Below are 144,179 nucleotides of genomic sequence, written 5' to 3'. Positions count from 1 at the left end.
CCAGGGTCTGGCTGCAGACCCCACCCACCTGTGCACTCTAGGAACAGGAACACGCTTTCCTCACAGACACTCAGGGGATGGTTGTCAGCCCCTGCCTTGCTCAAGGCATGAACCTCTGCTGCAACCAGATACCTGTGCCTACACCAATCACCCCTGACCTACTAAGACTCGAGGACAGAGCCTGTGCAACACATCTGATGTCCAACTACTTGGACACCTGAGTTGAATCCATACAAGAAAAGTGAATGGACTCCTGGGCTTATATACCTAGTAATATCTCTAGCCATCTGGTGATAGGACATCAGAGCTTCAAAGACACAAATGATCAAGCTAGCTCTCTCAAACAGCCTATTTGGACATATGAAAACAGAACAAAGCAAGAAGCTAGAATACAGTCAAAAAAAAAAAAAAAGAAACCCATTTCTATCGATTTGATTATGACTTTTTTATTTTTTCATAGAGACGCTACAGGACAGAGTAAAACTGCTGCACATGGTTTCCAAGGAGCGTCTCCTGGTTGGATTCAAACTGCCGACCTTTTTGGTTAGCAGCCATAGCTCTTAACCACCATGCCACCAGGGTTTCCAAAGGATACAGTAAGCAAGCATAAAATAAATATGATAACTTATAGATGGCTCAGAGACAACAGTCAATATCAAATCACATAAAGAAGCAGACCATGATCACTTCAACAAACTCTCAAAACAAAGAATCATGGACTATCCTGGACAAAGAGGTATTCTGGAATCACCAGAGGCAGAATACAAAAGATTAATTTACAGAATTCTTCAAGAGATCAGGAAGGAGATCAGGCAAAACGTAGAAAAACCAAAGGAACCCACAGAAAAAGTAGTGGAGGAAATTAAGAAGGTAATAATGAAAAATTTAATAGGCTGCAAGACTCCATAGAGGGACAGCATTCAGAAATTCAAAAGACTAACAATAAAATTTCAGAATTAGACATCTCAATAGAAAGTCAGAGGAGCAGAATTGAGGAAATGGAAGTCAGAATTAGTAAGACTGGAGATAAAATAGTTGGCACCAACGTATTTGAAAAAAATAAAATAAAATAATTTTTTTTTTTTTAAATGAACAAACCCTAAAATCATGTGGGACTCTATCAAGAGATTGGAGTACCAGAACAGGAAGGGAAAATGGAATACACTGAGAGGATTGTTGAAGATTTGTTGGCAGAAAGCTTCCCTGATTTCGTGAAAGATGAGAAGATATGTATCCAAGATGCTCATTGAACCCCACATAAGGTAGATCTCAAAAAAAATTCACCAAGGCATATTATAATCAAACTTGCCAAAATCAAAGATAAAGAGAGAATTTTAAGGGTGGCTAGGGATAAACTAAACAAAAAGCTACCTACAAAAGAGAGTCAATAAGAATAATCTTGGACTACTCAGCAGGAACCATGCAGGCAAGAAGGTAATGGGATGATGTATATAAAGCATTGAAAGAAAAAAATTGCCAGCCAAGAATCATATATTCAGCAAAACTGTCACTCAAATATGAAGGTGAAATTAGGACATTTCCAGATAAACAAAAGTTTAGGGAATTTGCAAAAACCAAACCAAAAATCCAAGAAATACTAAAGGAAGTCCTCTGGTTAGAAAATCAATAACATCAGGTATCAATCCAAGACCAGAACACATGACAGAGCTACCAGATATCAACCCAGATAGGGAAATCACAAAAATAAATCAAGATAAAAAAAAAAAAAAACACTCAAAACAGGGAAACAATGATGTCATTATGTAAAAGGTAACAAAATTAAATCAATAAAGAGAGATTGAAAAATGTAGTAATAGATCTTTCATAAGGAGAGGAAACCAAGGTGACATAAAGAAATAAAAGTTTGGTTTAAACTTAGGAAAACGGGGTAAATATTAAGGTAGAAACAAAAGAGATTAACAATCTTGCTCATTGAAATAAAATACAAGACAAACATAAAGACTCAGAAAAACAAAATCAACAACAATAAAAAAGAGAAAGAAGAAAATACATAAAGAATAATGACTCAGCACAAAAAAGTTAAGTGAAAAAAAGAAACCATCAACAACACAGAAAAAAGACATCAAAATGATAGCACTAAACTCATATCCATCCATAATTACGCTGAATGTAAACGGACTAAATGTACCAATAAAGAGACAGAGAGTGGCAGAATGGATAAAAAAACACAATCCGTCTATATGCTGCCTATCCGAGGCACACCTTAGACTCAAAGACACAAACTAAAACCCAAAGGATGGAAAAAATATATCAAGTAAACAATAAACAAAAACGGATAGGAGTGGCAACATTCAGTTCTGACAAAATAGATTTTAAAGTTAAATCTACCACAAAGGATAAGGAAGGACACTATATAATGATTAAAGGGACAATATACCAGGAGGATATAACCATATTAAATGTTTACAAACCCAACAACAGGAGTTCAAGCTACATAAAACAAACTCTAACAGGATTGAAAAGTGAGATAGACAGCTCAACAATAACAGCAGGGGACTTCAACGCACCTCTTTTGGTGAAGGATAGAACATCCAGGAAGGAGCTCTATAAAGACACAGAACATCTAAAAGCCACAATCAACCAACTTGACCTCATAGACATCTACAGAACACTCAACCCAACAGCAGCCAAGGATACTTTCATTTCCAATGGACATGGAACATTCTCTAGTATAAACCATATATTGGGTAACAAAGCAAGCTTTAACAGAATCAAACCTTCAAAATATTACAAAGCATCATAAAAGTATAAATCAATAACAGAAAAAGCAGGGAAAAGAAAGCAAACACTTGGAAACTGAACAACACCTTGCTAAATATGGCTGGGTTACAGAAGAAATTAAGAATGGAATAAAGAAATTCATAGAATCCAATGAGAATGAAAACACTTCCTATCAGAACCCATGGTGAACACCTAAAGCACTGCTCAGAGGTCAATTTATAGCAATGAAGGTGCACATACAAAAAAGAAGAAAGGGCCAAAATCAAAGAATTATCCCTACAACTTGAACAAATACAGAGCAATAGAAGAAGCCCTCAGGCACCAGAAGAAAACAAATAAGAAAAATTAGAGCAGTTTTTAGAGAACAGAAAACAATTGAAAGAGTTAACAAGATCAAAAGGTGGTTCTTTGAAAAGATCAACAAAATTGATAAACCCTTTGCCAAACTGACAAAAGAAAAAGAGAACAGGAAGCAAACAACCTGAATAAGGAATGTGATGGGCAATATCAAAATAGGGCCAATAAAAATTAAAAGAATCATATCAGATTACTCTGAAAAACTGTACTCTACCAAATTTGAAAACCTAGAAGAGATAGACAAATTTCTAGAAACACACTACTTACCTAAACTAACACAAACAGAGGTAGAAATAAATAAACCCATAACAAAAGAAGAGATTGAAAAGATAATTAAAAAACACTCTCGCAGCTCCCCCCCCCCCCCAAAAAAAAGCCCTGACCCTCACGGCTTCACTGGAGAATTCTACAAAACTTTCAGGAAAGAGTTAACACCACTACTACTAAAGATATTTCAGAGCATAGAAAAGGATGGAACACTCCCAAACTTATTCTATGAAGCAAGTATATGCCTGATACCAAAACCAGGTAAAGACACCACAAAAAAAGAAAATTACAGACCTATAATCCTCATGAACTTAGATGCAAAAATCCTCAACAAAATTCTAGCTAATAGAATTCAACAACATATCAAAAAAATAATTCACCATGACCACATGGGATTTATACCAGGTTTGCAGGGATGGTTCAACATTAGAAAAACAATGTAATTCACCATATAAATAAAACAAAAGACAAGAACCACATGATTTTGTCAATTGATGCAGAAAAGGCATTTCACGAACTTCAGCATCATTCATGATTAAAACTCTCAGCAAAATAGGAATAGAAGGAAAATTCTTCAACATAATAAGGGGCATGTATACAAAGCCAACAGCCAACATCATCCTAAATGGAGAGATTCTGAAAGCATTCCCCTTGAGAATGGGAGCCAGACAAGGATGCCCCTTATCACCACTCTTATTCAACATTGTGCTGGAGGTTCTTGCCAGTGCAATTAGGCTAGATAAAGAAATAAAGAACATCCAGATTGGTAAGGAAGAAGTAAAAGTATCTCAATTTGCAGATGACATGATCTTATACACAGAAAACCCTAAGAATCCTAAAAAGAACTACTGACAGTAATAGTTCAGCAGAGTATCAGGATAAACATACAAAAATCAGTTGGATTCGTCTATCCCAACAAAAAAGAACATCGAAGAGGAAATCACCAAATCAATGTCATTTACTGTAGCTCCCAAGAAAATTAAAAAAAAAAAACAGTTTAAATACTTAGGAATAAATCTTACCAGAGATGTAAAAGACTTATACAAAGAAAACTACAGTACACTTCTGCAAGAAACCAAAAGAGACTTACATAAGTGGAAGAACATACCTTGCTCATGGATAGGAAAACTTAACATTGTAAAAATGTCTATTCTACCCAAAGCGATCTATTAGATACAATGTAATTCCGATCCAAATTCCAATGACATTTTTTAATAAGATGGAGGAACAAATTGCCAACTTCATATAGGAGGGAAAGAAACCTTGGATAAGTAAGGCATTACTGAAAAAGAAGAGCAAAGTGGGAGGCCTCACACTACCTGATTTTAGAACCTATTGTACCACCATAGTAGTTAAAACAGCCTGGTACTGGTACAAAAACAGATACAAAGACCAATGGAACAGAATTGAGACTCTAGACATAAATCCATCCACATATGGGCAGCTGATGTTTGACAAAGGTCCAAAGTCTGTTAAATACAGAAAAGACCAGTCTCTTTAACAAATGGTACTGGCATAACTGGATATCCATCTGCAAAAAAAAAAAAAGAAACAAGACCCATACCTCACAACCATGCACAAAAAATAACTCAAAATGGATCAAAGACCTAAATATAAAATCAAAAACGATAATGATCATGGAAGAAAAAATAGGGGCAATGCTAGGAGCCCTAATACATGGCATAAACAGTATACCAAACATTACTAACAATACAAAATTGCTGGAAGAGAAACTAGAAAACTGGGAGCTCTTAAAAATCAAACACTTAAATGCTCATCCAAAGACTTCACCAAAAGAGTAAAAAGATTATCTACAGACTCGGAAAAATTTTTTTATCTACATTTCCGATCAGCATCTGCTGTCTAAAATCTACATGATACTGCAAAAACTTAACAACAAAAAGACAAATTACCCAGTTGAAAATGGGCAAAGGATATGAACAGTCACTTCACCAAAGAAGACATTCAGACAGTTAACATATACATGATGAAATGCTTTTGATCACTATCTGTTAGAGAAATGCAAATCAAAACTGCAATGAGATACTATCTCACTCCAACAATTTAATCCAAAAAACACAAAATAATAAATGTTGGAGAGGTTGTGGAGAGACTGGAATGCTTATACACTGCTTGTGAGAATGTAAAATGGTACAACCACTTTGGACTTTGATTTGACACTTCCTTAAAGAGCTAGAAATAGAACTACCAGAGGATCCAGTAATCCCACTTCTTGGAATATATCCTAGAGAAATAAGAGCCTGTACATGGACAGATATATGAACACTCATGTTCATTTCAGCACTGTTTCCATTAGCAAGAAGATGGAAGCAACAAGGTGCCCATCAACAGAAGAATGGATAAATAAATTATATTCACACAATGGAATACTATGCAAAAATAAAGAAGAATGATGAATCCATGAAATATTTCATAACGTGGAGAAATCTGGAAGGCATTATGCTGAGTGAAATTATTTGCCAAAGGACAAATATTGTATGAGACCACTATTATGAGAACTCGAGAAATATTTTAAACAGAGAAGAAAATATTCTTTGATGGTTTCAGGGTGTAGACAGAGGGAGGGAAGTATTCACTAATTAGATAGTAGATAAGAATTATTTAGGTGAAAGGAGGGGAGGGGGAGGGGGAGGGGAGGGGAGGGAATATGAGGAGAAGGAAAAGAGAAGAGAAAGGAAGGAATGGAACAGGAGGATGACTGAATAGAATGGAAAGGAAAGGAAAAGAAAGGATATCTATATTGACCAATCTTGCATATTCTTAACAATCTAATTTGCTTATTAGTTTAAAGTTGAATAACAAGAAAATGTAATACTGGAAGCTCACAATACACCTTATTCAAAGAGAAGATTATAAACTGTAATAATTTTAGGTATGATGGCTTATTGAGGTAAAATAGCATTTTATTTGAAGACAAATAGGATAGGCAATATGTAATATGATTTCACTCTTGTGCAAGTATTTTGGAGCAGGATATTTTTTCCTTACTTATTCTGGCATAAAGACATTTATGAAATTCTGGAGTCCCTAGGTGACACAAACATTTAAGAACTCAACTAGTAACCAACAGGTTGGCAGTTCGAACCCTCCTGAGCCAGCTTGGAAGAAAGGCTTGGCAACCTGCTCCTGAAACAGCACAGCCTTGAAATCCCCTTGGAGTGTAGTTCTACTTCTCACACATGGGGTCTCAATGAGTCAGGATCTACTCAGTGGCAACTGGACTAGTTTTTGTTTTGTCTGGACACTAAAAAGGACACTAAGTAGCGCTAAATCCAGCAGATGTAACATTTACTTTATTCCTCTAAAAGACACACTTAGGTCTTTCTTAAATTTAAATATAGCACTTAGAGTTTTTTCAAGAGAGATAAACTGATTTTAAGTGAATTTTAAATGTTCAGCTGTACAGACTGCAGAGAAATGGCCTCAATTAAATGTTAACAACATTTTAAGTTTGTTTTGTAACCCATTGCCTCAAATGTAAGCAAACGGCTACACTAGACTCACAGACTAAACTATCTAAGATAAAATAGATGTCAAGCATATATACTTGTATGTTTGTGTATTATGTACTTTGAAAGGAAATTTTGGGGTATGGCTATATTTTGAATTATATAAACCAATAACATGTTCTTTTTAAACTTGTTATGACACTAAAAAAGCTCAAACTATTATCTACATATATTACCTGACATTCTTCATACTTTCCCCTTTAAATCTAATCTTTACTAAATATATGGCTTCATCCCCTGAGTTTATGCCCTGCCTTATCACCTGGAAAAGTTTGTCAATTTTTCAATATTATGTTACCTTCCTCTGCAACTGTTTACGTAAAAGTACCACAAAGCTTCCTTCTCTTTTCTGTAATGTTAATTAGAGCCACTTCCTTCTCATCTAAGTTTCCACTTCTTGTTGTAATATATATAGGCAATTGAAAGATTATATTTTTATTCATTTATCTTTTTAGTCAGAACAGAACACTGGGCATTAAGGCATAACCTTCTTGGATATATATGATCCTTCAAATTTTTTTTTCCAGAAGTCAGTAGGCCCAGTCAATTCAAATAGGCCTGTTGATGTTAGATTGTTGCACCATTTGTGGAACTTGGCTTAAAAAAAAAAGAGAGAAAAGAAAATCTATCAGAGATTTGACTTAAAATACTACTACTAATTTTACTTAAACTGGTATGACTTTAAATATTATGTGACTGTATGATCTATTTTGCTTTGCATGAAACCCTTAAGGACTGTGGCATATGTGCAACAGAAAATAAAATGATGTGGTATTGCACATTCCTAGCCAGTGGAAAGATACACTTACAGAATGAGAACCTCAATCGGATCTGTTACAAAAATCATATGTATTTTTAAAAAATAGACTGCTATTAAGGTTTGCCGTGTCAATAAAATGCCTCTTGCTGTATATTTACTCAGTGGCATTGAGTGAATTCAGAGAGAGAATCTTAACATTATTATCCCTCAGGTCAATTACAGGGTAGGGGTGGGGTAAACAATACTATTGTTGTATGATAAACTCTCTTTCAGGCCTTATAGCGTTTCAAAACTGCACGTTCATGTAGTTGCAGAGAAATAGATGCCGCAAAAGCAGAGTTTCAGAGTTACAGAGAATTACAGAGACAGGATGGGGTCAACAACAAGATTTTGGCTTATGAAGTATATAACCTGAGAGCTATCAGTGTGTTTGTTTCTGCTCCATTTTCCTTTGTTGGAGACGTATAGGGGTATGTGATAACAAGTACAAAAACAGGTGCTTTACAATCTGATAAAATAAAATCCTTGCCAAAACTGTACACCAAAGGATCATAAGCACATCTCCATGCAGACAAGCCAAACACATGAGGCTACTGAAATACCAGTCACACATTTCTCAAACTGATATGTGTTCTGTGAGACATAGGTTTTATTCCTGATCAAAGGCACCGGTTATCTGTTGTTTGAAGTGCTTCAAAGTATAAAAGATGTTTTAAATATCAGATGTTTACTAAAATAGAGATTGCGTGCATTATCAGTATAAAAAGGATATGTTGTCACACATTATTGATTTCATTCTTACCCAAGTTTCATAATAATTCTTAGTTGTGTCATTTTCAAAAAATATTACATGACTGAAGAAATTATTAACCTTTTCCCAAAGCACTGCCATCAGTTATTCTTAAAAATAAATAATAAAACCTTTCCAGGCAAGATGAAGTAACTGGGGTCAAACTTTGAACTCATCATAAACAACTGGAATCTGTATGAAAAACAATGGTTTTCAGACGTTTACAACAATAGTAAAGAACTATAATACCTGAGAAAAGGGAAATAATAAAAGAGGAGCCAGGAGATACTTCTATCTTCTGCTTGGAGGCACTTTCTAACTGAGAAACAGGAAAGGAGAATAGGGCTTGCTGAATTATAGAAAGAGTGGTTGAAAATCAGGGAGAGACACAAGGCTGGAATAGTTTAAGGGAAAATAGCAGAGAGAAGGGACCTACAAGAGAAACAGCTCCAAAAATCTGCAAAGGGGTCTCCTTGACACAGTTGCTAAGTTATGGGGTATTCATGTGCAGAACAAAGAATGGCCAGGTGAGGTGGTTATAAGCTAAAAATATGCAGAGAGCACACAGGACTGTGAGATAACTGGAGCGCCAACAAGTCATAGTTGTCCTTCCTTGAATAACAGAGACACTCAATATAGCCCTAAGCAGGGTTATATGTTAGTAGAGCTAAAGTGACCTCCAAGTATAAGCTATTCTGGATCAGCCCTAACAGCTTAAAAACAAGCCTCAAAAGTTACAAACTTCAAAACTCTTAAAGAGAGTAAAATTCAACATTTGACAATATAAAATATGCAGTGTCCTGCACTCAGTCAAAATTAAGACCAGAATAGAACTTCTAGAGATAAAAAAAATACAATATTTGAAATAAAAATTAAAGTACTGGATGGAATTAACTGACAATTAGTTACTTTTAGTTACTTCAGAAGAAAACATCAGTGAACTGGAAGACAAAGCATTAGAAATTATTAAAACAGAAGCATCCCCCTCCCCCCGAAACACACACAAAGTTCTAGGAAAAAAATGAACACGGTCCTAGTGAACAGAAAGAAAATATCATTCAGTCAAACAGATGTGTAATTGTAAATCACAAATGCGGTAAATAATTACAGTAGAATCAAAGATAACCATATCAAAGCCCATTTTAATCAAATTGTTGAAAAGCATTAATAAAGAGAAAAATCTTAAAAACTGATGTAGAAAAAAACTACGCATTTCTTAAAGAAAAAACAATTACAAACATGATCGTAGAATTTCATAAAAATATGAAAGCCATAAGACAATGGGACAATAACTTTAAAATGCTACAGGGAAAAAAGAAAGAAAACACATATCCACCTCAAAATATTTACTTGAATGTTTAAAAAAAACATTATTCATAATCATCTAAATCTGGAAATAACCCAAAATTCCATTGATAAGTAAATGGATAAAAAAGTTGTAATATATTCTACAATGAGCTAAAACTCAGTAATAAGAAGTAATAAACTGCTGTACACAAACATATAGATTAATCTCAAAATAGTATGTTGAACAAAAGGAGATGGACACAAAATTATTATTGCTGTTAGACATCATCAAATTGACCTTACGTACAACAGAATGAAAACTTACCCAGTCCTGTGCCATCCTCACAATCACTTCTATGTTTGCCCCTTTGATTCAGCCTCTGTGTCAATCCATCTCATTAAAGATCTGCCTCTTTTTAATTGACCATCTATTTACCAAACATGATGTTTTTCTCCAACAATTTTCCTCTCATGATGACATGTACAAAGTAAGTGAGACAAAGTTCCATCATCTATACCTCTAAGGAGAATTTTTGGCTGTAATTCCTCCAAGACTGATTTGTTCGTTGTTCTGGCAGTCCATAGTATATTCAATATTCTTCACACACACCACAATTCAAATACATCAATTCTTCCTTTGCCTTCCTTTTTCATTTTCCAGTTTTGACATGCATATTAGGCAATTGAAAATATCTCGGCTTGGATCAGGCACATATTAGTCATCAAAATGATGCCTTTGCTTTTTAACACTTTAAATAGGTCTAACAGAGCAGATTTGCTCAAGGAAACACATTGTTTAATTTCATGACTGTAGTTTCCTTGTGCATTAACTTTTGACCCACAAAGAATGGAATCCTTGATAAATTCATTTTCTTTGGCATTTATCGTGATGTTGTTTATTGGCCAGTTGTAAGCATATTCATTTTCTTTATGTTCAGGTGTAATCCTAACTTAAGGCAGTAATGTTTGATCTTCATCAGTAAGTGTTCCAAGTCATCTTCACTGGAGGCAAGCAAAGTTGTGTCATCGGCATATCTCAAGTTATTCCTGAGTCTTTTTCCAACGCTGATGCTGCATTCTTCTTCAGATAGCCATTCTCAAATGATTTTTTCAACATATAGATTAAGTAAGGAGAACAAATACAGCCCCTCTACATACCTAATCCAATGTTATACCACATATTATCCCCTTGATCTTTGTACAGATTCCACATGAACACAATTTAGTGTTCTGCAATTCCCATTCTTCACAATGTTACCCATAATTTGTTTTGATGGAAAAGTCTTTGCTTAGTAAAACAGAAGTAAACATCTTTCTGGTATTCTCTCCATTTGGCTAAGGTCCATCTCACATCAGCAATGATGGCCACAAAATTGTACATACTGTAAAACATTTCTACCGAAATCTAGAAGAGTCAAAACTAAACCTATAGTGACAGAAATCACATCAGTGGTTTCCTCAGTCTTGTACTGATAACAAAGGGGGGTGGAGAACATTTCTGGACTGATAGGAATAATCTATAACTTTGTACTAGTTACAAGGAGATATGTATCTGTCAAAAGTCTTCAAACTCATAAATTCTATCTAAGTTCGTTTAAAAAAAATGTTTAGTCAGAAATATGAACATCAAGAGGAAGTATTTTGGGCCAAGTAGGACAATTGAATGTTCCTTAGAAGTTGTTAAAATTAATCTGTTGACTCAAGCATTATTGATGAGAACTGGTGGTCTAGAGAACGCTACTTAACAATACTTTGGTATAATTTCTTACCAACTACAACCCATGCTAATTTTGATTGAAGTTTCTTCAATTTAAAAAACAACTCACATAGATTTAGATGAAACTAATTTCTAAGATATTCTAAGTTGAATGATAAATGCTTAACTCTTACCATTAAATAATATCATTAATCAGGCGTACACTTGTTATGAGTCTTTGTTGTTGCTGAACATCCATTTCTATTTAATTTTATCTAGTTTGCCTCTCCTTTCTATCCCTTCCTGAGTAGGAGAATTTAATAGTTCCAATTCTTTGTAGTCCACCAATTTAGCCAACATTCATAAAGCATTCCCCACCTCATCTTTTTACCAGGAAACCTAATTGTTTTATAATCCTATCACCATGCTTTGAGTAGACTGTATTTGATTGATGGAACACTAGAAAGTTAAGCATACAAATAATTCTTTAAAATAAACAAATGAGTCAGTACGAAAATTGACACTACCTCCTAAATTATTTAGATTTCTAACCATAATTCTTCATTTCCTACTGTGTAGTTTATTAAAATTAGTGAACAAAATTGAGGTCTTATTAAATAGGATGATCTTCAAATCCATTTTATTGAACATGCACTTTAATAAATTGTTATTGAACATTCAAAAGTTATGAATTAGCCTATTTAAATATGGTTATATCCTCTTGTAAGGATTTATGAATACATGACTCTAAAGAATTCCTAATTTCGAATCATCTGGAACACCACAGAAACACCATGACAATTAGTCAGCATTTTAGTCACTTGTATTACTTTCATTGCTCTAATCTCTAGATTTTCTATTCTTTCATCATCTCACTAAACAAATGTGTATTCCCTTTTGTTATAACACAAACAAAAGTAAAAATCAAGTGGACCATTTTTTCAAATATTATAGAAATTAGAGACACTTGGTAGGAGAACACAAAAAAAATTGTGTGTTAAAAACCCTCATGGATTTAGATTCTAAACAGTTTTTCTTTTTTTCCCTAGGTGATGGTTTGAAAATATTTCAAACTATTATCATTGGTGAAATATGGTGTTGTGGAGTTGATTCTGACTCCTAGTGAGCCTGTACGACAGAGTAGAACTCCCACATAGGATTGTCTTGCCTGTAATATTTACAGAAGCAAATTGCTAGAGTTTCTTCCCTGGAGCCACTTGGTGAGTAGAACTGCCAAACTTTTTAGTTAGCATCTGAGAGCTATACCTTTGTGCCACCAGGGTTCCTTTGATAAAGTCTACCAGGGTTCCTTTGATAAAGTATAGAGCTGAAATAAATACAGTAATACAAATAAGTAAATGTGCAATTATCCAAAAACATATTTAATAAAAATATTTTACCAAAAATATAGGAACCAAAAATATTAATATTCTTTCCACTTATGTGATAACTCTTAATGTTTCGGTATGTATTGGAATATTAAAATTTAAAATATTAACAATATAACTAAATCAAAATTGTCTACACGGCTATTATTTGTATCTCATTTTAGTACATTCACTTTTAGCCTATATTATTTTTCAGCTGTGCAAGAGTGGGAAGACGAAGAACTCAGAAATTTGAATGATCACATTTTCAGTTCCATCAGATGCACTGAAATGTATTTTTTCTCTCCATCACAAGTTGTTGCTGACATACTAACAATAGCAATAATGTGTTTCAGTTCTAAGACTATAGAATTTGAATTTTTATTATGTTTATTTTACCTTATATTAAAGAAGCCTAAAATATTTTATGTTAAAAATATTTTAAAACAAAATGTTAGCCCTATTTTTTTTCTACATATCATGTGTAACGTGGCAGAGAAATACATGCTGCAGCCATAGGGTTAAAAACGTGAGTAATTATAAATGTGAGTAATGATATTTTACGTTACTATGATAAAAGTCAGCATGTTTTGCTTCATCAAAAAAAGGCAACCAGTTTTTCCCTATATGGAAAAGAAGAAATGAATAAACGAAAAACTTCTGATAATTATAAATAGCAATATGTTGTTGTCAAAAAAAAAAAGCCGTCAAGTCAGTTCTGACTCGTACCAAGCTTGTGTACAACAGAAGGAAACACCGCTTGATCCTGCACAGTTATCACAATCGTCACTGTGCTTGACCCCATTGTTATAGCCACTGTGTCAATTCATCAAATAGTAATACATTGAATATCATTTAAAAATTGTATTTTTTAAAAATCATGCTAATATTATGAGAAATTGTATCATATCTATGAAAGATTGGTTTCATATTATTTTTAAAAAAATAGAAGTAGATGAAATCAACTGTTTTTGCAAATTCTAACACACAAAAGTATCTTTAGGATGTTTAGACCTATTAGAACAATTGTCTAAAAGTTTTTAAACTAATCAAGCATTAAAATTCTTCCTTTTTATTATGTTTATGTTTAATTCCATGTCTTAGCCATGTTTTATTTTATCATTTTATTTCAAATATATATTTTAAAATTTTGGAATGTGTTCTATTTAAAATGAGTTTAATCAGGTTAGGTTGTTGATTTAGAAGACTTACAGGAAATAGCAATGTATATTTAAATATATTTTTTACTTTCAAGTGGCAACAACTTTCACGTTCATAAATGAAATGATGAATAGATAGAGAAATAGAGGATAGATAGACAGGAAGGTAGATAGACAGACATATTGTGTATTGCGAGTAGGAAGCAATTATTATCAGAGAAAAATAACCAAACTGTACTGATTAAAGTAAAACATTTCTGCAAAATAGAAATTATAATTGCTTTCCTAAACTTAACCTGCACTTTATACTCTGAATAAATTAGGCCATTATTATTCTATCTTCAAATTCCTGAGGGTACCTTGCCTTTGGTTTGTATCTATTTAATTCAGATCAGTTAGTGAGCACCTTTGGTTAATGTCATGATATTTCCATTACAGAATTCAAACTCTTCTGAAAGATGTGTGTCAAGTTGCTAGCCTTTAGTGAAGGTGCATTCCATTAAAGCCTCTTTGATTTTGCAGATTCTTTAGAACATGTTTCACAAGCAGAATATATTAAGAAATACTGCACAAAGGCACGGTTGATTCAGAAAATCTTTTTCTTGCTAATGTGTGCTATTTTTGCACATTTATTTCTTATAATAACCTCTTTCATAATTTTTCTTTTTCTTCACTTCAATTGTCCTGTTCCAATCCACTTTTTTGCATACTTCTATCCAAAAAAATTTACCTGCCACATTTTTATTATTTTCCAATGTGTATCCCACAAAGAGAAGCTATTTCAATTGAGTGGAGCTCTCAGTACTCATTATAGTCAATCAATTGTGAGAGCAGTGGTAATGAATAATCAGAATATGTGAAAAATTATCAAAATAGGAAAGAATAATAAATATAAATGAGACAGGACTAATCATTACCTGAATATCACCAGGATAATATTGCCCTTGATTTCATGTGAAATGAAAATTACAAATATTTATCAATTTTTTTCCTGAATATTTATGTTAGATCATACGGGTTGTTCTTGTGTGTACCGCAAATAGCAAATATTAGGGAAAGATGGTCTATATAATTTTTAAATCAGAAATTATGAAGCATTTTTTTGATGGTAAGGATTTTTGAACTTAACCATTTCAGAAATCATGTTTAGAATATCTACAATATTAACATGCTTGAGAGTTTACCTCTTTCCTAGTTTACTGAACTTATAGGCAAGTGGCCCACTGAGAACAAAAGTATTATTATTCATTAACTCATTTTGTTAACCTTGAGATGTCAGCATACTGCGTACAGCTAGCAATATTATAGGTAAATAAAAAAGGAAGATAGAGGATATAAGTACAATGTGTAAGTAGGAAGGAGTGCTTAGAAAAATGTCCTGTTCTGAAGGACTTGAAGTAAAAGAAGAGATTATAGCTTTCAGAATCAAGGGCACATAGGAATGGCATGTGATGATCATGATTTATGAAGAATTTTGGAAAGTAGAAAATCAATGTAAATTCTTAGTTCTGTTTTGTTCAGATTAATCTGAACTGTCCCCTCTCCTCTCAGATCATATTGATTTAAATGTAACAGTGATTTAAAATACACATACACACACACTCATATACGCAGACACACGCACGCACATATCTGTCGTCAGAACTTTTTTGTCCTAGTTAATATAAATTTAACATAAATATAAATATGCTTACATTTAGTCTCAAGGCTTAAACATAAAAATATTTCTAGTATACTCATACTTAGGCTTTTGAAATTTGAGTGTCTGAATGGAGAGTTGGGTTCAGGAAATTTTAAGAATTAAAATTGATTGTCTGGTTTATGTAGAAATTGCTCTGGATTGGTAGCCAGAACCTCTCCTCCATTCTAACATCTGATGTCTAGGTGTTGTTGTCATTGTTAGGTGCCATCTAGTCAATTTTGACTCATAACAACCCTATGTAGAATAGAAAGAAACACTGCTGCCCAGTCCTGTGCCATCCTCACAAGAGTTGCTCTGCTTGAGCCAGTCCATCTGGTTGAGGGTCTTACTCTTTTCCCCTGACCCTCTACTTTAAAAAGCATGATGTCCATCTCCAGGGACTGATTCCTCCTGGTAACATGTCCAAAGTAAGCAAGATGAAGACTCTTCATCCTCAATTCTAAGTCTCCTTGCCCTTGCTTCTAAGGAGCATTCTGGTTGTACTTCTTCAAAGACAGATTTCTTCATTCTTATGGAAGTCCATGGTATATACAATGCTGTTTGCTAACACCCTAATTCAAAGGCATCAATTCTTCTACCATTTTCCTTATTCATTGTTCAGGTTTCACATGCATATGAGGTGATTGAAAATATAATAGCTTGGGTAGAGCACACCTTAGCCCTCTAAGTGACATCTTTGCTTTTTTTTTTAAAGCACTTCAAAGAGGTCTTTTGCAGCAGATTTGCCCAATGCAATATGCGTTTGATTTCTTGATTGTTGCTACCATGGGCATTGATTGTGAATCCAGATAAAATGAAAAGCTTGACAGCTTTAATATTTTCTCCATTTATCATGATGTTGTGTATTGTTCTAGTTGTAAGGAGTGTTTTCTTTATGTTGAAGTATAATCCATATTGAAGGCTGTAGCCTTTGATCTTCACCAGTAAGTTGTTCAAGTCTTCTTCACTTTCAGCAAGCAATATTGTGTCACCTTTATATCACAGCTTGCTAATGAGTCTTTCTCCAATCCTGATGCTGCATTCTTCTTCATATAGTCCATTTTTTCAGATTATTTGCTCATCATACAGATTGTATTATTGTTAAGTGCCATCGAGGCAGTTCCAATTTATACTGACCTTATGTACAACAGAACGAGACACTGCCCAATCCTGTGCCATCCTCACAATCATTGTTATGCTTGAGCCTATAATTGCAGTCACTATGTCAATCCATATCATTGAGGGTCTTCCTCTTTTTCACTGAGCCTCTACTTTACCAGGCATGATGTCCATCTCCAGAGACCGGTCCCTCCTGATAACATCTCCAAAGTATGTGAGATGAAGTCTCACCATCCTTGCTTTGAATTAGCCATTCTGGCTGTACTTCTTCCAAGACAGACCTGTTCATTCTTCTGGCAATCTGCGGTATATTAAATATTCCTCCCCAAACCAGAATTCAAAGGCATCGATTATTCTTCAGTCTCCCTTATTCATCGTCCAGCTTTCACATGGACAGATTGAATAAATATGGTGACAGGATACAATCCTTACACACATCTTTCCTAATTTTAATTCACACACTATCTCCTTGTTCTGTTCTAATGACTGCCTCTTGGCCTAAGTGTAGGTTCCTCATGAGCACAATTAAGTGTTCTGAAATTCCCATTTTTGCAATGTATCCATAATTTGTCATGACCCACATAGCCAAACGCCTTTGCATAGTCAGTAAAAACACAGGTAAATATATTTCTGGTGTTCTTTGAATTCAGCCAAGATCTATCTGACATCAGCAATGTTATCTCTGGTTCCACATCCTCGTCTGAATCCGGCTTGAATTTCTGGCTGGTTCTTGTCCAAGTGCTGCTGCAACTGCTTTGAATTATTTTGAGATAAAATAATAGGATGTCTAGTTAAATCCTATTATTTTGTTTAGGGCTTAGCAAAACTTACTACTGAAAAGGTTGTTCATGAACCAATAACCTAACCACCCACATATGTAGAGTCAAGGTGCCTGGATTATTTTGACACTGTCTATGCTCATTTTGATCATGTTCTTCCTCAGGAAAAACTAAAAATAAAAGGAAACGAGGCAGCTAATGAAACAACTGATCCTGATGCACACTTATTTCTTGTCATGCTTGTTTAGAAGCCTAGGGCAGGGTACTGAATCCTTCTTTTAATCCTTTATTCTAAATTCTGAATTCCACTGCAAGAAATCAAACCAGGTTATGTTTCCACCCTGAGAATTTGTGTGGTACGTAAAGGAAGTTAGACAGTTACTCAAAGTTAAATATATTAAGGAAGGTGCTTTATTTAAAGCAAACAAGGAAAATGTGGTCAAGAACTTCCATTATTAAACACAAATAAATACACGTGTATATAGATAGACTGATAGAGAGATAAGAAACATTGGATTATATTTTTAGGTTGGACTTTAATATGGCAATAGTTGCCTTGGTAAACCATTGATCGATAGAGTCATCCTCTACATTATTTATGTTATTGATAATATTTAATTTACCTAAACAAACAAACAAAAATTAGAATGTTTTCCTAAATTGTATATATAGCAAAAAAGGAAACAGGTCATGTGATTGTGTGTGTGTGTGTGTTTTGTTGTTGTTACTGTTTTAATAATGTGAGGACCAAAGGATTCATTTTTATAAAATTAAATTTTGTTTAGAATTTATTTATTTTTCAATATTTCTTCCAAAGTTTTTCATGATGAAATCCAACAAATCATATACATAATTAGGGAAGCTATAATTGTCACAAATTACTCAGTCATCATATTACTTTAAAATCAAGACTGAGAATCTTATTGGCAGAATAAATGTAACATTATTTTTAGTATGCTTTATTTTTCTTGTCATGTTATTTCCTCAAAATGACCATTTTTCATATTTATCATCAGAACAAAAAGTTAATATTTTACTGACTTTTATTATGAATGTTTCTTATTTTATATTACAATAATAGACTACTAAATCCAGTGCCATCGAGTCAGTTCCGACTCATGGCGACCCTACAGGACAGAGTAGAACTGCTCCATAGAGTTTCCAAGGAGAGCCTGGTGGATTCGAACTGCTGACCCTTTGGTTAGCAGCCATAGCTCTTAACCACTATGCCACCAGGGTTTCCATGTAGACTACATATGAATATAAATACTGAATGAGGTTATCTAACAAGATAGTAATTATCTGTCAATAATCATTTCTTATAATTCAAGAACTAGTATTTTATTTATGCTATTAAAAGTGTGTAGCAAAATATTATCATGTTTAGTTAATGTTCCATATTAGAAATAAAATACTGAAAGATTCTATTATGTATTATAAATATAGCAACTATAGACAGGTAGATAGACAGACAGACATAGATGATAAATAGATAGATGGATAAATAGATACATAGTTAAAAAACAACTAATAAACTTTGATATAGATATGAATAGAATATATATAGAATTTGAGTAAACCTAAATGACTATTGCATATAAAATACATCTGCATGCATAGTGTGAACAGCAAACTAGTAAAAATCTTGTTAAATTCATTGTACACTTCTCTCCCAGAGTGTATGAAGTCATTAAACAGGTAATAGAAGTGAAGAAGTGATGAAGTGAGCAATTTCATTAATTTTGCAAAACAAAGTCTTGGTACTTTCCATAAGAGAGTGCAGTTTATATACTGTGATATCTTATAAGCCTCTTAATTTTAGAAATGATATCAGTGTTTTATGTTCCATAGAGAAATTTAAATAGCAAAATTACTTTCTGATAGTAGTAAGGCATTTTCACTGGTAATGTTTGAATTTTTTTTTCTCTTTTGTATTTCATTCTCCATACCACCAGGCTTCAATAGATAATATCTTCTGTACTTATTCAAAAGTCTCTTCTTTCCAAAAAAAAAAAAAAAAAACGCTAACCCAAACTTATGAAGTTATTTCTCCATACATTTCTAAATATTAAGCATCTCTTTAACAAAGATGATCCTTGAAATCTCAGCAGCTACAAAATTTAAATAGGTAAGTTAAAATCTTGATTGTCCACAAATGAACAACTTTCTGAAAAGGGAATTGGAATCAGCAAAATAAAAAGAAGAGGGACACTAGAAAGGAGAAAGCTGAAAATTAAAGTTTGTATTGGTTGGTGGTGCTCTTACATCTTGTAGCTATATCATGTGGGACACATGTCCAGCGCAGTTGCCACAACCCAAGAAGGGTGAACAAGGTGGTCACATGCGATGGTGTTAAGGACCCAGCTGGATAGCTTAGTCTCGCTTCTCTTGCCAGTCACTTGTCTGATTTTCTGATTGGAAGTTTTCAAAATCTTTCTCTTGTTTTTGAAATTTCAAGAATTATACCCAAATTTCTGCTTAACCCGGCTATAACTGGATGTGCTTTTAAATATACTGACTCAAAGCCTCCTCAGGTTAAAGAAAATTCCCACACTTTCTGTAATTCTCGTGATTTCCACCTATTTTTTATACTTCTTATTATTCCATCACATTCATTTTAGACTTTTTGCATTGTTCTTCAATTGTCTTATTCTTCCCTCATTATTTCCATTTTTTTTTTTTTTTTTGTATTTTATGTTATTTTTTTTCACTTTGTCTTCCAGAATACTAATGTGGGTCTTCATAGTGACATTTCCTCTTACATTTCAGATAGAGACATATTACATTTAAAAAATACTTTTTAATTCCATGAATATCTGTTCTAATGCTGTAATTGAAATGGTTAACTCCTCCTCCTTTTTATCCTTTTCCCCCTTCAGTTATTCATGTTATTTCCTGTCTCTTCCAAAAATTTGTGCCATTAAGATATCATTTTTGGTGTTATAGGTAATTTTCCTCTCATGTGTCTGTCAGTTTGTCATACTGTGGTATTCAGATACCAGCAGGGTCACCCATGGAGGACAGGTTTCAGTTGAGCTTCCAGACTAAGACAGTCTAGGAAGAAGGACCCGGCAGTCTACTTCTGAAAAGCATTAGCCAGTGAAAACCTTATGGATAGCAGCGGAACATTGCCTGATATAGTGCTGGAAGATGAGCACCCCAGGTGGGAAGGCACTCAAAACATGATTGGGGAAGAGCTGCCTCCTCAAAGTAGAGAAGACCTTAATGACATGGATGGAGTAAAGCTTTCAGGACCTTCATTTGCTGATGTGGCACGACGCTAATGAGGAGAAACAGCTGCAAACATCCATTAATAATCAGAATGAGAAATGTACGAAGTATGGATCTAGGAAATTTGGAAATCATCAAAAATGAAATGGAACACATAAACATCGATATCCTAGGCATTAGTGAGCTGAAATGGATTGGTATTGGCCATTTTTTAATAGGACAATCATATAGTCTACTATGCTGGAATGATTACTCGAAGAGGAATGGTGTTGCATTCATCGTCAAAAAGAACGTTTCAAGATCTACCCTGAAGTACCACGCTGTCAGTGATAGGATAATATCCATACGCCTACAAGGAACACCAGTTAATACGACTATCTTTCAAATTTACGCACCAAACACTAGGGCCAAAGATGAAGAAATAGAAGATTTTTATCAGCAGCTACAGTCTGAAATTGATCGAACATACAATCAAGATGCATTGATAATTACTGCCGACTGGAATGCCAAAGTTGGAAACAAAGAAGAAGGATCAGTAGTTGGAAAATATGGCCTTGGTGATAGAAACAATGCCAGAGATTGAATGATAGAATTTTGCAAGACCAACGACTTCTTCATTGTAAATACCTTCTTTCACCAACATAAACAGCGACTATACACATGGACCTCACCAGATGGAACATGCACAAATCAAATTGACTACATCTGTGGAAAGAGATGATGGAAAAGTTCAATATCAACAGTCAGAACAAGGCCAGGGGCTGACTGTGGAACAGGCCATCAATTGCTTATATGCAAGTTCAAGCTGAAACTGAAGAAAATCAGAGCAAGTTGATGAGAGCCAAAATATGACCTTGAGTGTACCCCACCTGAATTTAGAGACCATCTGAAGAACAGATTTGATGCATTGAATACTAGTGACCAAAGACCTGACGAGTTGTGGAATGACATCAAGGACATCATCCATGAAGAAAGAAAGAGGTCACTGAAAAGACAGGAAAGAAAGAAAAGACCAAGGTGGATGTCAGAGGAGACTCTGAAACTTGCTGTTGAGCATTGAGCCGCTAAAGCAAAAGGAAGAATTCATGAAGTAAAAGAACTGAACAGAGGATTTCAAAGGGCCTCTCTAGAAGACAAAATAAAGTATTATAATAACATGTGCAAAGAGCTGGAGATGGAAAACAAAAAGGAAAGAACACACTTGGCGTTTCTCAAGCTGAAAGAACTGAAGAAAAAATTCAAGCCTTGAATTGCAATAGTGAAGGATTCTATGGGGAAAATATTAAATGATGCAGGAAGCATCAAAAGAAGATGGAAGGAATACAAAGAGTCATTATACCAAAAAGAATAAGTCAATATTCAACCATTTCAAGAGTTGGCATATGATCAGGAACTGATGGTACTGAAGGAAGAAGTCCAAGCTGCTCTGAAGGCATTGGCAAAAAACAAGGCTCAGGAATTGATGGAATATCAATTGAGATGTTTCAACAAACAAATGCACTGCTGGAGGTGCTCACTCGTCTGTGCCAAGAAATATGGAAGACAGCTTCCTGGCCAACTGACTGGAAGAGACCCATATTTATGCCTATTTCCAAGAAAGGTGATCCAACTGAATGTGGAAATTATAGAGCAGTATCATTAATTTCACACGCAAGCAAAATTCTGCTGAAGATCATTCAAAAACGGCTGCAGCAGTATATTGATAGGGAACTGCCAGAATTCAGGCCGGTTTCAGAAGAGGACATGGAACCAGGGATACCATTGCTGATGTCAGATGGATCCTGGCTGAAAGCAGAGAATACCAGAAGGATGTTTACCTGTGTTTTATTGGTTATGCAAAGGCATTTGACTGTGTGGATCATAACAAACTATAGATAAAACTGCAAAGAATGGGAATTCCAGAACACTTAATTGTGCTCATGAAGAACCTTTACATAGATCAAGAGGCAGTTGTTCGGACAGAACAAGGGGATACTGATTAGTTTAAAGTCAGGAAAGGCGTGCTTTAGGGTTGTATTCTTTCACCATACCTATTTAATCTGTACGCTGAACAAATAATACGAGAAGCTGTACTATACGAAGAAGAACGGGGCATCAGGATTGGAGGGAGACTCATTAACAACCTGTGTTATGCAGATGACACAACCTTGCTTGCTGAAAGTGAAGAGGACTTGAAGCACTTGCTAATGAAGATCAACGACCACAGCCTTCAGTATGGATTACACCTCAACATGAAGGAAACAAAAATCCTCACAACTGGACCAATGAGCAACATTATGATAAACGGAGAAAAGATTGAAGTTGTCAAGAATTTCATTTTACTTGGATCCACAATCAACAGCTATGGAATCAGCAGTCAAGAAATCAAAAGGCACATTGCATTGGGCAAATCTGCTGCAAAGGACCTCTTCAAAGTGTTGAAGAGCAAAGATGTCACCCTGAAGACTAAGGTGTGCCTGACCCAAGCCATGGTATTTTCAATCACATCATATGCATGTGAAAGCTGGACAATGAATAAGGAAGACCGAAGAAGAGTTGACGCCTTTGAATTGTGGTGTTGGCAAAGAATATTGAATATACCATGGACTGCCAAAAGAACAAACAAATCTGTCTTAGAAGAAGTACAACCAGAACGCTCCTTAGAAGCAGGGATGGCAAGACTGCATCTTACATACTTTGGACGTGTCGTCAGGAGGGATCAGTCCCTGGAGAAGGACATCGTGCTTGGCAGAGTACAGGGTCAGCGGAAAAGAGGAAGACCCTCAACGAGATGGATTGACACAGTGGCTGCAACAATGAGCTCAAGCATAACAACGATTGTAAGGATGGCGCACGACCGGACAGCGTTTTGTTCTGTTGTTCATAGGGTCGCTATGAGTCGGAACCGACTCGACGGCACCTAACAACAACAACAACAGGTAATTTTCATGTATGTGCCACTTCAGTTAACTTAGGTTTAAAGTTATTATCCTTTTGAATATTTATGGAAAAAATTATGTTTCATGCTCACGTATCGCTTCCGGTGTGTTTTAAGTAGTAGCAGTGTTTGTTTCACCGAGCCAGCTATGAGCCTGTCTGAGTATTGTTTAGCACTGGGTAGAAATCTCTCTGTACCCCAGTTTATCAACTGGCAGGGTTAGAGCTCTTTTGCAAGTCTCTCTATTGGGTCCTCTGAAAACCCAAGCCCTAGCTTACAATCATGCTGCCACCTACCTGTGCACATCTGTAGCAGCCGGAAGTCTCAGGTGAGAGCAGGAGGTGTGCATTCAAAATAGTTGAAAGCATCTTTCTGACAGTATAGCTTTAGAATCATTCAGCACCTTGTACATGCATGGCACTTTAACAGTATTGATGATATCAATAATAAGAACATTTATTGAGCTCTTAATATGTGTCGGTCGTAGGGAATATGTTAGTCATGAAGCTTGGTTGCTAGAAATAGAAAGCAAATAGAAAAAGTGCTTTATTCATAACCTCCCATTGTATCACACAGAATATTAAAGACATTTGTTCAACTGGTAGATATTTAATAATATTAATAATTTTACTGTAGATATGAAACTGGCATTTCTTTTCACTGTGTGGGAGTGGAAAATACAATAATTATTAGTACAATTTGTGCCAGTCTTGATTCATGCTAAGATGCCAGCACTTTTATTTTCCATTGCTTTTATACCATCGCTGCAAATGTCAATACAATGAAAAAGGCAAGGAATGTCTCGGCATTATTAAGAAAATAGTTTTGACTTAGTGGAGCCCCTAAAGGTGTCTTGGGAACCTTCAAGAATCTGCAGATCACATTTTGGGAACAAGAGTCTTCATAAATCTTAACTAATACTAGCTACTGGTGCCGTATAGGGTGGGAGACGCCTTGTGAAGGGAAGGAAAAATAAGTAAAACAACAATAACGATAACAGCAACAAAGGAAAGTTGAAAGCTGCTGGCGCATTTCTCTGTCTCTCAATTTTGTGCTTGGTAGGCAGTAGCCATCAAATTAATACTGGGTAATTTACTATATATTGCAAATGCAAATATTTATCAGAGTGATAATTCAGTCTTTTATTGTACGTTAGTAGAATCCCTTCTAGAATGTGTAATTAATACAGTTTAAATTTTATTTAAATATGTACTTTCCTTTGATTCTACCAGCCAATCATCTTAAAGAAAATAGTTACACGAATCATTTTTTGCTGTCAGAACAACGAAGAAGAGTTAATCTGCAGAGAGCTTTACTTTCCTAAGCCCTAATGTGACACAAAAATAGAAAACACTGTGTTACCCCAATCTATGTTTTCCTCTACACCATTTTCTCAAACGATTTCAGTATAGATCAACTTACCAGAACAAATAAAACAAAAAACAAGCAAAAAATATTTTACTTTCGAGAGCTCTTCAAAGTTCAGTTTTGAGTTTACTTTTCATTCACTATGTCCGTGGCCTACCCAGGAAAGGGCAAAATCTAGACCGATTATAGACACAAATCACACATCTCTTTAACTAACTGCCAAGGATATTTTTTCCATGTTTAAAATCACTTCTCTAAATTGGTATATACACTTAAGAAAAAATTAGTTTACTAATAATCAACTTATTACTTTAAAAAACCGTTATTTTATTTTTTTTTTTGCCTATTTGACTTAAATTAGAATAATTACATGTTTTATTTGTATGGATAAGGTTCATTTAATACAACACATTTTTGAAGAAAGCAATTATTTTCTTTCACAAAAATATATTTTGAGTTAAATTTGAAACATTTGATGAAAACCTCACTTCATTAAATGTATTAAAAAACACATCGTCGTTGAGTCAATTCTGACTCATGGCAACCCTATGGGACAGAGTAGAACTGCCCCAATAGGATTTCCAAGGGGCATCTGGTGGATTCATATTACCAACCTTTTTTTGTTTAGCAGCCAAACTCTTAACCGCCATACCACCAGAGTTTCCAAAAAGGGCATCTGCATCCCCATCAGGGAATTGAACACCAGTCTCCCGAGTGAAAGGCAGGGATACTTACCACTATACTGACAAGGACAGCAGTAAATGTTGTCTGAGCTCCCTCAAGTGCACTCCTCTTTGAAGAATTTATTGAATTTTAACAGAAAAATAAACATACAGACCAAACCAGAATAATCATGTTGTCAGTTCTTTTTTGAGAGATGCATCTTTTGTTTGCTTGTTTGTTTTAATTATTATTGTGCTTTCGGTGAAAGTTTACAGCGCAAATTAGTTTCTCACTCAAAAATTTATACACAAATTGTTTTGTGACACTGGATGCTATCCCCGCATTGTGTCAGGAACCTCCTCCTTTGACTTCCCACCTGGGGTTCCCTGTGTCCATTCGTCTAGTTTTCCTGTCCCTTCCTGCCTTCTCCTCATTGATTTTGGGCAGGTCTTGCCCATTTGGTTTTATATAGTTGATTGAACTAAAAATCACCTTCCTCACGTGTGTTATTAGTTTTATAGGCCTGTCTAATCTTTGGCTGAAAGGTGGGCTTTAGGAGTAGCTTTAGTCCTCCTCAGTTCTGAGTTAGCAGGGTTTCTGCGGGCCATAGTCTTGAGGATTTCTCCAGTCTCTGTCAGACTGGTAAACCTGGTCTTTTTATTTTTGTGAACTTGAATTTTTTTCTACATTTTTCTCCTACTCTGTCTTATACTCTCTATTGTGATTCCTGTCAGTGTCATAGGTGGTAGTAGCCAGGTACAATCTAGTTCTGTGCTCAGGCTGTTGGAGTCTGTGGTTCATGTATGTGGTCCATTAGTACTTTGGACAAATATTTTCCTTGTGTCTGATTTTCTTAATTCTCCTTTTCTCCAGACAGGATAAAACCAGTAGACATATCTTTGATGGCTGCTCACAAACTTTTAAGACTCCAGATTCTACTCACCAAAGTAGGATATTAGAACGTTTTCCATATGAACTTTGTTATGCTGATTGACTAAAATGCCCCCTGAAACCATGGTCCTCAGCCCTCAGCTGAGGAATCTGGATGTGTTTAGGAAGCTTGTATGATTTTGTCTCAGTCACTTTGAGCTGAATTCTTCTATATTGTGTGTTGTCTTTCCCGTCACTAAAGTTAATGCTTGTCTACTATCTGATTAGTAATTTTCTCCCCAGCCCTCTCCTCCCTCATAACCACCAAATATTGCTTTTTTTCTGTGTATAAACATTTTCTTTATTATAGTTGCATTATAGAATATTTGCCTTTTGTGATTGACTTATTTCACTCTGCATAATGCCCTCCAGATTCATGCATGTAGTGAGATGTTTTGAGGATTCATCATTGTTCTTTATCCTTGCATATTATTTTATTGTGTGTATCTACTATAATTTGCTTATCCATTCATATGTGAATCGGTAATTAGATTTTTTTCCATCTTTTAGCTGTTGTGAATAATGCTGCAATGAACACGGTTGTGCACATGTCTATTCATCTTATGGCACTTATTTCTCTAAGATATATTCTTCAGAGTGGAATTGCTAAATAATATGGTATTTCTATTTCCAGCTTTTTATGGAGGTGCTATATCGTTTTCCACAGTGGTTGCACCATTTTACATTCCCACCAGCAGTGCATAAGAGTTCCAATCTCTCCTCAAACTCTCCAACATTTTTTGTTTTCTGTTTTTTTAGTCCATGCCAGTAATGTTGGGGTGAGATGCTATCTCACTGTAGTTTTGATTTACATTTCTCTAATGGCTAATGATCATGAACATTTCTTCATGTGTCTGTTAGTCCAATGAAAGTCTTCTTTTGTGAAGTGTCTATTCATATCCTTTCCCATTTTTTAAATTGGATTATTTGTCTTTTATTGTAAAGGTGTTGGATTTTACTATAGATTTTAGAGATTAGACCTTTGTCATATATGTCATAGCTAAAAAAAATGTTCCCAGTCTGTAGGTATTCTTTTGACTCTTTTGGTAAAGTCTTTTGATCACCATAAGCATTTAATTCTTAGGAGCTGCTAGTTATCTAGTTTATCGCCTGGTTTTTGTGCATTGTTAGTTATAGTTTGTATTCTATTTATACCATATATAAGGCCCCTTAGCATTGTCCCTATTTTTTCTTCCATAATCTTTATCATTTTAGGTTTTATGTTTAAGTCTTTGATCCATTTTGAGTTAGTTTTTGTGTACGGTGTGAGATATGTGCCCTGTTTCATTTTTTACAGATGGACATCCAGTTTTATCAGCACCATTTGTTAAAAAGACTGCCTTTTCCCTCTTTAATGAAATTTGATCCTTTGTCAAGGAACAGGAAGGATGGATTTATATCTTGGCTCTTGATTCTGTTCCAGCCATCTATGTGTCTCTAGTTGTACCAGTAGCAGACTCACTTGACTGCCGTGTTCCTACTCATAGAGATCCTACAGGACAGAGTAGAACTCCCCCATAGGGTTTCCTAGGCCGTAATCTTTACAGGAGCAGATCACTGGTCTTTTCTCTTGCAGAATGCCTTGTGGGTTTGAACCATGGACCTTTTGGTTAGCAGCCCAGCACTTTAATCTTTGGGGAACCAGGGCTCCTATAGAAATCGAAGTATTAAAGTTGGCAAGAATCTACACTGATACCAGATATAGGAAAGGTGCTGCCATTTTTAACATATTCTGATAGTAAAATTGTTTTCTTATTTTTTTTAAGCCAGATTGATAATTGAGTAGTCAGTTCCAATGGTAATTCAGTGCTCATTGAAGTCAGAACCGCCAGTTAGGCTGAGTTAGGCTGTCTAAATAACTACATAAGATAAAATCTACTGTCCATAGAAAATAAATGAACAAAACTTGACACAAGAAAAGTTTTCTAAAATGAAGCATAATTTCAACATATTTGAAATACTCAAGTTTACAGATAGAAAAAAAAAATTTAGATGCTTAAATTCAGTTAAGGACCTAACTTCATGTGTGGAAGATATACATTAGTGTAATTGAGCCAGGTCATTATGAAGCAACAAATAATGATACAGCAGTCATTGGGAAGGATACAAATGAATTGTATGAAACAGCCTCAGCTGCAAAATAATTTAATCAAATATTATTCTTATTTAAAGTACATATTTTACAGTATGGTAGGAAATAGAAGACGAAGTAAGGTTTGTGATAATTTAGCAAGTAAAAAAATATTTTGAGCTCTGGATTTACAAACAGAACAAAACACCATTGTTTTTGGCTTAGATGATGACTTGAGAACTAAGGTTTTTAACCTGAGTTTGGAGATTAACCTATTAGATAAATTGCTGGACCCTGCATTCTTCACTTTCAATATTTATTGAGCTCCATAAGTAATGTAAAAGAAGAGTTAGCACAGTCTTTGCTCCCAAAAGGCTCAGCACCTAGTGAATAGGATAAATAGATAAATCAACATGAAAGAAATCTATGCAAGGTGCATGTAATGGTTATTGAAATGAGAATGGGGCAGTACAAAAAGCTTCCCCTATTGGACAACATTAGATTGTATAGATTATGCCAACTTGTTCCATGCTGTGTGCAGAACTGTGCTTTCCAGGAATTATCTAATTGACATAACTGGTCACCATGAGTCTGAATTGATTCGAAGGCAACTTTTTTTTTCCCCCTTTGGTTTTTGGTACCATAAAAAACATTTCAAGAAGTTGTAAAGACATAAAAATAAAATCTTGCTGAGGAAACTGGTAATTCAGGGCCTTATATGTCAAGCAGTGAAGCTTTGATTTGATCTTGAAAATAATAGGGGCCCTGTGAAATACATCAGACAGAGCAAAGTAATAGTATTATTTGTGTTATAACCAGATAATCTGGGGTAAGTGAAGAGGGGAGTATTCAAAGTAACAGAATAGAATCAGGAAGAGAGAGGGCTATGGCAGTTTATTATCTCTAAATGAGATGAAATGTTTATTTCAAAGAGATTAAAAAGAGGAAGAGAAAGTTAAAAGATAGCATTGCCATTTGTTAGATACAGCTGATGTACATAGATATGCATATACACACATGTATATTATACATCTTATAGCTGTTTGGGGTAAGGTGGAATTAAAAGACAATGTTAAAGTGAGTTTTCAAAACATAGCTGTAAGTGGAAAGAGGTCCTTTTTGGAATGTTCAACAAAAAGCACTGTGTGTGTATATATATATATTCCACCACTCATCTGTCAGTTTGTCATACCCTGGTGGCTTGTGTGTTGCTGTGATACTGGAAGTCATACCACTGGTATTTCAAATACCAGAAGTGTTGCCCATGGTTGTTATGCTTGAGCTCATTGTTGCAGCCACTGTGTCAATCCACTTTTTTGAGGGTCTTCCTCTTTTCCACTGGCCCTGTACTTTACCAAGCATGATGTCCTTCTCCAGGGACTGATCCCTCTGTACAGCATGTAAGATACAGTCTTGCCATCCTTGCTTCTAAGGAACATTCTGGTTGTACTTCTTCCAAGACAGATTTGTCAGTTCTTTTGACAGTTCATGGTGTATTCAATATTCTTCAACAACACCACAATTCAAAGGCATCAATTCTTCTTCAGGCTTCCTTGTTCGTTGTCCAGCTTTCACATGCATAAAGTGAGATTGAAAATACCATGGCTTGGGTCAGGCACACCTTAGTCTTCAAGGTGACATCTTTGCTTTTCAACATTTTAAAGAGGTCCTTTGCAGCAGATTGCCCAATGCAATGTGTCTTTTGACTTCTTGACTGCTGCTTCCATGGGTGTTGATTGTGGATCCAAGCAAAATGAAATCCTTGACAACTTCAATCTTTTCTCTGTTTATCATGATGTTGCTTATTGTTCCACTTGTGAGGATTTTTGTTTTCTTTATATTGAGGTATAATCCATATTGCTCATATGCAAGTTCAAATTGAAGCTGAAGAAAATTTGAGCAAGTCCACAAGAGACAAAATACAACCTTGAGTTTATCCCACTTGAATTGAGAGACCATCTCAAGGATTGATTAGACACATTAAACTCTAATGCCCAAAGATCAGAGGAGTTGTGGAATGACATCAAAGACATCATGCAAAAGGTCATTAAAAAGACAGGAAAGAAAGAAGAGACCAAAATGAATTTCAGAAGAAACTCTGAAACTTTCTCTTGAAGATAGAGTAAGTAAGCAAATGGAAAAACTGATGAATTAAAAGAGCTAAACAGAAGATTTCAACTGGCGGCTGAGGAAGACAAAGTGTTATAATGATTTGTGCAAAGACCTGGAGATAGAAAACAAAATGGGAAGAATACTCTCAGCATTTCTCAAGCCGAAAGAATTGAAGAAAAAATTAAGCTTCTAGTTGCAATAGTGAAGGATCCTATTGGGAAAACGTTGACAGACAGACACAGGAAGCATCAAAAGAAAATGGAAGGAATACACAGAGTCACTGTAACAAAAATAATTGGTCTACGTTCAACCACTTCAGGAGGTAGCGTATGATCAAGAATTGACAGTGTTGAAGGAAAAAGGACATGCTGCACTGAAGGCATTAGTGAAAAAAAAATGCTCCAGGAATTGTCAGAATACCAACTGAGATTCAACAAATGGATGCAGCACTGGAGGTGATCCCTTGTCTATGTGAATAAATCTGGAGGACCAATACCTTGCCAAGCAACTGGAGATTCATATTTGTGCCCATTCTAAAGAAAGGTGATCCAAAAGAATGAGGAAATTAATGAACAGCACTCATCAATATCACACACAGGTAAAACATTGCTGAAGATAATTCAAAAGCAGCTGCAGCAGTACATGGACAGGAAACTGCCAGAAATTCAAGCCAGATTCAGAAGAGGACATGGAAAAAGGAATATTATTGATGATGCACATGGATCTTGGCTGAAAACAGAGAATATCACAAAGATGTTTTCCTGTGTGTGTGCTTTTATTTTTTTTACTATGCAAAGGCATTTAACTGTGTGAATCATAACAAAGTATGGATAATATTGCAAAGAATGGGAATTCCAGAACACTTAGTTGTGCTCACAGGAAACCTGTACATAGACCAAGAGGCAGTCATTGGAACAGAACAAGGGATATTGTATGGTTTAAAATCAGGAAATGTGTGTGTTGAGGTTGTATCCTTTCACCACACTTATTCAATCTGTAGCTGGACTATACGAAAAAGAATGTGGCATCAGGATTGGAGGAAGACTCATTAACAAACTGCCACATGCAGATAACACAACCTTGCTTGCTGAAAGGGAAGAGGTCTTGAATCACTTACTGATGAAGAACAAAAAATACAGTCTTCAGTGTGGATTACACCTCAACATAAAGAAAACAAAAATCTTCACAACTGGACCAATAAGCAACATTGCGAGAAATGGAGAAAAGATTGGAGTTGTCAAGGATCCACTGGGATCCACAATCAATGCCCACGGAAGCAGCTGTCGAGAAATCAAATGACCTATTGCATTGGACAAATCTTCTGCAAAAGACCTCTTTAAAGGGTTAAAAAGCAAAGATGTCATTTTGATTACTAAGGTGCACCTGACCCAAGCCATGATTATCTTGAACTGCCTTACATATATGTGAAAGCTGGACAATGAATAAGGAAGATCGAGGAAGAACTGATACCTTTAAATTATGATGTTGATGAAAAATATTGTATATAATGTGGACTGCCAGCAGAAAAAACAAGTCTGTCTTGGAAGAAATGCAGCCAGAATGCTCCTTAGAATCAGGGATGTTGAGACATCCTTTCACATACTTTGGAAATGTTATCAGGAGGGACCAAGTCCCTGGAGAAAGACATCATGCTTGTTAAAGTAGAGGGTCAGTGAAAAAGAGAAAGACCCTTAAGGAGACTGATTAACACAATGGCCACAACAATGGGTTCAATCCTAATAACGACTGTGAGTAACGCGCACAGGACCAGGCATGTTTTGTTCTGTTGTACACTGGTATGCTACGAGTAGGAATTGACTTGATGGTACTAAACAGCAACAATGTATAAATTTTATTTAGGTATATAGATTTAGCAATGAGAAAACATCTAAATATGGTTTAGTTTTTGAATATTCAAGAAACACTTACCTGATAAAGGGTTTATCCAGGATATACAAAGAACAGGTATAATTGTATGAGAATAAACATATATATTAATAGAAAGGGCAAAAGTTTTAAAGAGGTACTTCCCAGGCAAATTACACAAATGATCAAAAAATGTAGGGAAAATTGCTTTAAAAAAACACTGTTGTTGAGTCGATTCTGACACATAGTGACCCTCTAGGACAGAGTAGAACTGCCCCATAGGGTTTCCAAGGCTGTAAATCTTTAGGGAAGCAGACTGCCACACCTTTCTCCATTGGAGCCACTGGTGAGTCCCAACTGTTGACCATTTAGTTACCAGCCCAGTGCTTTAGCCACTGTGCCATCAAGGCTCCTTGAAAAATTGCTTAACATCAGTGAAATACGAGTTAAAACCAAAATAACATACCACCTTATAAGAATGGTGAAAACAAACAAAGACCCACGAAAGCATCGAATGTTGCAGCTGATGAGGAGGAGTCTGAATACTCATACATAGTTGGTGAGTATGCTTCATCATCTTGAAAAGAACTCTGGTAGTTAAAATTTTATTATACTCCTTTACCTTTAAAAGTTATAATATTTTCTCTTTTTTACTGCCTTTCAGCATTGTGATTTTAATATATGGTGACATGTGTATTATTTAAATGAATTTTTAAAAAATATTTATTGTGCTTTAAGTGAAAGTTAAAAAACCAAGCCAGTCTCTCATACAAAAACTTATATACACCTTGCTATATACTCCTAACTGCTCTCCCCCTAATGAGACAGCCCACTCCTTCCCTCCACTCTCTATTTTTGTGTCCATTCCGTCAGCTTCTAATCCCTTCTGCCCTCTCATATCCCCTCCAGATAGAAGATGCCAACATAGTCTCAAGTGTCTATTTGATCCAAGAAGCTCATTCTTCACCATCATTTTTTTCTATTGCATTATCCAGTCCAATCCCTGTCTGAAGAGTTGGCTTTGGGAATGGTTCCTCTCCTGCGCCGACAGATAGTCTGGGGGCCATGATGACCAGGTTCCTTCTAGTCTCACTCAGACCATTAAGTCTGGTCTTTTTATGAGAATTTGAGGTCTGCATCCCACTGCTCTCCTGCTCCCTCTGGGGTTCTCTGTAGTGTTCCCTGTCAGGGCAGCCATCGGTTATAGCCAGGCACCACCTAGTTCTTCTGGTCTCAGGCTGATGTAGTCTCTGGTTTATGTTGCCCTTTCTGTCTCTTGGGCTCGTAATTACCTTGTGTCCTTGGTGTTTTTCATTCTCCTTTGATCCAGGTGGGTTGAGACTAATCGATGCATCTTAGACGGCCACTTGCTAGCGTTTAAGACCCCAGACGCTGCTCTCCAAAGTGGGATGCAGAATGTTTTCTTAATAGATTTTATTATGCCAAGTGACTTAGATGTCCCCTGAAACCATGGTCCCCAAACCCCCGCCCCTGCTGTGTTGTCCTTCAAAACATTCAGTTTATTTTGGAAACTTCTTTGCTTTTGGTTTAGTCCAGTTGTGCTGACCTCGCCTGTATTGTGTGTTGTCTTTCCCTTCGCTTAAAGTAGTTCTTATCTACTATCAAAATTAGAGAATGCTCTTCTCCCTCTCTTCCTCCTTCTCGCCACTCATAACAATCAAAGAATATTTTCTTCTCTGTTTAAACCATTTCTCCTGTTCTTATAATAATGGTCTTATACAATATTTGTCCTTTTGCAACTGACTAATTTCACTCAGCATAATGCCTTCCAGATTCCTCCATGTTATGAAATGTTTCACAGATTCATCACTGTTCTTTATCAATGTGTAGTATTCCATTGTGTAAATATACCATAATTTATCCATTCATCTGTTCATGGGTACCTTGGTTGCTTCCATCTTTTTGGTATTGTAAACGGTGCTGCAGTGAACATGGGTGTGCGTGTATCTGCTTGGGAAAAGGCTTTTATTTCTCTAGGATATATTCCTAGGAGTGGGATTGCTGGATCGTATGGTAGTTCTATTTCTAGCTTTTTAAGGAAGTGCCAAATTGATTTCCAAAATGGTTGTGCCATTTGACATTCCCACCAAGAGTGTAGAAGTGTTCCAGTCTCTCCACAACCTCTCCAACATTTATTATTTTGTGTTTTTTGGATTAATGCCACCCTTGTTGGGGTGAGATGGAATCTCATTGAGGTTTGATTTGCATTTCTCTAATGGCTAATGATGATGAGCATTTCCTCATGTATCTGTTAGCTACCTGAATGCCTTCTTTAGTGAAGTGTCTGTTCATATCTTTTGCTCATTTTTTAATTGTGTTGTCTTTTTGAAGTTGAGTTTTTGCTGTATCATGTAGATTTTAGAGATCAGGCACTGATTAGAAATGTCATAGCTAAAAGCCTTTTCCCAGTCTGTAGGTAATCTTTTTACTCTTTTGGTGAAGTCTTTGGATGAGCATAGGTGTTTGATTTTTAGGAGCTCCCAGTTATCTAGTTTTTCTTCTGCATTGTTAGTAATGTTTTGTATACTATTTATGCCATGTCTTAGGGCTCCTAGCATTTTCCCTATTTTTTCTTCCATGATCATTATTGTTTTAGATTTTATATTTAGGTGTTTGATCCATTTTGAGTAAGTTTTTGTGCATGGCATGAGGTATGGGTCTTGTTTCATTCTTTTGCAGATGGATATCCAGTTATGCCAGCACCATTTGTTAAAAAGACTGTCTTTTCTCCATTTAACTGATTTGGGGACTTTGTCAAATATCAACTGCTTGTATGTGGATGGATTTATGTCTGGATTCTCAATTCTGTTCCATTGGTCTATGTATCTGTTGTTGTACCAGTACCAGGCTGTTTTGACTACTGTGGCGGTATAATAGGTTCTAAAATCAGGTAGAGTGAGGCCTCCCACCTTGTTCTTCTTGTTCAGTAATGCTTTACTTCTCCGGGGCCTCTTTCCCTTCCATATGAAGTTGGTGATTTGTTTCTCCATCTCATTAAAAAATGTCATTGGAATTTGGATTGGGATTACATTAAATCTATAGATCGCTTTTGGTAGAATAGACATTTTTTACAATGTTCAGTCTTCCTATCCATGAGCAAGGTTTGTTTTTCACTTAAGTAGGTCTCTTTTGGTTTCTTTCTGAAGTGTTTTGTAGTTTTCTTTGTATAAGTCTTTTACATCTCTGGTAAGATTTATTCCTAAGTATTTTATATTCTTGGGGGCTACCGTAAATGGTATTGATTTGATGGTTTCCTCTTTGATGTGCTTTTTGTTGGTGTATAGGAATCCAACTGATTTTTGTATGTTTATCTTGTACACTGATCCTCTGCTGAACTCTTCTATTAGTTTCAGTAGTTTTCTTGAGGATTCCTTAGCGTTTTCTGTGTATAAGATCATGTCATCTGCAAATAGAGATACTTTTACTTCTTCCTTGCCAATCTGGATGCCCTTTATTTCTTTATCTAGCCTAATTGCTCTGGCTAGGACCTCCAGCACAATGTTGAATAAGAGTAGTGATAAAGGGCATCCTTGTCTGGCTCCCAGTCTCAGTGGGAATGCTTTCAGACTCTCTCCATTAGGATGATGTTGGCTGTTGGCTCTGTATAAATGTCCTTGATTATGTTGAGTAATTTTCCTTCTATTCCTGTTTTGCTGAGTTTTTTTTTTAATCATGAATAGGTGTTGAACTTTGTCCAATGCCTTTTCTGCATCAATTGACAAAATCATGTGGTTCTTGTCTTTTGTTTTATTCATATGATGGATTACATTAATTGTTTTTCTAATGTTGAACCATCCCTGCATACCTGGTATGAATCCCACTTGGTCATGGTAAATTATTTTTTTGATATGTTGCTGAATTCTGTTGGCTAGAATTTTGTTGAGGACTTTTGCATCTAAGTTCACGAGGGATATAGGTCTGTAATTTTCTTTTTTTGTGGTGTCTTTACCTGGTTTTGGTATCAGGGATATGCTGGCTTCATAGAATGTGTTTAGTAGTATTCTGTCCTTTCCTATGCTCTAAAATACCTTTAGTAGCAGTGGTGTTAACTCTTCTCTGAAAGTTTGGTGGAGCTCTGCAGTGAAGCTGTCCAGGCTTGGGGACAGAGGCTGTGGTAAAATATATGCAAGTACTTAGCTTTTGCCCAGAGGGCCATTCTTCCCTGGTTCCGGGGGTGTGAGTAGGCTGTGTGGCTGGCTGCTTCTCTCTGAGGAAACTGCAGCCAAAAGCTAGTACCAGCCCGCTGCCGCTCCAGGAATGGTGCCTGAGGGCTCCCTGAGATTCAGGTCCCGTAACTCCTCTCCACTTCTGAACCATTTTTTCCTGCCCCTGCTGGTCAGTTTGTTTTCTAAGCTTGCCTTTGATGGTCAGGGCTCTTAGCTTGTCATAAATATACTCATTTCACTTGTTTTTTCGGGTCTTTTTTGTAAGAGGGCTTGCCTGAAGTTTCTGTCTATTCCGCCATCTTGGCCCCACCTCTATTTAAATGAATTTGGTAATACTTTAAGGATTTTCATTTCAATATTAAGGAGAGATATTGATCTTTGGTTTACTTTTTATGTTATGTCATTGCCTAAACTATAAATCTAATATTGACCTCATGAAATGGATTAAGACTTGTTTCTTCCTCAATTTTCTGAACGTGTTTCTGTAGCATTGTTATTATTTGTTTTGTATATATTTAATATAATTTATCAGTGAAGGCATCTGGGCCTGATTTATCCTTTTGGAAAAGTTTTCAATTGGTAATTTAATTTCTAATTATTATTTTAGTTTTCGTAATTTTTTTTCAAATAATTTTTTCATTCAATCTATGTGGAGAAATACGTTAAAAATATTCGTAATACTCCCTAATTATTTTTAATATTTAAAAGATATATAGTGATGTACCTCTTTCCTTGATAACATTGCTAACTTTTGTCTTTTAGTCTTTATCAGTACTGTTGAAGTTATATCTATTTCACAGATGTTTTCACTTAAGTAATGTTTTGTTTCATTGGTTGTTTTCTATTGACCCTCTGTTGTGTATTTTATTGATTTTTGTTCTTTTCTTTGTTATTTCTATACATTGAACGAAAGTTAAACCAGACAGTATTTCAGAAGCACAGGTCAAGAAAGCAAAAACAATGGAAATGGTACTTACGTGGTTAAATATAAGTAATACATAAGTTTTAAAGGCAAAATTATAACTGTGTTTTACACTGATCTCCACGTGATTTGTATAGAAAATCACAGTACTATTTTTTTTTTTTTTAACCTAGGGGTATATTATATTACATGGGTAATACAGTATTATCAAGACAAATCCTTTTTTTTTTACATGTTGTAAAAAAATTAGCATAGTGCAGTTACGAAAATACCTCAGGGAGGGCCCCGTTGACAAATGTAGAACGTGTTTGTTATTTGTGGAAAACTGTGGTATTTTAAAGCTATGACGTCTATGTCCTACACTAGGTACTTCTTTTTTTAACAAATGCATTTCAGGTGGCTATAATATGCAGTACTTGGGTGGTACGAATGCTTAAATGCTCCTCTATTAGCCAAAAGTTTGGCAATCCAAACCCACCCAGAGGTGCTTATGGAGACAGACCTGGTGATCTGCTTCTGAAAGTTCACAGCCTTTACAATCCTATGGAACAGTTCTAGTCTGCACACATGATCTCACCGCGAGTTGGAATCAATCCAACAACAAGGATTGATAATAAAAATAACACATGCAACTAATATAGATGATAGTAGCTTTTGATACTACTTGCCAAAGCAATTAGTTTAGATGTAGCAATCTTGATGCTCCTTTTCATATGGCAATGCTTTGCTAAGCAGCATAAACACATATATTTTAAATTTTGAATATAAATGTAATCTATATTTGTTATAGAAAATGTAAAGAACACTCAAAAATGTAAATGTGAAACTCACACACACACACACACACACACACACACATATATACCTTCTCCTCACTTATTGACATGGTTAGATTCCAAAGATCAGGTTGTTATGTGAAATAGATGTTATGCAAAATATTTACTATTTCGTGCCCTGGCCTCTGCTCCTTTCTGGCCCTAGTCTGCCCAACTGGGAGGCTCTGTAGCTGTGCATGCATGGACTCATCCTTGCTTTGCTTGCTGGAATCTGAACCCATGCTACAGGTTGTTGATGGGCACCCTCAGCTGCCTGATGCCCTAGCTCAGGCTCTGCACTGCACTCAGTGAGTGGACCTAGGCTGCACGGGCTGGGTGGTGAGTGGCGGCCTTGGCGACAGGGACTGATCACCATACATGCATGCTTCATTATTGCAAACATATGTTGACAGGTTAATGTGATAAATACTGTTCAAGGTACTAAACTAAATTAGTAAGTGATTGTGATATACTTTAATATTCCCTTGTAAAAATAATAAATTTCCTATGAATATGATTCAGGCTAAAGGAAAATCTTTTTAAGTGGATTTGGGTGGATTTCTCTTTTGTTTCAAATTTAAGATTCATTGGGGTGTGTGTGAAAAAAAACCTCTTCAGAAAAGAGGTCTCCAGAAAATAGTCTATAACAGTTTAGCTGCTATTCTTTTTAGTGTCTCGTTTTTCTATAAGCTAACTTCGGAGATTGAAATAATATAGGTGAATTAGACATCAACCAGTTTGGAAAACACGTTTTTATAAGATGTTTTAATTTTTTCTCTCCTTGAAAATCATAAATAATAGTATTTTGTACTAACAAATGTGTTTTAGCTCAAAATTTATACTAAGCCCAAAATTAACATAAGACAGGTAAATAAGATAAAGGCAGAAGTATGTCTTGATATTTTATCTCCTCAAGCAAGGCACATAATTGACAAGCTAAGACTTAGGCTTCCATCCCTTTTTCTGTGTTTATGAAGACCTAAGTTAATGCAATTTTTATTATCTGTTGTCTGTTTAAGAAACATGGATGGTAGGATCAGTTAGAAGATGGTGAGCTATTGATGCAAAGCAGTGATGGAGGAAGGGTGAGTTTGGCTCATGAGCAAGAGCCACTGCTGCTCTTTTGGTTTAATCTCCAATAAAATGAGACCTAACTCAACCCGTCTGGCACTCTGAAGGATGGAAGAACAAGTGAAACACAGATGAGCCATATACCAAGTTTGTCCATTAACAGTTTTATAACTTTTGTGTCACATCCAACACAAAGGAAATCTTTCAATCCCTGTGATGTACTTTACTGTGGACTACTTCTAGGGAATTGGGTGACTAAGAAATCAATGCAATTTCTGTATTTTCCTTTTTTTAACTGCACACCCAATAAATGCAATTTTTTCTGTTTCAAATATCTGTAGTAAAGAGTACTTAAATCAGTTTAACTATGCAAATAGGTTTGGGAGATGTAAATTATTTGGAATTACCCAAAGATATTATTAGCATTAAACAGTATAAATTGAATTCCATATGCTTTCCCCACAAAATTCAATTTTAGTAACTTTTCTTTTACTAAAATGAATATATGTATATATAAGTTGGAGGGAGATGAAATTGCAGACAAGGTGCTAAAACAGCTTTTAACACGTAGTAGTCAATGGACAGACACACATACTTCTTTTACAACAGTAAAGTGATAATGTGGACTTACTTTCACTCTGAAATGGCAGGTGATACATGATAATCATACTAAACAACAATCAATATCTTCATTTAAATCCAGCTGTGCAACTTCCAATTTTTATAAGAAAAAAATATATACATACATTTTCTCATACATAGTTCTATCATATATCTGTGAAGTTTTTAATATAATTACAAATGATATTTTTACTTTAAATTACAAATGATTGATATATATGACTAAACAAAAGTACCTCAAGAATTGCAACTCGCAACAACAAAAAAAGTAAACTGCTGGTACGATTTTGCCATAGCTCCACTTTCATTTGCTACTGATAGTTTATCCCTAATAGAACCTTTTAGCCGAAGATGTCTCATTCCATGAGAAATTGATGAAGTTTATAGAGCACATTGACAGAGATTTAGGAAAATGTTCCTTGTGGCTTATACCTCAAAAAATATGATGTAGATTTTCAGCAAAAGTATTACTCTCATTCATTTAAAATTGTATGAAAATCAAGAGAGGGATTTGGCACTCTCCTCCTCCAAACTCCAGTTGAATCATTGCCAGATTTTCCATTTTGCAGGTAAAAATATTACTGTTCATAGAGCTTAGATTGATGAAGACTTTTAACTGTGGATGTATGCATTCTAATTGAGATGTCTTAGGATTGAAAATTTGGTATTCTGAGAGGAGACTAAGTGATAGTTTGGGTTTATTGTTTTAAAGGTTGTCTTTCTGCCATGGGCATTCTAGTGTATCAGGAATGTTTAATGTAGTATGTCTTCCTTTTTTAAAACAGATGTCTTTCTTTCCCTTCACCTGTGTATGTGTTTGTGTGTGTGTTTGTGTGTGTGTATGTGATATACTTTTTGGGGATTCTTATAGTATAGAATAGGATGAAAGCAAAGCCTGGAAAAAAGAATGATTTTATTTCTTGTCTCCAAGATTCATCTACAGACAGCCCCATGTACCTCATGAATATTAGTGCTGACATCCAAAATGTTGGAATTTAAGGGGCTGGTCAAATTTCAAATAACAACTACATTCTAATGTCTCTATTATTTTTTTTTTAACTTGATTAAATATGTTTACACATACTTATTGAATGCTGCCATGGACAGAGAAAAAATCAGTTTAAAATATAACTCTCATACATTACAATTTTAATAAGAATGGTGTGGGAGCTGTGACACCAAATAGATCTCTGCCTGAAAACATCTGGAGGCTTAAGTAACGCTAATATTTTTCCTTTCCTTAATTTATTTTTAAGTTTTCTGTGAGAAAGTCATGTTCTCTGGTCCTCTCATGATTTTGTTTTAACATTTTCTAAGTCTGAAATTTAAAAAGGAAAAGTTTTGTTAAAATTGAACTAAGCTAACTAGGCCCCAGGTATAAACAACATTATGTTGAGTGTTAAAAGCCACACAGTAAACCATCAGAGAACTGACAGCTTGATTTCTGTGTGTGAAATATTTTGGCGATAAAGATTTTTTAGAAGGCAGGCAAAAACATATCTACATTTGGTAAAGTGTTCTCATCATCAATAAAGAGACTGGAACCATGTTAAACTAGAAAAATTAAAAAAAGAAAATTACTTATTATTTAATTGAAAATATATATATACTTGATTGAATTTATAATTACCTTTAGCGTAGTCACATTTTTCATATTTCCAATAATAAAACTGTAGTTGCTATGCTTGTCTATGATTAAATAATGTAATAAAAGGAAATCAAACTGGAGCTATTTTTTCTAGTACTAAATGTCAAGCTTTAGGTTGTATCTTTTCTCCTAATTCTGTAGGACATATATAAGTCACTGTTTATTTATCTTATTTAGCTCTCCACACATAAATTAAAATTTTTTTTCCTAAATACTAAAATTATTCAAGAAACAACAAACATAATATTACTCTGTATTGTTGTCATTTTAAGTGATAGAATATCCACGAAAAATACCTCAAGGAAAAAAAAATTGGCTCAAATGTCATTTGTTTTTCATCTCTTGGCTCTCTGTCCTTCTCTATTTGCCTCATTCTTCCTACTATTCAGATGTCAGTGGAGAGATTGGTTTCCATCTACCCAAATGTAGGCAACTATTTACCATTTTTCTTCAAAATAAAAAGTTACCTGAGATGATTATGATCAGTACCTAGGGTAAGTAAGATCTCCCCAGATGAATCACTGTAAACAAGTCTTTAGCTTACATTAATAGACTCTGCTTGAATCCTGAAACGATCTCTGTGTCCAAGGGATTGGGCAATGGGAGGTAGCGCAAACAGCTGAGCACTTGACTACTAGCCAAAAAGTTGGCAATTTAAACCTAACCAGAGGTGCCTCAAAAGACAGGTCTGGCAGTCTGCTTCTGAAAGGTCACAGCTTTGAACAAACTATGGAGCAGGTCTCTTTTGCACACATACTCTCTCCACGAGCCTAAATCAACTCAATGACAACTAACAACAACAACTCCCAAATTATGAGTATTCCAACAGGTATTACACAACAAATTAAAGAGTGCTGATAGGGAAGGGGGAAAAGCAACCACCTAGGTATTAAAAACAATAATCCAATAATACATTTTGAATGATGACATCTTTAAACATGCATAACCACAATATCAGATTTTTTTAAATATTTATATTATATGAAGATATCATAAACAAATATCTTCTGACAAATACAAAATTATATTATTTTTGTCACCATTTGCATATAATGTTCATTTGAATTGATAAACTGATTTATAAATGTAAAAAATGATTCTATCTCTATACATAATTGAAAAAACTGTAAATTAATATTGTCTTCTAAAACAGAGGTATCAGTTGTAATAATTTTCCATATTCTTATATTTATAGTTATACACAGAAATTTTGTGAATCAGAACACATGAAATAAATTTTAAATGATTGAAAACTTGAAACTTCAAAAGTTATTTTAGAACATCTAACCATCTTCTCACCAAAGGAGCCCACAATATTTCAGGATTATGTTAATTTTAGTCTCTCTAATGATAAAATTTCCATTAACTATAAGCCTCAGACATTAGAGAGAGGGGAAAAAAAGCTTGTGAAATGCTGCAGATAGATTCTAATTAATAAATCAATCTTATTTACATAAATTATAACTGAAACAAGTAATACATGAATAACAAAGTTCCAATTGGGGTCTAAAATCAGTACATATATTTGTGTATTTTAATCATTCTAAGTAATGTAAGAGTAATGTCTACCTTATATTGCTATATTAATTGTGGTAAAAGTAAGGAATTGGATTATTAATAACATAAATAACCACTACTCTTATACCACAAAACTTAAATATCAGACCATAGATGTGTTTTGCCAACCTTGCATACCACCAGCCTGATGAAGTCAGATGCAGAGGAGAAGAACTGAAACATGCCAAACTCACCAAGGTACTCACCTATGTGAGACAGCAGCTTTCTGTGGCTGAGAGAGGCACATGGCATCCAAGTGAGAAAACTTCTCCGAAGTGTAGCTGCGCAGGGCCAGCTGAAATATGATGGCGGGGAGAACAGAAGTCTCCAGGTGCTCAAACACTGAGACCTTCTACAGGAAAGCTACTGACACCATACCAAAATTAGGTCAAGCTTTTATTGACCTGAATGTAACTACATTAGATAGAAAATCACACTCTTGGCTCTGTTACATTGAGATTCACAGAGGCCCAAAAGAAAATGTGGTGAAAATTTTTCTAGATATAAAATTATTTATTTTTGATTTACTGTTGTTTTAATTTTTCAAACACATATTATGGAACAAACAAAGAAGCAAAGAATGTAATTATTTTTAATTATATCCAATCCCAGAAATAGCCCCAATGATGGCATCATTAGATAAGTCTTTAAAATATGTACGATAGATACGTTAGAAGATCAGATGGAAAAGCTAGGTGCACAGAAGGAAGAATATTAAATTTTGTGGAATTCGGTTAACAAAGTAGTTTTTAGAGGGACACTTATAGCGTTAAATAATTATATTAGAAAAATAAAGGTGTAAGAACAGTGATATTTGCTTCTATGTAAAGAAAATAGAAAAAGAAGAGCTAATAACATAAGAGTTTGTATCAATGAAATGAAAACACAGAAAATAAGATAAAAATAGAGAATAGAAATTTGTTCTTTGAAAAGTTAATACAAGTTAAGCCTTTAGAAAGACTAATCCCTAACAAAAGAGAGAAAATAACAATTATCATTCTCGGAAATGAAGGATAGCTAGCAAATCCTACGAAAACTAAAAGAATAATTAAAAAAAAAAATTTTTTTTAAAGAATAATTAAAAAAAAAATTCCAGGCCAATAAATTTGAAAACTGATGAAATGGACTAATCCCATGAAACATATAATTGACTAAGATTAATATAAACTTGAAATACTTACTTGCTAAAAAAACATATTTTTGCTAAAATCTTCAAAGAAAATCTGCAGTCTCACAACATGTCGCTGCTGAATTCTCTCAAACATCTACGGAAGAAATAACACAAATATTACACAAAATAATCATAAAAACAGAAGCAGAGAGAATACTCTCTAACTGATTTTTACAAAGCCAGAATAACCCTGGTAGAAAAAACAGACACTAACATTACAAGAAAATAAAATTATAGGCCTTTATCCTCATGAATTTAGGTGCAAAAAAAAAAAAAAAAAAAAGCAATTAAGATAAAAATATATTAAATAAAGGAATAAATACATTATGGCCAAATTGGAATTATCCTTGGATGCACGAAAAGATTAACATTTGAAGAAGGAAAATGCAATTCACCACATTAATAGATTTTTAAAAAATACATAGTTGGAAAATATATTTGACACCTACTTACGATAAAACCTAACAAACATTAAGTAGGAGACATACCAAGGCTGATAAAGAACATCTACAAGTAATAACTACAGGTAATACCTATTCCACAGGAAGATATGAATTATTTTTCTCTAAGAGCAGAAAGAATACAAGGATTCTTCTTATCTCTTGTATTTAAAAATGCACTAGAGGTCTTAGTCATGATAAAGTAAGAAAATAAATAAAGCATTCAATGATTTGGAAGGATAAAATAAAGCTCTCTCTTACACTTGACATGGTATTCACAAGAAATCCTAAGAATTTACCCAAAACTCTTAAAACCAATAGTGAATCAACAATGTTGCTGGGTATGGAGTAATTATATAAAACTATTAAAAATACACCTCCTCACTTATCAACTGTCTTGTTATCTGACATTTCACATTTACAACAATAATGAAAAATCTACTAACTGATTACTTTGCACATTAATAATGTATTTTGGGCAGTAACGGATGCTGAGGTGCAAGATGTGAGTGACATTGGCTTTGATGGCTAAGGTTATGTGGCAGCTTGGCTGCGCCATGATTCTCAGTGGCTTGACAGCTATGTAATGATATCATTGGGCTTATGTAGGAATGTAATTTGGTAGTTATGTAATGATGTAACTTGGTAGTTATGTAATGATGTAACTTGGAAGTTATGTAATGATGTAACTTGGAAGTTATGTAACGAGGTAGTCATCCTTCATTTTGTGCTGTCACACTGACATCCTTGTTCTCAAAGTAGTATTTTTGCTTTTTAACACTGTAAAGAGGTCTTTTACAATAGATTTGCCCAATGTAATGCATTGTTTGATTCCTTGACTGCTGTTTCCATGGGCATTGATTGTGGTTCAATTAAAATGAATTCCTTGGCAACATTAATATTTCCTCTGTTTATCATAACATTTCTTATTGTTCCAGTTGTGAGGATTTTTGTTTTCTTGATGGTGAGGTGTAATCCATACCAAAGGCTTTAGTCTTTGATCTTCATTAGTAAGTACTTCACATCCTTTTTGCTTTCAGGAAGCAAGGTGGTGTCATCTGCATATTGCAGGTTGTTAATGAGTCTTCCTGAAATCCTGATATTGCATTCTTCTTCATATAGTCCAGTTTCTTATATTATTTGCTCAGCATAAACATCGAATAAGTTTGGTAAAAGGATACAACTCTGACACACACTTTTCCTGATTTAAAACCACATGGTATTCACTTGTTCTGTTTGAATGACTGCCTCTTAGTCTATGTACAGATTCCTCATAAGCACAATTAAGTGTTCTGGAATTCCCATTCTTCATAATGTTATCCATAATTTGTTATGATGCATACAGTTGAATACATTTGTATAGTTGGTAAAACACAGGTAAACATCTTTCTGTTATTCTCTGCTTTCCACCAAGATTCATCTCATATCAGCAATGATGTCTCTCCTTCCACATCCTCTTCTGAATCTGGCTTGAGTTTCTGGAAGTTCCTTATCAATGTACTGCTGCAACTGCATTTGAAGGATCATCAGCAAAACTTGTGTGTGATATTTCTGATACTATTTGATCATTCCTGCATTCTGCTGGATAATTCTGCATTCAGTAATTTAATAAAATTAAAATTGCCAACTCCTCAAAAGAGACACCATTAAGGAAATAAATATGGAAACCAGAGACTGGAAGACAGAGTATTTTCCAAATACTTAAAAGACAAAGAAATGATATCCAGAATGTATAAATAATTACTACAAAGGGATAATAAAAAAGATAAATAAAAAATAAATAAAATGACCAAACAAACATACACACACAAGCACACATACACATTGCTAAGAAGCATATGAAAAACTGTTCAAAAGGTCAGGGTGTTCTTATAAAACTATAAACAAAGAAACTTCTGGGGCTACCAGAAGATGAGCCACAAGAAAGGACTTCCCCTTCCTAAAAACTTTGGGGGGAGAATGGTCCTGCCAACATGTTAATTTAAACTCCTAGCCTGCAGAACTGTGAGACAATAGATACCTGTTCTTATAAGCCGCCCTGTTTGTAGTACTATTGTTTTGAGAATTAAGACTTTTAAGATAAACCAAGATACAGCTACATGTTTGAGAGAAAAACATTTTGATTTCTTAAACAGATGGAATTCCAAATTAAACAAACATGCCAAAAAAACCTGAAGTAAAGAGTCATGTGTTTTATTCTATAAACAACGAAGTTGAGAAATTATCTAAAAGCCACTGCCAAACTTAAAATAGGTAATGTCTAAATTAATTTGTACAAACAATCAATTTGGGGTTGATGTAACTGATTCCTGAGTTCAGTACTCCTCTGCTTCGAAGTCTATGGCAGGATAGGAAGTTCATGCAGTAGAACCGTTGGCAGAATTAAAATGTATCTGAGAAACTTCGAGAGACTTTCTATTGCTTCTTGAAAGTTTCAAAAGAGGGTGCTAATAATACTTGGTAGAGGATAATTCTTAGTTTCGTGGGACTCTCTTGATCGTTGCCACCCTAGTCATTGTGACAACCAAAAAAGCATCCCCACCATTTCCAAATGCTTCCTCTGGAGATATAAAATTACCTTTTCTACTCTCCCCCCTTCCCCTTGAGAGCATGATCAATGTGGTAAAGAATGACTTAGTGCTAGTTATCTAAAGAGAAGATGCCTTAGCAAATACTGGAAAACAAAATGAAACAAAAAAAACAAATGATGAGCTGAGAAGAAGTATTCAAATATAGATGAGTCTACTAAGAAGGGCAAGGTATGGGAAGAGTATAATCTTTTCTAACCAAAAGACTCTAAAGAAGGGTAGAAAGTCAAGAACCAGCAGAGCCTGCAATCCAAGGCCAAGTTGAAGTTGTAAGCAGAGACTTCAACAATGAAGGGACATAGACAGTCACTGGGATTATACAGTGTGATTTGGCAGCACTGTGGTTGACAGGATGGACACAGAATTTTCATGGATCAAGCAGCCCATGAAACCAGAGCAAGGATGATCCATAATCCCAAACCGTATCCCTAATTCTGAAATTTAAATCACCTCCAGAGTTCTTGGAAGGAGGAGGGAAGAAATGCAGAAAAGTATTCTAGAATGACTGTTGTTCTGTGGCACTGAGTCTAATCTGATATATAGTGACCCTATAAGACATAGAAGAACTGCCACATAGGGTTTCCTAGGCTGTAATCTTTATGGATTACATCTTTACGGATATAATCCATAAAGATTAATTTTTTATCCCATGGAGAATCTGATGGGCTTGAACCTCTGACCTTTTGGTTAGCAGCTGAGTGCTTATCATTACATCATCAGGGTGCTTCTAGAGTGACAGAATAGTTACAATGATGCAGATTTTTAATCCAGAAAATTTTCACTCTTATGTGGCAACACTAAACTTGTTCTCAACAAACAGAAATAACGTTTTAACTAAATTGAGCTCAGTTTTAGATAAATGAACTTGTATACTTGAAATTCTGCTTCATTCAATGTAAGTGTGTGGTAATGATTTCCAAGAATGCTTGTGTAGTGTATATCTGCATTTGTTGCTGAATGTATCCCCCCATCAATAACCAGGAAAATAAATGTAATCTTATGAGAGCAAGTGTGTGCACAAATGATGCAGACTTTCTGAGTCGTTATCAGTTTTGGACTATGTAACGAGATTAAGCCTCAAAGTGTACTAAAATGTTTGTCGAATTCTTTAGGCAAGTAAAGAAGAGTCAGCAGGAAAACAACAAAAAAAAAAAGAATGGGGGGCATATTTTGAACTCTATTTTTTAAAGAACTGAATCTCTACTGAAAGTTTAAATAATGAAAGTGGAGCCTGAAGCAGGCTTTGGAAGACTTTGCTTTGAAATTGGAGAGGAAGGCCACTGCCAGAATAGAAAGTTCAGATACGGGGGTGGAGGTGGTCAATTGTTAAGAGATTACATTTTTTCCCCCAAGAACCTTCTTCTTTTGCTTGTTTAAAAGCTCAACTTTTAAAGAGAGCCAATGGCCAGTAGTATAAAAGTTCTAGTTAATGGGTTTTGGAAAACAGAAGGACATCGCGGAGTGAGGTCGACTGGCCTCACAGGTTCTGTGGTTCTCATTTTCCTCTGGAGCCTGGCACCACAGGCCTAGAGATTCCTGAATGGCAAAGGGCTTATGTATAGATTTTATTGGGGAACCAGTCTAAACAATATGTCACCTTTCAGTAGCAGAGGGTTTTCAGTTGTCACCAAGCATTTTGACGTGGTTTCCCGACTAAGAGAGTTTTTAACTGCACCTACACTGAGTTCACTGGGGAGAATGAAGCCGGTAATGGGAATCAAGAAGGTTCCTGAGGTATGAAGTTGTTTTTAGTTGCCATCAAATTGGTTTTAATTCACGGTAACCCATGTGTGCACAGAAGAGCTCCTCCATGAGTTTTTCAAGGCTGTGACCTTTCAAAAGCACATCTCCAGGCCTGTCTTTCAAGGCACATCTGCATGTGTTTGAACTGCCAACCTTTAGGATAGTAGTCCAGTGCTTAACTGTTTGTGCCACCCATGGCTATTAATTAGTGACCTGTAACAGAAAAGGGTCATGTTATCTTTTATCTACCTTGAGAAACTTCACTATTAGCAACCTTAAATGCTCACAATATTAATACCCCATTAAGATATACAGATTTCACCATATATCCAGACTAATATGGGATATGGAATAATATTTTAGACAGATTCAAGGCCCATTCTCTTAGTGTGAGGGAACTAGGTGATGATTAGTTAACTGTCCTTTCCCGGAGACGCACCAATTGACTATGTTGAAACACATACCAAAACCAAACCTGTTGCCACTGAGTCAATTCCACCTCATAGTGACACTATAGGACAGAGTAGAACACACCCATAGGGTTTCCAAGGAGCAGCTGCCGGATCTAAACTGCAGACCTTTTGCTTAGCTGCTGAGCTCTTAACCACTGTGCCACCAGAGCTCTGATCGAAACACACAGCAGATTGATTTTGGCTGTGTTATTTCTTCTCTGCTTAATTATAAACATTGTAATATGAATACTATTAAAATAATAGCCTACACAAAAAGTTGTCTTACTACAAAGAGAAAAATTGCCTATTTTTTTAAATCTTTGGAACAATTTTATGATGTGTTCATGTAGGCCACAGATTGCATTACTTTCTGTACAGCATGATCTATACAGGTAATATTCTATGATATGTCCAAGAATTACTTCAAAGAAAAATAAATGACTGGAATAGCAATGAGAATTTTAAGGAAAAGAGGATATTAAAATAATATTAGAAATAGGATAGGGTAAAATTTTTATAGTATAAAGAATATTATATACAATTTGTGAATGAATTATCCTATAGTTTTCTGTGTTCTGAATAAAAAAAAAAAGAAAAAAAATAGTATTCACAAAGGAAAAGGAAAACAAAAGTGAATTAAAGGCAGTTGCAACCAGAGATGGAGAGGTTCTGACCAGAATGTACTTAACTTCTCCAATATCAAAATAATCATAAATTCTCAAGGCCAAAGCCATTCTTAAGGGTTGAAATATTTTTACTAAACACAAACAAACAAACCTATTGCCGTGGAGTAAATTCCTACTCACAGTGACTCGTTAGGACAGGGTAGAATTGCCCCATAGGATTACCAAGGCTATAAATCTTTACTAAAGCAGACTGCCACATCTTTCTCCCGTGGAGGAGCTGGTGGGTTCGAAACATAAATCTTTGGTTAGTAACCAAATGCTAACCACTGCAACCCTAGGGCTCCTTAAAATATCTTTACAGCATTTAAATCACTTTCTTTTTTTTCAAATCACTTTCTTTTTTTCTAATGCCATAAAAAAAATTTGCCTTCAATGATAGATGCTCACAATCCCTTATCTTGTATTGCTGTTAATGGTTATATTTTTCTGTCTTTATATTAAGCTAACTTCTTGTGGGTGTCTATTCACTGTTATTAGTTTTAAGATTTGAAGCATACATAATAATAATCCTTTTTTCCATATGATAAAATAGTAGCATCTAATTCTCATTTTTAAAACAATATATCTTTAGGTCCTTAAACTGGTTTGCATTTAATATAATTTCTCATCTATTTGCCAGCATTCATTCATTTCATATATTATAGTCTGTATCTTCTGAAAGTCAACTTTATTCAAAGAATTCCATTTTTAACTGCTTATTTATACACAGGAAACCCCGGTGGCATAGTGGTTAAGTCCTATGGCTGCTGACCAAAGGGTCGGCAGTTCGAATCTGCCAGGTGTTCCTTGGAAACTCTATGGGACAGTTCTACACTGTCCTATAGGGTCGTCATGAGTCGGAATCGACTTGATGGCCCTGGGTTTTTTGGTTTTATTTATACACAGGTTCTTTTCTTGTCAGTATAATTTTCCTGTTCACATGTCTTCTTCCTTATGTGAGTCCCTTCTTGATTTATTTTTGTTACCAGGCATGATAAATCTTCAAAGTCTACACCTATCTAATATCTAATCATTTTCAAGGCTATGAGTTTACCCTTTGTTTCATCCTGTACTGATCTTTCCTCTTTCTGGTGACTTAGGTACTGTCACCTATGTTTAGAATATACTAATATGTTTTACATTATTTACTCTCATCATAATGTAGACTAGAAAATACTTCTCTATCCTCTACCTGTTCTTGAATATTGTCCAAATCAAAATGGAAAGTTAGTATAAATCACACATTTACATTTAATCTTAAGCCCATGGAAGAAATACTATTATTTAATTCCCATGGTAATTAATGTTGCTTCAATATTAACATTCAGCATCACAACTCATTATTTATTAATTGTTCTTTTTTGAACATATCTACTATTAAATTAGGGAGCCCTGGTGGCGCAGTGGTTAAGAACTTGGCTGCTAATCAAAAGGCTGGCAGTTCAAATCCACCAGCCGCTCTTTGGAAATCCTATAGGGCAGTTCTACTCTGTACTATAGGGTCACTATAAGCTCCAATTGACTCAACAGAAATGGATTTTTAGGGTTATTAATACATTGGGTTTTGAGACTATTATAAGTGATTCCCTTTTATTATAATTTGACTATTATAATTTTAATATTATTTTGAATATTATTGTAATTTGAATCTTAATCAGCAAAAACCAAAATCAAAACCAATTGCTATCAAAGACAGAATAGGAGTTTTCAAGGAGCACCTGGTGGATATTGAACTGCTGACCTTTTGGTTAGCAGCCATAACTCTCAACCACTACACCATCAGGGTTCCAATTAACCAAAGTCAAGTTTAATTACTATACCATTAAATTAAAGAGATGTAAAAAACTGAGACAAAGACCTCACTAATTTTATGAGCCTCAAGAGTCTTAAAAAACCCCTACCTGATGTGGATATGGTAATGCTACCTATAGAGAGAGCTTTCATAGCTTAGTGAGTTAATATTTTAGTTTCAAGCCATATGGCCGTATATGCACGTTTTCTGCCCATCAACTCTTCACAATACAAATGTAATGACTTCTTGCTTTTCTTTTCTTTTTTCTCAGAATGAATGCAAGGACCAAAATCTTTGACAAAAATTTTAACCTCCTTTACAATTATTTATAGCGTGGCTCACAGAATCTTTAAAATGAATAGCCACTAACTTCTAGTGGTTGACACTGCTGTATAACCACTAAATTTATTAGACTTTTAGAATGAACTAGACTACATTTTTCTCTCTGTACTGTAGGTGATGGGGCCATAGTGGACTGGGTTATGGCCAGTTACTATAGCGAAAAGTGATGTATGCTGTGTCCAGGTGTAGAACTTAAAAAAAAAAGAAGAAAAAAGAAAACTTCCTTCAGAAATCTCCAATATCTCACTCTTAACTTATTTGGTGCCCAAAGTCAGAGAATCTGCAAGATGACTTAGAGGTTGTAAGGCATGACAGAGACACTCAAAGAAATAACTCTGGATCACTGGATAACTGAGTTAAGCAGAATTTCTCCACTATCCCATATTAGACTGCTCTATGAAATATAAATAAACCTTTAGTCTGTTAAACCACTAAAATGTGAGGTTAATTGTTACAGCAGTTACACTACCTGACCAACACTTTAACTCAAACAAAAATATATATATACATATATATATATATAAATATATATATATATATATGCACAAATCCATTGCCGTCAAGTCAATTTCGACTCATAGCGACCCTATAGGACAGAGTAGAACTGCCCCATAGAGTTTCCAAGGAGCACCTGGCAGATTCGAACTGCTGACCTTTTGGTTTGCAGCCATAGTGCTTAACCACTACGCCACCAGGGTTTCCTATAAATGTATACACATGTAAGGGTGTATATGCATGCAAGAGTATATCAGAAAAATATATAGAGAGAGAAAGAGAATATATATACTGTGTGTACATACATATATATGTCTATAATTAAAAAAAAAAAAGTTGCCATTGAGTCGATTCCAACTCATAGCAACCCTATAGAACAGAGTAGAACTACCCCATAGGGTTTCCAAGGAGCAGCTGGTGGATTCGAGCTGCAGACTTCTGGTTAGCAGCCAAGCTCTTAACCACTGTGCCACCAGGACTTCATGTCTATATTAGGAAATATATATTACAGAATACACACACACAGATTTGGGAGTTCTAGTGTTGTTTCTTTTATGACCACCCCCATATTGGGAAGGAAATAAAGAGTATTTCTTGACTATCTAATTTATCAAAATTATACAAAGTTTTGAATAAATAATTCCAATTTTACAGGTGAATTAAAACATACATTTATAATACGGTTTTTAAAAGGCAAAACAAAGAGAATACTTAAAAAAATGGAATATAAATAATCTGAAGCATTCTCCCTCGATGAAGCCATATTAAAGCTATTGAAGAAGGACCATTAACTGTTGTGATAACACTGAAGGGCAAATGGTTTAAGTTCTTATTTCTATTTCCTTCTGCTGTGGAGGAAGGAAGATGTACAAAGATTAGTTGAAGGCTTAAGTCGCAACGATAAAGGTTTTAAAAATGATGTTTATGGCATTGTTATTTCTTTACTAGGTCCATCATGAATTTTTCTAAATTGTTTGTAATAGAATCAAAAGGCACTTACCAATAATCCACATAAATAATATAAATAATAAATTCCAGCTTAGTGAATCATGTATCACAGACAAGCACTCACGATACTATATGTATTATCTTATTCTATCTTCTCCATTACCCTGTCAGCTTATGTGAGCAAGATGCTTCACATCTTCAAAGCTTCACAGTGAGACTTCCTTTGCTTCAATTGCTACAGACATCAAGTGTCCAAAACTCTTCAATTATTTATCCCTTATTTATTTATATCTTTGCAGAACAATGGTGTGTTAGCACACGTCTTTTCTAAGATTGAATGATCAGAAAGCTTATAACTGTTTGGAGGATCTGGCTAGTCCAGATAAAAGGAGTGAGATTTTGCAGTCAGATCACACTACTACTTATTTTCAATTGAAGCTATCATAAACAGTTGTGAAGATTTATTGGGGGAGAAAAAAATATCAAATTAGAGCTGTTTATTTGCTTTTTCTTTTTCTTTTTATGCATAGCTGTTTCTTCTTTTACATATGTTCCAGTCTACTGACAGTAATCCTTGAAAAAAGTCCCTTTAAATCATGTATTAATTTGTTTCCTTGAAGTTCTGTGACATATCACCGTCTGTATAAAATCATTTAAATTAATGTATTCCAGACGAAAAGAAAGCAGTGACAAAACATAAAATAATCCTTCTTTGTGATTTTAATGGTATAATTGTTCTCTGTATTTATTATTTATTATTACATAAAAATATTTTTTGAAAAATAAAACCTATATATTATTATTATAAAATAATAGTTCTAATAAAATAGTTTAATACTGGAATATTCCTATTGCTGTAATGTTAAGTTTTTGTAGAAGCCCAAACTCTGAGGCAATGTGTTCGGCAGGGTAGCATACCTGCTGTAATAATCAGCTTTATTACATTTAAAATATTGAAAATATTTTTAGAATTTAAACTTGTTTATAAGATATGAAAGCCTGTGAATTTGTAGATTCTCTTTAAAGATGTTTGCTTGTACTTAATGGTATCGAGGATATTTCCAAATGTGAAAATTTTCCAGAATATATCATATTCTAAATAGAGATGTAGTAGTTCTATTAAGATTAATGAAAATTTCATAGCTACTCACAGTCTTGAAATCGAATTAGTAAGTCATCTTTTTCAGTTCCCATGCTTGGGGGTATGATTATAATTGAATAATCAAATAATAGATAGTAGCTATGATAGACTTTTTCAAAGAGTCATCTTGGTATGTGGGAACATTACTGGACTAATTAGAATGAGATTTATATATTAGTCTCAACTTTATTTCATTCATGTTATAACCATGAGAATACTGGGGAGTAGTATCCTTATAAGTAAAAAATGAAGAGCTTTTATGTTTTCTGACAATTGAGTAAATATTAAATTTTCTTTCAAGGACTTAGCTATCAGTTTCAATTCAGCCTTGATTTTCTGACCCTGTCTACTAGATAGCAATTTTGGAGGAGTAAATAATACGGAGAATTGTGTAAATTGCCTGTTAAGAGAACCTAAATTAAATCCTAAATTCATCTCATTCTGAAACACAAAATAAGTTCATTGATATATCACGAAAGTTGATTATCATTAAGAGACAATGAAATGCAACCTCAACACAATTTGTTTTATTAAACATCAATTAAAATACATTCTAAGGAAATTTACTTATTTATTGTTTTATTACCTACATAAAGTTGTCTAGATAATTATAGGTTTCTGATATTTAACCCACCCAAAACTTGAATTAATTTTTTTGTTGATCTGGGCAACTTCCTTGAAGAAATTGGCACAGTTCAGCACGCAGTGCAGTCCCTGGGTTACGAACGTCTGACTTACTACTACCAGCAACTATGAACCAACCCCCATAAAGCCTATTAGGTTTAAAATTCGAGGTACATACAAAGTTTCCTAATAACAAATGGGCACTACATTGAGATGTGCATCAAAACATTACTGTTATTATTACTGTATTATTATGTTAAAGATGTTTTAGAGTATTTGGAAGTGTTTCTTTAATGCTTTTTAATGCAAGAAAGGTACACTATATACTATACACTAACACAAACATTTGACTAACTGACGTTGGATGCAAATTGTACCTAACTGTTCTGACTTAAGTACAAATTCAACTTAAAAACAGACTTAGGAATGGAACTCATTTGTAATTACGGGAATACCTGTATATGTTAACCTACCTAGAGCAGAACGGAAAATTGGATTTCATTATTAGAAACAGTCATTATAAAATCATATGCAGCATAGAAACGAGAGTATTTTAAGTCAATAAACAAAAACCTAACCATTTGCCATCCTGTTGATCCTGACTTATGGTGACCCCATGTGTTGCAGAGTAGAACTGTGTTCCATTGGGTTTTGAGGCTGTGACCTTTCCAAAGCAGATTGCCAGGCTTTTCATCTGAGATGCATTTGGGTGGGTTCAAACCCTCAACCTTTCATTTAGTAATTGAGCGCTTAACCATTTGTACTACCCAGGGACTCCTGTTAAGTCAATAGGATTTATTAATTAAAAAATATGATTCTTCAGAATTCATTTGAACAAAATGTCATTAAACTGTCTTTGGCTATGTTCTCTAGAGAAGCAAAACCAGTGAAGTGTAAATATACATATATGTAAATATATATGTATATTTACATATATATATACACACACACAGAAATGGCTCATGTGGTTGTAGAGGCTGGCAAGTACCTAGTCCGTGGGTCAGGGTTCAGGCTTCAGGCTGGAGGCTTCTCCTGACTCAGGTAACTGCAAGGGCTGATGAACTCAAGCTTCAAAGGTAAGACAGCAAGCTGCTGGCTCACGGATGAGAAGGCTGATGAATCCAAGATTGGCAGGTAAGACAGCAGGCTGCTGCCCCAAGTCCCAAGATCTGGAGGTCCCATGATGACAAGCTAAATGTAGGATCCAAAACAGAGCAAAAGCCATCAAGCATTGGTAGAATGTCCATATATATTGGATGCAGGCCACACTCCCAAGGATAACTCCCCTTCAACTAATTGTCTGCACACAGCAGATCCCATCATGGAGGTGAGCAGGTTGTATCAGATCTCATCATGGAGGTAATTACATCATTATATGACTACTAAACTATATCATAACTGCCAAACCACTGAGAATCATGGCCCATCCAACTTGACACATGGCCCTAACCATCACAGTCCACACCTTGTCAACTTGGCACCTACACACATCTCCTTAAACCATATGTAATCTCTGAATAAAGACAATAATAAAGTCATACTTGCACCTAACATAATACAACTAATATGCATACAACTGAATATGCACTACCCTTGTTTATCTTATATTTTATAAGTGAAGAAAACAAAAATATTTGAAGTGCACACAAAAGACAGAAATACTCATAACAATTACAGTCCTTGTTTCTGCAACTGGTAGTAGCTGTTATTAAGAACTACCTTCTTCCGCCAACAATTCCGTATTCCCTTGCCTTCAGCAAACACATCAGGAGGTTGTGGCTCTTTGCCTGGTGGGGTGATAAAAACTTTCATTTCTGAAGGGTCTGGGCCATTAGTAGTATGTCAGAATTGGGTTGCTATGGTTTTCCATTGACTTTAATCAAAGGGCTTGGTAGTGCTAAGAGACACCCATGGAAAACTCCTGTATTCCAGACATATTCTTCTTTATCTCCATTATGTAATGTCAATCTGATTTTCCTCTTGGTAATCAGGATCAATCACACCAACCAATGTGGTAACTCCCTTCTTCGTCTGTTGATCCAGATGCGTAAGGATCACAAAGTGGCCAGGTGTCATTCTTAACTTCCAGTTCAGTGGAATCAGTGATATTTCTCCAGGTAGGGGCCTTCCTCCCTTGGAACTAAGATCTCTAGAGCTGCAGAACATAGGGTCATGGGGACAGGAAGCAAACATTTTGCAAGTGGGTCACAAAGGGTAACAGTGAGTGGTACCACTCCCATTCCCACCACTGGATTTCTGGACCCATGAATCCTGGCTATGCCAAAAGCAGCACCACATATTGGATGCTGGTTTAGACACTTACAGCTTCCTGGAGAATACTGTCCCAACACTGCAAGGTATTGCCTCTGAGCTGGCACCGTAATTGTGTCTTTAGAATGCCACTCCATCATTCTGTCAAGCCAGCTGCTTCAGAATGTTGGGGAATATGGTAAAACAAGTGAATTCCCTGAGCATGGGCCCATTGCTGCACTTCATTTGCTGTGAAGTGAGTCCCTTGAATCAAGGTGATGCTCTGTAGGATACCCTGGCAGTGGATAAAACACTCTGGTATGTTCATGGATGGTAGTTTTGGCAGAAGTGTTATGTGTAGTGGAGGCAAATCTGTATCCAGAGTAATTGTCTATTTCAGTAAGATTAAAATGCTGCCTTTTCCATGATGAAAGTGTCCAATGTAATCAACTTGCCACCAGGTTACTGGCTGATCACCTTGAGGAATGGTGTCATATCGGGGACTCACTGTTGGTGTCTGCTGCTGGCAGATTGAGCATTCAGGAGTCGTTGTAGCCAAGTCGGCCTTGGTAAGTTAAGTCCATGTTGCTGAGCCCATGTATAACCTCCATCCCTGCTACCATGGCCACTTTGTTCATGAGCCCATTGAGCAACGACAGGAGAAGCTGGGATAAGAGGATGACTTGTTTCCCAGAACCCATCATCCTACCTATTCGATTCCTAAAATCTTCCTCTGCTGAGATCACACTTCCGTGAGTATTCACATGACACAAATATCTTCACTTCTTCGGCCCATTCAATTTCTCGATCATGTTCTTTTCAATCCCTGATTATCTAGCCAAACTGTTGGCCACAACCCATGAATCAGTACATAATCTCACATCTGACCATTTCTCCTTCCAAGCAAAGTGAACAACCAGGTAAACTGCTAGAAGTTCTGCCCATTGGACAAATTTCTCTTTACTACTATCTTTCAGGGAGGTCCCAGAAAGGAGCTGTAGTGCTGCCACTGCCCACTTTCAAGTGGTGCCTGTGTATTGCACAGAGCCATCTGTAAGTCAGGCACGAGCTTTCTCTTCCTCACTCAAATGATCATAAGGAACTCCTCAAGAAGCCATAGGTACAGACTGGGAGATGGAATGTAATATGACAGGAGTAGAGACCATGGGCGTTTTAGCCACTTCCTCATGCAACTTACTTGTGTCTTCAGGTCCTGCTCTGGCCTGATCTCTTATATATCACTCCCATTTAATGATGGAATGCTGCTATGCACATCCAACTCTATGGTTCTGTGGGTTAGACAACTCCCAGTTCATGATGGGCAGCTTTCTGCTACCTGATGTAACTTTCCTATGTGTTGTAAATCCTACTTCTATGGACTTAATGTGTTTGGGTTATGTATAACATTACAGGGGCAGTGTCATGGACTGAATTATGTACTCCCAAAAATGTGTGTATCAACTTGGTTAGGCCATGATTCCTAGTATTGTGTGGTTGTCCTCCATTTGTGATTGTAATTTTATGTTAAGAGGATTAGGGTGGGATTGTAACACCACCCTTACTCAGGTCACCTCTCTAATCTAATGTAAAGGGAGTTTCCCGAGGGTGTGTCCAGAGATAAAAGGAAAGGGAAGCAAGCAGAGAGTTGGGGAGGTCATACCACCAAGAAAGAGTCACTGAGAGCAGAATGTGCCCTTTGGACCTGGGATCCCTGCACAGAGAAGCTCCTAGTCCAGGGGAAGATTGATGAGAAGGCCAATCGACAGAGTCTTCCCCTGGAGCTGACATCCTGAATTTGGACTTTTAGCCTATTTTAATGTGAAGAAAAAGTTTCTCTTTGTGGTATATCTGTTATAGTAGCACTAGACGAGTAAGACATGCAGTTATGTTAATGAGACAGGACTCTATAAGATTAGGTTGTATCTTGAGTCAATCTCTTTTAAGATATAAAAGGCAGAAACGAGCAGAGAGATAGGAGGATCTCATACCACCAAGGAAGTAGTGCCAGGAGCACAGTGTGTCCTTTGGATTGGGGGTCCCTGTGCTGAGAAGGTCTTAGAGCAGGAGAAGGTTGATGACAAGCACCTACCTCCAGAGCCTACAATGAGAAAATCTCCCCCTGGAGCTGATGCTCTGAATTTGGACTTCTAGCCTGGACACTAGACTGTAAGAGAATTAACTTCTGTTTGTTAAAACCATCCCCTTGGGGTATTTGTGTTACAGTAGCAGTAGATAACTAAGACACCAGGTACCAGGAGATGTATTAATTTGCTCAAGCAATGAAACCACATCTGAAACAGCAGCTGTAATTGGAACCACCACCTGGTTAAGTTTTTCAAGTTTTTCGTTTTCCAAGATCCATCTGTTTTTTGCACAGACCAAATAGGTGAGTCGAATGGGAATGTGGTTGAAATTATCACGCCTGCATCCTTCAAGTCCTTGAAGGTGACAGTAATCTCTGTGATCCCTCCAGGCTTGTTGTAATTACTTTGATTACAGTTTTCCTAGGAAAAGGCAGTTCTAATGGCTTCCATTTAGCTTTTTTTATCATAATAGCCCTTACTCCACTTGTCAGAGATCCGACGTGGGCGTTCTGCCATTTGCTAAGTATGTATATTCCAATTATGCATTCTGGAGCTGGGGAAATCACTACAGGATGGGTTCGGGGATCTACTGGACCTACGGTAAGGTGGACATAAGCTAAGACTCCATATAATTACCTGATCTCTATACGCCCCCACTCTGACTGGTGGGCCACAGTGACATTTTGGGTCTCCTGGAATTAGTGTCAGTTCAGGGCTGGAATACAGTAATTTCCAAAAATTCTGATTATTTCCTTTTCCCCAGTGAACAGTCACTCTCATGAAGGGCTGTAGATCCTTTTGGAAAAGGCTAGAAAAAAGATGAACAGTATAAATGTTTGGCAGTGTAGTGGAGTCCTTCCTCAAAGGGACCTGGCCACCCCTTAGTTCAAGGGGTTGTGGATCTATCAACTCACTCAAGTCTGGGAATTGATTGAGGTGCCCCTGGCTCTCTGTTCTGGCAATGCGAGTGAGACTGCTGTTTGCTTATTCTTGAAGTCTTTCACTTGTATAGATCAAGTAAATATTTAGTAGATTTCTTATCTATTTCACCCCTATGGACACCATGGCTAAGTAGCCAATGCCATAAGTCCATGGGAGTCAGACTATTCTGATAACTGTTTTGATTTCACTGTCTTTTATGGTAACCATGCCTACCCTATCTTTGTCAATAGAGTGTTGCTGCCACTTGACCCCTACCACCACTGACTAGTTAGGTGTCTTAATTCAATGAAAGTAGTCACCACTGTCAAATCTGACTTACATAAAATAACAATCACAGCAGTCTTCAGGGATGCTGGCTCTGCCTTCTTTGATTTGTTCCTCCCCATTGGGATAAAAAGTATGTTCTCTGGGCACTCCATGTGTGGGTCTGTGGGTCTAACCCGATAAATCCACTCTAACATGTCAATTTCCAAAAGCCGTTGGACAACTTCTTCTACAGTATAGCAAGGCAGGTCTGGTACTTCAACTTGATTTAGTGTAGAACACCATGTAATCCACGCTTCAGTGACCCAATCAAATAAACTATTAGAAATGTTTCTAACCTCTCATGTTGATACATTAAATGAAGAATTTGTTCTTCGTGGGCCCATATCAATAAACCAGGCTGATCCATCTTTATGTTTTTGCACACTTATCCCACACCCTTAATAGTCATTCCCAAAAATATTCCCCTGATTTCTGTTTGTACGTATTAGAAGAAAAGTCAAGTTCTTTTGGAGTGTAGCATACCTCCTCATAGGTCACACTGTGCACTTCACCTTTTGGGGCTCATTGGAACTTAAGTCTAGTTATAGATTGAGAGGCCAAAATGGGTGTTGGGAATGTGTTTTGAGAACATTCAGAATTGTCTTGTAAGGCGTCTGCCTCAAGCGATGCCCTAGGCAATGACTCAGACAAAGGCTCTTCAGACTCAGCTGGGTTAATCTCATCAGATGGGGGTGAAGGAGTAATGGTTTTATTGGGGAGGATGGCTTAACAGACAAAGATGGAGTAATCTCTTCAGATGGGAGTGAGAGGGGTGGTTTTGTTGGCAGGAGTGATTCAACAGAATTCAGGGGCCCAGTGTTCCCAGCTTCCTTAATTTCTGCCCATATCTCTCCATCCCAAATTTCAGAATCTTATTTCTTCTCAATTAATGCCCTCAATTTAATTTCAGACACCACTCAAGGTTGGGAATTGAGTTGTCATTGTAATTCAGCCACCGTTAAGATAAGACTCTGGGTTTGTTTTTCAGCAATATCAGCTCTCTTACTACAAGAAATAAGGCTTTCTTTCAAAGCACAAAAGGAAATTTTGAGGTCATTTATTAGGTGCTTGAGCTTTGACTCTGAAGCCCTGAGCCCATCTTTTTCTCTTACTACTTTGTCTAACAAAAGAAGGACCAGCCAACCAGCTTCCTTATACTTCCCATTATGACAAAATTGTAGAAAGGTATCAAACAAGTGATCACCCAGGAGCCTCACTTCTCAAAAACAGCTGATCTATTGGTGGTGATATTTTGTGTATTTGTATTTCTACCTCACACCATGTATTATCAGTGCCCTCTTTACTACTGGAAGCAGAGTTATCAAAATCTTTAAGACTAGCCAGACTTGAGAACCAATTTAGAAAACTCACCCTTACAATTTTGTTTTTCTAGAGCCACTCTTCCTAACACATGCCTTAGGCCAGGTTCTCTAGGGAAGCAAAACCAGTTAAGCATAAGTATATATATATGTATATGAATATAGGGATTTATCTCAAGGAAATGGCTCACATGATTGCAGAGGCTGACAAGTCCCAAGTCCATGAGTCAGGCATCAGGCATCAGGCTGGAGGTTTCTGTTGATTCCTGTAGCTGCAGGGGCTGATGAACTCAAGATCCAAATGTCAGGTGGTAGGTTGCTGGCTTATGGCTAGGAAAGCTGATGAATCCAAGATTGGCAGGTAAGACAAAAGGCTGCTGGTTCACATCCTAAGAATTGGAGGTCACATGCTGATGAGCTGACTGCAGGATGCAGAACAGATTAAAAGCCAGTAAGCTTTGCCAGAAAGTTCATATATGTTGGATGAAGGCCACATCCCCAAAGAAACTACCCTTCAACTGCTTGGCTACTCTCAGGAGATTCCATCATGGAGGTGATCACATTGTATTAGATCTCATCATGGAAGTGATCACATCATATAGGACTGCCAAACTACATCATGACTACCAAACCACTGAGAAACATGGCCCAGTCAAGTTGACACACAACCTTATTGATCACATCATATGTATTTACTGTGATAGCCAATATCTAGGTATTGGTTAATCCCACCAATTTTGTTTTAATATTCTCTTCTCCAAATTCCTCTGAGACCTAAGTGGATTTTTCATCTGTATTCAAAGTCTCTATTTGTCCCTTCTTATAACAGTATTTACTCAAGTCTGTAACATTATGGCAGACACACACACACACACACAATTTTCCTCATGCCCACATCTTCTTAAGCTAATACTTTCATTCCAATTGACTGTCCTCTTTCATAGGTAATCATCTTCAGCATTATTGCTGAGTCAAATGGTGACATTTTATTCACTATCCTAACCAACATCTCTGCAATGATAGACATCTTTTCTTCTCCTTCATGTCTAAAGGCTCGTCCTTTCACATCAGTGACAAAAAACACTGCTCAGCCATTTCTGTATGATGGTGAAGAATGTTGTATCTAGAGTCCGATTAAATGGATGGGAATCTAGTGCTTATAAACTTCTGGCTGTTATAGTAGATTAAGAACACTGGGTTGGAGTCCAGATTTACAGAACTGATCCCAATTTGGCAATGCCAATTTACCTTTTTACAATCAAATTAACCAGACTATAACTTGTGCATAATGAAAAGCAATCATTGTTGTTTTGTGTGAAGTTAGTGATAAGATGCATTCAAATAATGAAGAACCTGGCATTATGTGGTAGGTGTAAAAATGATTGAATGAGTAAGTGTGAACTTATATATAAAGCTTAAAGCTACAATAAGAATAAAAATATTTATCAATGGATGTGAAAATTATATTGAGTTTATTCTGTAACATTGATATCTAACTATATCAGATAAATGATGACGAATATGGTAAATTAGAGAGAATATTTATTTGACTGAGATGCTGTGTTCCATTTTGAAAGTCTTTCTAATTGTGTTTATTTCCACTGGGGGGGGGAGAAAAAAAAATTAATCTCTCTGAAAATCAGTTTGATTAATTTTCCGAGTATATCAAAGGTAAAACAAGAATAGTAGGTAGTAGTGACAACTTTTTGAAGGTTATAAGAAAAGCATAGTAAGTCTTCTGCTATCCAAATATTACAGTGAAATTCTAAGATGTTTCATTTTTCACATTAAAATTCAGTACAAGCAAACTTTTGATGCTAAAAGTAGATTTGGTCAGTGATCAAATATAGTTCTCATATTTAAAGTAGAAACATTTTAAGTTTTGAATACTTCTGAAATTATCCACGTGAAATTACAAAGTTACTACCAATTTAGTTTACAAATAGCTGTTTCAATTCATATTGACTTGGGAAATAACTGCATAATTAGGTTTAGACAGTTTTAAGTGCATGAATCTTCAAGGATGCTCAGGTGAAGGCATACAGAAAGAATTTGTGACGTTCTGAATCACCTCTAAGTCTGATTTCAAGAGTAAATAGCAATTATTTCAAATGTTAATTTTATTTTCCTTCAACAGTTCATGTTTATTATTATTTTTTTAGTCCTGTAGGGCACAGTAATGTTGCTTTCAGTATTTCTCCTAGAAATATTTTTCAAATGTTTCAAATAGCTGACCTCCATCAATTTCATACTTAATCCTTAGAGGTTAAATCCACTTTGCAGTTTCTCACTGATTTTCAGAAAAAAGGCACATTTACCACACACATTATTTTTATTTATCAAGGTTTTACAATGTCTTTTCTTCTATATCCTAAATCTTTAGTTATATTTTTCTTATTTACATTGTTGTCTATGAAATATATCTTCTCTTAAGCTAGGGTACTTTTTTTTTTTAAGTATTTGTCAAATTATTACATTTTCCCATTTTAATCAACATGCTTTCACTACACCAAAAACAAAATATTTTTTAAGTAACAGGAAAATCTAAGAATATACATATTTGGAAATATAAGAATGGAAGCTAATAGTTTAAGATATGGCAACCTGATCTTTTTTATGCTACTTTGGATACTTGCTCTATTAGAAAAACTGTCTCTTTTTTTTGGTGAGCTTCTGATAACAAGCTCAATTTTGTTTAGAAGAATCTCTTTTTATAGTAAAAATAAGTATCTAGATACTGAGCAAATTCTAAGAATGAGTGATATATTAGTGATTGTCTATTTGTCTTGTTTTCACCTGTTTAAGCAGAACTTGCTCTTTTCTTCCCCTACTTTGGCTCTATTCAATCAAAATATGGTATTTTTCATTGGTTTGACTACTTTAATGTATATGTAAAGTCAAGTTCCAATAATGCTGAAAAGTAATCATTTATTTATAGTCACTAAATCCTGACAGGTACAAAATTACTTCTAACCCACTGCATATTTCTCAATAAAAATTACAGATTCACGGGTAATTATTGTATTTTACACAAATAATGTGCATCTTCTATGTCTGTTTGCCAACCAAGCCCTCCCACCCAGATGTTTTTATAAGTACTTTTATTATGCCAGTTTTTTTACATGTTGCTGTAAAAAAAAAAAAAAATAGCGTAGCATATGTCTTAGTTATTTAATGCTGCTATAAGTACCAAAAGCGGATGGCTTTAACAGAAACATATACTCTCTCAGTCTAAGAGGCTAGAGGTCTGAATTCAGGGGTCCAGCTGCAGGGAAAGACTTTCTGTCTTTGTTGGCTCTGGGGGAAGGTCCTTGCCATCAATCTTCCCCTGGCCTAGGAGTTTCTCAAAGCGGGGACCCTGGTCCAAAGGATGTGATCTGCTCCTGGCACTACTTTCTTGGTGGTATGAGGTCCTTTTGTCTCTCTGTTCACTTCTGTCTTTTATATCTCAAAACAGATTGACTTAATATACAACTTAATTTTGTAGATTGAATCCTGCCTCATTAACAAAAGGGAGGTAGGATTTACAACACACAGGATAAACACATCAGATGACAAAATGGTGGACAATCACACAATACTTAGAATCATGTTCTAGCCAAGTTGACACATGTTTTGGGGGGGACTCAATTCAATCCATAACATTGCACCCTTTGGTCCCCTAAAATTCATATCCTTGTCACATGTAAACACATTCACCCCATCATTTCATAGCAAAAGTCTTAAATCAACTCCAAGTTCTTAATCCAAAAGATCCTCTTCAACTGTGAAATCTAGAGTATAAGTCTTCTGCATCCAAACTGCAATGGTGGAACAGGCACAAGCTAGATATTTCCATCACAAATGGGAGAAATAAGAGGGAAAGATGGGACAACAGACATCAACCAAGTCAGCAGACACATTACATTAGCTCTCAAGTCTTGAAAATAATCCTCTGTTCTTTGTAACTATTTAGGCAATGGCCCAGCCCTCCAGACTATGGGTATTGGACACACTATCTGGATTCTGGGTGGCAACCCCTCGTACAGGGCTTCAGCTCTGTCTTTTAGGCCCACTAGAATGGCAACTCTGCTCCCTCATATTTGGGCAGCTTCATTCTCCTAGTTTAGCTGAGTGGCAATTCTACCCCCTCAACCCAGGTAGACCCAGTTCTTCTGCCCCGAGTGTATGGCAGTCCTGCCCACTCAGCTTTGGGTCATTGATCCATACCCATGCTGGCACTTGTGAAAGGCAGTCCCACATTCCACAGCCAAGTTGTTGAAGATATGACTCTTTGAAACCTAGAAGGCTGCAGCTCAACTCTTTGAAACCCCAGAGGCCATGGCTCTACCCTTAGAGATCCCAGGGGTCATGGCCCTATTCTTTGAGACTGAGGCAGTTCTGCTTCCTATGTTCCTTGCCTCTTCAGCTTCTGCTTCCTGGTTCCTTGGTCTGTTGGGCCCTTGAGCCTCGCTGACCACATCTGCCATGCTGGGGCAAGTGTTTCAAAGGTTTTAGCTCCACATACTAATTGCCTGAAGGCACCCCATGCCACCAGTAAACTTTGGCCAGAAGGCACTCAGCTCTCTTTCTCCATGGGTTGGTAAGCCTAGCTCCACTGATAAATGCCCTGCCGAGAGCTACCCTGCTCCTCCAGAAAGCCTTCTGCCAAAGTCACTCAGCTTTCTCACTCCATGAGTCAGCTCCAGAACTGTCTCATGCTGGTCTCCTGGTTCTGCTGCCTCAGTTTCTCTGCTGCTGCTTCTCATCATGTGTGTCATCTCCAGTGTAACAGCTCTCTTTACTTCCTTCTGCATCCTCACCAGAACTGTCTTTAATGTTCATACTTCTACCAGTAGTCTCTTTAAGGCAATTTAGGCTTTTACTATTGTGTTGTTTTTAGATGCTGTTGAGTTGGTTCCAACTCATAGTGACACTATGCACAAGAGAAGGAAACACTGCCCAGTCCTGCACCATTGTCACAATTGTTGCTATGCTTAAAACCGTTGTTGCAGCCACTGCATCAATCCATCTCATTGAGGGTCTTCTTCTTTTTCAATGACCCTGTACTTAACCAAGCATCATGTGCTTCTCCAGGGACTGATCCCTTCTGATAACATATCCAAAGTCTGTGAGACGCAGCCTTGCCATCCTTTCTTCTAAGGAGCATTCTGCTTGTACATTTTCCAGGACTGATTGGTTCATTCTTTTGGAAGTCCATGGCATATTCAATATTATTCTCCAACACCACAATTCAAAGGCGTCAATTCTTCGGTCTTCCATATTCATTGTCCAGCTTTTGCAGGCATATGAGACAATTGAAAACACCATGGCTTGGATCAGGCACACCTTAGTCCTCAAGGTGACATCTTTGCTTTTTAACACTTTAAAAAGACCTCTTGTAACCAATTTGCCCAATGCAACGCATCTTTTGATTTCTTGACTGCTGCTTCCATGGCTGTTGATTGTGATCCAAGTAAAATGAAATCCTTGACAACCTCGATCTTTTGTCCATTTATCACGATGTTGCTCATTGGCCCAGTTGTGAGGATTTTTGTCTTCTTTATGTTGAGGTGCAATCCGTACTGAAGGCTGTGATCTTTGATCTTCATCAGTAAGTGCTTCAAGTCCCTTTCATTTTCAGCAAGTGAGGTTGTGTCATCTACATAACGCGGGTTATTAATGAGTCTTCCTCTAATCCTAATGCCCTGTTATTCTTCATATAGTCCAGTTTCTCAGATTATTTGCTCAGCATACAGACTAAATACAGAATACAGATTGGTGAAAGGATACAACACTGACACACTTTTCCTGACTTTAAACCATGCACTATCCCCTTGTTCTGTTTGAACAGCTGTCTCTTGATCCATGTACAGATTCCTCATGAGCACAATTAAGTGTTCTGGAATTCCCATTCTCTGAAATGTTATCCGTAATTTGTTATGATCCACAGAGTCGAATGCCTTAGCATAGTCAATAAAACACAGGTAAACAGCTTTACATCTTTCTGGTATTCTGTGCTTTCAGACAGGATCCATCTGACATCAGCAATGATATCCCTGGTTCCACGTCCTTTTCTAAATCCAACTTGAATTTCTGGCAGTTCCCTGTCGATATACTGCTGCAGCTACTTTTGAATGATCTTCAGCAAAATTTTGCTATGTTGTTTGATAATTTCCACATTAGATTGAATCACTTTTCTTGGGAATAGGCATAAATATAGATCTCTTCCAGTTGGATGGACAGGTAGGCTGTTTTCCAAATGTCTTGGCATAGATGAGTGAGCATCCATTTGTTGAAACATCTCAGTTGATATTCAGTAAATTCCTGGAGCCTCGTTATTTGCCAATTCCTTTAATGCAGCTTGGACTTCTTCCTTCAGTACCATCAGTTCCTGATCATATGTTACTTCCTGAAATGGCTGAATATCAATCAATTCTTTTTGGCATAGTGATTCTGTGTATTCCTTCCATCTTCTTTTGATGTTTTCTGCATCGTTTAATATTTTTCCAGTAGAATCCTTCACTATTGGAACTTGAGGTTTGAATTTTTCTTCAGTTCTATCAGCTTGAGGAAAGTCAAGTGTGTTCATCCTTTTTGGTTTTCCTTCTCCAGATCTTTGCACAGGTCATTATATTAACTTACCTCGTCTTTTTTGAGCTGCCCTTTGAAATCTTCTGTTCAACTATTTTACTTCATCATTTTTTCCTTTTGCTTTAGCAACTGGACATTCACAGCAACTTTCAGTCTCTTCTGAGATTCATTTAGGTCTTTTCTTTCTCTTCTGTCATTTTAATGACCTCTTGTTTTTTTTCAGATGTGATGTCTTTGATGTCATTCCACAACTAGTCTGATCTTCAGTCATTACTGTTCAATGTATCAAATCCATTCTTGAGATGGTCACTAGGTTCAAGTGGGATACACCCAAAGATATACTTTAGCTCTCGTGGACTTGTTCTTATTTTCTTCAGTTTCTATATGAACTTGCATATGAGTAATTGATGGTCTGATCCACAGTCAGCCCCTGTCCTACTTCTGACTGATGATGTTGAGCTTTTGCATCATTTCTTTACACAGATGTAGTCAATTTGATTCCTGTGTATTCCATCTGGTAAGGTACATGTGTATAGTCGCCATTTATGTTGGTGTAAAAAGGTATTTGCAAGGAAGAAGTCGTTTGTCTTGCAAAATTCAATCATTCAATCTCCAGCATTGTTTCTATCAGTAAGGCCATATACTCAAACTAACTGTCCTTCTGTTTCCAACTTTTGCATTCCAATCACCAGTAAACATCAGTGCATCCTCACTGCGTATTAGATCAATTTCAGACTGCAGAAGTTGGTAAAAACCTTCAATTTCTTCATCATTGGCCTTGTTTTGTTGTTGTTAGGTGCTGCTGAGTCAGTTCCAACTCATAGCAAGCGACCCTATGCACAACAGACACTGCCCGGTCCTGCGCCATCCTTACAATCGTTGTTATGCTTGATCCCATTGTTGCAGCCACTGTGTCAATCCACCTCATTGAGGGTCTTCCTCTTTTCCACTGACCCTGTACTCTGCCAAGCATGATGTCCTCCTGCAGAGACTGATCCTTCCTGAAAACATGTCCAAAGTATGTAAGACGCAGTCTCGGCACCCTTGTCTCTAAGGAGCATTCTGGCCGCACTTCTTCCAAGACAGATTTGTTTGTTCATCTGGCAGTCCATGGTATATTTAATATTCTTCACCAACACCACAATTCAAAGGCATCAATTCTTCAGTCTTCCTTATTCATTGTCCAGCTTTCATATGCATATGATGGGATCGAAAATACCATGGCTTTGGTCAGGTGCACCTAAGCCTTCAAGGTGACATCCTTTCTCCTCAACATTTTGAAGAGGTCCTTTGCAGCAGATTTACACAATGTAATGTGTCTTTTGATTTCTTGGCTGCTTCTCACATGGCTGTGGATTGTAGATCCAAGTAAAATGAAATCGTTGACAACTTCAATCTTTTCTCCGTTTATCATGATGTTGCTCATTGGTCCAGTTGTGAGGATTTTTGTTTTCTTTATGTTGAGGTGCAATCTATACTGAGGGCTGTGGTCTTTGATCTTCATTAGTAAGTGCTTCAAGTCCTCTTCACTTTCAGTAAGTGAGGTTGTGTCATCTGCATAACACAGGTTGTTAATGAGTCCTCCTCCAATCCTGATGCCCCATTCTTCTTCATACTCCAGCTTCTCAGATTATTTGCTCAGTTTACAGATTAAATAGTCATGGTGAAAGAATACAGCCCTGACACACACCTTTCCTGACTTTACACCAATCAGCATCCCCTTGTTCTGTCCGGACAACTGCCTCTTGATCTATGTAAAGGTTCCTCATGAGCACAATTAAGTGTTCTGGAATTCCCATTCTTCACAATGTTATCCATAGTTTGTTATGATCCACACAGTCGAATGCCTTTGCATAGTCAATAAAACACAGGTAAACATCCTTCTGGTATTCTCTGCTTTCAGCCAGGATCCATCTGACATCAGCAATGATATCTCTGGTTCCACGTCCTCTTCTGGAATTGGCCTGAATTTCTGGGAGTTCCCTGTCGATGTACTGTTGCAGCCATTTTTGAATGATCTTCAGCATAATTTTGCTTGTGCGTGATAGTAATGATATTGTTGTATAATTTCCACATTTGGTTAGATCACCTCTTTTGGGAATAGGCATAAATATGGATCTCTTCCAGTCAGTTGGCCAGGAAGCTGTCTTCCATATTTCTTGGCATAGGTAAGTGGGCACCTCCAGCGCTGCATCGGTTTGTTGAAACATCTCAATGGATATCCCAACAATTCCTGGAGCCTTGTTTTTGACAATGCCTTCAGAGTTGCTTGGACCTCTTCCTTTAATACCATTGGTTCCTGATCATATGCTACTCCTTGAAATGGTTGAACATCGACTAATTCTTTTTGGTATGATGACTGTTTGTATTCCACCCATCTTCTTTTCATGCTTCCTGCATCATTTAATATTTTTCCCGTAGAATCCTTCACTATTGCAACTTGAAGCTTGAATCTTTTTTTTCAGTTCTTTCAGCTTGAGAAACACCGAGCTTGTTCTTCCTTTTTGGTTTTCCATTTCCAGCTCTTTGCACCTGTCATTATAATACTTTGTCTTCTCGAGCTGCCCTTTGAAATCTTCTGTTCAGTTCTTTTACTTCATCAATTCTTCCTTTTGCTTTAGCTGCTCGACATTCAAGAGCAAGTTTCAGAGTCTCTGACATCCATCTTGGCCTTTTCTTTCTTTCCTGTCTTTTCAACGACCTCTTGCTTTCTTCATGGATGATGTCCTTGATGTCATTCCACAACTCATCTGGTCTGCAGTCACTAATGTTCGATGCATCAGATCTGTTCTTTAGATGGTCTCTAAATTCAGGTGAGATGTACTTAAGGTCATATTTTGGCTCTTGTGGACTTGCTCTGATTTTCTTCAGTTTCAGCTTGAACTTGCATAGGAGCAATTGATGGCCTGTTCCACAGTTGGCCCTTGGCCTTGTTCTGACTGATGATATTGAGCTTTTCCATCATCTCTTTCCAAAGATGTAGTCTATTTGATTTCAGTGTATTCCATCTGGTGAAGTCCATGTGTATAGTTGCCGTTTATGTTGGTAAAAGAAGATATTTGTAATGAAGAAGTCGTTGATCTTGCAAAATTCTATCATTCAGTCTCCAGCATTGTTTCTATCACCAAGGCCATATTTTCCAACTACTGGTCCTTCTTCTTTGTTTCCAACTTTCACGTTAAAATCACCAGTAATTAACCGTGCATTTTGATTGTATGTTTGATCAATTTCAGACTGCAGCAACTGATAAAAATCTTCTGTTTCTTCACCTTTGGCCCTAGTGGTTGGTGTGTATATTTGAATAATAGTCTTATTAACTTGTCTTCCTTGTAGGTGTATAGATATTATCCTATCACTGACAGCGTTGTACTTCAGGATAGATCTTGAAATATTCTTTTTGACGATGAATGCAACACCATTCCTGTTTGAGGTGTCATTCCCAGCATAGTAGACTATATGATTGTCCTATTCAAAAATGGCCAATACCAGTCCATTTCAGCTCACTAATGCCTAGCATATTGATGTTTATGTGTTCCATTTCATTTTTGATGATTTCTAATTTTCCTAGGTTCATATTTCGTACATTCCAGCTTCTGATTATTAATGGATGTTTGCAGCTGTTTCTTGTCATTTTGAGTCGTGCCACACCACCAAGTGAAGGTCCCAGAAGCTTTACTCCAACCACGTCATTAAGGTCGACTAAACTTTAAGGAGGCAGCTCTTTCCCAGTCATGTTTTCAGTGCCTTCCAACCTGGGGTGCTCATCTTCCAGCACTATATCAGACAATGTTCTGCTGCTATTCATAAGGGTTTCACTGGCTAATACTTTTCAGAAGTAGACTGCCAGGTCCTTCTTCCTAGTTTGTCTTAGTCTGGAAGCTCAGCTGAAACCTGTCCTCCATGGGTGACCCTGCTGATATCTGAATAGCAGTGACATAGCTTCCAACATCACAGCAACATGCAAGCCCCCACAGCAGGACTAATTGACAGACACGTAGGTGCAGCAAAACATACAATTCAACAATTTCTACATGTACAATTCAGTGACATTGATTACAATCTTCTAGTTGTGCAACCATTCTCATCTTCCTTTTCCAAATTGTTTCTTCCCCATTAACATAAATCACCACCCCCTAATTTTTCTGTCTAATCTTTTGAGTAGTTATTGTCAATTTGATCCCACATAGATAGTTCTTAACAGAGCACAATACTCAAGGCAGACATTTTTTACAATTAAGTTAATGATTGTTTGGTTTTAAGAAACCTTAAATCAAAAATATCTCCTGAAGTCTTCATAAAACCAAGGTTTAGACACCATTTTTATTTACATGTTTTATACACTTTACAACTAAGATTTTTTATTGAATATCAGTGCCCTCAATACAGAGCTCTACCAACCTTGGTTTGTATTTTTATTCCATAATATCATTATGATATTTAAATGTCCTTCTTAATTCGTCATAATAAATGTCTTATTAGAGATGCATTTTAACATACTAAAAGCATATTAACTGTTAATGATGATATTATATTGGTTTCTACTATTTTCAGATTTGAAACTTACATTCACCTAATAAGAAAACACACACGTATAACATAACATAACATGACAAGACCCAAAAATGTTACCTTAGCAATAGTACAAGAGTGCTTGAAAAATGTTAGACATGTATGCCTATTTTTTTCTTTTAAATATTTAAATGAATTTTAAAGGTTTTATATGTTACATATTTTATCCAAAATAATTTTATATCTAGCCAATATGCTTATTGAGACGTATAAAAGAACCATGCCACTTCAAATTTTTCATATGTTGTGAATCATTCAATATATATTATTTTTTTGTTCTTTTCCACTCTATATGTACTCACTTGGACCTTTATTCCAATAAAACAAGACTGTCATTTTAATATTTTCTTGTTCTAGTGATAATGTAATTTTTCTTTTGAAAAATTTTATGCCTCAATACTACATCAAAATATCAGAGGAAATACAAAGGTGAATTGAACTATATTGAAACAGCATGTTAAAAATATATATATATATATATTTCAAACAATGCTAACTGTAATGTCATAGCCTGAATAAATTAGTGAGATTCACTCAAACTAGAAGCAAATAGTTTAGAAATATAAAAAGGCCTTCTGAAGGTATCATTCTGAATTGTAGTCACTAGTAATGAAGGCAAGAATGAGCAGTGAATGTGAACAATACATCATTGCTAGGTTCTTTGAATTAGAAGCTATATTTTATTTCTTTCACTGCTTTGGTTAAAGTATCTTTTTTTTAACTTAGGCATTATTTTAGCAATCTAAATGACAGGCATGCATAAAGATAATAAGTTTGTCAAAAATGTTTCTGACAGGAACAGACAGACTGAAGTGCTGGTAAACTGAACAAAATTATCAAATATCATATTCAGACAAATTGTGCTTCATTGAAGTATATTCATAAAGTGAGCAAGTTAAGTGCATCATTAAAATAAATTACCTGAAAAACATGTTTTAATTAATTGGTTCTTCAAAAGTTTTATATTATTTTATTTACTTTTTATCAAGGTTTCTGGATGGAAATGAGATTAAAAAAAAATGAGATAAGGTGGTAACAATTATTTTAAAGATATCTCAAAAACTTTCCCATTCATTTCAACAGAATCTATAAAATGTTTAGACAAAATTAATGCAGAATGTTTGAAAATTTATTTCAAACCTGTTTACCCAAAGAGTTAGATTTAAGGAGAGTGTTTCTAGAGATTCCTTGCTAAAACGCGTTTAAAATTAATTATCACACACCTAGTCTTTTACCTGTAGTAGCCTGGATGGTACAGTGGCTAAGTGTTTGGCTGCTAACCATAAGTTTGGCAGTTCGAATCCATGAGCCACTCCTTGGAAACCCTATGGATCAGTTCTACTCTGTCCTATAGTAACCCTATGAGTTCGAATCAACTCGATGGCAATGGATGTGGAAACTTTTACATGATTTATTTTGTAAGTTTCTCAAAATCATAATATGTTATAAAGGTTAATTCCAAATTAGAGATGAAAATATAAGTAAGGCTGGATTTTGTATATGTTTATCTGAATTAGAAAAAAAATAGGTCTAAGGTTATTATTTTAAACAAGATCTTATTATTCTAAAATATTTTGTAATAATATATTACATCTAGTTGGTGAATTCTAGCAAACACTGTATAGTTGAAAGCAATCCATATTTCATTTCTACATATATTTGAAGTCCAAGCTGCACTGAAGGCATTGGTTAAAAACAAGACGCCAGGAATTGAGAGAATACCAATTAAGATGTTTCAACAAACAGGTGCAATGCTGGAAGTGCTCACTTTCAGTGCTAAGAGATTCGGAAGATGACTACCTGGTCAATCAACTAGAAGAAATCCACATTTGTGCCCATTTCAAAGAAAAGCGATCCAAAAGAATGCGGAGATTATCAAACGATATCATTAATATCACATGCAAGTAAAATGTTGCTGAATATAATTCAAAAACAGTTGCAGCACTACATCAACAGGGAACTGCCAGAAATTCAAGTTGGATTCAGAAAAGGATGGAGGACAAGGGATATCATTGCTGATGTCTAATAGATCTCGACTGAAAGCAGAAAATACCAGAAAGATGTTCACCTGCATTTTATTGACTACACAAAAGCATTCAAATGTATGAATCATAACAAATTATGGGTAATATTGCAAAGAATAGGAATTCCAGAACACTTAATTGTATTCATGTGGAACCTGTATGTAGACCACGAGGGAGTTGTTCGAATATAACAAGGGGATATTTCATGGTTTCAAATCAGCAATGTTGTGTGTTAGGGTTGTATCCTTTCACCATACTTATTCAATCTGTATGCTGAACAAAAAATTCAAGAAGCTAGACTATACGAAGAAGAACAGGGCATTGGGAGCGGAGGAAGACTCATTAATTTGCAATTATGCTGATAATATAACATTGTTCACTGAAAATGAAGAGGACTTGAAGCACTGATGAGGATCAAAGACAATAGTCTTCACTATGGATTGCACCTCAACATAAAGAAAATGAAAATCCTCACAACTGGACCAATAAGCAACATTATGATAAACAGAGAAAATATTAAAGTTGTCAAGAAGTTAATATTACTTGGATCCATAATCAATGCCCATGGAAGTAGAAGTCAAGACATCAAGGGACACATTTCATTGGGAAAGTCTGCTGCAAAAGACTTCTTTGAAGTGTTACAAAGACAAGAAGATACTTTGAGGACTAAGGTGCTCCTGACCCAAACTATGGTATTTTCAATCACCTCATATGCATACAAAAGCTGGCCAATGAACAAGGAAGGCCGAAGAAGAATTGATGAATTTGACCAATACTGGCAAGGAATATTGAATATACCATGGATTGCTAGAAGAACGAACAAATCTGTTTTGGGAGAAAGGCAGGCAGGATGCTCCTTAGAAGCAAGGATGGCAAGACTTCGAGACAGGTACACTGGATGTGTTATTAGTAGGGAACAGTTCTTGGAAATGAACGTTTTGTTTGGTAAAGTAGAGGATCAACGAAAAAGAGGAAGACCTATAATGAGATGAACTGGAAGAGTGGCTGCAACGTTGTGCTCAAATATAACAATGATTGTGAGGACATTGCAGGACCAGGGAGAGTTTCATTCTGTTGCACATAAAGAGGCTATGAGTCAGAACTGATATGACAGCGACTAAGAGCACCAACAACATTATTTGAGAGATGGTATGTGTGTATATATATATGTCTGTATGTATATACACACATAAGTTTTTTTTGTATGTGTATATACATATACATGGGTATATCATCCATATCTATATCATCTATCTCTATCTATCTATATCTACATCTACATCATCTATATCTAAGAGAGTGTCCCATTAGTTCTTTATTTAAAAAGTGTAAACTGATAAGAGGTAAAATAAAGCAAAAATTAAAAAATAAATAAATAACTTTATTCTTCAAAACTCACTGGATTTGCAATGTAAGATGTTTTACTTTAAAATAATCCAATGCCTCTGGATACCAAAAAAAAAAAAAAATTGCCATCAATCAACTCGTAGCATCCCTATAAAAAGGACAGAGTAAAACTGCCCTATAAAATTTCTAAGGAGTAGGTGGTGGATTCAAACTGCCAACCTTTTGGTTAACAGCCGAACACTTAACCACTGTGCCACCATGGCCCCTGTGTCTGGATTGGGGTCTAAATACAATTTCATGTCTATCTTATATTTGGATTGTAAAATGATCTGCCTAATTCAGACAAGAGGAAATAGGCTATTGAAAAAGAATCTGCATAGCCGAAAAATTTGACCATTATCTTTAAAAGTAAAATAAAACGTGAGTTTATTTAAAATCATTTTCATCGTATTTTTATTTTTAAAAAATAAGCAAAAAGCAAATATTAGCAGAATAGAAATGTTTAATGATGTTGGAATATTTAAATACTACAACAACAGTATAAAATGGAGTAGTATCCATTTTTTTCAAGTTAAGTTTTAAAAATAATGACTGGGAAAATATTCCTTATTATCAAAATTTTGAGCTTTTATATATAAATGTCCAATAAAGCAAATAAATCACTTAGCAAACAATATGTTTTCCTTAAAATTTTATTATTTGCAGGTGGCAAACTGTGTATTATGCTAAAAATATTTTAAGTTCTATATAGTACATGAGTGTGATAAGTGATATACAGTAAATTTGATGAAGACACTACTAGAGGAATAAAAAGAGCGAATACTTATCACCGTGACAATGAAAAAAAATTCCAAAGAAGAACTCATTTTGTCAGGATGCTGGTAGTGTTATTGGGTAATTAATGGGAAAATAATACTTCAAGAAGAGATACACCAATTAGAGTTCGAAACGAGTGGTCGATTGGAACGTGTAGGAATATGGAGGTAAACGAGACTGCATAAGAAGGCAAGAGATGGTTTATAGAAGTATTTGCGTGATTACATAGGAATTTTCACTTCATTTTGATTATAACGATGAATAGGAAGATTCTAAGTATTGGTCATAGGGAGAAACAACATCAGTTAATATTTAAAGATAATGCTCATTTACAGTTTGGTTAATGGTGATGTTGCGGGGGAAGCCACTAGGAGCCTCATGCCTAAAATTAAAGATACCTACATTACAAAATGTTGGAGAAGATGTGGCACAACTTGAACTTTCATATACTGCTGGTAAAATCCAAAGCAAACAAACACTTTGCCATCGAGTTGATTCCGATTCATGCAACCCCTTTAGAAAGCAGTTAGTCAGTGTCTTAAATTTAAACTTGCCTTTGTTAGGTGCTGTTGAGTTGATTTCAACTCATAGAGACTCTGTGTATGGAGGAACAAAACGCTGCCCAGTTCTTCACCATCCTCACAATCATTGCTATGCCATTGTTGTAGCCACTGTGCCAATCCATTTCATTAAAGGCCTTACTCTTTCTCTCTGACCCTCTACTTTACTAACCATGGTGTCTTTCTCCAGGGACTGGTCCCTCCTGATAACTTGTCCAAAGTCTTGAGATGAAATCTTTTCCCATCCTCGCTTCTTAGGAGCATTCTGGCTGTACTTCTTCCAAGACAGATTTGTTCATTCTTATGGCAGTCCATGGCATATTTCAATGTTCTTAGCCAATGCCATGATTCAAAAACATCAATCCTTCTTTGGTCTTACTTATTCACTTCCCAGCTTTCGATGCATATGAGGCAATTGAAAACACCCTGGCTTAGGCCAGGCATACCTTAGTCCTCAAAAGTACTTGTTTACTTTTTAACACTTTAAAGAGTTTTTTTGCAGTGGATTTGTCCAATGCAATATATCTTTTGATTTTTTGACTGCTGCTTCTATAGGGGTTGATTGGGGATCCAAGTAAAATGAAATCCTTGGCAACTTCAATACTTTCTCTGTTTGTCTTGATGTTGCTTTTTGTTTCACTTGTGAGGATTTTTGTTTTCTTTATGTTGAAGCATAATCCATACTGAAGGTTGTAGTCTTTGATCTTCATCAGTAAGTACTTCAAGTCCTCTTCACTTTCAGCAAGCAATGTTATGCCACCTGTATATTGCAGCTGACTAAGTCAGTTCATTTAAGCAGATGTTAAATACAGCAGATGTTGAGATATATATGCCCAATCCCATAACAAGTAGGACAGGAACCCCTGGCCAGAGAAGTATGTTGAGGAGGCCCGCACTACAATTACATGTGTCAGTACATCCTGGTTGGAGAAGCCCATGCAGAGATGTTGCATATGTGTCAAAATGCTATTCCTGCCATACTAAATTGTTATTTGGAGTACTGAATATGATATAAACAAATGCTGAGAACTAATTGATCTTGTGTAAAAACAAGTACATATACTGCATTCAAGATATAGCTTAAAAATAAATTATTAAAAATAAGTGAAAATAAAAAGCTGAGAATTGATCCATCAGGTCAATGGAAATGTAAATAATGTGCCAGTGTTATAGACCCAAAGATAATTTAAGCATTAACTGATATAATGCATGTAAAGTTCATGGAATAGCAGCACATTGTAAGTGCACTTAATGCAGTAGAATAACTAGTTACTATGCGCTTTTATGCACTAGGAGCCCTGGTGGCACAGTGGTTAAGAGATCAGCAGCTAACCAAAAAGTCAGCACTTCAAATCCACCGTCCACTCCTTGGAAACCCTATAGGGCAGTTCTACTCTGTCCTATAAGGTCGCTATGACTTAGAATTGACTCAACAGTAAAGGGTTTGGTTTCAACAGGGATGGGTAAGGAAGGACATGTTGAAACTGGCATTCTTATATACTATTGGTGAGACTCTAAATTGGCATAATTTAGGAGATGGTAACTTGGAAGTCCCTACCAAATTATGCATATCAATTTGACTTGGCAACTATGCTAATAAAATTCACATATATATAACAAATGAGACTAAAGCTTTCACTGCTGTTATTAGAATTACTAACAGTAGTAAGGGTTTCAAACCAAGCTGTTATTTATTTATTTATTTACAAATAGAGATAGTAAAAGTTACAATACATAGTAGGTAAGATGCCATGGTTCCTTTATAGTCTTCCTCTCATGAGTCCTAACACTCTGTTGTCAAAAGATTTAATATTTTATATGATTTTCTCTTGTAAATAGAATCTGCTCTAAGTTTAATATTCTGTGATTAGATATACTATTTTCTTCATGTTAAAGATAAAGTAATAATGTGGCATATGAAATTAGCAAAATTCCTAAGTAAATATTATAAATAACATAGAAAAATGCTAGCTCTCTTTCCCATTCCCTGTCCTCATAATTATCTAAAAACTACTCACCATAAATAAATATGTTGCTAATAGTTCATCATTCTTTCTTATAGAAACACGGGCAGATTTTAGTTATATAATTCTTGTTTATTTATTCCAGAGTCTCAATGTGCATACCTTTGCAGTTTTTTGTTTTAGACAACAAAAATCTTGAAAACATTCTGTATCAGTACAATATTCTTTAAATGTCTTCCTTGTAATTCATATTATATGATATTTCAATGATGTTTTATATAGAGAACTTTAAAAAATTATTTAGGAAATAGGATAACCTCTGAATTAAAAAATATCTACGTGTATGTGTGTGTAAAATATATAGTTTGTATATACATATAAACATACAAACTGTATTATGAGTGTTTCTTACATATATATGGCTTATATATGTATATATATAACATACCTTACATATGTATGTGTGTCTATACGTGTGTGTGTGTTTGTATAACCTCCCACCAGTAAACAGTTCCCTTTCAGCTTATTCTGACTCATTGTGACCCATGAGCATCACAGTAGAACTCTGCTCCATAGGGTTTTTAATGTCTGATTTTTCAGAAGTAGATCAACAGGACCTTCTTCCCAGGCTTCTCTGGAGGGACTCAAACCTCCGATTTTTCAGTCAGAAGTCAAGTACATTAACAGTTTGTACCACCCAGGGCCTCTTTCTCTCTCTCTCTTTCTATATGTATATGAGAAATAGATAATAGATAGATTTCATCTGATGATAACTTTTAATGTCTTTAAAGCTATTATTTCTCTCATTTCTTCTAAAAGATCTTATTTTTCATTGTTTATATATCTGAAATAATGTCCTAGTTTATATTTTTACATAAAATCATTTAATGCATTTTGCAAAATTCAAAAAGGAAATTTTAATTAGATTGCCTTAAAATGTGAGATATTTTAAGGAAAACTAATATCTTTATGGAATCTTTGGGTGGTGCAAACACTTAAGAGCTGGGCTACTAACTCAAAGAGATTTTGTGTCCACTCAGAGGTATCTTGGAAGAAACACTAGAGATCTACTTCCAAAATATGAGCAATTGAAAACCTTGATGAACACAGTTCTCTGACACACATATGGGATCACCATGAGTTGACAAAAGACTCAATGACAAATGTTTTTAATATCTTTCTATTACTTAATTCTCCACGTCATATGCATTGCAATCCTTCCTAAATATTATAGTTAACATTTACTTTTTAAGCAGCAAAAATTTAGCTTATTTTCCAACATTCTGCTGATAACTTATATTCCTATGTACAGTATAGTATAAATATATTGATCTTTTCCCAGCATTTTTAAATTTTTTGACATATTAACAAACATAAGTTAGGTTATCATATATATTTTTAATTTGTTATATTACTGAAATTTTATTTTCAGTATATAAATGTTACATTATCCAAAAATGTCTATAAATTCAATATTATATAAAGAGAAAGATTATTTTGTCTCCTTCCCTGTAGTTATATATTTTTAGCCTATTAATTACCACTTTTTAAAAAATGTTAAGTAATAGCTGTAATATTAAAAATTATATTTTTGGTAGCTTGAAAAATAAAAATAATCATTCATATTTAATCACAAATTAATGTGAATTTATTCTTATACTTTTTTTGCTAAGTCAGTGAACACAGGCACAATTTTTCTAATTGTCTCATCTCTGTCTTCTAAAGTGTCTATAGATTCTACTTCCTAAATAAGGTAATTGTTAGGATTAAAAAAACTGTTGTAAGTAAATGGTAGGGTATTCTTTTAGACAAATATTGTCTCAATAGTTCTGCTTTCTGCAATACATCATAGCTTCTTTTGTTGCAGAAAATGGAAAAGTTGTGGAAAAGCCCTACAGCCATGTGAAAGAATGCAAATTTATAATGTAAGATGCACAATTTTAAATATATGATGATTATACTCGATGGCAAAGGATTTTGGGTTTTATATAATCAGTATGTGCTGTCCAAGTGTGAAGGCAGTGTACTTAACTTCTTGATATATAACCTTACATTTCTTATATTTTTATCATGAAGGCAGTGATGATTCAGTGTTAAAATTCTCACCTTCCATGTGAATGGCCCAGGTTCAATTCCTGGCCCATGTATCTCGAGCATAGTCACCACTCTTCAGTAACTGGAGGGGTGTGAGTTGCTGTGATGCTGAATAGGCTTCAGCAGAGCTTTCAATTTCAGACAGACTAGGAAGAAAGGCCTGACAGTTTTCTTCTGAAAGTAACAACAGTCCAATCTCATTGTGCATGGGATGTCCATCAGTTGGGTGCCAACCCCGTGGTATAACAATAACAGCAACATATTTCTATTGGGGTATTTATTTTTATTTATATATATACAGTGAAACCTGTGACAGCCAGAACTCAACGGGACTGCCCTTGTTTTTCTGGGTCTCCCAAGTTTTCCACCTTTGACAGGGTGTAGTCATCACTTTTCTGTCACTCTCTATTTAGTAGAAAATGTTGGAGTCTGAGTTTTCCTTCCCTGACAGGCTTCTGCCTCACACAGGGTCTGCTTTTGCAAGTATGTGTATATGATGAGGAAATCCTGATGGTATAGTAGTTAAGTGCTACCACTGCCAACCAAAAGGCTGGCAGTTCGAATCCACCAGGCCCTCCTTGGAAACGCTTTGGGGCAGTTCTACTCAGTCCTACAGGGTCTCTATGAGTTAGAATCAGCTTGATGGCAATGAGTTTGGTTTTTTTGTTTTGGGTATATGGTAAAGTGGGTATTGCAAATGGTAAAGTTATAGACTGCTAGTTGAAAGGCTGGTGGTTAGAAGCCACCCAGAAGTGCCTTGGAAGACAAGCGGTGCTCTGCTTCTGAAAAGTCACAGCTTTTAAGGCTCTATTGGGCACAGTTCCACTCTGACACACTTGAGGTTGCCATGAGTCCAAACAGCTTGATAGCACCTAACAACAAAAACAAGAACATAAATATATGTTGTTGTGAGGTGCCATCGAGTCAATTTCAACTCCTAGTGACCCTGTGACAGAGTAGAACTGTCCCATAGAGTTTCCTCGGCTATAATCTTTACCAGAGCAAGTTATCAGATCTTTCTCATGCAGAGCTGCTCGGTAGGTTCAAACAGCCAACCTTCAGGTTAGTAGCCGAGAGTTTAACTTTTGTGCCACCAAGGCTCCACATATAAAGATCATTTAGATTATTACATATATTCTTTTCTTTTGTATTACTACAGTCCACAGTATTTTTCTGAAAATAATCAAAATATACCGGTAATTAAACAACTTACATAATCACATTTTTCTCATATATGAAATCATACAATATTAATAAATTCTTCATACTTTATGTGAAAATGTGTAGACATAATCCATATATATTATTTAAAATAATATCCTGTAAATATAGTTTCAAATAAATGCTAGCTATTTTAAGTTAAAATATTGGAGTTTATATTTTCTAGATTTTTATTCTAGATATGTTAGTATAAAAATCATCCCCAGATTCTACTAATCCTAATTCCAAAAGTAAGTAGGACACAGAAGGTAGAGCCACCCCAGATATAATTTCCTTCCCAACAGTATGCAAATATCATAAACAAATGATGTTAGGGATTAAAATGTTTCCCCCCAAAGGAAGTTGGAGTCTTAATTCCCAATAATTGTGAAAGTGAATTTATTTGGATATATGTTTCTTACATATGTAATTAAGTTAAGATGAGATCATACTGAATTAGAATGGCTCTAATCCAATATGAGAGCCTGGTGACACAGTGGTTAAGAGTTGAGCTGCTTACCAAAGAAGTCAGCAGTTTGAATCCACCAGCCACTCATTTGGAAAAACCCTAAGGAACAGTTTTACTCTGTCCTGTAGGGTTGCTAAAAGTCAAAATCGACTCAACAGCAACAGTTTTTTTTTTTTTTCTTTAATTCAATATGTGTAAACAAAACATAAATTGCACAACTGGACTGATAAACAATAGCATGATAAATGGAAAAAAATTGAAATTGTCAATGATTCCATTCTCCTTTTATAAATAATCAATGTCTATGGAAGCAGCAGTGAAGAAATCAAATGACATCTTGCATTGGGTAAATCTGCTGCAAAAAATGTCAAAGCAAAGATGCCACTTTGTTAGTTAACACGCACCTGAGCTGAACTACAGCCTGTTCAATTGCCTTCTATGCATGTGAAGCTGAATTGTGAAAAAGAAAGACAGAAGAAGAATTGATGTATTTGAATTCTGGTGTGGGAAAGAATATTGAATATTCCATGGTCTTCCAGAAGAATGAACAAACCAGGATTAGAGGAAAAACAACCGGAATGCTCCATAGAAGTAATTTCGCAATTTTGTCTTGCTTACTTTGGACATGTCACCAGACGAGACCAATTACGAGAAAAGAATATTGTATTGAGTAAAGTAGAGGGTCAGATAAAATGATGGGAATCCACAATAAGATGGGCTAGGAGTCCCTGGATTGTGCAAACGGTTAACCACTGGACTACTAATTGACAGGTTAACAGTTCAAATTCACCCAAAGGTGCTTTGGAATAAAGGCTTGGCATCTGCTTCCAAAAGGTCACAACCATGAAAATCATATGGAGCACAGTCGTACTTGGAATCAACTTGAAAGCAACTGGTATACTAACCCAAATACCAAACCTGTTGTGGTCCAGTTGATTGCAACTCACAACGGCCCTATAGAATACAATAACCTTAGGGAAGCCCCATAGGGTTTCCAAGAAGCACCTGGTGGATTTGAACTACTGACCTTTTGGTTAGCAGACATAGCTCTCAACCACTACGCCACCAGGTCTTCTGAGAGTATAGCCATATGAAGACAAAGGAAGAGATTTGAATTATTCTGCCAGAAGCTATGGAACACATAACAGAAGTGGGAAGAGACAAAGAGAGATTCTCTACTACAAGCTTAGGAAGGAACAAGACCCTCCTGACACCTTGATTTTGGACTTCTAGCCTCAGGAACTACAAAAAAATAAATTTCTGTTGTTTTAAGCCCCTCTGTATGGCAATTTGTTGTGGAAGTCCTGGGAAATTAATACACATCACGTATATGCCATTAATAGATGTCTATGATATGACATGTGGATCCTTATGAAGTTCCAATATATTTAACGGTTCAACACTTTCATTCTCCTTCCTTACAAGCAAAAAACCAAACTCATTGCCACTAAGTGGATTCCAACTTATAACGACCTTATAGGACAGGATAGAACTATCCCATAGGGTTTCCAAGGAGTGGCTGGTGGATTCAGATTGCTGAATTTTTGGGTTAGCAGCCAAGCTCTTACCACTGAGCAACTAAGACGCCTCTTCATAGCCGCTGTCTGGCAAAGCACAAGAATTCCTACTGTTCATATATTTTGCTATGTGAATACGACCTTCTTTACAAAAACGCCAAATATCAGAAAATAATGGCTGATATCTAGTCCATGCACCATAACTTAATAATTTCTATTTTACAGAGAAGATTGAGACGATCATAATGGAACTATATTTTTCAATCATCGTGTCTACTAACCCATCTGGATTTTTATACACTTACTCTACCTTCTCTTGTTACTAGGTACAAATTATTACTAAATGAATGTCTTTCCTTTCCAAATTCTCAAGGACATCACTTCATCAGTTTTGCCCTCTTCTTTATGCATCTTCAATTTTTCCTGTCCTAAGTCATTTTTTTTTTAAGTCATTATAATCTGTCTAAAAACATGCCACAATATATCCCATCTTTAAAACAAACAGAACATTTGCCTGAAGCAACAGAAGATGAAAGTGAGTCAGGAACAGGAGGAGGAAATGGAACGTGTGGCTAACTGCCTCCATAAACACCTGCCCCCTTCGCCATGGGACTAGAGAAACTGGATGGTGCCCAGCTAATACTACTGTACAATTTGATCAAAGATCTATAGAAGAATGTTAATCAAAATGGGGACTTTGCAAAATATATATATATTTTTTAAGTTATCTTGAAATCCAGACATTCTGGAGCCATGGAAGCTAGATAAACTGCTGAAACCATTACCTTGAGATAATCTTTAAAATTTAAACCAAAAATATTCCCTAATGTGTTCTTAAAAACAAACAGAAGTTTAGCCTGACTAGTTAAAAACGTCTGCCTGAGCACTGTACTTTTTAAAGATCCATTTATATGGGATCGAATTGACAAAAGCAGGTAGAAAGTTTAGATAGGAAATTCAAAAACAAAATGAATTTATGATAATGCAGAAGAACGCTCAGAAAAAGAGGTAAGAATGTAATCGATGTCACCGAATTGTTTACAATTAATGAACTGGTATATGTTCTGCTGTGTGTATTCTCAGCAATAGCAACAAAAATAAAACAATAAACAGAACAAAACAAAACATAGTTAAAAAAATGGACAATGAACAAGAAAGAAGAAAAATTGATGACTTTGAATTATGGTGTTGGCAAAGAATATTGAATATACAATGGACTGCCAAAAGAACAAACAAATCTGTCCTGAGAGAAGTACAGCCATAGTGCCCCTTAGAAGCAAGGATTGTGAGACCACGTCTCACATTGGACAAGTTATCAGGAGGGACCATTCAAAAGCAGTTATAACAGTATGTATACAAGGAACTGCCAGAAATTCAAGCCAAATTCAGAAGAAGAAATGGAACAAGAGATATTGCAGATGTCAGATGGATCCTGGCTGAAATCAGAGAACACCAGAAAGAGGTTTACCTGTGTTTTATTGACTATGCAAAGTCATTCCACTGCGTGGTTGATAACAAAGTGCGGATAATATTTGGGAGAATGGGAATTCCAGAACACTTAATTGTGCTCATGAGGAACCTGTACTTAGACCAAGAGGCAGTCATTCAAACAGAACAAGGAGATACTGCACAGTTTAAAGTCAGAAAAGGCGTGCTTCAGGGTTGTATCCATTCACCAAACTTATTCCATCTGTATGCTGAGCAAATAATTGAAGAACCTGCACTACATGAAGAAGAATGCAGCATCAGGATTGGAGGAAGACTCATTAACAACCTGCATTATGCAGATGACCCAAACTTGCTTGTTGAAAGTGAAGAGGATTTGGAGCACTTATTGAAGAAAATCAAAGACCACAACCTTCAGTATGGATTACACCTCAACATAAAGTAAACAACAATCCTCACAACTGGACCAATAAGCAACATCACAATGGAGAAAAGATTGACATTGTCTAGGATTTTATTTTACTTGGGTCTACAATCAATGTCCCTGGAAGCAGCAGTCAGGAAATCAAAGGACATACGGCATCGGGCAAAAAAAAAAAAAAAAAAAGACCTCTTTTAAGTGTTAAAGAGCAAAGATGTCACTTTAAGGGTTAAGGTGTGCTTAACCGAAGCCAAAGGAAACCCTGGTGGTGTAGTGGTTAAGTGCTATGGCTGCGAACCAAAGCGTAGGCAGTTCAAATCTGCCAGACGCTCCTTGGAAACTCTATGGGGGTGGTTCTACTCTGTCCTATAGGGTCGCTATGAGTCGGAATCAACTCGATGGCACTGGGTTTGGTTTTTTGGTTTGGTAACCCAAGCCATGGTGTTTTCAGTCACCTCATATGCATGTGAAAGCTGGACAATGAATAAGGAAGACCAATGTAGAATTGGTGCCTTTGAATTATGGTGTTGGTGAAGAGTATTGAATATATCATGGACTGCCAGAATTATGAACAAATATGTCTTGGAAGAAGTATAGACAGAATGCTCCTTAGAAATGAGGATGGCGAGACTTTGTCTCACATACTTTGGACATGTTATCAGGAGGGACCAGTTCCTGGAGAAGGACGTCATGCTTGGTAAAATAGAGGGTCAGCAAAAAGAGGAAGACCTTTAAGGATTTGGATTGACACAGTGGCTACAACAATGGGCTCAAACATAGGAACAATTGTGAGGATGGCTCAGGACTGGGCAGTGTTCCGTTCCATTGTACATAGGGTCACTATGAGTCAGAACAGACTCGAAGACACATAACAACAAACATCTTTCTGATATTCCCTGCTTTCAGCCAAGGTCCGTCTGACATTAGCAATGATATCCCTCGTTCCATGTACTCTTCTGTGCGTTGCATAAACTTCTGGCAGTTCTGTCTATGTACTGCTGCAATGGTATTTGAATTATTTTAGATACCTAGAGCTGCCACTATACAGATATCACAAATGGGTGGCTTTAAAGAACAGTAATTCATCTTTTCACAGTTCAGGGGGCCAGAAGTCTGAATTCAGGGCATTGCTCTGTAGGGAGATCCTTACTTGTCTATTTCAGCTTCCAGTAGCTGCCAACAATCCTTGTAGATGCATCTGCCTGCGTCACTCTCTGTCTTCCTTTCTCCCTGGGTGTTCTTTTTGTAACTCTGAGTGATTAGTTTGACTCATGCAATTAATGTAACAAAGAAACTCTGTTTCTGAACAGGCTTAAATCCACAGCTACAGGGATTAAGGCTCCATTACTTATTTTGTGTGGGAGACAATTAATTCATAATAAACCTTAATCTCCAAAACTTCACTGAACCATATCTTCACTTTAACAGATACAATACTCAATTCTCACGTCTTAACTAAATCAACCTATCAAGCCACATTTCATAATGACAATATTCGGAGTTTTTTTCTGAAAAAAAAGAAAATCTTCATCATTCTGTTGGCTACTGTTTCGTTAGCTCCTTCACCTTTAAATTTAAGAGTATACCAGGTTCAATGCTTAGACATTTTCTCTTCTCAATATACATTTATTTAATAGGTTATCTGATTCAGTTATGTGGATTTAAGTATCTCCTCTGTACTAGCTAAACACAAAATTACTTGTCCAGCCTGGACCTTTCCGTTCAACAATAAACAGATCCTTTAAATCACGACCAGGTATTATTCCTCTCCACACAGATGTCAAAATACATATCCAAAGCCACGTACCCAAAACCAAACTCCTGATCCCCCAAATTATTCAACCATAACCCAAAACCGTACCTGTATCCATAAATGGAAACCTCATCCTTCATGTTACCCTGTCCAAAAATCATGTAGTCTTATGATTCTCTCGCTTTGTAGCCATTTGCTTAGCTTAGGTTTTTTTTTTTATCCTTCAAAATATACCCAGAATATGGACAGTTTTCACCTATGCCAACATGACCATTTAGCCAAATGGTACAAGACAGCATTATTCTTGACTGAATAATTTCAATAAACTTATTTGTTTCCATATTTATAGTCTGTGCTAAATGTAGATTTCAAGTGATATTTTTGACACATAATTCAAATCACTTCTCTGGCCAAGTCCTCCATTTTTTTTTCCTATCTCACTTTTTTCTAAAGGTAAAATCAATTCCCTTAACAAGCATTATAAATCCCTAAATAATCTGGTCCTCTTATCCTTCTTTGACCTTGTTTCTCAATATTTCTCCCCCATGCCACTCTTTTCAGATATGGCTTTGACTCGCTCACTTGTATCCTTTAGATCTTCGCTAAAATGCCATTTTTTCCTAGAAATCTCTGCCGTACATTCACAAAATAGCAACTTCTCTTCTCAGTTGCTTTCCACTTCCAGCTCAACCTCTAGCTACTTTTTAGGTTTTATTTTCCTCACATATTTTAACACATGAAATATGAGTTATCTTTTGTCTGCTCTTCGAAAGCAAGGATTGTGTCTGTTTTATTATGCACTGCTCTATTCCATGAGTCTGAAAGAGCACAGAGCATATGATATATGCCTAATCAATGTGTACCGAGTTAATATTTGGATAAGTACACGCATAGGTTTCAATAAATACTAGCGTCAATATTTGGTTTTTATATGATAGAAATACAAAGGATATAGACCTAGAAATTATAACACGGTACAGAAATGATTTTTAGATGATAAAGGGGCAATCTGACAGCAGAAATTGATTCCCACATTCTAGCAGGGTTTTAGGAGACACTTTACAGAGCACTCAGATATCTGTAAGGTAAGTATATAAGGCCCCGGAGGCATGGGAGTAAAGAAATGCCTAACACACACTTTACTTCACAGTTTTACATTGGATATGTCGGAAAAAGTTTAATCCGACATGTTAATACCAGCAAAATTTCTCCAAAAAAAAAAAATCCCTACTAAGAATTTCAGCTTACACCAAGGATAGGATTGCTCTTGACATGAAACTGGTCTTTTTCACACGATGGTCTTTTCAAATCAAACAAAAGCCCATTATTTAAAAGATTTTTTTATTCTGATTTATCTGCTCTTTGATCAGTAAAGAATTTTTCTACCCTGATTTCACTTGATCATTCTTTTTCAGAATCCCTACCTATACTTATTTTATATAAGTACAAAACCTACTATCATTTTAGGTTAAATGCCCTTTTATCTTCTCATTCTGTTCTCCAGGGCAGTGTGTTAGGTATCCATCTAATTATAAAATCCTCCAAATTTTAAGTATTTTATATGCTTCAATCTGTATGAGTTTTGTTTTAATTTTTACAAGGAATATCTTGAGAGAAGTGATGCATAATATATCATGTAAAACCTGAAAAAAAGATTTTGTAATTTCCATCATCAAAGGTCATTTATTCTTCTGAGAGCCTAGTGACCTTTAAGTTAATTTCCTGTTTTATAGATTTTTATAAATTACTTAGTAGTGTGGATTATGAGTATAGAAAGCAGGCCACTTCACTTTAATTTTTTTTCTGAACTCATTTTTGTGAATCATCAAACAAACAGCTACTTAGCTAATCTATGTGTTTGTAATAAATATTTGCCTAGGTCTAACAGGATGAGGGAAAATTCTTTTTATGATGTTGAATAAAACACTGTTTCCACAGGTACCTTGTAGGGCAAATAAACTTTTCAAAAATAAAACAAAAAAAAGTCCAGCAAGATCACCAAGTCTGTATTAAATAAATGTTACAAAAGATAAGTGAAGGTGAAACAGCTGGGTTATCCAGACATAAAAGTCCACATCTATACAGGAATAATAGGAGTAACCACAACTGAAACAAATCTTGCTCACACAGAAAGGTTTTGAAATTGGAATATCCTCAAAGGTGTAATAACCATCAAAAGACATTTGCTGAGTGCCTACTGTTTGCCAAACAGTGTGATATGGACTGCTATGCCTTAACAGGTAGTTAGGATCAGTTAACTGCTTGAAAATGTATCTTGGTCAGAAATCTATTATCAGCCATTTGCTGGAAAATCCTCCTTGTCTTTCTCTCTTGAGCAATTTAAGCTAAAGGTATTATTTAATACACAGACATTTCACACACATACACACACACTCTTTCTACAAACATATATTTTTTTTGTAAATACAAAAATACCAAGACTACGCAGAGACAAACAAAAACAATGTTTTAAAAAATATATGCTATTAATTGCAAAAAACGGAATTTCCCTGACTTATTTCCAATTCTGGTTCTGCCCCTTAAATAGCTGTATGATCTTTAAAAGTTGTTTCACCTCCCTGGAATGAAAATTTTCATGTGTAAAATGACAGAATAATATGAATATACTGATCAATGTCAGTTTTTCCTCAATTTTTTGGCTCCTTTTATTGTATTAATCCCTAGGGAGGGGGTACTATTTTTGTGTACCTTTTTCAGATAAGAGAACAGAGTGTTAACTTCCTAGACTTCTTTGATGTCTGGTCTCTAGGTAGCTTCAGACAATGAGAGGTAAAAACAGAAGATTGCAGTGCAAGAAAAGACTGGAAGGTGAGACATTTCTCCTGGTTTTTCTCTCCTTCCGTTGATACCTGTGTCAGAGATAAAGTCTCCTCCCTGGTCCCAGCTCACACTAGGCAGGCTTTGTCATGGCCTACCTTTTTTGGGTTTATCTGTCATGAAACGGTTCCTGTTCTGGCCTCTGAAACTCTCCTTTTTCCCATTGTCCCTCCAACTCTTAGGGAGGGGATATTTTCCTGCTGTTGCTAATAAGCTGGATTTCTTCGACTTGGTTTCTCACTTCTTTCACTGCCTGTGTAACCTGTTTCCTGTATTAAAGTCAGATTGTTTGTAAGACCTAGTTGGTTTTGTTGTTGTTGTTGTTAGTTGACATTGAGTTGATTCCTACTCGTGGTAAGCCCATCTGTGCGGAGTAGAACTGCTCCGAAGGGTTTTCAAAGCTGCTTTCAGAAGCAAATTTCCAGTCCTGTCTTCCTAGGCACCCTTTGGTGGGTTCAAACCACCAGCCTTTCGTTGAGCACATAAGCATGTGTGCCACTCACACATTCTTAGTTTTTTATTTTATTGGCTGAACCCTGACTGATACAAAGAATACTTATCTCACATGATAAATGGAGCTAATGGATTTAAATGCTTAGCAGGTTTTATGTCACAGATTAAATTCTCAACAAATATTTGCTCTGAGTATAGAAGTAGCTGAAGCAAAACTCTTTTATATTGTCATTGATTACAGAGCAAAAAGAATCAGCAATAGGCATACTAAGAATGAATTTATGCAAGATAATTCAACAAATATTTACTAAACATTTACTTTACGCCAGAAGTATGCTGGATTAGACACTGAGCAAAAAGTAAAAAAAGAAAATAAGCTACTGCCCGTAAGATCTTACATTCTTTTTTTCTTAAAGGAGAAAGGTCATTTAAAAACTAGGAAAACAAAAATAGAACAGATGTAGAATGTAAGAAGCTGACAAGTTCTAGAGAGAATTTTGAAGGCATGTAAGCATGTCTGGCAAACAGGTGGTCAGGGAATTTCTCTCCTAAAAGGGGTCCGTTGAGCAGAGCAAGGGGTAAGTGAGGGAACAAGCCTTGCAGATATCTATAGCACACTGAAAAGGCAAAGACTCTAAGGTGGGAGAGGCTTGGCATTTTCAAGGAAAATTAGGATGTTAGTCTTTTATTTTGCTTAGCTCTTAGAGGAATTGGATGGGTGGTATCAAATCATGAAATTAAAATTCCATTTTGATTGGAATTAATTGATGACACATGAGTATTTATTTTCTTAAGAGTCCCTCATGGCACAAATGGTTAAGTGTTTGACTACTAGTCAAAAAGTTAGCAGTTCAAACCTACCTGGAGGTGCCTTGGAAGACAGGCCTGGAGATCGGCTTCTGAAATTTCACCACCTTGAAAGCCCTTTGGAGCAGTTTTACTCTGAACACAAGGGGTTGCCAGGAGTGAAAACTGACTTGGCAGCAACTAACAACAATAACATCATCTATTTTCTTATTTATATTTTTTTAAAAAATTAGTCTCATAGAACATATACACACACAAATAGATAAACGCTTACAAGTAGATGACCTGATTATGACATCCCTGATACACACACGAACACACACATACATACATGCACATATATATCACAAGGAAAATACATGCATGCGCACAAATATTTATGTTCGTATAACTAAAACAGGGAGCCCTGGTGGCACAGTCTTTAAGAGTTATAACTGCTAACCAAAAGGATAGCATTTCAAATCTACCAGCTGCTCCTTGGAAACCCTATGGGGCAGTTCTACCCTGTCCTGTAGGGTAGCTAAGAGTTGAAATCGACTTGATGGTAATGGTTTCTTTTTTTATATATATATAACTAAACAGAGACATTCTTAAAAATAAGTTTAATTCAGACAAATGTTTTGTAAAACTGATTTTTTTACATCTGATACATTGTTCAGTGGTTTTTTAAAAATTTTTCATTCCTGTCTCCTATATGTACTATATATATGTTTAATTTTTGCCTTTAATAGTCTTTACTGATGTATAATTTAATAGAACAGATTTTATAATACAGCTTCACAGATTTTAAGAATACATTTCAAAGAGTATTTTCCAATGCATACATTTACATCATCACTTCAATCAAGATAAAGGTTAATGTTTTCCTTGCTTTTTGCCAGTGCTAAACCCTGGTGGTATAGTGGATAAGAATTATGGCTGCTAACCAAAAGATCTGCAGTTCATTTCCACCAGGTGCTCCTTGGAAACCACGTGGGGCAGTTCTACTCTGTCCTATAGGGTTGCTATAAGTCAGAATCCACGCACAGCAATGGGTTTGTTTGTTTGGTTTTAGGCAATAGGAGCTCTGGTGATGAAGCGGCTAAGAGCTTGCCTGCTAATCAAAAGGCCAGCAGTTCGAATCCACCTGCTGCTCCTTAGAAACCCCATGGGACAGTTCTCCTCTGTTCTATTGGGTCGCTAAGAGTCAGAATCAACTTGATGGCAACGGATTTGGATTTAAGCAATATAGGTGTCATTCTATTTTTGATTGATGTCAATTGAAATTGGACATCTTTTTTTTTTTTTTTTGCTAGTATTAAGAATAACCTAATGATAATAACTAACACTTATTATGTGTTTATAACATACCAAGCACCCTTCTAAGATTTGTCCATATATTAACCCCTAAAAAGGAGATGGAGCCCTGATGGTGCAGCAATTAAAACTCAGCTGCTAACTGAAAAGCTGAAAGTTTGAACCCACTCAGCTAATCTGTGAGAGAAAGACCTGGAGATCTGCTCCTGTAAAGATTATAGGTTAGAAAACCCTATGGGGCATTTCTACTCTGTCACATGGGGTCACTATCAGTCAAAAATCAACTGGATGGCATCTACCAACAACAAAAGGAGAGATGCTGTTATTATGTCCCTTTTTCAAATAAAAGAATTGAGTGTTAAGTTTTATGAAGGTCAAATACTTATACTTCCCCCCTTTGAACACATTTGAAAGATAAAAGCGAGAATCAACTGTTTATTGATGATAGTGATGAAATTAAGACTAAGGATTGGATAGGAGGTAAAAAAAAAAAAAAAAAAAAAGGGCATGTTAATACTTCCTGAAATCCAATCCACTGCTGAATTTGGGCCTTAGGATATCCAATTTGAAGGAAAGCTTGGGTCCACAGATCGGAAATGTTCAAGATTTTTACCCATTACTGTACTAGTGGGGAGAGACCAAAAGGGGGAAAAAAGAAAAAGATGAAGGCTTTGGTGAAAAATTAGCTTTATTCAAATGAGAAATGTGTACAAAGTTACGTCAGGCATTAATCAGCTAAAGCTCTGCTTCTTAATGGAATGAGTGAGCAAGGGGGTGGAGCAAGAATGTCCATTCACTTAGAGTTAGAAATACACTGGGAATGAATAACTTCCAGACAATGATGTAATGAATGCAACAACAAAGATAGTTTCGAGTGGTGCTGGGTGTTACAGGCTATCTAGCTTCACAGCTTAAGAACATAATCACTTCACTAAAATCTCCTTTCTTTCTCAGGGTCTCTGTCGGCTACCAGTTTTGATTTAGAAATCCTGAACGTTAAGTTAGATATTTGGAGCCCTGGTGACATGTTATTCCTACTCTCATTTTATTTTTACTTAATGTTTTATTACTCAGTATTACTGTGTATCATTTTCTGTAACTATAGCTTTTTTTTTTTTTTTTTTATAGCTTACTTCATTTCACATACTTTGGACACATTATCAAAGCCACCCAATAGGACAGAATTAATCTGCCTCATATGGTTTTCAAGGAATGCCTGGTGGATTCAAATTGCCAACCTTTTGATTAGCAGCTGAGCTCCGAACCACTGTGCCACCAGGGTTCCAATTTGATCAGTGGATCTAAGCCTAGAATTATGTTTGCTTTCATTTGCTCATGACAATTATTTTTCTTAATTTCCAGCTTTCACCCACGAAGGTTTGGCATTTGGAAACGTTTCCTATAATCTAGATATAGGTGGACTATACCAGAAAATTTCTGTAAAAGAGCACAGGCATGCTGCCTAGTATTCTGCTTCCGTTTATTTGACTTCTAATACAGATGTTACCGATGGAAGTAGAGCAGACATCTCAGGACTTCAAGTGGAAAGCATGGGAGAAAGGTCAGGAGAGAAGGGAAACATTGTCCCAGACAACACTTAACATCAGCCAATCTACAAATTCCTTGTTGCCGAATTTTGCTAAAGGGGAAAAAAAAGTAGATTTTAATGTTAACCTATGTTACACAGGCAGCTCTTACTTGCAATGAAAGTCTGTTCTAAGTAATTCAGAATCTTTTCCATCCATGGTATAGTCATTTTACTGACTCTTACAGGTTTATTTTTGTTAAGCCAGAAATTCAAATTTAGTTAAAAGAAATACACATTTTTCCTGACTTATAGGACTATAATAAAGTAGGCAAACATACTTTAGAGAATATTTTCCATGTATGTTCAAGTAAATCAGTTTACTAATTATTTGGAAGGATCTCAATTGATAAGAGACAGTATTTAGAAAGAATTTATAGCTGGAAAGTTCTTCTGTCTATGGAGACCTAAATACCCTCATTTGTATTGAAGTCTGTTCGATCTATTAATTCATACACAGTAGCGTAGTGATTCCGGACTTAATTTCAGTAGTTAGTTCAAAGATCATTCCATGGGAGATCCAGGCAACATACCGAGAGCATAAAGCTATGTAACATTGTACAGGGAACGAAAGAAAAAAAAAAGTTCTCTGAAGAACTAAAATAAATTGCTTTACTGTACATATTTCTGTTTCACTTTTTTCCCTTTTTGAAAAATGTGCCTGGAAAATTTTAGTTATCCACACACATATAAAGGTGGGGGAATTATAATACCAGTTAAATATGTTTGGTGTCACTTAACTCACATAATAGACAATCTAAGAATCAGTTTACATGTCACTCATACAAGAAGAGCGCTGTTAGATTTTACCATTGGCCATATACATGTTGCTTTTTATAAATTATTTTTCTCAATCTCTTTCATAACATACATTTTGCTTAGTCTGTTCCTCCACACAACGCAGTAATGAGGATTCTCACAGCTGAAACATAAGAATAGAAATTAACCTTTGAGCCAATAAAATAGCAGGTAGTCCTGGTGGTGCAGTGGTTAAGAACTATGGCTGCTAACCAAAAGGTCAACAGTTCGAATCCATCAGCTGCTCCTTGGAAACCCTATGGGGCAGTTCTACTCTTTCCAGCAACAAATTTGTTTTAACTCCAATATGTCCCACAACTTTTTCGCAGTTATAGTTCACTCTGATATTGACAGTAAAGGATGTTTATTTTGTGCATTTCTTTTTCATGTAACAAACTCCATTGATTAATCCAGAAATATATTTTTAATTGAGCAGCCAGTGTGTTACTTTTTAAGTGTGTATGAAATTAAATAAGAATGTGATGCTGGAAATAAACCCCACGCAATATAAAACTGTCAAAACTGGTTAACTTAGTTCTGTCTCCAAGCAATACATTGTTAACAAATTGACTTCTGAAACTACGTATCATCATACTTGGCATCAGGAGATAAAGTAGTGAGTTAAAGCAGAAGGGCAATTAATCAAAGTATTGACTAGGTAGAGTTATGTCTATGCTAACTTTAATTGAAATAAAATAATAAAGTAGTTGGAAAAGAGCATTACATTTATTATAAAAGAGATTAACATGATAACTTATAATAAGTTCCCACTATCTATCCAGTTAGTCATAGCAATAACACACAGTTAACATTTGTAATTTCCTTTCATAAAAATATTTTAAAACTCAACCTTTTAAGTTTTAAGTTTAAAATATTTGAGCTTTTAAAATTTAAGAGAAGACAAAAAAATCTTAGGAAAAGACCTTCATTAATAAAATATTCAAAATATGGTAAATTATGCATGATTATTTAATATATGCAAATTGACAAGCAATATGAATAGTAAATTTGAATAGAGAAAATATGTACATAAATGAATGGTATTTTAGAATCTAGAAAATTGATGACTGCATTATGTACCTGTCCCCAAGGTAAATGAAATATTAATTAGAAAACATTTTTTTTTTTCATTAAAGGGCTGATCCTAGGGTATAATGCGAAATTGGCATATTCCTGTTTTTATTTCCTTTAAGAATATTGTTCAATATAATGTCACATTATTGTTTGACTAGCACTTTTAAGCAGCACACTACCTGCAAAACTGGACAGTGCTTAGTGAACAGTGCTTATTATCATTCTTAATAGGAAGAATGAATAACAAAATTATGCCCAGCCCTTGAGAATTGGGTGGCACAAATTCACTTATATCTAATCTAATCTTCTTTCTATATGCTTACAGATCACTGCCGCAAGTGTTACTAGTGATTGTTTTATAGAGTGGTCATGTTTCCTTTACGACTTTTTTGAGAGGAAGAAGTCAATAGCGCTCATCTGATATGGAACAGAAATAGGGATATATATTTCAACTTAAAAATGCTTTCTAATTTACAGTGCATTACTCTGTGGATTTTTCCATTTGACCAATTTCAAATTAAGTCAATAATGCCATTTGGCCACAGGTTTTGTACTTTCAAAAAATATTTTAATAATCAAAATTTCCAAAACACCATCACTAAGCAGCAGGCTGATGTTAAAAAAACTGAAATATTAATTATTCAGCACTTTCCTGGTGGTTAGTGAATATTTGTTGCTTAACTGGAAGCTTGGCCAAATTCTGAGACTGCGATGGGCTCCATGAAACTTTATTAATCATCTCTGTTCTGTTTTGCTCTGCAGCTTTGGAAATGCTATGAAAGGCTCTAAATCACTGAAAATCTAGTTCACTGATTTAGGATCTCTATTCCAGAAGACTTTTAGAATGATACACAGCCTAGGAAAATCATTTTTTTTTTCTGTTTTCCTTTTCCTTAGTATTTTTATGACGAAGATTAAGTGAGTATAAAAATGGGAAGCCTTCATTGTAATCTCGTTGCACAGAATACACTCTGAAATCTGAAGGAGAAAAAGATAATTTAATTGGTTTATTCATTTACTTAATTACAAATGATCTTTTACAGTTTTATGTTTACAATAAATTTAACTACAGCTCTTTAAGTTTCCCTCTTTCATTGAGTCCTCTTTGAATAAATATCTCTTTTTACAGGCCACCTCTCTGAGTCTCCCACTAACCCAAATTATCACCAACATGATGATCTAGAGTCACCCCATTAAACACCTGGTTAGAACAAAAGAGACATGTTCCCGTTAATACCATGTCAGAAACTTACAATTTTCCATCTCATTTAACTAAATGCCAAAAACATTTCCATAGGATGATAAATTTTATTTATTCTATCATTGAGATTGTTTGATAGCAATCAACAGACATGTTTAAAGATTAATGAGGAAGTTTTGACAATTTATAATGAGCTGATAATTTTTTATCATATGCTTTATATTCAGAAGTATATATTTTATAAAATTATATGAATTTATAAACAACTGCTCTATATTAAGGATTAGATTTTATTTTTCCTCAGTTCATTCTGTTTGCTACTATAGTCCCATTTGGGAAAACTTATATAGCATTCTTTTCCTTTCTTATTTTGGTTCATTTTTTTCTATTAGTAAAGAACTAACTTGTTTTTGGAAACCCTGGTGGCATAGCGGTTAAGTGCTACAGCTGCTACCCAAAGGGTCGGCAGTTCGAATCCGGACTGGGTGGGAACTTGTTTTTGCAGATGTGATATATAATCAAAGAATCATTATTTTTCCCTGCTGTATATTATTTAAAATTCATAATCAATGTCCTCAAATTTTAATTTGTCTGAAACCCCATTAGCTTTACTCAAATTGTATAGTGTTTGTAAAAGTTTCTGAAGCATAAGCAAGTTCCAAATAAGCTTTCAATGTGTCTTGTCCAAAGTTTGTTTTAAAAGCTAAGTGATTATTATATAACTGGTATTCTAAAGATCATATCTTTGCATGGTTTGACTGCTCTTTTATAACTTGACTTTTAAGGCATATGAAATGCTTTCGGTCAGAGAAATCATAAGCTCCAGATCACTAGGAGACAAACTCTCTGGCATTTTCTGTGTCATGCTAACAGTGGGAAAGGCTGCCAAACAATTAGGGTCATTAGCAAATAGTTTTAACATCCCACTAAAAGCTTACTTTTAGCATATACTACAGTCATCAAGGAAGCTTAAAGTAGGGAAAAACTTAGAGAAGTAGATTGTAATAATAAAATGAAATGGTAATCGATTTATTTATCTAACATATCATTAGTTTCATAATTATTTAAGGTATGTAATGTAGTGCAGTCAAGTAAAACACTGCACCTAAATGTATGGATACCCTTTTATTTCAGGCAAAAAAAAAACCTTAAAATGCTTATTAACTGGTAGAGATGAACTTTTCAACGTATAAGGTGTAAACGCTCCTTTGAATTTGAAAAGGTTGTTCTAAATCTGAAAAGAAGTCAGGTTATCTACAACAAAATGTGGCAAAAAAAAAGAAAAAGAAAACTTTATATCTTAAACCTTATCAATATTTCAAAATTCTGATGTTTTGACCAAGAAATTAATTAATTAATTAATGATAAAATGCAGTGGAAGATAGGATAAAAATTAAAGAAAACAAAAAGCAAAAAAAAAAAAAAAACAATTTCTGTTTCAAACCTTGACTATGAGCTAGAATATATTAGACCAGAATATATATACATGTACATGTGTGTATATACATATATGTTTAAAACTGTTAGCTTTCTAAGTAGTGGAAACTAGAGGAAGAGATTTATTTACTGAACTGCTTCCTGCCCCTAGAGTTTCAGAATTGCAATGCTTTCAAGATACGTTTTTTATTCCCTGATAATTCATCATATGACACTTAACTACCAATCTCACAAGGTATCTGAAATACTACAATGAAATTATAGGCGGAAATAAACATTTGCACTGCTGAATTAGTCATATACTTGTGTTCAAATTATACATAGATTGAGCAAAATAATATCAGGTTCTTTACTTACTGAATATTTCTGAGGCCCATTAATAATTCCAAATTAGAAGTTTCAAGATTTCAAAGAAAAATGTTAGATTTGAAATATCAAATTATTATGATTCATACATATAAAAGTGGAAAAAGTTCACATTCAGTCTTAAGCGCCTTTCATTTAAATGTGGCTAAGTTTTTAGAACATCTGGTTATAGTAAATTGAAATGTCATTAATTTAAAGATATTTAAGAGACAAGTATAATACTTGGGTAAATATAGCTGGAATACTGACAGATAGTAACACATAAGAAAGACATATCATAAAACTGAACTATTTCATACAGAGAGTAATTTGTATTACCTGGATCCTAAGTGAAATTTACTTCCACTTAGAAACTGCTTTCTCCATTTTTTGCTTGTTTGTTTTAAACCAAAAGGACAAAGAGATTATAATACTTCCCTGTAAATAAGTAACTCCATTGCATCAGAAAACCACGCAGTCTTGAAAGAGATACCTCACTAAATTGAGGGTATTGAGAGCTGAAGCTAAATGTAAACAAACAAAATAGCTGTTTCTGGGTGAGTAGGCAGTTGCAGCAGGTGTTTGTTGAACATACGGAAGGTATTTCTAAACATCAATAGAGTTCAGGAGTGAGGGAAGCTGGAGTGGTTGAACTGAGACTGCATAAACTTCGAACAACACAAGATTGAGAGGCTAAGGATATTTTGACATTAAACCACCAATAGAAGATAGCCATCTCTACACAGAGATCATAGGTTATGAATAGCATAGTTCGTGAAAATAACATCAATAGGTGTTAAAAAGGGGTGGGGGTTCGTAGCAGAAAATGGACACGTTTTTCTATTAGACGTAGTTCACTGAGTTTCAATAATTCACTACCACGGCAGTTTTTCGTCTTAATATCACATATAGAGTTTCTATACTCTTATTTTATATATACACACACATATATATAAACTGCCAATCCTTTGGTTAGCAGCAGAACGCTTAACCACTGTGGTACAATCAAAACTGATTTGACGGCAACACTTTTATATATACATATATATGTATATAAACCTTATATATATTTTTGTGTGTGTGTGTGTGTATATACATATATATATATATAACCCAGTGCCGTCGAGTCGATTCCGACTCACAGCGACCCTATAGGACAGAGTAGAACTGCCCCATAGAGTTTCCAAGGAGCGCCTGGCGGATTCAAACTGCCGACCGTTTCCTTAGCAACCGTAGCATTTAACTGCTAGGCCACCTGGGTTTCCATATATGTATAATATATACCACCCCCCCCCCCCAAAAAAAAAAGCAAACCCATTGACCTCAAGTTGATTCGGACTCAAGGTAACCCTGTAGGACAGAGTAGAACTGCCCCATAGGATTTTCCAAGGAACAGCTAGTGGATTAGAACTGCCGACCTTTTGGTTAGCAGCTGAGTGTGTGTATATATATATGTATATATATATATAAATACCCACACATATATACATATTTAAACTCCTTTTTAAAATCTTGAAACCAGAAGTTAATATTTTAGAGTACTAAAAAAATTTCCTGCACTACCTATCAAACGCTAGAATATTTTCTATATTAAAGGGCCACTATTATTATGCAGGAAATATTGATTAAGAGCTAAGCCTGCTAACCCAAAGGTCAGCATTTTGAAGTCGTGAGGCGCTCCTTGGAAACTCTATGGGGCAGTTTTACTCTAGCCTATTTTTTTTTTTTAATAACTTTTATTGAGCTGTAAGTGAATGTTTACAAATCAAGTCAGTCTGTCACATATAAGCTTATATACACCTTACTCCATACTCCCACGTACTCTCCCCCTAATGAGTCAGCCCTTCTCGTCTCTCCTTTCATGAAAATTTTGCCAGTTTCTAACCCTCTCTACCCTCCTATCTCCCCTCCAGACAGGAGAGGTAAACACAGTCTCAAGTGTCCACCTGATACAAGTAGCTCACTCTTCATCACCAACTTTCTCCAACCCATTGTCCAGTCCCTTCCATGTCTGATGAGTTGTCTTCGGGAATGGTTCCTGTCCTGGGCCAACAGAAGGTTTGGGGACCATGACTGCTGGGGTTCTTACAGTCTCAGTCAGACTATTAAGTCTGGTCTTTTTATGAGAATTTGAGGTCTGCATCCCACTAATCTCCTGCTCCCTCAGGGGTTCTCTGTTGTGCTCCCTGTCAGGGCAGTCATCGGTTGTGGCCGGGCACCATCTAGTTCTTCTGGTCTCAGGATGATGTAAGTCTCTGGTTCATGTGGCCCTTTCTGTCTCTTGGGCTCATAGTTATCCTGTGACCTTGGTGTTCTTCATTCTCCTTTGATCCAGGTGGGTTGAGACCAACTGATGAATCTTAGATGGCCGCTTGTTAGCATTTAAGACCCCAGATGCCACATTTCAAAGTGGGATGCAGAAGGTTTTCATAATAGTATTATTTTGCCAATTGACTTAGAAGTCCCCTTAAGCCATAGTCCCCAAACCCCCGCCCTTGCTTCGCTGACCTTTGAAGCATTCAGTTTATCCCGGAAACTTCTTTGCTTTTGGTCCAGTCCATTTGAGCTGACCTTCTGTGTATTGAGTACTATCCTTCCCTTCACCTAAAGTAGTTCTTATCTACTAACTAATCAGTAAATAACCCTCTCCCACCCTCCCTCCCTCCCTCCCCCCCTTGTAACCATAAAAGTGTGTGTTCTTCTCAGTTTATACTATTTCTCAAGATCTTATAATAGTGGTCTTATACAATATTTGTCCTTTTGCCTCTGAGTAATTTCGCTCAGCACAATGCCGTCCAGGTTCCTCCATGTTATGAAATGTTTCACAGATTCGTCACTGTTCCTTATCAATGCATAGTATTCCATTGTGTGAATATCCCACAATTAATTTAACCATTCATCCGTTGATGGACACCTTGGTTGCTTCCAGCTTTTTGCTATTGTAAACAGAGCTACAATAAACATGGGTGTGCATGTATCTGTTCGTGTAAAGGCTCTTATTTCTCTAGGGTATATTCCGAGGAGTGGGATTCCTGGGTTGTATAGTAGTTCTATTTCTAACTTTTTAAGAAAACGCCAGACAGATTTTCAAAGTGGTTGTACCATTTTACATTCCCACCAGCAGTGTATAAGAGTTCCAATCTCTCCGCAGCCTCTCCAACATTCATTACTTTGTGTTTTTTGGATTAATGCCAGCCTTGTTGGTGTGAGATGGAATCTCATCGTAGTTTTAATTTGCATTTCTCTAATGGCTAATGATCGAGAGCATTTTCTCATGTATCTGTTAGCTGCCTGAATATCTTCTTTAGCGAAGTGCGTGTTCATATCCTTTGCCCACTTCTTGATTGGGTTGTTTGTCTTTTTTGTGGTTGAGTTTTAACAGAATCATATAGATTTTAGAGATCAGGCGCTGGTCGGAGATGTCATAGCTGAAAATTCTTTCCCAATCTGTAGGTGGTCTTTTTACTCTTTTGGAGAAGTCTTTAGATGAGCATAGGTGTTTGATTTTTAGGAGCTCCCAGTTATCTGATTTCTCTGTGTCATTTTTGGTAATGTTTGTATTCTGTTTATGCCTTGTATTAGGGCTCCTAAGGATGTCCCTATTTTTTCTTCCATGATCTTTATCGTTTTAGTCTTTATGTTTAGGTCTTTGATCCACTTGGAGTTAGTTTTTGTGCACGGTGTGAGGTATGGGTCCTGTTTCATTTTTTTGCAAATGGATATCTAGTTATGCCAGCACCATTTCTTTAAAACACTGTCTTTTCCCCAGTTAACTGACACTGAGCCTTTGTCAAATATCAGCTGCTCATATGTGGATGGATTTATATCTGGGTTCTCAATTCTGATCCATTGATCTATGTGCCTGTTGTTGTACCAATACCAGGCTGTTTTGACTACTGTGGCTGTATAATAGGTTCTAAAATCAGGTAGAGTGAGGCCTTCCACTTTCTTCTTCTTTCTCAGTAATGCTTTCCTTATTCCGAGGCTTCTTTGCCTTCCATGTGAAGTTGGTGATTTGTTTCTCCATCACATTAAAAAATGACATTGGAATTTGGATCGGAAGTGCATTGTATGTATAGATGGCTTTCAGTAGAATAGACATTTTTACCATGTTAAGTCTTCCAATCCATGAGCAAGGTATGTTTTTCCACTTAAGTAGGTCCTTTTTAGTTTCTTGCAGTAGTACTTTGTAGTTTTCTTTGTATAGGTCTTTTACATCTTTGGTAAGATTTATTCCTAAGTATTTTATCTTCTTGGGGGCTACTGTGAATGGTATTGATTTGGTGATTTCCTCTTCGATGTTCTTTTTGTTGATGTAGAAGAATCCAAGTGATTTTTGTATGTTTATCTTATAACCTGAGACTCTGCCAAACTCTTCTATTAGTTTCAGTAGTTTTCTGGAGGATTCCTTAGGGTTTTCTGTGTATAAGATCATGTCATCTGCAAATAGAGATAATTTTACTTCCTCCTTGCCAATCCAGATGCCCTTTATTTCTTTGTCTAGCCTAATTGCTCTGGCTAGGACCTCTAGCACAATGTTGAATAAGAGCGGTCATAGAGGGCATCCTTGTGTGGTTCCTGTTCTCAAGGTAAATGCTTTCGGGCTCTCTCCATTTAGAGTGACGTTGGCTGTTGGCTTTGTATAGATGCCCTTTATTATTCTGAGGAATTTTCCTTCAATTCCTATTTTGCTGAGAGTTTTTATCATGAATGGGTGTTGGACTTTGTCAAATGCCTTTTCTGCATCAATTGATAAGATCATGTGGTTTTTGATTTTTGTTTTATTTATATGGTGGATTACATTAATGGTTTTTGTAATATTAAACCAGCCTTGCATACCTGGCATAAATCCCACTTGGTCATGATGGATTTTTTTTTTGATATGTTGTTGAATTTTATTGGCTAGAATTTTGTCGAGGATTTTTGCATCTATGTTCATGAGGGATATAAGTCTGTAACTTTCTTTTTTTTGTGATGTCTTACCTGGTTTTGGTATCAGGGATATGGTGGCTTCATAGAATGAGTTAGGTAGTACACCGTCATTTTCTATGCTTTGAAATACCCTTAGTAGTAGTGGTGTTAACTCTTCTCTGTAAGTTTGGTAGAACTCTGCAGTAAAGCCGTCCAGGCCAGGGCTTTTTTTTGTTGGGAGTTTTTTGATTACCGTTTCAATCTCTTTTTTTGTTATGGGTCTATGTAGTTGTTCTACTCCTGATTGTGTTAGTTTAGGTAGGTAGTGTTTTTCTAGGAATTCATCCATTTCTTCAAGGTTTGCAAATATGTTAGAGTATAATTTTTCGTAATAATCTGATATGATTCTTTTAATTTCAGCTGGGTCTGTTGTGATGTGGCCCATCTCGTTTCTTATTCAGGTTATTTGTTTCCTTTCCTGTATTTCTTTAGTCAGTCTGGCCAATGGTTTATCAATTTTGTTAATTTTTTCAAAGAACCAGCTTTTGGCTTTGTTAATTCTTTCAATTGTTTTCCTGTTCTCTAATTTATTGAGTTCAGCTCTGATTTTCATTAGTTGTTTTCTTCTGGTGCCTGATGGATTCTTTTGTTGCTCACTTTCTATTTGTTCAAGTTGTAGGGACAGTTCTCTGATTTTGGCTCTTTCTTCTTTTTGTATGTGTGCATTTATTGATATAAGTTGACCTCTGAGCCCTGCTTTTGCTGTGTCCCAGAGGTTTTGATAGGAAGTGTTTTCATTCTTGTTGCATTCTATGAATTTCTTTATTCCCTTGTTAACATCTTCTATAACCCAGTCTTTTTCAGCAGGGTATTATTCAGTTTCCAAGTATTTGATTTCTATTCCCTAATTTTTCTGTTATTGATTTCCACTTTTATGGCCTTGTGGTCTGAGAAGATGCTTTGTAATATTTCGATGTTTTGGATTCTGCAAAGGTTTGTTTTATGACCTAATATGTGGTCTATTCTGGAGAATGTTCCATGTGCGCTAGAAAAAAAAGTATACTTTGCAGCAGTTGGGTGGAGAGTTCTGTATAAGTCAATGAGGTCAAGTTAGTTGATTGTAGCAATTAGGTCTTCCGTGTCTCTGTTGAGCTTCTTACGGGATGTCCTGTCTTTCTCTGAAAGTGGTGTGTTGAAGTCTCCTACTATAATTGTGGAGGTGTCTGTCTCACTTTTCAGTTCTGTTAAAGTTTGTTTTATGTATCTTGCAGCCCTGTCATTGGGTGCATAAATATTTAATATGATTATATCTTCCTGGTCAATTGTCCCTTTTATCATTATGTAGTGTCCTTCTTTATCCTTTGTGGTGGATTTAACTTTAAAGTCAATCTTGTCAGAAATTAATATTGCTACTCCTGCTCTTTTTTGCTTGTTGTTTCCTTGGTATATTTTTTTCCATCTTTTTAGTTTGTTTGTGTCTCTAAGTCTAAGGTGTGTCTCTTGTAGGCAGCATATAGACAGATCGTGTTTCTTTATCCAGTCTGAGACTTCCTGTCTCTTTATTCGTGCGTTTAGTCCATTTACATTCAGCGTAATTATAGATAAGTATGTTTAGTGCTGTCATTTTGATGCCTTTTTATGTGTGTTGTTGACAATTTCATTTTTCCACTTACTTTTTTGTGTTGATACGTTTTTCTGTGTAAATTGTGTGTTCCTCATTTTCATAGTAGTTGACTTTATGTTTGCTGAGTTGTTATGTTTTTCTTGGTTTTTATTTTGAGTTATGGAGTTCTTATACCTCTTTGTGGTTAACTTAATATTTACCCCTATTCTTCTAAGTAAAAACCTAACTTGTATTGTCCTATGTCGCCTTGTATCCCTCTCCATATGGCAGTTCTATGCCACCTGTATTTAGTCCCTCTTTTTGATTATTGTGATCTTTTACTTATTGACTTCAATGATTCCCTGTTTTGAGCGTTTTTTCTTTTTAAAATTAATCTTAATTTGTTTTTGTGATTTCCCTATTTGAGTTGATATCAGGATGTTCTGTTCTGTGACCTTGTGTTGTGCTAGTATCTGATATTATTGTTTTTCTGACCGAACAATTTTCTTTAGCATTTCTTGTAGTTTTGGTTTGGTTTTTGCAAATTCTCTAAGCTTGTGTTTATCTGTAAATGTCTTAATTTCGCCTTTATATTTGAGAGAGAGTTTTGCTGGATATACGATCGTTGGCTGACAGTTTCTCTCCTTCAGTGCTCTATATATGTCATCCCATTGCCTTCTTGACTGCATGGTTTCTGCTGAGTAGTCTGAACTTATTCTTATTGATTCTCCCTTGTAGGAGACCTTTCTTTTATTCCTGACTGCTTTTAAAATTTTCTCTTTATCTTTGGTTTTGGCAAGTTTGATGATAATATGTCTTGGTGATTTTCTTTTTGGATCAATCTTATATGGGGTTCAATGAGCATCTTGGATAGATATCCTTTCATCTTTCATGATGTCAGGGAAGTTTTCTGCCAACAGATCTTCAACTCTTCTCTCTGTGTTTTCTGTTATCCCTCCCTGTTCTGGAACTCCAATCACACGCAAGTTATTCTTCTTGATAGAGTCCCACATGATTCTTAGGGTTTCTTCATTTTCTTAAATTCTTTTCTCTGATTTTTTTTCTGCTATATTGGTGTTAATTCCCTGGTCCTCCAGATTTCCCATTCTGCATTCCAATTGTTCGAGTCTGTTCCTCTGACTTCCTATTGCATTGTCTAATTCTGTAATTTTATTGTTAATCTTTTGGATTTCTGAATGCTGTCTCTCTATGGATTCTTGCAACTTACTAATTTTTCTACTATGTTCTTGAATAATCTTTTTGAGTTCTTCAATTGCGTTATCAGTGTGTTCCTTGGCTTTTTCTGTATATTGCCTTATTTCATTTCTGAGGTTATCCCTGATGTCTTGAAGCATTTTGTAAATTAGTTTTTTATATTCTGCATCTGGCAATTCCAGGATTGTATCTTCATTTGGGAGAGATTTTGATTCTTTAGTTTGGGGAGTTGTAGAAGCAATCATGGTCTGCTTCTTTATGTGATTTGATATCAACTGCTGTCTCCGAGCCATCACTAAGTTATTGTAGTGATTTATTCTATATTTGCTCACTGAGTCTTATCTTGTTTTTGTTTTCTTTCAGTATGCGTAGATGGGCTACTAGATTGTGCTGTCTTGATTGTTATAGCCCTTGACTCATTTATGTCCTATTACCAGCTGGTTTGGGCTGTTACCAGGTATATAAGCCTAAGAGTCCATTCACTATTCTTGAGTACAATCTGATTTTGGGTCATCAAGTGTGTGGTGCAGAATGTCATCTATCCACCTAGAGAAGTAGTGGTGATAGTTGTGTGCACCAGATTCTAGTATCAGCAGGGGTTCACACTCCAGTGGGGGGGGGGCAGGATGCTGACAGGCTTCCCCCAAGTGCCAGTGAGGTAGGTGTGTCTCTATTCCTAAAGCACTTTGGTGGGTGGGCTCTGCAGTTGTACCTTAGGCCCCCAATGCAAGTACCTCTACAGCTTGGTAGGTGTCACCCTCCTTAGACCCCTAGGTGGTCTGGGGAGATCTTCAGCCCTCAGTTCCCTGTTGTGGGTCAGTGAGGGCTCTGTTGAATACGCAGAGATATCAGACCTGGGAAACTTGTCTTTCCAGTAATCCACTAAAACAATTACTGTCAGATCCCTGTCAGAGATGCCTTTGCATTATAATAGCCACCTTGTTCCCTGTAGGGATGAAAGCCCAAGACTGTGGATCACATATGCTTGGCTGGAGCTGGTTCTGTGTTTTTAGTTCAATTTCAGGAAGTCAGGGAAGGATTTTTGGTCCCTGGGTTTTTTGTAGCTGCTTCTCTCAGGCCAGGAGAATGGGTTAGGAAAAGACCAAAAAAAACAAAAAAAAACTAAAAAAGGAAAGAAAAACCGCAGCGCAGTTCACTCTCTGGCTCAGGAAATTCCAATGTTAATGAAGCCGCCTGGGAAGGGGAGCGAAGGGTTCAGATAAATAGGAGAGAGTAGCACCCTAGAATATAGACAAAGTTACTTATCTTGCTTGGGATGACTGTTTTATCTGAGATTCCCGAGGGGGGCGCTTCGACTGTGTGTGCTGGCTGGGCAGAGATTTCCCCATAGGGTCAGGCCCGCATCCCGTGCTTGCACTGTCTCAGAAGCCTCAGTTAGTTCCTCTGCTCCCAGTCCAAAGCCCAGCGCCAAGGTTCCCCAGCTGGGATGCCACACTCCCAGCTCCAAAACCAGTCACTGCCTCCCGGTGACTTGTCCTCCTGTCAGCCACGTCGCTGCACTGCCTGCGTGCACTGGCTGGGCTTCCCCTGAGGTCACTTCTGGGGGGTAGGGCCACGTCCTGTGTTTGCTCCGTCTCAGGATGCCATGCTCAGCTCCCCTGTGCCCAATCCAAAGCCCAGCGTCAAGGTTTCCTGACTGGGACGCTGGCTCCAGGCTCCGAAAACAGTCGCTGCTTCCCTGTGGTTGTTCGTTCTCAGTCTCTGTCACTCGGGTCAACTCTTTAGATCTGTGTTTGATGGTCAAGGTTCGTAGATTGTCATGTATGTGATCGATTCACTTGTTTTTCGGAGTCTTTGTTGCAAGAGGGATCCGAGGTAGCTTCTACCTAGTCAGCCATCTTGGCCCCACCCCCTAGCCTATTTTTTATAGTGTCACTATGAGTAGAAATCAACTTGATGGCAATGGGTTTGATTTTTGGTTTATTATTATGCAAATATCTTACTTAACCTTCTTCAACCTTCCAGTACATCTCAATAGGCTCAATTCTTAAGAAAAAAAAAAAAAAAGTTCAGCTTAGAAAAAGACATTTTCCAGTAAAGAAAATAAATAGGTTACCAAGAGAGAGATTAAAAAATAAATAAATAAAATCATAGATGGAGAGACAGCCCTGCTTAGAAACTTAAGGAAACATTTAGCTTGACATGAAGATTGAAGGAAGCAAACCAAGTGAGGTTTGTGGGAAAGAAAGTTTTAGCGGAATAAACAGAATGTTGAAGACACAGAAAATGATGTTGATGTAAAGAGTTTGGGTGAACAATCAGAGATTCAATTAAAACAAGGTGTTCGAAAGAATGGATAGAGGAAAATTGCTAATGAAAGAGTGGGAGTTATAGAGATCACAGACTTGTTGAGAAAGGAGTGAAGAGAAGGGGGATTGTTAATTCAGATGTGAAGATATGCACAGCATTATAGAAAAGATAAGAGAATGATAAAGGAAATTTTTTCACATAAGCAATTAAACAATTTGTCTTCCAGCTCCGCCTGCCAGCCCCTCTATCATAAAAGGGAAAATTGGAAAAAAAATATGTAAGTTACTTGGAAATTAGGTGACAAAGACTCATTAACAACCTGCATTACGCAGATGACACAACCTTGCTTGCTGAAAGTGAAGAGGACTTGAAGCATTTACTGAGAATATGAAAGACCATAGCCTTCAGTATAGATTACACCTCAACATAAAGAAAACAAAAATCCTCACAAATGGACCAATAAGCAGCATCATGATAAATGGAGAAAAGATGGAAGTTGTCAAGGATTTCATTTTACTTGGATCCACAATCAACAGCTATGGAAGCAGCAGTTAAGAAATCAAAAGACACATTGCATTGGGTAAATGTGTTGCAAAAGACCTCTTTAAAGTGTTTAAAAGCAAAGATGTCACCTTGAAGGCAAAGGTGCACCTGACCCAAGCCATGGTGTTTTCAATCACCTCATATTTGTTTGAAAGCTGGATGATGAATCAGGAAGACTGAAGAAGAACTGACATCTTTGAATTGTGATGTTTGGGAAGAAATATTGAATATACCATGGACTGCTGTAAGAATGAACAAATCTATCTTGTCTTGAAAAACACCATGGCTTGGGTTAGGCACACCTTAGTCCTTAAAGTGACATCTTTGCTTGGGATCTCTATAGATGTAGACAATATGGTACACACTGCCGTTCGACGGTCTTATCTTTCATTTTCAAAATATTTGAAAAAGTAAGCTACTGTTTGTTTCTACCTTCATTTATCCTGATCTTCAACTGTTTTTTTTCAACTTACTTGTTAATGCCTTTCATTTCTTCATACAAAAAAAGTCAAATGTTCATATGAAAATATTCCCAGAGTAATTTTTCTAGTTGCAATGATGGACTTATGTGGGGATATGCAAATGTTCTCTTCTGGCATGCCTGAAGATTAGTCGCATGTACTAACGTGCTGTGTGGTAGGGGGAAAACACGCTTGCATTAGACATTGCATCTTTGAATCTAACCAGACTATATGGGAAGCATTTAAATTTAAAATTGCATTCAAGTTTATTATCTTATGAAGAAAACAAGAAACATTCGATCAAGGCAATGATGAAGAAAAGCCAGAACTTCCTTCCCATGAAAGGAAAAAAAAAAGATTCCTAATGAATAAACATTTTATGTCTTATATGTTTTCTACAACTGAGTAAATTATTAGGGGTAGGATACTTGACTGGCGCACATTACTCCATCTGGATCTGATTTACATTTCAATTATGAACACACTCTAATAATTACTTTCACCATTTAGAGAAATGGATAGTCTGCCATCAAATTTTCTGCTGTTCCATCTCATTTTCAGTATCGTTCTGATTACACATCCATCTAATTTTGATGTTTGCTCCACTTTAAATTTATTCATAACCCTTTTCTGTGTTCTGAGGTTCTCATTTTCTCCCTGTTATTCTCAAAATGACAACCCTATTTTGTAAAATTTCCCAAAATAATAGAGCTTAGTATACTAGATTAGTGGGCTAGCATAAACAGGTCACCCAACTGTTAATCCATTTGGATATGAAATAACATTTTTCATTTTCAACCAACGTCATATCACTATATCCTTATTTTTATATCTGAGGAACTCCCGAACGACAAATATTCTTGCTAGGAAACACTACTTTCTCAACATCCCGATGACCCAAAATTTTATTTTTGAAAAAGTTTGGTTTACGATGTGCAAAATTAATATCCTTAAATATTTCTTAGATGTTAGATTGATGGATTTAGTCTATGTAACTCTGACACTGATTTTAGATGTTTACTACTTACTATATTCCATTGCACAAAACAATAGAAAGGAATGATATCAAGATTATTAGTTGCTGTTAGATAAAACTGAGTCAATTTTCAATTCACAGCAACCCAAGTGAACAGAATAGAACTGCCTCCATTGGCTTTCATAGGCTGTAATCTTTGCGGAAGGAGATTTCCGGAGCATATACTGGGTGGGTTTGAACTACCAACTTTTTGGCTAGCTACCAAGCCCCTAATCATTGTGCAACCAGGGCTCTACTAATAAATTAGAAATATGAAAACATACTATACATAAAAAAAAAATACATATACATAGTTGTGTATTTTAGCATAAAAGAGCAAGTAGAGGTTTCAGCAATTTCTAAGAATATATATTTGACAATTTGAGACAAAAAATCAATAATTTATTCAAATTTCTGAGGCAAAGAAAACCTAAGGGTCATAGAAAGCAATTTATTTTTAACGACTTAATATTAATAAAATAATAATTATAACATTTTAGTATTACAATTTGTATTGTAGTTTTAATGGTAATGATTTTAAAAATGGCTTCATTAATTTGTTTTAGTTAATATATAAAAAAAAAAGAGGGGACTAAAAAACCACTTTATTTTATTTATCTATTTATCAATTACTGTGATGAATATCATTTTACTGAAGTAACAGTATTTTATTGTTTTAATTTATACCTTGCTGAATACGGTCAAATAAAAATCATATTTGGCAGGCTAGTGAAAAGGATACTAATTCTGAAAAATTAAATATATAAAATAACAATCTGGGATCATTTTTTTAATATTAAAATATAAACCTTTAAACTATATTGATGTTGAACTACTGTGGATATATTTCGTCAGTTATTAACATTCCTCTTTCAGGTTAATATCAAGTCATCAAAAATTTGGAGTATGCTTGACCCCTTTCCCAATGTGTAAATTAGTAATATAATGGCAATATTCAGACAGGCAACTATAGACTGAGCTCCCTTTGATGAGAACAACGTGAGATGAGGCTTCCCTACTGAGAATCATCTTAGTTTGTGAAATATTAATCTGAAATGGCTATATCTGCAAAGTATATTGAAAGAAAGAAAATGTGGAAAACATAATGTGTTTTCCAATACTTTTATGAATATCTCATTATACATTTATTATACAATTTGAAACATTATATATATATATATAAAGGATCACGTGTTTCAACAAATATATTAAAAAAAAAAACTAGTTATTGTATCCATGGTAATACCATGATATTTGACTTTGAATTTCAGTTTGTTTTTGCCAAATTAAATTTGAAAAGTAATAACATTCTTGCTTGACAAAAATAATCCTTTCAAAAATATTTTTTTATTTTGAAAAGTATAGTATGATACAGAACATGAATATTCATAAACATTTATTATTAATGCAATACTTTTTCAGGTTATATTTTTTATATTATTTGAAACCTCTCCTTTCCTCCCTATCTTTTTCCTCTCTTTTCATTTTTGACATAACTCAAACTGTTTTGCAAACACCTATGTATATTTTTCTAGCAATCTCGAATATGCTTTATCTCACTAACTAGCACTAAGTATTCATTGCCAGTGCAGATGATATTTCTGTATGCTAGAAATCAAACTAATAGAAATCCATAATATTTGAAAATAACTCCACATAATTTTTTTTTTAATAGAAACCACTACAATGTAAATTTATTTAGGAGTTTTGTATCTGTCATATGGCATCCACATATTCTAAAAAAAGCAAAATACACTTGAAATAAATTGTATTAATATTTAAATTTAAGAAAAGTGTGCTTAGTGCTATTATTTAAAAATCTAAGAATAAGATTTATGAATAATTTGGTAATTACAGAGAATCATATGTCCCCTTTTTGCATCCCTACATTGGTTTTTAATACAGAATAAGTAATTTAATCTTCATTAATGCTCATCAGTTCGTTACAGAAAGCAGCTTGAAAAAATTTGACAATCACAGGAAACACATAATTCCCATGGGTTAGCTGGCAGCTCACTAATGATAGATTTATGGATTGAAATATCTGTTCTAGTAAATAATTTTACAGAGTTTGGAATACACACAGATTAATCATCAAATGAAAAACAAAAAAAAATCTATTCATCCAGCAGTGTGATGGTCATTATGCTAATTAGATCATCTGTCTAACACTTGTCCATATGGAGTTTTCTTTGTAAATGTTTTCTTTATGTGTGCATATTGTGTCAATCTTTCTACTAGTCTAGATAAAAATTAACTTATAAAATGGTTAATTAGTGATGAAGACAAATGGTTTTAAACATTGAGTTCCAAAAGGTGAACATATATATTATATATATACAATATATATATAATTTAGAATTGAATTTATATGAAGAACATTTATTAAATTTACATTAATCTGAAGTGTTCTTATATTGATGGAGCCTGGTGGTGCAGTTGTTAAGTTCATCTGCTGACCAAAAGGTCAAGGGTTAAAATCCACCAGCTGCTCCTTGGAAACCAAGTGGGGCAGTTATACTCTGTCCTACAGAATCACTATTAGTTTGAGTCGATTTGACAGCAATGGGTGGGTTCACATTGATTAGGTGGTTTTCTTACCATATCTTGACTTACCACACTAAAGTGAGACTTAAAATCTTGTTGGTAAGATGAAAAAAAAAAGATAGATACCATCAAGCAAAGTAAAAATGGGAATTTAAGAAAATTGCAATAGTTAAAACAATTTTATACTCAAGTACGTTGTATGAGTTAAAGTAAATACTCACATGAAAATTTTTCTTAATACATAATATATAAAATATATAATTAAAGAAATATTAAATTTATTGATTAATAAATTACCAAAACAAAAATTTTTACTTTTACGTTTCACTTCTTTTTTTTATATATAGTTTTTACTGTGCTTTAAATGAAACTTTACAAATCAAGTCAGTCTCTCACACAAAAATCCATATACACCCTGCTACACACTCCAAATTACTCTCCCCCTAATGAGACAGCCCACTATCTCCCTAACTCTCCCTTTTCCTGTCCATTTTGCCAGCTTCTGATCCCCTCCACCCTCTCACCTCCCTCCAGGCAGGAGATGCCAACGTAGTCTCAAGTGTCCACCTGATCCAAGAAGCTCATTCCTCATGAGCATCCCTCTCCAACCCATTGTCCAGTCCAATCCAGGTCTGAAGAGTTGGCTTCGGGAATGGTTCCTGTTCTGGGGCAACAGAAGGTCTGGGGGCCATGACCACCCGGGTCCTTCTAGTCTCAGTCAGACCATTAAATCTGGTCTTATGAGATTTTGGGGTCTGCATCCCACTGCTCTCCTGCTCCCTCAGGGGTTCTCTGTTGTGTTGCCTGTCAGGGCAGCAATCCGTTGTAGCCGGACACTGTCTAGCTCTTCTGGTCTCAGGCTGATGTAGTCTCTGGTTTATGTGGCCCTTTCTGTCCCTTGGGCTCGTAATTGCCTTGTGTCCTTGGTGTTCTTCATTCTCCTTTGATCCAGGTGGGTTGAGACCAACTGATGCTTCTTAGATGGCCGCTTGCTCTTGTTTAACACCCCAGACGCCACTCTTCAAAGTGGGATGCAGAATGTTTTCTTAATAGATTTTATTATGCCAATTGACTTAGAAGTCCCCTGAAACCATGGTTCCCAGACCCCTGCCCCTGCTACACTGGCCTTCGAAGCATTCAGTTTATTCAGGAAACTTCTTTGCTTTTGGTTTAGCCAAATTGTGCTGACCTCCCCAGTATTGTGTGCTGTCTTTCTCTTAACCTAAAGTAGTTCTTATCTACTATCTAATTAGTGAATGCCCCTCTCCTACCCTCCCTCCCCCTCTCGTAACCACAAAAGAATGTTTTCTTCTCAGTTTAAACTATTTCTAAAGTTCTTATAATAGTGGTCTTATACAATGTTTGTCCTTTTGCAACTGACTAATTTCACTCAGCGTAATGCCTTCCAGGTTCCTCCATGTTATGAAATGTTTCACAGATTCCTCACTGTTCTTTATCAATGGGTAGTATTCCATTGTGTGAATATACCATAATTTATTTATCTAGTCATCCGTTCCTGGGCACCTTGGTTGCTTCCATCTTTTTGCTATTGTAAACACTGCTGCAGTAAACATGGGTGTGCATATATCTGTTCGTGTAAAGGCTCTTATTTCTCTAGGATATATTCCAAGGAGTGGGATTGCTGGATCCTATGGTAGTTCTATCTCTAGCTTTTTAGGGAAGCGCCAAATCGATTTCCAAAGTGATTGTACCATTTGACATTCCCACCAGCAGTGTAGAAGTGTCCCAATCTCTCCACAGCCTCTCCAACATTTATTATTTTGTGTTCTTGGATTAATGCCAGCCTTGTTGGAGGGAGATGAAATCTCATTGTAGTTTTGATCTGTATCTCTCTAGTGGCTAATGATCGTGACCATTTCCTCATATATCTGTTAGCTACCTGAATGTTTTCTTTAGTGAAGTGTCTGTTCATATCTTTTGCCCATTTTTTAATTGGGTTATTTGTCTTTTTGCAGTATCGTGTAGATTTTAGAGATCAGGTGCTCATCAGAAATGTCATAGCTAAAAACTTTTTCCCAGTCTGTAGGTAGTCTTTTTACTCTTTTGGTGAAGTCTTTGGATGAGCATAGGTGTTTGATTTTTAAGAGCTCCCAGTTATCTGGTTTTTCATCTACATTCTTTATAATGTTTTCTACACTGTTTATGCCATGTATTAGGGCTCTTAACGTTGTCCATATTTTTTCTTCCATGATCTTTATCGTTTTAGATTTTATATTTAGGTCTTTGATCCATTTTGAGTTAGTTTTTGTGCATGGAGTGAGGTATGGATTTTGTTTCATTTTTTTGCAGATGAATATCCAGTTATGCCAGCACCATTTGTTAAAAAGTCTATCTTTTCCCCATTGAATTTTTTTGGGGCCTTTGTCAAATATCAACTGCTCATATGTGGATGGATTAATGTCTGGATTCTCAATTCTGTTCCATTGGTCCATGTATCTATTGTTGTACCCATACCAGGCTGTTTTGACTACTGTGGCAGTATAATAGGTTCTAAAATCAGGTAAAGTAAGGCCTCCCACTTTGTTCTTTTTCAATAATGCCTTATTTATCCAGGACCTCTTTCCCTTTCATACGAAGTTGTTGATTTGTTCCTCCATATCATTAAAGAATGTCCTTGGGATTTGGATCGGAATTGCATTAAATGTATAGATCGCTTTTGGTAGAATAGACATTTTTACCATGTTAAGTCTTCCTATCCATGAGCAAGGTATGTTCTTCCACTTATGTAAGTCTCTTTTGGTTTCTTGCAGAAGTGTATTGTAGTTTTCTTTGTATAAGCCTTTTACATCTCTGGTAAGATTTATTCCTAAGTATTTTATCTTCTTGGGGGCTACTGTAAATGGCATTGATTTGGTGATTTCCTCTTCAATGTTCTTTTTGTTGGTGTAGAGGAATCCAACTGATTTTTTTATGTTTCTCTTGTATCCCGATACTCTGCTGAACTCTTCTATTAGTTTCAGCAGTTTTCTGGAGGATTCCTTAGGGTTTTCTGTGTATAAGATCATGTCATCTGCAAATAGAGATACTTTTACTTCTTCCTTGCCAATCTGGATGCTCTTTATTTCTTTATCTAGCCAATTTGCGCTGGCTAGGACTTCCAGCACAATGTTGAATAAGAGTGGTGATAAAGGGCATCCCTTTATTACGTTGAGGAATTTTCCTTCTATTCCTATTTTTCTGAGAGTTTTTATCATGAATGAGTGTTGAACCTTGTCAAATGTCTTTTCTGTAACAATTGATAAAATCATGTGATTCTTGTCTTCTGTTTTATTTATGTGGTGGATTACATTAATTGTTTTTCTAATGTTGAACCGCCCCTGCATACCTGGTATGAATCCCAGTTGGTCATGGTGAATTATTTTTTTTTGATATGTTGTTGAATTCTATCAGAATTTTGTTGAGGACTTTTGCATCTACATTCATGAGGGATATAGGTCTATAATTTTCTTTTCTTGTGGTATCTTTACCTGTCTTTGGTATCAGGGATGTGGTGGCTTCATAGAATGAGTTTGGTAGTATTCTGTCCTTTTCTATGCTCTGAAATACCTTTAGTAGTAGTGGTGTTAACTCTTCTCTGAAAGTTTTGTAGAGCTCTGCAGTGAAGCGGTCTGGACCAGGGTTTTTTTTTTGTTGGGAGTTTTTTTAATTACCTTTTCAGTCTCTTCTTTTGTTATGGGTCTATTTAGTTGTTCTACCTCTGTTTGTGTTAGTTTAGGTAGGTAGTGTGTTTCTAGGAATTCATCCATTTCTTCTAGGTTTTCAAATTTCTTTGAGTATAGTTTTTCATTATAATCTGATATGATTCTTTTAATTTCAGTTGGGTCTGTTGTAATATCGCCCCTCTCATTTCTTATTCTGGTTATTTGCTTCCTCTCCTGTTTTTCTTTTATTGGTTTGGCCAGTGGTTTATCAATTTTGTTGTTTTTTCAAAAAACCAGCATTTAGTCTTGTTAATTCTTTCAATTGTTTTTCTGTTTTCTATTTCATTTAGTTCAGCTCTAATTTTTATTATTTGTTTACTTCTGGTGCCTGTGGGTTTCTTTTGTTGCTCTCTATTTGTTCAAGTTGTAGGGACAATTCTTTGATTTTGGCCCTTTCTTCTTTTTGGATGTGTGCATTTATTGACATAAATTGACCTCTGAGCACTGCTTTTGCTGTGTCCCAATGTTTCTGACCGGAAGTGTTTTCATTCTCATTGGATTCTCTGAATTTCTTTAGTCCGTCCTTAATGTCTTCTATAGTCCAGTCTTTTTTCAGCAGGGTATTGTTCAGTTTCCAAGGGTTTGATTTCTTTTCCCTGCTTTTCCTGTTATTGATTTCCACTTTTATGGGCTTATGGTCAGAGAAGATGCTTTGTAATATTTCAAAGTTTTGGATTCTGCTAAGGCTTCCTTTATGACCTAATATTTGGTCTATTCTAGAGAATGTTTCATGTGCACTAGAAAAGAAATTATACTTGGTTACTGTTGGGAGGAGTGTTCTGTATATGTCTATGAGGTCAAGTTGGTTAATTGTGGCATTTAGATCTTCCATGTGTTTATTGAGCTTCTTTCTGGATGTCCTGTCCTTCACCAAAAGTGGTGTGTTGACATCTCCCACTATTACTGTGGAGCTGTCTATCTCGCTTTTCAATGCCAATAGAGTTTGTTTTATGTATCTTGCAGCCCTGTCATTGGCTGCATAAATGTTTAATATGGTTATATGTTCTTGGTGTATTGTCCCTTTAATCATTATATAGTTTCCTTCCTTATCCTTTCTGATGGATTTAATTTTAAAGTCTATTTTGTCAGAAATTAATATTGACACTCCTGCTCTTTTTTGATTGTTGTTTGCTTGATATATATTTTACCATCCTTTGAGTTTTAGTTTGTTTGTGTCTCTAAGTCTAAGATGTGTCTCTTTTAGGCAGCATATAGATGGATCTTGTATTTTAATCCATTCTGCCACTGTCTGTCTCTTTATTGGTGTATTTAGTCCATTTACATTCAGGGTAATTATGGATAGGTATGAATTTAGTGCTATCACTTCAATGTCTTTTTTGTGTGTTGTTGAAAGTTTCTTTTTCCCACTTGATTTTATGTGCTGGGTGGATTTTCTTTATATATTGTCCTTTCCTCATATTTGTTGTTGTTGATTTTGTTTCTGCTGAGTCTCTATTTTTCCCTTGTATTTTATTTTGATGAATAGGGTAGTTTGTCTCCTTTGTGCTTACCTTATTATTTACCCGTAGTTTTCTAAATTTAAAACTTTTATTTCTTTGTATCACCGTATCTTCCTCTCCATATGGAAGGTGAATGATTACATTTCTTAGTCCCTCTTTATTATTTTAATGTTGTCTTGTCTAATAACATCACTGTTACCCTGTTTTGGGCTTTTTTTCAACAATCTTGCTTTGTTTTTTTTTGATTTCTCTGTCTGGGTTGACTTCTGGTTGCTCTGCCGAGTGTTCTAGTCTTGGGTTGATACCTGATATTATTGATTTTCTAACCAAAAAATAACCCTTAGTATTTCTTGTAGTTTTAGTTTGGTTTTAACAAATTACCTCAACTTGTGTTTATCTGGAAATGTCTTAATTTCACCTTCATATTTAAGAGATAGTTTTGATGGATATATGATTCTTGGCAGGCAATTTTTTTCCTTCAATTTTTTAAATATGTCATCCTATTGCCTTCTTCCTGCATGGTTTCTGTCAAGTAGTCTGAGCTTATTCTTACTGGCTCTCTTTTGTAGGTGACCTTTCATTTATCCCTCGCTGCTCTTATAATGCTCTCTTTAACTTTAGTTTTGGCAAGTTTGATTATAATACGTCTTGGTGACTTTCTTTTCAGATCTACCTTATATAGGGTTTGATGAGCATCTTGGATAGATATCTTCTCATTTTTCACGATATCAGAGAAGTTTTCTGCCAACAAATCTTCAACAATTTTCTCTGTATTTTCTGTTTTCCCTCCCTGTTCTGGTACTCCAATCACTCATAGGTTATTTCCTTTGATAGAATCCCACATGATTCTTAATGTTTCTTCATTTTTTTTTCAATTCTTTTATCTGATTTTTCTTCATATATATTAGTGCCAAGTGTTTTATCTTTGAGTTCAGAAATTCTAGCTTCTACTTGCTCATTTCTGCTCCTCTGACTTTCTATTGAATTATCTAATTCTGTAATTTTATTGTTAATCTTCTGAATTTCTGATTGCTGTCTGTCTATGGATTTTTCCAGCTTATAAAACTTTTCATTATGTTCCTGAATAATCTTTCCCATTTCTTCAGTTGCTTTATCTGTGTGTTCCTTGGCTTGTTCTGTGTATTGCCTCGTTTCTTTCCTGATGCCTTGAAGGGTTCTGTATATTAAACTTTTGTATTCTTCATCAGGTAATTCCAGGAATGCACTTTCATCTAGAAGATCCCTGGATTCTTTGAGAGCCTGTTGAGGTGATCATGGTCTGTTTCTTTATGTGACTTGATATTGACTGTTGTCTCTGAGCCATCTATAAGTTATTATATTAGTTTATGCTTGCTTACTGTGTCATAGCTGCTTGCTTTGTTTTGTTTTGGTACACCCCTATGGGTTGCTTGAGTGAGCTAGCTTGATTATTTTCACCTTTGGGGCTCTGGTGTCCTGTCCCCAGCTGGCTAGAGCTGTTATCAGGTATATTAGTCTAGGAGTCCATTCAGTTTTCTTGTACGAATTCAGCTCAGGTTTCCAGGTAGCTGATCATCAAGTGTGTGGTACAGACTCTATCCTACAGTCTTAGGGGGCAGGGGTGATTGGCACATATACCGGTATGTGATTGCAGCAGGGGGTCACGCTCTGAACAAGGCAGGGGGCTGAGAACCAACCCCCAAGTGTCTCTGAGGAAAATGTGTTTCTGTTCCCTAGAGTGTGCTGGTGGGTAGGTTCTGCAGAGGGATCATGGGCACCTAAAGTTTTTGGTTGTAAGGACTGGGAAGTACCAGTTATCTTTGGTTCTGTGTCGCGGGTGTCTGGGTGACCTGAGAGGAGCTACCAGTCCTTAGGTCCCTGATGTGGGTAGGTGAGGATGTTGTTTAATAGGCAAAGCAATGTCAAACATCAATCACCCACCTCTCCACCACACAGCTGAAATGGTTGGAGTCTGCCAACAAGGGCCTATTTTCCCAAAATAGGCCCACACAGGTCCATGCAGAAGGGAAAGGTGCTCAAGGTCCACAGACAGAAGCCACTTCTGTCCTGAGCTCCCCCAGTTAATGGAGCTAGCAAATTGTCTTTTCCCCCCAGTTGCAAATTTTTTCCTTCCCCAAGGCTGGGAAGATGGCTTTAGGTGCTCACCAGGGTCTATCTCAAGCCTAGGGATTCAGCTGCTGAAGCCGGCTTGGCGGTGGGGGGGCAAGATAAAATATATGCTAGTAGTTAGCTTTTGCCGAGAGTGCCATTCTCCTCAGGTTCCGGAGCTGCGAGTAGGCTTTATAGCTGGCTGCCTTTCCCTGAGGAAACTGCGGCTGAGCACTAGTACCAGCCAGTCTCCGCCACTGCCTCCGCTCCAGGAATGGTGCCTGAGGGCTTCCCATGGTTCAGGTCCAGTAACTCCTCTCCACTTCTGAACGGTCTCTTTCTCCCCTGCCCTTCGGTTCATTGTCTAAGCTTGCCTTTGATGCTCAGGGCTCCCAGCTTGTCACAGATATACTCATTTCACTTGCTTTTTTGGGTCTTTGTTGTAAAGAGGGCTCACCAGAAGCGTCTGTCTGTTCCGCCATCTTGGCTCTGCCTCTACTTTTCACTTCTAAATGTCTATATTTCAAGGGGAAATATTCTTTTTTTTATATGCATATTTGTAACATAAGACTGGCTAAAATTAATGGAGATTTTCAGATAAACTCAAAGAGGTTAACATTAAAGATAACCTCTAAAAATGTAGAAATAGAATACATGCTTTTAAAATTGCTATAAACCAAACCAAACCCCTTGCCATTAAGTTGATTCTGATGCATAGCAACCCATAGAGTTTCCAAGGAGTGCCTGGTGGATTTGAACTGCTGACCTTTTGATTAGCAGCCTTAGCACGTAACACACTAGGCCCCCAGGGTTTCCAAAATTTATATAGGGTGAGGAAAATCATTCAATCTAAAGAATATTGGAGAAAATTCACATTACAAAATAAATATTCAGGGGTAAATTTAAATATATGGGAATCAAAACAAAGATAAATAGGTGAACCTTCCACATAAAATAAAAACATTTTCAAAATCATGAAAAAGCAAAGGGCAAATTGAAACATAACAATAGAGAAAGATAAAACAACATATTATTTTTAAAAAATTCTATAGGAAAATATCAACCAAGATAAAGCTGATTAAGTCAATACACTATCATTTGAAAGGGCATAGAAATTGGATATAGAAAAAGGTAGGCAATATATTATAATGTTAGATTTTACTTACTAGAAAGACATAATAATTCCAAATTTGCATGTACCTGTTAACATAGCATAAAGTCATATGAAGCAAAGACTAAAAAATATTCAATTAAAACACATACATGAACATATATACACTCATACACACACACACAAGTCTCTGCCTAAGACTTAGAAAGGAAAAAGAGTTCCACTCCCAACCAAATTACAAAAAATCAAAATTTCTAATTAAAAATATTAATAAAACACAAATGTTGTCGAGGGACAATCTAGGCATATGACACAAACACAGAAAAGTTTTTTAAAAATGACAGAATTAAGTCTCTCTTGGTAATTACTGTGACTGCAATCGCACTGAACACTCCAACCAAAAAGCAGAGAGTAACAGAATAAATAAAAAACAAAATTTAACTATATGTTGTGTACCAGAGACGTCATATGTTCAGAAATACAAACATATTGAAAGTAAAATAATAGGGAAAATATTTCATGCAAAAGGTAACCAAAAGAAAACTGGGATAGGAATTTTAATACCAGGCAACGAAGACTTTAAGTCAAAATCTTTTATAAGGGACAAGAAAGGATATTATATAATGGTAAAAGGGTCAATTCATCAAGAGAATATAACAGTTATAAATATACACCCACTAAACATCACACTCCCATCTATATAAAGCAAACACTGACAGAGTTTAACAGAGAAAATAGTTTGACAATAATACTTGGAGACATCAATGCACAACTTTCAATAAATGGACGGAACATCTACAAAGAAAGTCAGTGAAGAAATAGAGAATCTGAATAAACCAACTAGACCTGACAGACATATATACAACACTGCACCCAACAACAACACAATATACATTCTTCTTCAGTGCATATGGATAATTCTCCAGGATAGACCATGTATTATGTCAAAAAGCAAGTCCCAATAAATTAAAAAAAAATTAAAATCATACAAAATGTCTTTTCTAACACAATGGAGTAAAACTAGAAATTAATAACAGAAGAAAAACTCAAAAATTCACAAATATGCAGAAATTAAACAACAACCAATTCATCAAGGAGGAAATCATAAATATGTAATAAAAAATTAAAGACAAACCTATGGGAAGCTGCAAAGGGAATGTTATAGCAGTAAATGCATACATTTTAAAAGAAGAAAGATCTCAAATTAATAACCTAACTTCACAACTTGAGGAATTAGAAAAGGAAGAGCCAACCAAGCCCAAAGTTACCAAAGGGAAGCAAAAAACAATGAATATGTATATATATATATATAATATATATATTAGCAAATTAAATCCAAAAACATACTAAAAGTCTCTACATTGACTCAGGAAGGAAGAAGAGATATAACAGAACCAAAACAAGATAGCATCAGTAATCAAAAACCTCCCAATAAAGAAAAGTCCTAGACCACATGGTTACACTGAGAAATTCTACCAGACATTTATAGAATGATTCCAATCCTTCTTAAACTTCTCTTAAAAAGTAGAAGAGGAGGGAACATTCCCTAAATCATTCTATGAAGCTAGCATTACTCTGATACCAAAATCAGACAAAGACACCACAAGATAAGAAAACTACAGATCAATATCTCTTATGTATATACATGGTCCTCAACAAAATATTGGCAAACTAACCAAAAAAATATTAAAATGATTGTACACCATGACCAATTGGGATTTATTCTAGGAATTCAAGGGTGGTTGAACATTAAAAAATCAATCAAAGTAATACACGACCTTAATAGAACAAAGAGGAGAAAAAAAAAAACACATGATCATCTCAATCTATGCAGAACAGGCATTTGACAAAATTCAACACCCTTTCATGATAAAAACACTCAGCAAGATAGGAAAAGAAGGAAAATACCTCAATATAATAAAAGGCATTTCATGAAAAATTCACAGCTAACATCATTCTCAATGGAGAAAGAAAAAACTTTCCTATTAAGAGGAATAATCAATCAAGAATGCCCTCTTTCACCACTGCTATTCAATGTTGTACTGGAAGTCCTAGCCAGAACAATTAGGCAAGAAAAAGAAATAAAACGTATCCAAATCATGAAGGAATAATTAAAATATATCTTTTTGCAGATGACATAGTTTTATATAGAAAACCCCAAAGAATTCACAAGAAATCTACTAGAGCTAATAAATTAATTCAGCTAAGTGAAAGCGTACAAGGGCAAAACATGAATATCAATTTGGTTTCAATATATCAGCAATGAACTGTCTGAAAAGGAAATTAGGAAGATAATTTCCTTTACAATCACATCTCAAATGATAAAACAGCTAAGAATTAATTTAACCAGGAGAGTGAAAGATTTGCACACTGAAAACTATAAAACATTACTGAAAGTAATTAAAGTAATAAATAGTAGGAACTTCTGTGCTACGGATTAGAAGACTTAATATTGTTAACATGTCAGCACTACCCAAAGCAATTTATTGATTCAATGCAATCCCTATCCAAATTCCAACAGCTTCTTTTCAGAAATGTAAAATGGTGCAGCCACCAAAGACAATAGTTTGGCAGTTCCTCAAAAATTTCACCTAAAAACTACAATAAGACCCAGCACTTCCGCTCCTAAGTATATACACCCAAAAGAATTAAGAGTAGAAACACAAACAGAAATTTTTACAACAATGCCCATTGCAACACTATTCACAACAGCCACAACGTGGAAACAACATAAAAGGCCATCAACAAAGGTACAGATAAAATGTGTTCTATATGTACAATGGAAGATCATTCAGCCATAAAGAGAAATGAAATCCTAATTTGTGCTATGCCATGGATGAACCTTGATTGAAAACATTATGCTGAGTGAAATGTCAGTCACAAATGGACAAATATTGTATGATCCCACTTACATGAAATATTTAGACTATGCAAATATTAAAAAAAAAAAAAAAAAAGTTGCCGAGGAGTTGATTCCGGCTCATGGTGACCCTAACTGTCCCATAGAGTTTCCAAGGAGCTCCTCGTGGATTTGAATTGCTAACCTTTTGGTCAGCAGGCTTAGCTCTTAACCACGTAAATACATAGAGACCAAAGTTCATTAGTGGTACCCACAGATGGGAGGGAGAGGAAAAGGACAATTCACTGCTTAGGATGCACTGAATTGTTGTTCATGGTGATGGAAAAATTTCAAATGTACTAAACTGAACCATAACCATAAGTACAAAGGCTTCTTGGAGCCCTGTGAGTCCTCCTAGTGAATCAACAAGCCTGAGGCCGCCATCAGGCTTATTGTTTCTTGAGGATCCCTCAAACAATGTATTTACTCATAAATACAAGTAATTTCAAACACTCTCTGTGATTAACCTGTTATTTAATAATAATGAATTATTTTTAGATATTTTAATTATATTTTTAACAACCCCATACCCCCATTTTTTTTTAAATAAACTCTTTTTTTTAATATATATCATACAAATTCTGTATCATTTTATTATTACTTCTTTTATCTCAAATCTTTTATCTTTATTTGCCTGAAGTCTAGCCTTTGAAAATTATTTTAGGAGGGGTCTTCTGATAACAAATTGTCAGTTCTTCTTTGCCAAAAATGTTATTATTTTGACTCATTCTTGGAAGATGTTTTCATATTTTATAAGTCTGTAATTATGTTCCCTATGGCTCGTGACACTGAAGGTATTATTTGAAGATTTCTTTCCCCTAATTTCTATTGTTTCTAATAAGAAATCAGTTTTGGTGTACTTGGCATGTATTTGAATTTATCTGTCATCTTGTTCGGGTAGTTTTGAAGATCTTCTCTTTGTTTTTGGTATTATCTACACTTGCTATTCACATATGAATTATTTTCAGTAATTTGGCAATACGTTTTGAACATGGACTGTATCATAAGAAATGTTCTAGCCACATGGAATGTATCTATAAAGGAAAGAAAAAAAGTAAAAATAAATTTTGAGATTAATCCTAATATGAGAAGATTATTAGGGATTGAATCGTGCCCCCTCAAATATGTGCTGGAGTTCTAAGCCCTATACCTGTGGATATAATGTAATTTTATGCATTGTAATCACCTTCTATAATGCAATCTAATGCAGTGTGGTCAATCAATTGCTAACAATATAGGGTGGGTTCAAAACCTAATCACTTTTGAGTTATATAAAGAGAAGCATAAACACAAAGGCATTCACTCACATGCTGGAGAAGACAGACGCCATGTGTGAATCTGCAAGAAATCAAGGAATACCAGGGCTTCTGCCAGGGAATTAACAGGGTCACGATCCTAATTTGGACTTACAGCCTCCAGAAGTGAGAAAATAACTTTTTGTTCTTTAAAGCCACCCATTTCCCATTTATAGTATTTGTGTTACAGCAGCACTAGGAAACTCAGACAGAGACTAAAAATAAATATAATGAATAATGTATGTCTAAAAAAAAAAGTTGTCTTTGACTCAATTCTGACTCATTGTGACCTGATGTGTACAGAGTAGAGCTACACTCCACAGGATTTTCAAAGCTATGACGTTTCGGAAACAGATCACCAGATCATTCTTCCAAGGCACCTCTGAGTGGTTTTGTACCACCAAACTTTAGGTTAGTTGATTACAAGCACTCCTTGTATTGCGAACATACAATTAACATACAATCTGCATTTATGAACAAATCTCTGTAAAAATTCAAGGTACATACAAAGGTTTGTAATAACAAATGAGTGTTACTTTGCGGCGTGCATCAAAATATTATTATTGTTACTGCATTGTTATGTTAAAGACGTTTTAGTGTATCTGGAAGTGTTTCCTTAATGTTTTTTATGCACAGAAATGTAGTATATACTATATATTACAATCAGTTGACTGACATTAGCTACAAATTGTACCTGACTGTTCTGACTTATGTACAAATTAGACTTAACGACAGACTTAGCAATGGAACTCATTCATAATCTGGGGACTACCTGTACTTAGCTCTTTATATTACCCGAGGTTCTGGTAATACATGCTGTTGTTATTAGGGGCCATTTAGTCAATTCTGATTCATAGTGATCCTATGAGACAGAGTAGAACTGCCTCATAGGGTTTTCTGGGCTGTAATCTTTACTGAAGCAGATCACTAGGTCTTTCTCCCATGGAGCCACTGGGTGCTTTGAATCACTTACCTTTTGTGAGTAGCTGAGTACTTAACCGTTGCACCACTAGAGCTCCTTAAAACATGACAGAAGCTGGTAATTTCTATGGACAAAATAAAACCCCAGGACAAAAAAGACCAGGTTAAAGAGGCATGGGAATGTATAAAGGTGTAGGTTGTGGCATATTCTTATGATGTGTTGTTCATCTTGAATCTGAGAGTTGTTGTCTTTCATTAAGTTTGCAATTTTTCAGTTTTACTCACTAATCTACATATTGGACTCTAGTTAAATGTATGGTAGTTATTTTCACTCTATTATCGATGCCACTTAATTCTTCCTCCTTATTTTTCCCTTTTTAGCTTTGTCTTATGACCGTTTTTGTTATTATAAACTTTAATTTCAGCACATTATAAAATGTTGTAAATGAGTTAATTATGTGTTTACTCTTGTTTAAATTAAAATTTCAAACACTTGTTTTAATTCTCACTTGATTTAAACCTGTTTGTTTATATAGTTTGAAAATTCCAGTACCTGGAGTCTTGGTGTCTCATTCTGTTGTCTAATTTTTTTTTCTATTGTTTCCTTATTTTTTTTTGCAGTCACCCACATGTCTTGGAAATACACATATTCAAACAATTTTAGGATAGAGATGAATTTGGGTTTCTCAAAAGATAAAATAAATTTACTTCTGTGAAGTACTCAGCCTAGAGCCATTTTAACTAAATTTTTGTCTTGATTATCTTTCAGGTTACACACTTTTTATGCAAACCCCCATAAAGGCATTTTTGTGAAAAAACACACTGTCAGAGAAGACATAAAAGTAAATTTATAGTTAAAGTCAGCACTCAGTATAGACAATTTTGTTTACTGTCATGGGTTGAACAATGTCCCCCCCAAAATGTGTGTATTAACTTGGTTAGGCCATGATTCCCAGTATTCTGTGGTTGTTCTCCATTTTGTGATTGTGATTCTATGTAAAGGAGGATTAGGGTGGAACTGTGACACCCTTACCAGGTCACATCCCTAATCCAATATGGAGGGACCTTCCCCGGGGTGTGGCCTGCACCACCTTTCGTCTCTCGAGAGATAAAAGGGAGGGAGGTGGGCAGAGAGTTAGGGACCTAATAACACCAAGAAAGCAGTGCTGGGAGCAGAGCGTGTCCTTTGGTCCTGAGATTCCTGCACTGAGATGCTCCCAGTCCAACAGGACACTGATGACAAAGACCTTCCTCCAGAGCTGACAGAGAGAGAAAACCTTCTCCTGGAGGCAGTGCCCTGAATTCAGACTTCTAGTCTACTGGACTGTGAGAGACTAAATTTCTCTTTGTTGAAGCCATTCACTTGTGGTATTTCTGTTATAGCAGCACTAGATAACTAAGACAGTTTACCTTTTTTTTGTAGAAAAAGAACATGTTTTCTCCTAGTTTATTTTTTTTAGAAAAAGGTCATGCTCATGCCAAGTTCACACTTACTTAGAGGCCGTAGTCCTTTGAAGTTTCTGATTTATGGGTTTCTCCTATTATAACTCCAGTGTGGGTGTCTCTTGATCTTTGTCTACAGTTCCCTACCCTTGAGGATGCTGAGGACTCAGAGCTCATCCTTATCAGAAACATTGAATGCTCTCAATGTGAAAGCTTTCTTTCTATGTAATTCTTACATTCTTGCCAGCTCATTAGAGCATTAAAACAATATATTTTTATGTTTATTCAACTATTTTAAAGGTGGGCTTACTAGGATATCTAGTCTGCCATACTGAAGAAAAAGTAAAAGTAGGTAAAGGTCACTTACAAAAATAGGAATTCACCTTTTTACTAAGGATATGTGATGTATTCTAAATAAAATAGGAATTTAAAAATTAACATTTGAAATTTAAGATTAGCAGCGTAAGAAGCCATAAACTTCAATTTCTCTTGAGCTTTGGTCTAAATTCTTTCTGGGTTATAAATGAGTATGGTATTATTTTTTTAATTTTTAATATGACATATTACTGAAACTAATTATCCAATATCTGTCTAAATTATCGAGGAGATTTTGCCTTATACAACACAAGGATCTAATATAGGTCAATATGAATTCAAATTTATAGCAAATTTTGTTCAAACCCCCTTCACTAGTATGGGATGCAACATTTTCCGGTATTGCAGATCTGTATTATTTTGGTTACTAAAAAAAGAGGCTCCACAAAAGAAAAACCTGGCAATCTGCTCCCTTAAAGATTTCTGAGTAGGAAACCCTAGGGGGGAGTTTTACTACGTCCTATAAGGTTGTTATGAGTTGGAATCAATTTGCCAGCACACAAAAACAACAACAACCAAAAGCGAAGATTTATAATGATAGCTAAAGAATTCTCAGTAATTTTATGAACCTGATTGGTGAAAATATTATTACTCCAACACTAATGTTAATCTCATAATAATGAGGGCAAAGCTTTTATGAACCTAGTTAGGAAAATTTACAGCTTTATCATTCACGTTTTAATATATTCAGAATATAATCCACAATAGGGCTATAATAATTTGTCTCAATTTAATGTTTTATTTTGTTTTAAAATAAAATATGTATTTTGGATTATTATAAATCTGAAACACAAAGTAGGTTTCTGAAAATATGACTAAAAGGAAACCATGATTAATTATACACTCCTTTCAACTGGATAACACAAAATATTTCACAGTAGAAATGATTTAATACACACACACACATTTGTGAGATAACACAGAGTTTTCCACTATTATCTTCAAATCTGTCAAATTCAATATGTTTCAGCTCTAAAATATATAAAGACTGTTCACTGATACTATATATATCCAAAATACAAAGTACTCTTGTTCAACAAATGGGATTTTCTGTGACAATTTCAGAGTCTCTTCTGTTTGCCCCTTATTATCAACAGGGTAGATTTCCTTTCCTTATTTCTCACTAATCATTTCTGACAAGTAGTTGGCAAACTTAACAGTGAAGAGCTGTCCATAGGGTTCTAGGTCAATCTCACCCCAGGGGAAGAAAGGACACATGATGTCTATGAATAAATGCCCTCCAACAGAAGAAAAGGACGTGGCTGTACATAGTAAATGTATGCTTTCTTTTTAGCATAGTTAGCTAACTCTAAAATTTAACTGTTGTTTCAGGTATTTGACTTGACCCACAATTTTTCCTCCTAGCAAGAAATTCAATGGTTTTGCGTTATATTATCCCTTTAGACCAGCTATAATATCAGTCAGCCTTGGTAAGAAAACTTGTAAATTCTTCTCAAAATACTAATGAAAAAATCTTGTAGAAGTAAGATAGGAGAAGTGCAATGCAGTGCAATGCAAAGTCTGTGAATTTATTTTAAATTTATGTGTATATATAAATATAATTTAAATGTATGTATCTATGTATAAATTTTCTTTTCTTATCTATGTATATGTATATTTATAAATATAAAATATCCCACTAGAGAAACAGAAAATTTAATTATTGGGAAAAAATTTAAATAATTCTAGCAAAAATAATACACATATTAAGTTAAATGTTTAAAACAGATTTTAACATTTGCAATTTTGATGACTGCTGTGTAAATTTAATCAATTTCCATTCATTGTCCTGATTTTTTGCTCTGAATAATAATAATTGCACTGAAGATGAACAGGATGACAATGCTGCAAATGTATGTCTTTTCTGATCCAACTGCAAGTGTTTTTTGCACATTCATTCAACAAGTATTTATGGCCACTTATGTGGTGTTAGGCATTAATCTAATCTTTGAATGAATTAAAATAGTTACATTCCGTGACTTAATGATCTAACCAACCTAATGACCTAATGTACCACTTGTCTGTCAGTTTGTCCTACTATGGTGACTTGAGTGTTGCAGTGATGCTGGAGGTTATGCCACCAATATTTCAAATACCAACATAATCACCCATGGTGGCCAGCTTTCAGCGAGGCTTCCAGACTAAGACAGACTAGGAAGAAGGAACTGACAATCTACTTCTCATGGAGGTTATGCCACCAATATTTCAAATACCAACATAATCACCCATGGTGGCCAGCTTTCAGCGAGGCTTCCAGACTAAGACAGACTAGGAAGAAGGAACTGACAATCTACTTCTCAAAAATTGGCCAGAGAAACCTTATGAGTAATAGCAGAACATTGTCTGATATAGTGCCGGAAGATGAGCCCCTCAGGTTTGAAGGCATTTAAAATACAACAGGGGAAAAACTGCCTCCTAAAAGTAGAGTTGACTATAATGATGTGGATGGAATAAAGCTTTCAGGACCTTCATTTGATGATATGCCACTACTCAAAATGAAAACAAACACTTGCAAACATCCATTAATAATCAGAACATGGAATGTACAAAGCGTGAATCTAGGAAAATTGGAATTCATCAAAAATAAAACAGAATGCGTAAAGATTTGTATCCCAGGCATCAGTGAGCTGAAATGGACTGGTACTGAACATTTTGAATCAGAAAATCATTTGGTCTACTCTACTGGGAATGACAAATTGAAGAGGAATCGTTTCACATTCAGCACCAAACAGAACAATTTCAATATCTATCCTGAAGCACGATACTGTCAGTGATAGGATAATATCCATACTCCTATGAGGAAGAGCAGTTAATGAGATTGTTATTCGAATTTATGCATCAACCACTAACGGCAAAGATGAAGAAACAGTATTTTTATCAACTTCTGCAGTTTGAAACTGATCAAACATACAGTCAGGGCCCATTGATAATTATTGGTGATTGGAATGTGAAAATCAGAAACAAAGAAGAAGTATCAGTAGTTAGAAAACGTGGGCTTGGTGTTAGAAATTTTGCTGGAAGTCGCATGATAGAATTGTGCAAGACCAATGACATTGTCATTATAAATACTTTTCTTAACATCATAAATAGTGACTGTACAGGTGGCCCTCTCCAAGTAGAATGCAAAGTAATTAAATTGACTATGTTTGTGAAAACAGATGCTAGAGACGATCATGTATCATCAGTCAGAACAGGCCAGGGGCTGACTACAGGGCAGATCATCAGTTGTTCATAGGCAAGGTCCCATTGTAGCTGAAAAAAATTAAAACAAGCCTGTGAGTGCCAAACTTCAACTTTGAGTACATCCCACCTGAGTTTAGAGACCGTCTAAGAAATAGATTTGATGCACTGACACCTAATGACTGAAGACCAGACGAGTTGTGGGATGACATCAACGACATCACATATGTAGAGAGAAAAGGTCATTAAATGACAGGAAAGAAAGAAAAGACCAAAATAGATGTCATAAGAGACTCTGAAACTTGCTCTTGAAAGTAGAGTAGCTAAAGCAAATGTAAGAAATGATGAAGTAAAATTGCTGAACAGAAGATTTTAAAGGCCTGCTCAGGCAAAGTAAAGTATTATAATGCAATGTGTGCAGAGATCTGGAGTTAGAAAACCAAAAAGGAAGAACACACTCAGCATTTCTGAAGTTAAAAGAAATGAAGAAAAAATTCAAGCCTAGAGGTGTAATATTGAAGGATTCTATAGGCAAAAAATGGAACAATGTAGGAAGCATCAAAAGAAGAGGGAAGGAATACACTGAGTAGCTATACCAAAAAGAACTGCTCAATGTTCAACCATTTCAGGAGGTAGCATATGATCAAGAACCAATGTTACTGAATGAAGAAGTCCAAGCTGTACTGAAAACACTGGTGAAAAACAAGGTTCCAGGAACTGGCAGAATACCAATTGAGATGTTTCAATAAACTGATTCAGCACTGAAGGTGCTCACTCATCTATGCCAAGAACACTGGAAGACACCTACATGATCAGCCCACTGGAAGAGATCCATATTTGTGCCCAATTCAAAGAAAGCTGACCCAACGGAATGCAAAAATTATCAAACAGTATCATTGCTATCACCTGCAAGTAAAATTTTGCTGAATTCAAAAATGATTTCTGCAGTTCATCGACAGGCAACTGCCAGAAACTCAAGCTGGTTTCAGAGGACGTGGAATGAGGGGTATCATTGCTAATGTCAAATGGATCTTGGCTGAAATCAGAGAATAACAGAAATATGTTCACCTATGTTTTATTGACTATGCAAAGGCATTTGACTGTATGGATCATAACACATTATGAATAATATTTGGAGGAATGGGAATTCCAGAACACTTAATTGTGCTCATGTGGAATCTGTACACAGACCAGGAGGCAGAGGTATTTAAATAGAACAAGAGGACACTGCATGGTTTAAATTCAGGATAGATGTGCATCAGAATTGTGCCCTTTCACCATACTTATTCAATCTGTTGCTGAGCAAATAATCTGAGAAGCTGGGCTATAAGAAGAAGAAAGCTTCATCAGGATTAGAGGAAGACTCATTAACAACCTGTGATATGCAGATGACACAACTATGCTTTCTGAAAATGAAGAAGACTTGAAGCACTTAGTGATGAAGAGCAAAGACTACAGCCTTCAGTATGGATTATGCCTCATCATAAAGAAAACAAAAATCCTCACAACTGGACCAATAAGCAACTTCATGATAAACAAAGAAAATATTGAAGATGTTAAGGATTTGATTTTACTTGGATCCGCAATCAATGTTCATGGAAGCAGCTGTCAAATCAAATGTCAGATTGCTTTGGGCAAATCTTCTACAAAAGGCCTCTTGAAAGTGTTAAAAAGCAAGGATATCACTTTGAGGACTAAGCTGCACCTGACCCAAGCGATGGTGTTTTCAATTCCCTCATGTACGTGTGAAAGCTGGACAATGAATAAGGAAGGTCGAAGAAGAATTGATGCCTTTGAATTATAGTGCTAGAGAAAAATATTGAGTATGCCATGGATTGCCAGAAGAAAGAACAAATCTGTCTGAGAAGAAGTATCTCCAGAATGTTCCTTAGAAGGGAGGATGGCGAGACTTCATCTCATGTACTTTGGATATGTTGTCAGGAGGGATCAGTCCCTGAAGAAAGACACCATGCTTGGTAAAGCAGAGAGTGAAAGAGAGGAAGACTGATGAGATGGATTGATACAGTGCCTGCAATGATGGGCTCAAGCATAGCAATGATTGTGAGTATGACACAGGACAAGGCAATGTTTCATTTTATTGTTCATAGGTTCTCCATGAGTTGCAGACTATGTGAAGGCACCTAATAACAACGACAATGGCGAATGGCTCCCTCAATTATGCTGAAGTCATTTTCTTAGCCTTCTTATTGCTCATATTTGCTCTAATCAGTGAATACTGGGGAAAAATACAGATTTACAATCAGTCTTGTCACTCATGTAATTATTTAAGAATTATGTACCTCACTATATTATCTTTATTATGTTATAAAGCCTAAGGCAAACATAGTCTCTGTGCTAATTGGTTTTATACTCTTTAAATTTAAAATATTGCTTGTATAAATAAAGGTATATAAAAAAGATCAAAGGTACTATGACCCAAAACAAATTGGGAGTATAATACTCTCTATTTAAAACAGCAATGTAGAGTTTAAACTGAGGATAAAATTTAGTCATTCATTTAAATGTGACAAAACAATGTATTAACTGGTAAAAATATAGGAAAATAAATGAAAAGCTCAAGTGGTAGAGAATCTAGATAAAACTGCTCAGTTTGCATATAAATTAGGTAATTAGCCCCTCACCTGCCCGGGTACAAGTTTATAACCCTAATTAAGATAATTATATAAACTCCCAGGACTCATTAGGGGAATGTGATAAGGCAAATAAAATGTATTTTCCCTTTCTATAATTTTCTTTGACTTACTTTATAACATTTTTTTTAAAAAAAAAACATTAGCATAATAAAAAATGCATAGATTACATTTATTTAAACATTTCATGCACATGTCCCTTTTATAGCTGAAAATTTTGAGAGCTTTACTTAAAAACAAAATACAATGTAAACATATCATCTATAGAAAATGAGAGTAAATGGGATGATAAGAATTAGGCTTTAAAAAAATGTAATTGCTTTCTCTAAAATGTACTTGGTTAAACTATAATGCTTCTGTAATTCATGAATCTGTGAGTATGAATATTGATTTTTATTAGTACCTGAAGATGTTTTCTTTTTTAAAAATTACAAAACTGTTAAAATATTATGAAAGAACAAGGAAGCATTAACCTAAAAAAAAGGTCATTCCTTTTATATTTTAATGAGTAAAGTATGCACATATTTGACACTAATTCATTTAATAAACATTTATGGAACATTTTTGGAACATTTATGTTCCAAAGTTATGTTCCAGACTTAAGACAGATTCAAGTTGCAACAACCTGCTTTTTTTTGCATGTTGTCTGTAATAATACGTACTACATACAACGTTGCAGTGCAGAATATGCCGATGTCATCTGTAAGTTTATATATAATGTGTCCAACCCTCAAAGACAAATAGAGATCAGATTTATAAAGATATGGATAATAAAAGGCAATAATATTAAAAACTAAAAAAAGAAAAAAAATGAGGTATTTGATTTATATCAGAACCAATTTACCACTGAGTGGTCAGGATGGAACCCTGTTGTAATTCAGGGACTACCTGTATAAGAAACCCTGCTGAGCAGATGGGTGTGACATTAAAATTAAAGAGATATTTTTAATGACACCTAGGAACTTATGTATTACTGGCACACAAACCAAACCAAACCAAAAAAAAAAAAAAAAAATTCCTGGCAGTGGATTATATACGCCAAAAAAGCTAGTAATGCTTAAGAGTTAAAAGAAATCAGAAAACACAGGGCAAGAAGCCAGTATATATTTAGCAGATAATATATATCAGGCACCCCTTAAAATATTTTAAACGTTTTAAAATATTTAATTCTAAAGACAAGATATTCTGATTTATTATAGATGAAAAATTAAGATTCAGAAAAATCTATAGCTTTTAATTTTGTAAGTCTTCATGAATTATTTGTATAACATTCCAGTGAACAAAGATGAATAGAATTTAGTTCATTGAAACAGAAATATAAATACCGTCTAAGAAATAGGAAAAATAGGGGAGAATTGGGAAAATGTCAAATATATCATATTACTGTAACATAGGATTTAAAAAGGGGGCAAATAGGACCCAATGCATAACTGTAGGATAGAAACATGACAGCATGACTTGTACTGGCGAATTAATTCTTATTGGCCAATAAATTCTTATTGGTCAATTAACGAGAGACCAAGGTGGGAGAAAAAGGCAAGTTTATTTCGTTGTACAAGGAAGTGGAGTCAGTGGGAGCTGCTACTGCTAAGACAGTTTGCCAAGGGCGGGCAGGTAAGTTACTTTTAAAGGAGTTTACAAGTAGTGAGTTCGTACGAGTTATGGCAGCAACATTCTTAATCAAAATATGCAAGCACAATGGGGTTTACATATAACCTCCAAGCAAAAGCAGAATTTAAATGCAAAGCTAGCGGGTGGGGGGGCAGGTGGAGGGAGCAGCAAAGAAGACAGTTTTGCAATACAACACAGTAGGAGAGGAAGCCAGGTAAAGAATACAGCACTGTGGGGTCCTGGAAATCTAGAGTACCTTATTAGGACCTTATAGGATGATGAAGGAGAATGGATAAATGGTATATGGCACTATGTGTGAGAAGTAAAGACAATTGAACATTTCCATGACGAGAATTACAAAGATAGGAAAGACTAAGAAAATGACATGATTAGGAAAATTAAAACTTTAGAGAGTGGATCAAATAGAAATCATCTCTAGATATAACTTCTAATTACAAGGAGACTTCAATAGTGTAGTATTTTTATCACACCCTAACACAAGCTCCTAGCTCATTCTACTCCAGCCACACCAGCTCTCTTATGGCTTCCTGTATCTGCCAAGTATGTCTGTGTCCCAGATCGTTTTCCTGGCTTTGCCTTGAATATTTTACCCCTGATACTTCTCCCTCTTTCAAGTCTTGTTAAACTTTCATTGTCCCGTGTAGCCAATACAGATCACTAATATTAATATGGGTCCCTTCCTTCAGATGTTCCTGATTTTTTTTTAATAATTTTTATTGAGCTTTAAGTGAAAGTTTACAAATCAAGTCAGTCTGTCACATATAAGCTTATATACACCTTACTCCGTACTCCGACTTACTCTCCCCCTAATGAGTCAGCCCTTCCATTCTCTCCTTTTGTGACAATTTTGCCAGTTTCTAACCCTCTCTACCCTCCCATCTCCCTTCCAGACAGGAGATGCCAACACAGTCTCAAGTGTCCACCTGATACAAGTATTTGTTGAGATGATAAAGCCTATGAAGATGCTGCCTAGCATTAGTCGTTTGATAGGGTTTACGAGGTGTGGATTGTTTTCGTTAATTTGGGTTAGTGTGGAATATCATGGTTGTCCAAGGAGAGCAAAGAAAATAATTCGGGCACTGTAACTAGCCCGTTATAGATACGGCAATGAGGGTAATTAATAATGCTCAGGTGTTAGTGTGGGATATGTTGGCAGCTTCAATAATTGGGTCTTTTGAGTAGAATCCTGTTAGGAATGGTATGCCACTCTTCATCGGCACCTCTCTCCTGCCCATTGTCCAGTCCCTTCCATGTCTGATGGGTTGTCTTCGGGAATGGTTCCTGTCCTGGGCCAACAGAAGTTTTGGAGACCATGACCGCTGGGATTCCTCTAGTCTCAGTCAGACCATTAAGTCTGGTCTTTTTATGAGAATTTGGGGTCTGCATCCCACTGTTCTCCTGCTCCCTCAGGGGTTCTCTGTTGTGCTCCCTGTCAGGGCAGTCATCGGTTGTGGCTGGGCACCATCTAGTTCTTCTGGTCTCAGGATGATGTAAGTCTCTGGTTCATGTGGCCCTTTCTATCTCTTGGGCTCATAGTTATCATGTGACCTTGGTGTTCTTTTTTTTTTTTTAATAACTTTTACTAAGCTTCAAGTGAACGTTTACAAATCCAATCAGTCTGTCACATATAAGTTTACATACATCTCACTCCCTACTCCCACTTGCTCTCCCCCTCTTGAGTCAGCCCTTTCAGTCTCTCCTTTCTTGACAATTTTGCTGGCTTCCCTCTCTCTCTATCCTCCCATCCCCCCTCCAGACAAGAGTTGCCAAAACAATCTCAAGTGTCCACCTGATATAATTAGCTCACTCTTCATCAGCATCTCTCTCCCACCCGCTGACCAGTCCCTTTCATGTCTGATGAGTTGTCTTCGGGGATGGTTCCTGTCCTGTGTCAACTGAAGGTCTGGGGAGCATGGCCGCCAGGATTCCTCCAGTCTCAGTCAGACCATTAAGTTTGGTCATTTTATGAGAATTTGGGGTCTGTATCCCACTGATCTCCTGCTCCTTCAGGGGTCCTCTGCTGTGCTCCCTGTCAGGGCAGTCATCGATTGTGACCGGGCACCAACTAGTTCTTCTGGTCTCAGGATGATGTAGGTCTCTGGTTCATGTGGCCCTTTCTGTCTCTTGGGCTCTTAGTTGTCGTGTGGCCTTGGTGTTCTTCATTTTCCTTTGCTCCAGGTGGGTTGAGACCAATTGATGCATCTTAGATGGCTGCTTGTTAGCATTTAAGACCCCAGATGCCACATTTCAAAATGGGATGCAGAATGATTTCATAATAGAATTATTTTGCCAGTTAACTTAGAAGTCTCCTTAAACCATGTTCCCCAGACTCCCGCCCTTGCTCCGCTGACCTTTGAAGCATTCATTTTATCCCGGAAACTTCTTTGCTTTTGGTCCAGTCCAACTGAGCTGACCTTCCATGTATTGAGTGTTGTCTTTCCCTTCACCTAAAGCAGTTCTTATCTACTGATTAATCAATAAAAAACCCTCTCCCACCCTCCCTCCCTCCCCCCCTCGTAACCACAAAAGTATGTGTTCTTCTCAGGTTTACTATTTCTCAAGATCTTATAATAGTGGTCTTATACAATATTTGTCCTTTTGCCTCTGACTCATTTCGCTCAGCATAATGCCTTCCAGGTTCCTCCATGTTATGAAATGTTTCACAGATTCGTCACTGTTCTTTATCGATGCGTAGAATTCCATTGTGTGAATATACCACAATTTATTTACCCATTCATCCGTTGATGGACACCTTGGTTGCTTCCAACTTTTTGCTATTGTAAACAGAGCTGCAATAAACATGAGTGTGCATATATCTGTTTGTATGAAGGCTCTTGTATCTCTAGGGTATATTCCTAGGAGTGGGATTTATGAGTTGTATGGTAGTTCTATTTCTAACTGTTTAAGATAACGCCAGATAGATTTCCAAAGTGGTTGTAACATTTTACATTCCCACCAGCAGTGTATGAGAGTTCCAATCTCTCCGCAGCCTCTCCAACATTTATTATTTTGTGTTTTTTGGATTAATGCCAGCCTTGCTGGTGTGAGATGGAATCTCATCGTAGTTTTAATTTGCATTTCTCTAATGGCTAATGATCGAGAGCATTTTCTCACGTATCTGTTGGCTGCCCGAATATCTTCTTTAGTGAAATGTGTGTTCATATCCTTTGCCCACTTCTTGATTGGGTTGTTTGTCTTTTTGTGGTTGAGTTTTGACAGAATCATGTCGATTTTAGAGATCAGGCGCTGGTCTGAGATGTCATAGCTGAAAATTCTTTCCCAGTCTGTAGGTGGTCTTTTTACTCTTTTGGTGAAGTCTTTAGATGAGCATAGGTGTTTGATTTTTAGGAGCTCCCAGTTATCTGATTTCTCTGTGTCATTTTTGGTAATGTTTTGTATTCTGTTTATGCCTTGTATTAGGGCTCCTAAGGATGTCCCTATTTTTTCTTCCATGATCTTTATCGTTTTAGTCTTTATGTTTAGGTCTTTGATCCACTTGGAGTTAGTTTTTGTGCATGGTGTGAGATATGGGTCCTGTTTCATTTTTTTGCAAATGGATATCTAGTTATGCCAGCACCATTTCTTTAGAACACTGTCTTTTCCCCAATTAACTGACACTGAGCCTTTGTCAAATATCAGCTGCTCATACGTGGATGGATTTATATCTGGGTTCTCAATTCTGTTCCATTGATCTACGTGCCTGTTGTTGTACCAGTACCAGGCTGTTTTGACTACTGTGGCTGTATAATAGGTTCTAAAATCAGGTAGATAGAGGCCTCCCCCTTTCTTCTTCTTTTTCAGTAATGCTTTACTTATCCGGGGCTTCTTTCCCTTCCATATGAAGTTGGTGATTTGTTTCTCCATCACATTAAAAAATGTAATTGGAATTTGGATCAGAAGTGCATTGTATGTACAGATGGCTTTTGGTAGAATGGACATTTTTACCATGTTAAGTCTTCCTATTCATGAGCAAGGTATGTTTTTCCACTTATGTAGGTCCTTTTTAGTTTCTTTTAGTAGTACTTTGTAGTTTTCATTATATAGGTCTTTTACACCTTTGGTAAGATTTATTCCTAAATACTTTATCTTCTTGGGGGCTACTGTGAATGGTATTAGTTTGGTGATTTCCTCTTTGATGTTCTTTTTGTTGATGTAGAGGAATCTAAGTGATTTTTGTATGTTTATCTTATAACCTGAGACTCTGCCAAACTCTTCTATTAGTTTCAGTAGTTTTCTGGAGGATTCCTTAGGGTTTTCTGTGTATAAGATCATGTCATCTGCAAATAGAGATAATTTTACTTCCTCCTTGCCAATCCAGATGCCCTTTATTTCTTTGTCTAGCCTAATTGCTCTGGCTAGGACCTCTAGCACAATGTTGAATAAGAGCGGTGATAAAGGGCATCCTTGTCTGGTTCCCGTTCTCGAGGGAAATGCTTTCATGCTCTCTCCATTTAGAGTGATGTTGGCTGTTGGCTTTGCGTAGATGCCCTTTATTACGTTGAGGAATTTTCCTTCAATTCCTATTTTGCTGAGATTTTTTATCATAAATGTGTGTTGGACTTTGTCAAATGCCTTTTCTGCATCAATTGATAAGTTCATGTGGTTTTTTACTTTTGTTTTATTTCTATGGTGGATTACATTAATGGTTTTTGTAATATTAAACCAGCCTTGCATAAAAAAAAAAAAATTGCATACCTGGTATAAATCCCACTTGGTCTTGGTGGATTATTTTTTTGATACGTTGTTGAATTCTATTGGCTAGAATTTTGTTGAGGATTTTCGCATCTATGTTCATGAGGGGTATAGGTGTGTAATTTTCTTTTTTTGTGATGTCTTTACCTGGTTTTGCTATCGGGGATATGGTAGCTTCATAGAATGAGTTAGGCAGTATTCCGTCGTTTTCTATGCTTTGAAATACCTTTAGTAGTTGTGGTGTTAACTCTTCTCTGAAAGTTTGGTAGAACTCTGCAGTAAAGCCATCCGGGCCAGGGCTTTTTTTTGGCGGGGAGTTTTTTGATTATCTTTTCAATCTCTTTTTTGTTATGGGTCTATTTAATTGTTCTACTTCTGATTAGGTTAGTTTAGGTAGTTAGTGTTTTTCTAGGAATTCATCCATTTCTTGTAGGTTCGCAAATTTGTTAGATTACAATTTTTCGTAATAATCTGATATGATTCTTTTAATTTCATTTGGGTCTGTTGTGATGTGGCCCATCTCATTTCTTATTCGGCTTATTTGTTTCCTTTCCTGTATTTCTTTAGTCAGTCTGGCCAATGGTTTATCAATTTTGTTAATTTTTTCAAAGAACCAGCTTTTGGCTTTGTGAATTCTTTCAATTGGTTTTCTGTTCTCTAATTCATTTAGTTCAGCTCTAATTTTTATTATTTGTTTTCTTCTGGTGCCTGATGGATTCTTTTGTTGCTCGCTTTCTATTT

The sequence above is a fragment of the Loxodonta africana genome, chromosome 5, assembly GCF_030014295.1.
Source record: "Loxodonta africana isolate mLoxAfr1 chromosome 5, mLoxAfr1.hap2, whole genome shotgun sequence".
Lineage (NCBI taxonomy): Eukaryota > Metazoa > Chordata > Mammalia > Proboscidea > Elephantidae > Loxodonta > Loxodonta africana.
Note: the sequence above shows the minus strand (reverse complement) of the source record.